At 42.8% G+C, this 111,174-nt stretch overlaps 3 protein-coding genes and 2 pseudogenes across 10 annotated transcripts; 3 read left to right on the forward strand and 2 right to left on the reverse strand.

Moving 5' to 3' along the window:
- LOC118670333 overlaps positions 1-3,956 on the reverse strand; it is a 4,744-nt pseudogene extending 788 nt beyond the window's left edge.
- A 6,359-nt stretch (positions 3,957-10,315) lies between these two features.
- On the forward strand, positions 10,316-60,037 carry STOX1 (storkhead box 1). Of its 3 annotated transcripts, none has more exons than XM_036336919.1 (4): positions 10,316-10,714; positions 52,756-52,908; positions 55,354-57,718; positions 59,589-60,037. In XM_036336919.1, exons 1-4 carry the CDS (start codon positions 10,405-10,407, stop codon positions 59,734-59,736), a joined length of 2,976 nt encoding a protein of 991 aa, XP_036192812.1. In that variant the 5' UTR covers positions 10,316-10,404; the 3' UTR covers positions 59,737-60,037. The 3 variants fall into 3 exon arrangements, with proteins under 3 accessions (XP_036192812.1, XP_036192813.1, XP_036192814.1); XM_036336920.1 differs by having other exon boundaries at positions 55,354-55,550; XM_036336921.1 differs by lacking the exon at positions 55,354-57,718.
- Positions 60,038-62,956: 2,919 nt separating this feature from the next.
- Positions 62,957-65,696, reverse strand: LOC118670080 (annotated as a pseudogene).
- LOC118670334 (ras-related protein Rab-10-like) lies at positions 63,886-66,580 on the forward strand. Its single transcript, XM_036337386.1, is given in 3 exon segments — positions 63,886-63,933; positions 65,449-66,225; positions 66,227-66,580. Coding segments are annotated over 3 exon segments (1,179 nt in total).
- Positions 66,581-68,072: 1,492 nt separating this feature from the next.
- DDX50 (DExD-box helicase 50) lies at positions 68,073-98,189 on the forward strand. 6 transcript variants are annotated; one of them, XR_004972214.1, is made up of 17 exons: positions 68,073-68,239; positions 72,130-72,183; positions 72,800-73,096; positions 75,634-75,709; positions 76,055-76,233; positions 77,832-77,949; positions 78,066-78,251; positions 78,715-78,860; positions 82,178-82,327; positions 88,660-88,821; positions 89,295-89,414; positions 90,126-90,199; positions 90,424-90,583; positions 93,319-93,453; positions 95,310-95,354; positions 96,284-96,397; positions 97,692-97,823. XR_004972214.1 is itself a non-coding variant. In XM_036336922.1 (16 exons), the coding sequence occupies exons 1-16, from the start codon at positions 68,156-68,158 to the stop codon at positions 97,968-97,970; spliced, it is 2,265 nt and encodes a 754-aa protein (XP_036192815.1). In that variant the 5' UTR covers positions 68,073-68,155; the 3' UTR covers positions 97,971-98,189. The 6 variants fall into 6 exon arrangements, 5 of the variants coding, with proteins under 5 accessions (XP_036192815.1, XP_036192817.1, XP_036192816.1 ...); XM_036336922.1 differs by lacking the exon at positions 96,284-96,397 and having other exon boundaries at positions 97,692-98,189; XM_036336925.1 differs by lacking the exon at positions 96,284-96,397 and having other exon boundaries at positions 68,101-68,239; positions 72,072-72,183; positions 97,692-98,189.
- Positions 98,190-111,174: the final 12,985 nt, after the last annotated feature.

A 111,174-nucleotide genomic window follows, 5' to 3' on the forward strand; every position in this document is an offset into this window, starting at 1 on the left:
CTTGAATACATAATGAGTTAGTACTTGGAATTATCAGTATTAGTCTATTTTAGTCTATGACATTGGATGGCTAGCTTGCAAAGTCAGACAGATAAGTTTATCTTTTTCTATTATTTGAACTAAAAACAAAGTCTTTTATAGAATAACAGACCGTCTTAAAGTGACAGAGTTTATACTGATAGAGTTTACAGGACTGGGGACTATCTAACAACAGCAGAGAGTTCCAAACAGCAGTTTTATACAAGAAGGAGGTTACTATGCTTCAAAAGCAGTACCCGAGGCCCAGTAAGTGTTTATTATTGTTGTATTATAGTTACCTCTACAAAGTCTCATATTTTATTTGGATCCTCTGTAGAAGCATAGAAAAACGGAATGAACTACGTCGGGTTAGTACTTAACCTGGGTTGTTGGTACCAACTTGAAGGTCTAGCGCTCCTCTGGGAGCCGTTCTTTTGCTTTTGAGCCGCGCTGCGGGAGGCATCCTAGAGCGCACATATGGATGACTAAGAGGTAAACCTGCATTCCTGCTGTTAAGAAGCTACAACAACTGGTTACAGGTAGATTGTGAGAAGAGGGAAGGGGACAGTTTCCTATCCATGAGAATTTCAGTGTGTGAGGGAGGTGCCTGAGAATGTCTTCCCTCTGGAGAAAGCAACGGAGAGATTGTAGCTGGAAGGCAGGGCCTTGCTGCAAACAGAGTTCCTGTGAGATCTCAGCTCCTGGAGCTGGGCCAACTCACTTTTAAAAATCGGATTTGCATGTAAATAGTGGGACAGGAGGCCCAGCGTTACACCCTTGGCTGTAATAAAACTGAAGAGCCGTGGTTTCTCCTTTAAAATCCTGACACTGGGCCTGGCATCTTGCCTCAGGCCTCCGCACTTGATTCTCTTTTGGCGGTGGGTGGGGCATCTCCTAGGGAAGAGTCAACCCGATTTTCCATGTTTCAAATAATAAGAATGTTGCTGACTTGCCTGGCTCCAGGGCACTTAGCCGCACACCTTCTTGACAGGCTGGCGCTCCCGCTTTCCTTCAGGAAGTGAATTTTTCCAGCTGTGAGAGCTGCCCTCTGGCCCCGAGCTTAATGGGGGAGTGAGTGGAGGAGTCTCTTCATTCCGGCTGGGAAGCTTCTTGGCTCTGATGGTCCCAGGGCAGGAGAGCCAGCTGCCCTAACGTCTTTTAAACCAAAAGTTATTGAGGCCTTTTTGTACTATACAATTTTGGGGAAGTATAGAAAAACTCGAAGAAATAAAAATTGCTTGTTGTTATGCCCAGATTTCAAGATCCCCAAAAAACCACGCCAGGGAGCCAGTCCGATGCAAACGCAGAGGGTCTCTTATACAAGCTCGCTTGGTCCCCCCCTTGCCTCCATTACTGGGTGCAAGAGAGAGCCCCGAATCCCAAGAGAACAAAGAATTTATAGGGCTTGGGGTCGGGGACAGGGTGCAGCTAGGGTCTGGTTACACAAAGATGGGGGGGTGGCCAGCATACTTTTGGCCTTGGGCTAGTTTCCCCGCTTCCCCATTGGCTGAGATAAGGGCAGGCTGAGTAACTGATACACCCTGCGGCTTTTTCTTGGAAGAGGGGTTAAGGACACAGCCATCAGTCCTGCTCTGTCCTTTCGCTTGTAATCCCACAATCTAGAAATAATTTGTTACTATCATTATCCCAGTTTCCTACTTCCCAAACAGAAATGGGAGTGTGGGATGTTTTAAATGTTGTTGTTTTTTTAAACATGTTTTTATTGATTTTAAAGAGAGAAGGGAGAGGAAGAGAGAGAAACACTAATCAACCACTGGCATGTGCCCAGACCAGGAATCAAACCTGCCGCCTTGCTACTTTCCCGTGTATGGAACGATGCTCCAACCAACTAAGCCACACCAGCCAGCGCTAGGCTTTGCAATAATCTTGAATAAAGTCTTCCTAGCCATTTCAACAAATGTCAGAATAATTTTTCTTTAACATTTCTCACATCAGAACCATGGGATTTCTCGTTTTCCGAGCCTTTTAGTATTCCAGGCTAAGAACCTTTTTTCTTCAACACTACTTTCTTTGCTGGCCTCTTGCCATTGGAAAGATAAAGTGAATTGTTTAAAGGCAAACCAGAATCGGCTTTGGGGTAGCTATTCTCAGGCTCTGGTTTTGCATCTCTCAGTACCTCATTGGATTCGATGACTATTTAGAATAGGTGCGGTTTCTGCTTTCTATCTTTGGGTGTGAAAGTGGAGCTGTAGAATCCTGAACCTGGAAGGGACCCTAAGACATCCTTCAGGTCAGCTGAGTATTTTTACTCTCATTTTTCCAGAGGAAGCTACTGTGGTCCAGAGTCTTAGCGAAGTTAAAGCAGCTAGAATAAAGAAAGTAATGGTGGTGTTTTTTAAAAATGGCATTAAATGCCCCCACCTCCTTTTCTCTGCCCTTTGAGTCAACACAGTTGCTTAGCAAAACTTCACATTTTCCTTTGAGAAATAGAAACAAAAGTCTCCAAGGCTCCCCCCGACCCCCACCCCTCTTTTCTCTGGTAAAGGGAAGAATGGTGCTGTAGAAGTGGAAATTATCATAATAAAGAGACTCCAAATAGGAAATGCTTTCTAAATCTGCCTGAAGTGTCAAGGCTTGATTTTTCTGAGTTAAAAGCCTAGGAACTTCAGCCCCACGAACCTGGTGTGGAGAAAACCTTGAGGTGGTTAATCCAAATGGGACCCTCAGGATAACAGGTATGTTGTAAATAGACTCCAGAGAAGTCACTGAATTCCAGACGCCCCCCCCCCCCCCGGATGTGTGAGGCCTTGAGACTTTGCCCTGGGCATTAACTGTTGGACACCCAGGTTTTCCTTGTGATTTACCCTCAAACCAGAAATGTTTTTGTGTGTAGTGAGACCAGGCTAGTGAGAAAGCAGCAAGAGCACGGTTATCCTCGATCAAGCATGAGCTGAATTAGTTTTGATTTAGGTGGAATGAATTGATGGCCCAGACACTGGGCTACGTGCAGGGTCACAGAGATGAGTCAGGCAAGGGCCTGGCCCTCCAGAAATCTCAGGTTGTCTGATGAGACCAGTAACTAAATATTATAGCCTTTAACACAGGTGTTAACCATGTGCTCTAAGAACAGATGGAATCTTGCTGGATGTGTCACAGGTGTTATGAGCAGGGCTTTGTGGGGTGGCACCTGGTAGGAGGAGGAAAAGGCCTTCCAGACAGAGGGAAGAGTGTGAGCAAAGGCATCTTCTTGGGAAGGTGTGTGATTGTGCGTTGCTGCAGCATAGACTCTTGGCTGGATTAAAGAAGGAGGGCACGGATGGAAACGGAGGTGAAGCTAGAAAGACAGGCTGGAGTCAGGGTGTGAAGAGCTTTGAATGCTCTGCTCGGGACACACATCAGGCAGATGTGAGCATCAAACGCTCTAGTTCACCTTCTATCGCAATTATAACGCAGTAGGTATGAATTTGTTCTCTGTCAGGTCCAGGTTTCTAAATAAAATAAAATCAAACTCAATCCAGCCGGTGTTGCTCAGTGGTTGAGCGCCAACCTGTGAACCGGGAGATTGCAGGTTCCATTCCCAGTCAGGGCACATGCCCTGGTTGGGGGCTCAATCCCCAGTAGGGGGCGTGCAGGAGGCAGCTGATCAATCACTCTCTCTCATCATTGATGTTTCTATTTCTCTCTCCCTCTCCCTTCCTCTCTGAAATCAATACAAATATTTTTTTGAAAAATCAAACTCCAGGTTCCAGTTGACCAAAGATTGAATCTTGACCATGTTTTGGGGAGTCCACTCCTTGGAGTTGTCAACAACAACAAGCTTGGGGTTGTGCATGTATGCAGAAGGTGCCTGGCCTTTTCCTGGGAAGCTCATTATAGCTACCTTGGCATATACTGCCACACAGGACTGATGTCGAGGGCTGCTCCTCCACCTCCACTGTCTACCAAGCTCCGAAGCGCTGTGTTGGTGTAAGGGCCATGCTGCTTCAGAGCCCCTTTCACTGTGTTCTCAAGGCTGACCCCTTGGCCTGGCCTCCACAAGCATCAGCAAGTATTCCTCCGTAAGGGCTACTCTTGGGAAAGGGGCCTCCTACTAGTGCCACTCCTCTGTTCAACGAAAGGCACTAGCTTCCCATTCCCCCCGCTTTAGGGCAAGCCATGTTCATCTTCCTCAACAGTCCCACAGCCAAAAGCTCTGTGTCCTGTCCCAGGAAAGGCCACTGTACTTTCGGAGTCAACAGCAAGTTGGATGAGCTAAATACATCTTCACAAAAATGTGATCATGGGAGAGGCATTGGATGTGCCTTAACAGTTACTGTGGAGACACGGTCTTTCCTAAAGTGGGCTTATCTGGGCAGGGATTTCAGGCTTATAAAGTGGACAAGAGAAGGATCCTCTGGAAATAGGAGAGGAGAAAAGTGAAGTAAATTGTTAGCAATTATTTACTCCTGACGGAATAAAATTAACAGTCGTTAAAATTTCCATTTGTTATCTTAACTGGTTTGGTTCAGTGGATAGAGTGTTGGCCTGCAGAGTGAAAGGTCCCAGGTTTGATTCCGGCCAAGGGCATGTACCTTGATTGTGGGCACATCCCCAGTGGGAGATGTGCAGGAGGCAGCTGATCGATGTTTCTAACTCTCTATCTCTCTCCTTTCCTCTCTGTAAAAAGTCAATAAAATATATTTTTTAGCCGAGACCGGTTTGGCTCAGTGGATAGAGCGTCGGCCTGCGGACTGAAGGGTCCTGGGTTCGGTTCCGGTCAAGGGCATGTGCCTGGGTTGCGGGCATATCCCCAGTAGGAGATGTGCAGGAGGCAGCTGATCGATGTTTCTAACTCTCTATCTCTCTCCCTTCCTCTCTGTAAAAAATCAATAAAATATTTAATATATATATATATATATTTTTTTTTAAAAAAATCCATTTGTCAAAATGACCAGAGATAATCTTTTAATGTCCTGATATAAATTTCTGGAAGTATGTTTTGAAAAAGTATTTATATATGGTAATTAATACACAGTGAAAAAAAGCTTCCCTTACCCTGTTCCCTGTTCCTCTCTCTAGAGCTAATCATTGTTATCACCAACTTAAAAAAAAAAAGTTTGATTCTAGAGAGAGAGAAGAAAGGAGAGGGAGAGAGAGAAACATCCTTGGCTGCCTCTTGCAGGACTCCCACTGGGGATTGAGTCTGGACACCCCCCCCCGCCCCCAACCAGGAATTAAACCAGGAACCTCTCCATGCCTGGGACGATGCTTAACTGAGCCATACCAGCCAGGGCATCAGCAGCTTGCAATGTATTTCCTAGAGATTTCCCAGATACACATGCATATATGTGCCCATTTTTTCTTTTTTAACAGTAGCTGGTCTAGCGTACACTAGACCTACTATTCTATTTACTTTTTACTAAAATTTATTTGGGATATTGTCTTAGATAAGCATATAAAGTTCTATCCATCTTTTTAAAAATATGTTTTTATTGATTTTAGAGAGACAGGAAGGGAGAGGGAGAGAGAGATAGAAACATTGATGAGAAAGAAACGTCATCAATCGGCTGCCTCCTGCATACCCCTAACTGGGAATCCAGCTGCAACCCAGTCATGTGCCCTGACAGGGAATCGAACCGGTGACATCCTGGGTTGATGCTCAACCACTGAACCACACTGGCCGGGCTCTATGCATCTTTTTTTTTTTTTTTTTTTTAATATATTTTTTATTGATTTTCCACAGAGAGGAAGGGAAAGAGATAGAGAGTTAGAAACATCGATGAGAGAGAAACATCGATCAGCTGCCTCCTGCACATCCCCCACTGGGGACGTGCCCGCAACCCAGGTACATGCCCTTGACCGGAATCGAACCTGGGACCTTTCAGTCCGCAGGCCGACGCTCTATCCACTGAGCCAAACCGGTTTTGGCTCTATGCATCTTTTTAATGACTGCCTAGCATGCAGCTTAGATTTGTATATAGTGTTAGAGTTATGTTGTCCTTTCTCAGGCATAGAGTCCACTGAAAATGTAAAATTTAAAAAATCCCTCTATCCTGAGAATTTTTAGTTAATTTTGACTACTCTGTGCCTTTTAAGTGGAGAATGAATGTTTGTGGTCTGGTCTGCAGGAGCCACAAGATGGAAGGCTCTTGAGAAGTTCCATTTGTCTAGTTTTGCTATATGATACAGGCAGAGTTGGAGGCTATAGTTTTCTTCCTTTCTTTCTTTCTTTCTTTCTTTCTTTCTTTCTTTCTTTCTTTCTTTCTTTCTTCCTTTCTTTCTTTCTTTCTCCCTTCCTTCCTTCCTTCCTTCCTTCCTTCCTTCCTTCCTTCCTTCCTTCCTTTCTTTCTTTCTTCCTCTCTTTCTCTCTTTCTTTTTTTCTTTTTGTTAATCCTCACTTGAGAGTATTTTTCCATTTATTTTTAGAGAGAGTGGGAGAGAGGCAGAGAGATACAGAGAGAGAAACATCCAACATTGATGTGAGAGAAACACATTGATTGGTTGCCTCCCGCACACACCCCAACTCAGGACCGGGGATAGAGTCTGCAGCGGAGGTACGTGTCCTTGACTGGAATCAAACCCGGGACCCTTCAGTCCTTTGGCCCGTGCTCTATCCACTGAGATAAACTGACTAGGGTTGCTCTTTCTTTTCGTTTTTAAGTTGTGCATTTTTAAAAATATATATATTTTATTGATTTTCTTACAGAGAGGAAGAGAGAGAGTTAGAAACATTAATGAGAGAGACACATTGATCAGCTGCTTCCTGCACACCTCCTACCCGGGATATGCCTTGATGGGAATCGAACCTGGGACCTTTCAGTTCGCAGGCTGACGCTCTATCCACTGAGCCAAACCAGTTAGGGCCAAGTTGTACATTTTTAAATTGATTTGAGAGAGAGAGAGAGAGAGAGAGGCAGCGATTTGTTGTCCTTTCACCTATTTATGCATTCATTAGCTGCTTCTTTATATGTGCCCTGACCAGAGATCAAACCCACAACCAGGGTAATGCTCTAACCAACTGAGCTACCCGGCCAGGGCCTGTAGTTTTAACATTTAAGATATGGCCCTAACCGGTTTGGCTCAGAGGATAGCGCGTCGGCCTGAGGACCAAAGGGTCCCGGGTTCGATTCCAGTCAAGGGCATGTACCTTGGGTGCAGGCACATCCCCAGTAGGGGGTGTGCAGGAGGCAGCTGATCGGTGTTTCTAACTCCCTATCCCTCTGCCTTCCTCTCTGTAAAAAATCAATAAAATATATTTTTTAAAAAAGATATGTTCCATTTTATAGGAGTTTGAGAATTGTGGGGGTTGAGTAGCTGATCCTTTGGGAAAACTAATGGCTGTCCAGTTTAAAATTTTTCTCTTTACATTCTTTCTCCCTTCTTTGTTAATTGGACTAGCGTAAATAAAATAAGGGACATTTCGTACCTCTGAAATCTCTATCTCATAATATCAGGCCATGAGATTTCACATCTGGATCTACCTTGGGGCATCCTTGCAGCCACAGGCCCTGTTAATAAGGGCCTGGTTGTGCATTTCCAGTTCAAATTCTTGGAAGAGAGAATCCAGGTCAGGACAAATTTTCACATCAGATACAGGTCCAGTGAGTCAGAATGAAGGCCGTCTGGCTTCCCCCTCTAGCCAGGCGTGTGGGCAAGGAGACGCTGGGATCTGCACTCACCATCTAAGAGCTTTGTCCTTGGATGAGCAGCCGCAACTTTCTAAACTTTTGTTTTTTTCGTGAAAGATGGGACTTGATCATATTCCTCCTTTCAGAGAGTTAATTTTGAGAATGAAATTAGATCACATGTGTAAAAAAACCCTCTGTGCAGTTCCAGGCACAGAGGGAGCTGTGAGTAAATGGGAATCATCATCGTCATGATTATGATGGAAAAGGCACAGTCCTGGATGCTAGATCCACGGAGTTCAAAGTCATAGTGCCCCATGATGACACAGAACTCGGGGAGGAACTGTGTTCTCCCTGTGGCTGCATAGGTAAAGGAGGTTACTTCATTTGGACTCTCAGCTGTCTTCATCCATCCATCCATCCATCCATCTTAGAGTCAGAATTCAGATGGGAGGGTATTGTCTCAGGCTTGTACGCTAATTAGAACTGAAAATTTAGTAGTAGGGAACCCTGACTTGGCAGTGGTCTGACTCCATTTCTTACTATATCCGTGACTGGGAAACACATCTGAATCTAACTGAGCTGTAGGTTCCTTATCTGTAACACGTGCATGCGATAGCAATTAATGCAGAGCCGTGACGTTAGTGCCCCAATACAGAGTGTCCAATAAATGCGAGTGATTGCTATGTAGTATCACCATCCATCATTTATTGTGATAGTTACTAGGGACAGTTATAGATGGTCCCAGTAGTTGTTACTGATGATGGGTGAAGTGAGGGAGTGGGGAGTCTGGAATGAGGCCCAGGTCTTGCCAAGCACTTCTGTTCCCTCTTACACTGCCCATTTCTAGTGGTAGTAATGCCCTTCCCCTCCTTTTGTTGTAATGTGCCCCCCGAATCACACAAGGATGCCTCAAGAAGTCGAATCAAGGCCCTAACCGGTTTGGCTCAGTGGATAGAGTGTCGGCCTGCGGACTGAATGGTCCCAGGTTTGATTCCGGCCAAGGGCATGTGCCTTGGTTGTGGGCACATCCCCAGTGGGGGGTGTGCAGGAGGCAGCTGATGGTTGTTTCTCTCTCATCGATGTTTCTAACTCTCTATTTCTCTCCCTTCCTCTCTGTAAAAAATCAATAAAATATATTAAAAAAAAAAAAAGAAGTCAAATTAGGAGTCACATTTATTTCGAAGCTGGGACTACGAGAGGGCAATGCTCTCCAAATCTCGTAGTGATAAGATGGCCGCAACACCAGATTTATATAGGCAAAAATCACAAAGGTATTGATGACATCTCGAGGTTTGGAATGAAGAGCCTGGTTTGCAAAAAAGCAGTTTGTTACAGAAGCTAGATTGAGCCGATTAGTTATCTACAAAGATCAGTTATAGTTTTGAGTCTTGGGACCACTGAGTTGACAGGAACGCATTATCTGGAGCCACTGAAGCAATTAGGAGTAATTGTGCAGTCCTGGTCTCCAGTACAGAGGAACGTGTTTTCTAAAACCAGTATGACCACAACCAATGGGGTATTCAATGGGATGGGATGATTTATATAGTTCAGAAAATCAAAATAACTTTTCTATTGTTTTAGCAAGCAAATAATGACAGAAGCCAAGTCAGCAGGGTTAAAATATTAAACAGCAATTCCCACCCAAGCATGGTTGCCACCGTGCTTCACTTTCCCATTCCTTCTTGGGGGAGCCCTCTCCCAGTGCCTCTGTCCTCGGCATCTGCATTGTCCCTGTTCCTGGGAGGCAGTGGCTACTGTTCTATGACAGATCACCAGTTCCTTCTCCCGTTACACTGCGGGCAAGTCGGAGTCTCAGTCCAGTCCTATCCCCCGACCCAATCCAGGGCGGAATCGCACCGACTTCATCACTGCGCAGCGCTACTGGGGCGCCACCTCTGGAACCCTTTACTTCTCTTATCACTTCAATGTCCCAGGGCGGGGCCAGATCCCAGAACCTCAGAAAGTCAAGGGTGAAAAAGTCCTGAGAGTCCCAACTCTTTTTTAAAAAAATATTTTTATTGATTTCAGAGAGGAAGGGAGAGGGAGGGAGAGAGAAACATCAACAATGAGAGAGAATCATTGATCTGCTGCCTCCTGCACGCCCACATTGGGGACGGAGCCCCAACCGGCCCACCGAACTGTGACCTTCTGGTTCATACGGCTACGCTCCACCACGGAGCCGCGCCAGCGGGGCCCAGCGCCTTATTTTATAGGACAATAAGCTGAAGCTCAGAGAGAGGGGAAGTGAACTGTCTAAACAGGTTAGGAGCCCACAGATTCAAACCTGGGTTTCCGGCCACGAGCGAGGCTCTTGACACCTCCAGGCTGCCTGTCCCTTGTGGCCCCTCTCGCTGGGGGCGACTACAAGCCAGGGCGGCCACCGGGCCCTCGCGGCTTTGGGGATCCCTGGCCGGCCGTGCAGCCAGCGCCGCGGTGGGAGGCGGCTCGGCTCTCTAGGGGCTGCAGGGCTCCCCGAGGACTTGGGGAAGCCCCGGGCAGGCCCACTGGAGCGAGGGGAGTCGCCGGGGCGGGGCGGGCAGAGCCAGGATGGCATGCGGAGAGTGAGCCGGGAACTGGGCACTTGGAAACGCTTACAGAGCGCCTCGCGGGTGAGAGCAGCGGCCGGCCCCAGGGCCGCGCGTCCCGCCCACCCCCGGCCCTCGGAGCCCGCTGACCCCGCCCCCTGGAGCCCGGTTCCCCGGACGGCCCGCGCCGCGCGCAGTCAGCCGATCGCTCCCGCCGGGCGTGCGGCGCCCGGGCCGCCAGTGCCCTGCACCCGCCGCTGCGCCAGGCGGGGGGCCACGGCCGTCCGCGCAGCATGGCCCGGCCCGTGCAGCTGGCACCGGGGTCGCTGGCACTGGTGCTCAGCCGGTTGGAGACGCCGGAGGCGGCGGGGGTCGCGGAGGACCCCGGCGGGCACGCGGTGTTCCGCGCCTTTCGCCGCGCCAACGCGCGCTGCTTCTGGAACTCGCGGCTGGCGCGCGCCGCCTCGCGGCTGGCCTTCCAGGGCTGGCTGCGCCGAGGGGTGCTGCTGGTGCACGCGCCCCCCCAAAGCCTGCAGGTGCTGCGCGACGCCTGGTGCCGCCGGGCGCTGCGCCCGCCCCGCGGCTTCCGCATCAGGGCGCTGGGTGAGTGCGGGGCTGCAGGGAGGGGCGCCCGCGCGGGCGGCGGAGACCCAGCCCCGGTTCCCCGGCTCAACTTGGAGGGGGCGGCGGCGGGGCGGGTGAGGGGGTGAGAAAACTGGCCGGTGGCTGGAGGAGGGCTCTCCTCCGAGCATTCCCTCCAGCTGGGACCCTGACGCCCCGAGCGGTCCCAGCCCCCGGGACACGCAGGGCCAACTCCAGGAGGCCTCCATTGCTCGAGTCTTCCAGCCAGTGGAGCGCGCAGGTTCCTGGCCGAAGGAACTTCCTACTTAGGAAAGTGATGCTTTGGGGGGACAGGCTTTGTGCTCGGGAGCCAGAGGCTTGGTCAGGAGACAGGGGCCTCTGTCTCTGCTCCATGGGGGCGCTTAGAAGGGGAGCCCTAGGGGTTGGCCAGAATCTACCGGTTCTGAACTGGCTGCTTTTATTTATTTTTTCAGTTGCAGACTTGGAGCAGTGTGTGGTTTTCGTATTCTGCTGTATTGGGTGGTGTGGCGGTGTTGGATCAGGGCCCGCGGAAGGTTTGGGGTCGTTAACTGCTTGGGTAAAAGAAATGACAAATGGCGTTGTGAACACATCCCATCGGCTAAATAGAATTCCTCCTTTCCAGCCTTTTCAGAGAGCCCACTTGTTTGAAGACAGGCAGCAGCCTTTGCCTGTGTGACATAGCTTCTCATTTGGGAAACTAAACCACTGCAGCGCGGAGTGAGTGTTCTCTGGCACCGGCCGCTACACTCAGGGGGCTGTCAGCTCCCGGTAACAGCCTGGTTCTGTCTGTCTGCATGTATGTGGGGTTGTGACGGCGGTTTGATGGTGTGCTGTTGACAAGTCACCAGTTGTTCCAGCCCTGGATTTTGACTCATACCAAGGAACCCCGCTCTGCCTCAGTCCATAAATCCTCCTCAGAGGAGGAGCAGCAAATAGAAAACATGTGTTTTAGTCCCCAGGGGTAAAGAGACGGGATAGCAAGAGGCACTCGATGTTGTGCATCACCTGTCAGAGATGATGTCTCTGCATCCCAGGTCAGTGAGGTTAAACCTTGGCTTGTCACCTCCATGCATTACCATTCTGTCTGGTATGCCCCCCCCCCCCACACACACCCTTTTTCTTCCCTTAAGAGCAAAAAAAGAGCTCATTTGCAAAGCCACATACACGCATTTCATCTCCTTTTACTTGCAGGAGTGAGTGAAGAAAATAGGTTTTTGGCTCGGAAAGCCGAAATTCTCACAGGGGAAGGGTGGATGAAAAACCCTTTTCAGTTCTGTGTCCTGGGTTTTTCTGGTTTGAATTAGCGGTTGCATTCTCTGGTTCCCCCACCCCCTTTTGAAGGGTGAGCATAGAGCCTATTGCAGAAAGGGGGTGGGTGGAGTCGGGGTCTAGACCTGAGGGTGAAATAGAGAGGGCTTGTGCTAAGCCAGAGGCAGCCAAGATGCTTACTACCTGGGGTCCAGCGAGCAGTGGTGAATGCTGGTTCCTGGGCCGGCCCGGGTTAGCTGCCACCTGAAAGAGGCAGTGGACAAAGTGAACACATCACCAGGTGCTCTGATTCTCCACCATGAGGCATGCTGCCTCATTGCATCACTCAGGACCCAGTGGACACTGTGTTCTATGGAGAGTGCAATGCAGTGGTCTTTACACGGGGCCATCTTCCCTGACTTGGGTCTCTTGGCAGAAGTGATGTTGAGGTTTTTAATAGAATCCTGATAAGAATGCCGAGACCGGTTTGGCTCAGTGGATAGAGCGTCGGCTTGCGGACTGAAGGGTCCCAGGTTCAATTCCGGTCAGGGGCATGTACCTGGGTTGCGGGCACATCCCCGGTGGAAGGTGTGCAGGAGGCGGCTGATCGATGTTTCTCTCTCATCGATGTTTCTAACTCTCTATCCCTCTCCCTTCCTCTCTGTAAAAAATCAATAAAATATATTTAAAAAAAAAAAAAAAGAATGGCCCTGACCGGATTGGCTCAGTGGATGGAGTGTCGGCCTGAGGACTGAAGGGTCCCAGGTTCAATTCCGGTCAAGGGCATGTACCTTGGTTGCAGTCACATCCCCAGTAGGGGGTGTGTAGGAGGCAGCTGATTGATGTTTCTCTTCCATCGATGTTTCTAGCTCTCTATCCCTCTCCCTTCCTCTCTGTAAAAATCAATAAAATATATTAAAAAAAAAAAAAGAATGAAGACATTTAGCTGGAATTTGTACAAAACCACCTTTTGGGACATTTTGAGGCGGCAAATGGGGAAAGATCTTATTTAATGCCAGTTAGTGGATTCATATGGGGGGAGGTTGTTTGAATAGAATCTAACGTGGGGTCCTTGGGTCAGGTCAGAGGAGAGGAGGCATCAAGGCAGCCTTGGAAGGTGGTGAAGGCAGGGGGAGCTGCCTTGCCCCACAGGAGCTGGGAGTTGCAGTTGGCTTGCTTTCCTGAATCCGGCAGCACTGGCTTCCAGAGGCTAAAATGGGCTTCGGGAAGGCAAGGGAAGAGCAGCGGTGCACTGCTGGGGGTTTCACATCGTACTTGTTACTTTGTGGGAACCAGCAGAACTAGAAAAAAATACAAAGGACCAATTTGGTTAGATCAGTTTGGTATCTTTGCTGTAGTTTTTTTTTTTTTTAATATATTTTTATTGATTTCAGAGAGGAAGGGAGAGGGAGAGAGAGATAGAAACATCAATGATGAGAGAGAATCATTGATCACCTTGCCTCCTGCATGCCCGCCACTGGAGATCAAGCTGGCAACCCGGGCATGTGCCCTTGACCAAAATTAAATCCAGGACCCTTCAGTCCCCAGGCCGACGCTCTATCCACTGAGCCAAACCAGCTAGGGCTGTAGGTTTTTATTGTTTGTTTGTTTCTTTTTTAAATATATTTTATTGATTTTTTACAGAGAGAAAGGGAAAGGGATAGAGAATTAGAAACATTGAGGAGAGAGAAACATCAATTCAGCTGCCTCCTGCACACTCCCTACCAAGGTATATGCCCTTGACCGAGAATTGAACCTGGGACCCTTCAGTCCATAGGCCAACACTCTATCCACTGAGCCAAACCGGTTAGGGCTGTTTGTTTGTTTTTAAGGCTCACTTCTCCTACATAAAAGTACTTGGGCCTAGGGAATACTGCCAGCCAGCTGGCAGGGAAAGAGGTAAGGCCATGAGCGTTGTAAGCTCACCGTGCTCCCCTGGGTCCTCCTGGGCTGTTGGACCTGGGACTTACGGGGCCTCAAAGGAAATGATGAGGGAGTGCCGTGGCCAAGCAGGCAGAAGCGACCTGAGCCCAGATGCAGACCCGAAGTTAAGGCCTGAAGGGGTTTGTTTTCTCCATGTTTTGTGCCCTTTCTTTCCCTCCCCCCTTCACTTTCTCTACCTCGGCTTCCCTCTGATGAGAAGGCATTTCCCAGGCCGAGGGCTTTTCCCTAGACAGAGGGATATAGGATGTATATTTTTAAAATTTTATTTTTCGATTACAGTTGACATTCAGTATTATTTTATATTAGTTTCAGGTGTACAGCATAGGATCTTTAACAAACTAATTCTCTTTTTGTGCTCTAGTCCTCACGTGTTTTCGTCTTTCATTTCTTTCTTTTAAATTAGCAAATGACATTAGCAGATGAGAGGGGTGAGCCGAGAGCTGGAGGAAGACATCTGTTTACCTAGCTGAACCGCAGGTGGTAGGGGTGGAGGACACCCGGATTTGTTTGGGTGAATCAATTGTTACTCCGGGCCCACACCTACCAGGTAGATGAAAGATTAATGACGGCTTCCTGGGGTGAGGAGGGGGAAGGCCACTTGGCCAAACAAGTTTGTTCCCTTCTCCTGACGTTTATAGCTGAGGTATCCACATTCTAATCCCATCATTGAATGAGAATGTCTGTGGTTCTTTTACAACATTTGCTTCATTCATTCACTCATGTGCCAGACACTGTTCTAGGTGTTTCGATGTATCTTTCATGGACTGTTTGTCTCCTCCATATTCAGTTGCAGAGGGATAGTTGAGTGGGAGGCTAGGTTCACAGTCTTCTCCATTCCACAGTGACCTGTGTGGGCGGGTTCTGCCTCTGATTGAGTTGGGCCAGAGTTCCCTGGTGTGTGCTTGGGGAGTGGGTAAATACAGATCTGGCAGGTCAGGCTGGTGCAGGGCAGCTAATGTGAGAATCTTCCCACCTCCCCTCATGACCCTTCTCCCTGCTTCCTGAAACATTTCTTTTCTTTTTATTTTTTTTTAAATATATTTTATTGATTTTTTACAGAGAGGAAGGGAGAGAGATAGAGAGTTAGAAACATCGACGAGAGAGAAACATCGATCAGCTGCCTCCTGCACATCTCCTACTGGGGATATGCCCGAAACCCAGGTACATGCCCTTGATCGGAATCGAACCTGGGACCTTTCAGTCCGCAGGCCGACGCTCTATCCACTGAGCCAAACCGGTTTCGGCTCTTTTCTTTTTAAATATATTTTATTGATTTTCTACAGAGAGGAAGGGAGAGGGATAGAGAGTTAGAAACATCGACGAGACGAGAGAGAAACATCGATCAGCTGCCTCCTGCACACCCCCTACTGGGGATGTGCCCACAACCAAGGTACATGCCCTTGACCCGCATCGAACCTGGGACCCTTGAGTCCGCAGGCCGACGCTCTATCCACTGAGCCAAACCGATTAGGGCCTGAAACATTTCTGAGCACACAGAGATATTAAGGTAAAATTGCAAGTGCCTTTGAAGACTAGAGGCCAGTCACTAATTTATGCTAGGTGTAAATGACTGACTGCAGAATCTAGTCTGCGATCTGGTGTGGGAGAGGAACAGCTCAGGGGTATGGGTGCCTGATTGTACAAGAGTTGGGCAAACGTCTTAAATGTTGTCTGACTTATTCTGTGACTTAGGGAATGGCTTAGGGAAGTGTGTAGAGATGGTGAGGAGAGAGAGTGGTCCAGCTCCTATTCTGTCTTGCTTCTGAGGTCCCGCCTTGAATGATAGTAGGACATCTTTGTAGGTTTTAGTGGCCAATGGAATTTTTTGTTTGTTTTGCTAATCTTCACCTGAAGATATCTTTCCATTGATTTTTAGAGAGAGTGGAAGAGAGGGGAAAGACACACAGAGAGAAACATTGATGTGAGAGAGACACACATCAATTGGTTGCCTCCTGTGTGTGCACCAACCAGGGCCAGGGATCAAGCCTGCAACTGAGGTACGTGCCTTTGACTGGAATTGAACACAGGGCCTTTCAGTCTGCAGGCTGATGCTCTATCCATTGGGCCAAACTGGTTAGGGCTAGCTAATGGAATTTTTAAGTTGAAATTTACATTTAGTGAAATGCACAAATCATTAGTTACCATTTGATTCATTCTTCAAATCTATACTAATAAAAGGGTAATATGTTCATTAGACTGGGTTGACCAGACATCTTCTGGACGTCCGACCTCCTTCTAAACAAAGCCACGGTGGCAGGGGCTGAGGCAGAGGCGGTTAGGGGCGGTCAGGCTGGCAGGGGAGCAAGCAGTTAGGGGCGGTCAGGCTGGCAGGGGAGCAAGCAGTTAGGGGCAATCAGGCCGGCAGGGGAGCAAGCAGTTAGGGGCGGTCAGGCTGGCAGGGGAGCAAGCAGTTAGGGGCGGTCAGGCCGGCAGGGGAGCAAGCAGTTAGGGGCAATCAGGCCAGCAGGGGAGCAAGCAGTAAGGGGAGAGATCAGGCTGGCACAGGGGAGCAAGCAGTTAGGGGCGAGATTAGGCTGGCGTGGGGGAGCAAGCAGTTAGGGGTGATCAGGCTGGCAGGGGAGCAACCAGTTAGGGGTGAGATCAGACCAGCGTGGGGGAGCAAGCAGTTAGGGGGTGATCAGGTCGGCAGGGGAGAGCAATTAGGGGACGATTAGGCCAGCAGGGGAGAGCAGTTAGGGGTCTATCAGGCCAGCAGGGGAGAGCAGTTAGGGGGTGATCAGGCTGTCAGGGGAGCAGTTAGGTGGCGATCAGGTTGGCAGGCAGAGGCGGTTAGGGGCGATCAGGCAGGCAGGCAGGTGGAGTGGTTAGGAGTCAGAGGTCCCGGATTGTGAGAGGGTGCAGGCCGGGCTGAGGGACCGCCCCCCACCTCATGCACCGGGCCTCTAGTACATAAATAATTAAGTGTAACCCAAACTCCTGCTGGGGTCCAACCCCAGCAGGTCCAGGGGTCCCCAAAGGTGTGGACGGAGTCGGCGAAGAAGGAATGACACGGAGACAGTGTTCAGTTGATCAGCAGCCTAGCCAGGATCTCTAGCCAAGTTCTGGTTAGGATCTCCAGCCAGGTTCTGTGGCCATGTTCCCTCGCTAGGTTCTGTCCAGGTTCTCCAGCCAGGTTCGGTCACCAGGTTCTAGTCAGGTTCTCTTGCCATGTTCTATCCAGGTTCTGTAGCCAGGTTCTGTCTCTAGGTTCTTCAGCCAGGTTCTGTCCAGGATCTTTTGCCATGTTCTCTCCAGTGAAGTTCTTCTGTCTCTAGGTTCTGTGTAGGTTCTGTGTTGTCTTGTTACATCTGTATTTATACCAGTTGATTCCAATCCTGTCAATCTCTATTCCAAAGGTTAGGGCGTTTCTTATCTCCATTCCAGGGAGTAAAGATTATGTAGCTTAAGCATGATTGTTCATAGTTAAAATGATTAATTACCCGCCTGGCACTTAGTTAAGGGGTTTTATTCCCTCCCAAACTACAGGGGAAAATCCCTACCTGGGAAAACAACCTTTCTCAGAGAGGTGACCTTGGTTAAAACACATAGTGCCAAGAAGGTGAGCAAACATATTAAGAACAGTATGCCATATATGCCAGGTCCCTTGAAACAGCAAGGATGGACCGGCTCCCGGCAAACTCCTAATAGGATTTAGAACATTATCATTGTCCCAGAAAGTCTCCTCTTGCTCCTTCCAGTCACCTCTGCTCCCACCTTCAGGAGTAAGCACTCTTCTGATTATCTTTAAGTATAAATTTTGCCTGTTCAAGAACTTCATGGAAATGGAATCATTAGTATGTACTCTTTTGTGTAAGGATTCTTCCACTCAGCTTCATGTCCCTGCGATTCATCTCTCTTGTGTTACTAGTTCCTTTTTATTGCTGAGTAGAATTTTATGAATATACCACAGTTTATCCGTTTTACCTTAGATGAACACCTGGGATATTTCCGGTTTATGGCTATTATAAATAAAGCTCCTGTGAATATTTATGTACAAGGTGTTTTTTTTTATGTTTCTATTTTTCTGAGTTCTTATCTAGGAGAGGAATTGCTAACTCACTGATTATGTTTAGTTTTATGAAAACTTTTCCCAGAGTGGTTGTACCATTTTACATTCCTACCAACAAAGTGAGACAGTTCTGGTTGCTGCACATGTTTGCCCAAATTTGACATTTTCAGTCTTTATAATTTTAGCTATTCTGGTAGTATCTTATAGTTTTATTTATTTATTCATTTATTTATTTTAAAAAATATTTTATTGATTTTTTACAGAGCGGAAGGGAGAGGGATAGAGATTAGAAACATCGATGAGAGAGAAACATCGATCAGCTGCCTCCTGCACACCCCCTACTAGGGATGTGCCCGCAACCAAGGTACAGCCCTTGACTGGAATCGAACCTGGGACCCTTCAGCCCACAGGCCGACGCTCTATCCATTGAGCCAAACAGGTCAGGACCATTTATTTATTTTAAATATGTTTTTATTGATTTTTAGAGAGAGAGAAAGAGAGAGGGAGAGAGAGATGGAAACATTGCCGAGAGAGAAACATTGATTGGCTGCCTCCCGCACACTCCCTACTGGAGATTGAGCCCACAACCCGGGCATGTGCCCCGACTGGGAAGCATACTGGTAACCTTGGTTCATGGGTCAATGCTCAACCACTGAACCACACCAGTCAGGCAGTCTTGTGTGTTTTAAAAAATATATATTTTTAGTGATTTCAGAGAGGAAGGGAGAGAGAGAGAGAGAGAGATAGAAACATCAATGATGGGAGAGATAATTGATTGGCAGCCTCCTGCATGCCCCCCACTGGGGATGGAGTGTGCAACCCAGGCATATGCCCTTGACTGTAATCGAACCTGGGACCCTTCAGGCTGATGCTCTATCCACTGAGCCAAATTGGCTAGGGCTAAAGCTCATTTTTTATATTTTTTTCATATGTGTGTCTAATTGTTCAAGGACAGTTTGTTAAAAAGACTAGCCTTTCTCACTGAATTGCCTTTGCAGCTTGGTTGACAATCAGTTGACTCTGTCAAGATCTGTTTCCATTGATATAGAGTCTATCCTTTCACCAATACTGTACTATCTGTTTTACTTTATAGTAAGACTTGAAATTAAATATTGTGAGTCTTCCAACTTTGTTCTTCCTAAAAGTTGTTTTGGTTACTCTAGGTTCTCTGTTTTTCCATATACATTTTAGAATCAGCTTATCAGTTTCTTAAAAAATAATCCAGCTGGGTCCTGACCAGTTTGGCTCAGTGGATAGAGCGTCGGCCTGCTGACTAAAAGGTCCCAGGTTCGATTCCGGTCAAGGGCATGTACCTGGGTTGTGGGCACATCCCCAGTAGGGAGTGTTCAGGAGGCAGCTGATCGATGTTTCTCTCTCATCAATGTTTCTAACTCTCTATCCCTCTCCCTTCCTCTCTGTAAAAAATCAATAAAATATATATTTTAAAAAATCCTTTAAAAAAAAATAATCCAGCTTGGATTTTGCTTGGGATTGTGTTGAAATAGTAGATCAATATGAAGTTAGATGAAAAACTCATCGTGGTTTTCCTGAACTACCCTGGTTTTAGAAATGATAATCTTGCCCTGGCTGGTATCCACAGTGGTTAGAGCATCGATCTATGCACCCCAGGGTCTCAGGTTCCATTCCTGATCCAGGGCACGTACTTGCAGGCTCAATCCCTGGCCCTGGTTGAGGCATGTGCGGGAGGCAATCAGTTGATGTCTCTCTCACAATGCTGTTTCTCTTTCTCTCCTCCTCCCTCCCTCCCTCCCTCCCTCTCACTCTCTCTAAAAAAAAAATCAATGGAAAACTATCCTTGAGTGATAATTTTAAAAAAGGAAAAAGAAATTACAGTCTTGCTCTAGCCGGGTGGATCAGTTGGTTGGAGCATTGTCCTGTACACCAAAGGTTGCAGGTTTGATTCCCAGTCAGGGCACATACCTAGGTTGTGGGTTTGATTCCTAGTGGGGGTGGGTAAGGGAAGCTACTGATGGATGTCTCTCTCACATCGATGTTTCTCTCTCTCTCTCTCTCTCTCTCTCTCTCTCTCTCTCTCTCTCTCAAAATAAGCATATCTTCAGGTGAGGATTGAAAAAAATGATAGTCTTGCCATCTTGGGAGCCCTTTAGTCCCAGGCAAACTGGGAGCATTGGTCACCCTAATTTGGGGAGAATTGACATCTTAACATTTCATGAACATGGCATATCTCTCTGTTTGAGTGTCCTTACATACTTTTTAGTGTATTGAATATCGTTTGTTAAATTTATGTTCCTAAGAACTTATGTTTTGGATGCTATTATAAATGGTATTATTTTAAAATAAACTTTGTATTTTGGAATAATTTTAGATTTATAGAAAAATTGCAAATATATTACAGAGCTCTGTATTCATCACCCAGTCTCCCATAATTTTTTTTTACCTTTTAAAAAATTGAGTAATAGCCCAGCCAGTGTGGCTCAGCGGTTGAGCATCAACCCAGGAACCAAGAGGTCATGGGTTTGATTCCTGGTCAGGGGACATGCCCTGGTTGCAGGCTCGATTCCCAGTAGGGGGCGTGCAGGAGGCAGCTGACTGATAATGTTTCTCTCTCATCAATGTTTCTATCTCTCTATCCCTCTCTTTTCCTCTCTCTCTCTCTCTCTAAAAAAAAAAAAATCAATAAAAGCATATTTTAAAAAAATTGAGATATAATTCACATAGCATAACATTAACCATTTTAAAGAGTATAATTCAGTGGGTTTTAGGATTTTCACAGTGTTGTACAGTCATTACCATTATTTAATTTTAGAAGATTTTCATCACCCAAAAAAGAAAACCCTATACAACTACCCACTAGCAGATTCTTTCTATTTACCTCCACAACCCCTGTGAACCACTAATTCATCATCTGTCTCTGAATTTACCTGTTCTAGATATTTCATTTAAATGGAATCACAATATGTGGTCTTTTGTCCTGGTATCTTTCACTTAACATAATGTTTTCAAGGTTTATCCATGTTGTATCATGTATTAGAACTTCATTTTTGTGGCCGAATAACAATCTGTTGTGTGGATATACCACATTTTGCTTATCCATTTGTCAATGAATGGCTCTTTGGGTTGTTTCTACTTTTTGGCCATGATGAATTATGCTGCTGTGAACATCTCTGTGCAAGTCTGTGTATGGACATACATTTTAATTTTGGGGTAGATTCCATTTGGCTGTTATGAAATAATTTGTTTCTCTAATGAGATTTCCAATTTGTTTGTTTCTCATCAGCATATTTGAAATTTTATCCTTCAGCTTCTTTAAAATACTTACAATTTTAACATCTCGGTCATCTCAGGGTCAGCAAGTCAGTCTCATTGGTTGCCTTGTCTTTGAATAAGTCACTTATTTTTCTATTTCTGTATTGTCTAGTGTTTCAGATTGTACCTCTGACATGAGTGATGTGTTGTAGAGACTCTGGATTGTTACGTTCCTCTGTAGAGTGTTGCTCTCCCCTCCCCCCCTCCCAGGGTATTTTTTCCATTGCTTTTCAGAAATAGTGGAAGAGAGGAGGGAGGCAGGGAGGGAGGGAGGGAGGAAGGGAAGGAGGTGGAAGAGAGAAACATCCATTTCTCTCTGGCCTGGCTCCTAATGGGGCCTGCCTTTAGGTGAAAAGCTGTAAAAAATGGGAAATTTAGCCAGTGCCATTTCCTTCCATGAGAACCTCCCTTCCAGTTTCTACCTGGTTTTGGTTGCTTTTCAGTACCTTCAGGTAAAGGTTTTTATATTTTGTCCAAAGTTATAGTTGTTATTGGCAAGAGAGTTGGCGTACTAGGATCTCGTTCACCATTATTGGAAGCAAAACCCCAGGAATAAATGTTCTCAATTCCTGTCTTTTCTCCTCTTCTAAAATGTTATTCTGTTGTTGAACAATGCCTAGGCCATAGAGACACTCAAGGTCATTTCGACAGTCACCAAAGACAAATGCCTCTGTTCCGTCTCTTCCTTCTCCCAGACAGACTCCCCGATCTTTTCTAGCTTGATTATCCCTTTTCTCAAGGTAGGTGGGAAGCTGGCGTAATTCTGCCCATTTTGCAGACAGGAAACAGAACGAAGGTTGTGATTTGGCGTGGTTTGGGTTTCTTGCCTTCTTCTCCATGTACCCCCAGGTCACTGGGGTTCCTGTACAGGGCCTGGTATTTTTCACCGTCACTCACACTTCCTCAGAGGCTATCAGATTCCCACTAGGCCGCTGGTCCATTCCAAGGCCCAGAAAATGGCAGAAACAGCTGCTCTGTCCATGCGCCCACGCTCACTTCCCTCCTTCCCACCCATGATCTTTCCAGCCCTATTCTTCTGGCTTTGTGCTGCCAGATGTTGCCTTGTACCTTCGTCTGTCCAGGGGCAGTTGAAGGGTTCAGTCTGAAAGAGCCAAAGGGCTCACAACAGGGTGTCTTGTAGGCACGTTGCTGTTATCAAGCTGGAGGACCTATATGTAGCATCTGGGTAGGTAACACGTATCTCTGGCTCCATGTTTTCATGAAGCAGCTGGCGGGTAGAAGACACCTCTAGTTGCTGTCTTGTAGTATTGAGGTCCAATGAGATGAAAAGAGCCATTAACCTGAAAATTAGCTTGGATTTCTCTACCCTCTTTCTCCAGCCCCAGGCCAGCAGGTCACCAAGCTCCTTGAGTCTCAACACCTTGGGTATCTCTCAAATCCATCCCTTTCTCTCTGTTTCCGTTGCTGGGCTTTTGTCCACCCAAGATCTCACCATTTCCCACGTGAATTAGGGCTCCAGTTTCCTCCCTTTTTTTGTGGTGCCATCTCCTGTGTGGTCCTGGACAGTCCAGTTCATTCTCCATCCTACAGCCTTATGACAATCCACAAAGGAGATCAATTCTGCTCTTTATTGCTCAGACCCCTTAGCTTTTCAGGAAAAGTCCGAGCCTTTAACATGCACTGCAAGGCTCTCTAACCAATTCCGCCGTAAGCATCCTCTTTCTCCCCATCTTCTGAGAGGAGCCTGCCTTCCTGTGCCAGTCAGGGTTCAGTCGGAGAGACAGAACCAGTGTGAGATAGATGTGTGATTGTGGGGGCTCGCAAGGCAAGTCAGAACTCTCTAGGTCTGGCCATCATGAAGGACAGGCTGGAAATCTCAGGCACAAACCAAAGCTGCTATGAACAGGTGGGATTTCTTTAGTTCTGTTCTTAAGGCCTTTCAATTGATTGAAACCCAGATTATGTAGGATAAAGTCCCTTATTAAGCACATCTGAAAAATAGCTTCCCAGCAATGCCTGGGTTTGTGTTCGAAAAACGAGGCCGAAACTTATCCAGGCTGACGTGTAAGACTGACCCTCACACTTCCCTTCAGCCCTACGTGGGTGCTGTCCGCTTACCAAGCTGAGCCTTTAGGTCCGTCGGCTCATTTCTCTGGACCTCTGGGTCTTCAGCTGTGAAGAGCTTAGTGCTCACTTTGGCTCTGTTGAGGCCCCTGGCTGAGGCTTCCCTGCTCCTGGCTTGGCAGTGGCCTGTGGCTGGATCAGCCTCCTAGTCACCTGTGTCAGGACGACCAGGGAAGGGTAGACGAAAGCTCACACTGAAGTTGCTTAAGATGTTTTCACAAGCAGGGAAGTGGTACCTTCCCCTCAGTCCTGCCCAGACCTTGATTCTCTCATACTGTTCCTCCTTCCGAAGCATCTGAAGTAGTGCAGCTGTTGGAGCAGCCACACCATCCTGGGCCTCCCTTGCTCTCACATCTGTTAGGGTGTGCATTGAGCATTTACCGTGTGCCTGGTCCTGCACTGGGCAATACGGAGAGCAAAGGGTTCATGTCCTGACCTTAAGGAGTTCATAGTCTAGAGCAGTGGTCGGCAAACTGCGGCTTGCGAGCCACATGCGGCTCTTTGGCCCCTTGAGTGTGGTTCTTTCTAAGCCTTAGGAGTACCCTAATTAAGTTAATAACAATGTACCTACCTATATAGTTTAAGTTTAAAAAATTTGGCTCTCCAAAGAAATTTCAATTGTTGTACTGTTGATATTTGGCTCTGTTGACTAATGAGTTCGCCGACCACTGGTCTAGAGGTCAGATGGATGAGTAGGTGGTAGAGTCATAGGGAGCAATAGAAGCACAGCTGACCAAGAGCTGCTTGTGTGCACATGTACACACACAGCTGTGTTTAGGAAAGACTTCCTGGAAGAAGTGATGTCTAAACTAAGAATGAGTAGATGTTAGCTTGATGAGAAGTACATTTTGTTTTATTTAAATATTTTTTTTATTGATTTCAGAGAGGAAGAGAGGGGGAGAGATAGAAACATTAATGATGAGAGAGAGTCACTGATCAGCTACCTCCTGCACACCCCTCACTGAGGATTGAGCCTGAAACCCAGGCGTGTGTCCCTGACCAGAATTGAACCTGGGACCCTTCGGTCTGCAGGCCGACGCTCTATCCCCTGAGCCAAACCAGCCAGGACGACAAGTACATTTTAAACAGAGGGGGAGGATATGTGTCCCAGGGCCTGGCCCCCATGGGGAACCATCAGCAGCTGAGCACAGCCAGTGCAGGTGCTGTGGGCAGTGGCGTGAAGGGCTGGGAGAGAGACTAGACCAGGGGTGGGCAAACTTTTTTTTTTTTTTACGTTCATCCTTCGTGTTTTTTTTTTTTTTTTTTTTATTGCTTAAAGTATTACAAAGGGTATTACATATGTGTCCATTTTATCCCCCCGCCCTAGACAGTCCCCTAGCCTCCCCTATCCCCCAATGTCTTATGTCCACTGGTTATGCTTATATGCATGCATACAAGTCCTTTAGTTGATCTCTTACCCCCCTACCTCCTGCCCCCCAACCCTCCCCGGCCTTCCTGCTGCAGTTTGACAATCTGTTTGAGGCAGTGGGCCAACTTTTTGACTCGAGGGCCACAACGGGTTCTTAAGCTGGACCGGAGGGCCGGAACAAAAGCATGGATGGAGTGTTTGTGTGAACTAATATAAATTCAAAGTAAACATCATTACATAAAAGGGTACGGTCTTTTTTTTTTTAGTTTTATTCATTTCAGACGGGCCGGATCCGCCCGCGGGCCGTCGTTTGCCACGGCTGGCCTAGCCGGTGACAGGCTTTGGCTACTGTATTGAGGGTGTGGACTTGAGCCTGAGGCCACTGAGGAGTAGTAAGCAGTAGAGTGCACACGTGTGTGTGTGATTACATTTATAACCCTGTGGAACACGATACATGGTAAATGCAGGGTGGGGCAACATAGGTTTACAGTTGTTCGTATGGAAAATAATACAGTAATAAATACAGTCCTATCTAATAAAAGACAAAAAGGGTAATGAACCGTACCTCTGCTACGCTTCCCATTGGCTAATCAGGGCGATATGCAAATTAACCACCAACAAAGATGGTGGTTAATTTGCATACGCAGGCTCCAAGCAGTGGAGCGAAGCCAAACAGCCCCGAAGCCCCGAAGCCGCCAAGCAGCGAGGTCTCACCGCCCAGGGATCAGCGGAGCCTCGAGGCCTCAGGTACCCTGGAGCAGCGTGACAGGGGGCAGCGCTGCAACCCTCAGATCAGCCCTGCTCTGTGTGTGACAGGGGGCGGCGCCCTAACCCCCTGATTGGCCGGCTCTGTGTGTGACAGGGGTGGCACCACAAACACCCCCTCCCTCCCTGTCAGCCCTGCCCTGAGCCTGACAGGGGCCGTCGCCGCAACCTCCCGATCCGCCCTGCTCTGTGTGTGACGGGGGCAGCGCCCCAACTCCCCAATCGGCCCTGCTCTGAGCCCGACCAGGGGCTGCACCTAGGGATTGGGCCTGCCCTCTGCCACCCAGAATCGGGCCTAAGCCAGCAGGTTGTTATCTCCCGAGGGGTCCCAGACTGCGAGAGGGCACAGGCCGGGCTGAAGGACCCTCCCCCCCCCCCAGTGCACAAATTTTTGTGCACCAGGCCTCTAGTTAATAAATAATAATGCAAGAATAAACTCTGTGTTTCCCATACTTACAACTGTAAACCTGCTTTTGACCCACCCTGTATATTCCCAGCCTATGGGTGTGCAGTATCTTCCATCGAGATTGTTGTCTGCGGTGGCGGTGCCTTTGAGGGGTTCTGTAACCCCTGTGGACCTCCTGCACTTTGTGCCATTGATGCTCGTTAAGTGGGGGTCTGTCATCTGAGAAAGACATAGAAAGAGCCCAGGGCTGTGTGGCTCTGATCCTCTCACGAATCAGCCGAGTGACCAGTTTCTCATCCAGACCTAGCGGGGCCTTGGTCTCCTTGTCTTTTGGCAAGCATCCTATCTGCCCTTCTACTTCACAGAGTTGGCATCGGGTTCAGGTGAGATACTATCTGTGAGAACCCTGAAAAGTACAAAGCACAAGCACCAAGATGTCTGTCTGCCCATTTATTTATGTCTTCTTTTTATAAAAGATATATTTTTATTAATTTCAGAGTGAAAGGAGAGGGAGAGAAAGAGAGATATAAACATCAACGATGAGAGAGAGAATCATTGATCGGTTGCCTTCTGCACACCCTCCCGTGCCCTTGACGGGAATTGAACCTGGGACCCTTCAGTCCACAGGCCAACACTCTATCCACTGAGCCAGGGCTATAATGTCTTCTTTATCTTTCATCAGTGTTTTATAGTTTTCAGTGTACAAGTCTTTTATTTCCTTAAATTTATTCCTAAGGATTTTTGATGGTATTGCAAATGGGACTTTCCTCTTTTTGTTTTCTTCCCTTTTTTTTAAATATTCAAAGTATGTTAGAACTTTGTTGCTTTTTTTTTTTAATCTATTTTTATTAATTTCAGTGAGGAAGGGAGAGGGAGAGGTAGAAACATCAGTGATGAGAGAGAATCATGGATTGGCTGCCTCCTGCATGCCCCCAACTGGGGATCGAGCCCGCAACCCGGGCATGTGCCCTTGACCCCCAGAACACTACAGTCCACAGACGCTCTATCCACTGGGCCACAACCAGCTAGGGTGGGATTTTTTTTCTTAATTTCTTTTTCAGAGAGTTCCTTGTTATTATATAGAAACGCAACTGATTTTTCTCTGTTGATTTTGTTGCCTGAAACTTCACTGAGTGTGTTGATTAGTTGTAAGAGTATTTTTTGTGGAGTCTTCAAAGTTTTCTACATACATGATCATGTCATCTGCAAATAGATAATTTTACATCTTCTTTAACAATTTGATGTCTTTTATTTCTTTTTCTTGCCTAGTTGCTCTGGCTAGGGCTTCCGGGACTATGTTGAATAGAAGTGGTGAGAATGTGCATCCTTGTCTTAGTCCTGATTTTAAAGGAAAAGCTTTCGTTTTTTCCCATTGGTTATTATGTTAGCTGTGGGCTTCATTATGTTAATTTAATTAAGGTTAAGTTAAGGTAATTTTATCCTGCCAGGGCTGACCAGCAGCCCCTGAGCGAGGGATGAATGGATTACCCTGACACAGTTTCACTGTGAAAGAGAGGGCTAAGGGACGGCCTGGCGGAAGGAGCCAGGCGGCCTGGATTGCCTGACTCATTAGGCTTTTATTGGAATTTTTATCTTCAGATACAATCAGCAGGGTGAGTACTCTTGGGAGGACACATGTGTTTACATTGTCCTCTAGGCAAGGGCATCCAGGGATTAAACATAAGGATTCCAGTAAACACCCAGGGGTCTGCACGTGCAGACTTATTTGGAAAGGTCAAGGAATAATTAGGGGCGCTGCCTTCGATATTTCCCTAAGTCTCCCCTAAATCGGAATTCGGTAAACAGAGCAGGCGGCCTTCCACACACTTCCCTTTTCTTAGAATGTCGTCCTTACAACTTTTCAACCAAGTCTCGTGTGCTCCCCAACATTATCCTCTGTTTATGGATTAAAAGACCTACCATAATATTAAAACGTCTTTTTATTGTTGAAAGTGTTACAGGTATCCCCTTTTTATTCCCCATTGACCTCCTTCCCCTCCCTCACTACCCCCCAGACCTTCACCACACTATTGTCTGTGTCCAAGGACTTGATGTTTTCTTAATTGTCTATGCTATCAAAAGGGATCTACAGATTCAATGCAATTCCTATCAAAATCTCAATGGCGCCCTGGCTGGTGTTGCTCGGTGGTTAGAATGTTGGCCTTCCACTGCAGGGCTGAGGATTCGCTTTCCGGCCAGGGCCAGGTGCCTCAGTTGCAGGTTACATCCCCGGCCCCTGTCGGCATGTGCGGGAGGCAACCAATTGATGTGTCTCTCTATACATCAATGTTTCTCTCTCTCTCTCTCTCTCTCTCTCTCTCTCTCTCTCTCTCTCTCCCTCTCTCCCTCCCTCCCTCCCTCCCTCCCTCCCTCCCTCCCTCCCTCCTTCCCTCCCTCCCTTTCACTCTCTCTAAAAAGCAATGGGAAAAAATATCTTCAGGTGAGGATTACAAAAAAAAATTTTTTTTTTTAAATCTTAGTGGCATTTTTTTTTATAGAAACGGGGGGGAAAATACAACAAAATTCATGTGGGGTCACAACAGAACCTGAATAGCCAAAACAATCTTGAGCAAGAAAAACAAAGCTGGAGGCATTACACTTTCTGTTTTTAATATGTTACAATTCTACAGTAATTAAAACAATATGGCACTGGCACAAAGACAGACATATACGTACACCAATGCAGCAGAATGGAAAGCCCAGAAATAAACCCACACATATTAAGTCAACTGATTTTTTTATAAGGATGTAAAGAATACACCATGGGAGCTCTAGCTGGTTTGGCTCAGTGGATAAAGTGTTGACCTGTGGACCAAAGGGTCCCAGGTTTGATTCCAGTCAAGGGCCCATGCCCAGGGTTGCCAGCTCGATCCCCAGTAGGGGACGTGCAGGAGGCAGCCAATCAATGATTCTCTCTCATCATTGATGTTTCTATCTCTCTCTCCCTCTCCTTTCTTCTCTGAAACCAATAAAAATATATTTAAAAAAATACACCAATGGGAAATGTCAACAGAAGATGCTGGGAAAACTGGATATCCATATGCAAAAGAGTGAAATTAGACCCTTGCCTTACACCATACATAGAAAGCAACTCAAAATGGATTAATGGCTTAATGTAAGACCTGAAACTGTAAAACTAAAAAAAGAGAAGAAAAATTTAATGGTATAAGTCTTAGCAATGGTTTCTTGAATATAACATCAAAAGCACAGGCAACTAGCCCTGCAGGTGTGGTTCAGTGGTTGAGCGTCGACCTATGAACCAGGAGGTCACACAGGAGGTCACGGTTCAATTCCTGGTCAGGGCACATGCCAGGTTGCAGGCTCCATCTCCAGTAAGGGGCGTACAGGAGGCAGCCGATCAATGATTCTCTCTCATCATTGCTTTCCCCCTTCCTATCTGAAATCAGTTAAAAAAAAAAAAAGTCACAGGCAACTAAAGCAAAAATAGACAACTGAGACTAAAATACGAACACCAAATATTAACAGTGGTTATATTCTCTGTGGTGTTGATTATGGCTGGAGTGCCTGCATGTGTGGGTGTATGTGCGTGCGTGCACATGCACTTGTGAATGTTTTTGTATTTTTAAGGTATCACTTTTTTTAGTACCTGTTATTATCTTTTTTAATATATTTTATTGATTTTTTACAGAGAGGAAGGGAGAGGGATAGAGAGAAACATCGATCAGCTGCCTCCTGCACACTCCCTACTGGGGATGTGCCCGCAACCCAGGTACATGCCCTTGACCAGAATCGAACCTGGGACCCTTGAGTCCGCAGGCCGACGCTCTATCCACTGAGTGAAACCAGTTAGGGCGTACCTGTTATTTTAATTTGATTTTAATTTAATGGATTGCTAGGTAACATATTCACATGGTACAAAAGGGTACACAGTAAAAAGTCTCTCTTCCCCCTACCTCCAGCCACCCTTCTCTAGAAACAGCTGCAGTGACCAGTTAGTTCCCTAAATCTTTCCAGAGAGAGTTTATACATCTACACGCCATATGTATAGAAATATCCTCCCCCATTTTTACATAAGTGCTAGCATATCGCATGAACCTTTTTTTTTTCTTGGAAACATAGGTTTTCTAAAAAGGTCATAAAAGGAACAGTATACATGCAAAGAAGTTAATAGCACTGATCGAAGTGTACAGAAACAGTAGCTCCATGGCATGTACATGAGAGTTTCCTAGCTAAGTGAGCTTGGAAACCACTTTTAAACAGATTTCATGACTGCAAAGACTTCTGGGAGCCCTGGGTGTGCTGATTGCCTACATCCAGGAGGCGGGAGAAAAATGTAGTGCCTCAGGCTTATTCTACCATGGAACCCCTGTTGCCTAACTCCTTCTGGGGCAGATGTTTGAGGCATTCTTGGGAACTCTGGGTTCCTCTGGAGCATCTTCCTGTGGAAGGAGTTGATCAGCTCACAGAGCTGACCCAGAGGCCTCCCCCAGAGAGGGCCACACTCTCAGAGCAGCTGTAATGGTGGGATGTGGAGGCCAAGTACAAACTGCCATGGTTACCCGCCCCCGGGGAGGTAAGCTTATAGGAGGACAGAGGGTGGGGCTGGGCTGTGGGGAGCAGCGGCCGGAGTCTGGGCTGCGGTAGAGTATTAATCGTGTGACCTGGGGCAGAGTTTCCCCAGCACTGACCCCGCAGTCCTCCCTTCTGACTGACATTTGGGGGGCTTGCCCTGCAGGTGCACAGTGGAGGCCTCGGGAAGGGGTAGAGTTTGCCTTCCTTTGAGCTCACAGGTTTCATAGATCAGAGGGCTTTCAAAGGCCCCCTGGAGATTCAGCGAACTTGTGCTGTAGGGAAATGAGACTTTAAGGTTTTACAATGCAGAGAACTCTTTAGGTCAGCTAACTTATTGCAGATGAGGAAACAGACTGCTTACCCAGGATCATCTATAACAGTGATAGCGAACCTATGACACACGTGTCAGAGGTGACACGCGAACTGTTTTTTGATTTTTCTTTGTTAAATGGCATTTAAATATATAAAATAAATATCAAAAATATAAGTCTTTGTTTTACTATGGTTGCAAATATCAAAAAATGTCTATATGTGACACGGCACCAGAGTTAAGTTAGGGTTTTTCAAAATGCTGACACGCCGAGCTCAAAAGGTTCACCATCACTATAATAATAAAAGCGTAATATGCTAATTAGATGGGACAGCCAAATGATCTTCTGGATGAAGCCTCAGTGGAGGCAGTTAGGGACCATCAGGCAGGCAGGCAGAGTGGTTAGGGGCAATCAGGCAGGCAGGTGAGTGGTTAGGAGCAATCAGGCAGGCAGGTGAATGGTTAGGGGCAATCAGGCAGGAAGGCAGGCGAGTGGTTAGGAGCCAACGGTCCCGGATTTCAAGAGGGTGCAGGCCGGGCTGAGGGGACCCCTTCCCCACACGAATTTCGTGCATCGGGCCTCTAGTTTATAATATTAAACTCATTACATGGTAATTGACTTAAAAAATTTATCTATTGGGGGGAAATGTGTGCAAAAGATCTTCCTCTTGTTGATGCAAAGCTCTGCACCGTTTCTAAAGCAGTTAATTAAGGATTAGGAAGTCTCTTGTAAAATTCTTTTAAAATCAAAACAGCTTTTGTTCCCCCCAATCTGAAACCGTCAGTTTTAACTGTATTCATTTGATGTGAGGGTCTCGAAACACATATTTTCCCATGACTAATTAGTCTTACATAAGTGACTATAATAAAAATATATTTAAAAATTTTTATACTTTTAGGTTTGCATTTAGATTTATGATGCATTTCATGAAAATTTTTGTATATGGTGTGTTATGGGTCGGTGTTCTTTTTTTTTGCAGAATATGTCCAATTTTTAAAATATATAGATATATATTTTTTATTGATTTCAGAGAGGAAGAGAGAAATAGAAACATCAATGATGATAGAGAATCACTGATAGGCTGCCTCCTGCACGCCCCACACAGGAGATCAAGCCCACAACCCAGGCATGTGCCCAGACCAGCAATTGAACTGACCTCCTAGTCCATAGGTTTTGACACTTAACCACTGAGCCATGCTGGGTGGCACTATACTGTTTTGATTACTGTAACTACATAGTAAATCTTGACATCAGGTATTGTAAAACCTCTAACTTTCTTTTTGTTTTGGCAACTATAGGTCCTTTGCTTTTCCTTGTAAACTTTAGAGTCAGTTCATTGATTCCCACAGGAAAATAATCCTGCTGGGATTTTTATTAGGATTGTGTGAAATCTATAGATCAATTTCAGGAGACTTCACACCTTAACAATATTGAGTCTTCTGATGTAGGTACACAATAGATCTATTAAATCTTCTTTGATTCTGACTGTGTGTTGCAAATGTAAATTTTGACCTTTGACTTCTGCAGTCTTTGAAAGCCTGTGAAACCAGATGCCTTCCAGAGACCAGGGAGTGAGCAATGCAGGTGCAGGAGGAAGCAGAGAGAAGGGAACCCTCAGAAGATTCATTTACATTCTCGAGAGGCACAGGGACACAGAGGATCAAAAAGGAACAGATCTCCTGGGAAGAATTAGAAAATCCATATCAACTGAGGGGAAAATATTCTGAAAGGCAAGAGAGGATGACCCCAGGTTTAAGTTTTAAGAGCATCATCAGATACAAGTTTATGGTGGTGGCTTGGGTTGTTGGGGAGTTTGTTTTGTCAGGTTGTGCGTGGGCTTGGATATGGGAAGTAGAAGTATTTTCAAGACTTATCTTCTCCTGCCTGTACCCTGCCTTTTTTTTTTGGTTTTGTTTTGTTTAGTTGTTGATCAAGAATCATGTTAGGCCAGCTCTGACCTGGGTGCCAGCCAGGCGGGCACAGTGGGGGATGCTGGGTCTCCTGCCCCATGGGGCATTTCTCCCACACTGCAAAGCATGTCTGTCAGGTTTCTTATCTCAGAGCAGAGGCAAGGAGCCTGCCTCTAATCCAGTGGTTCCCAACGTGGGGCACACACCCCACAGGGGGGCAGTTTGATTTTTAAGGGGGGCAATTTGAGAATGAGTTATTAACAGTGAATTTTTTGCATTTCTTATGGTTCTGGGGGCCTTATATACAGTATATAAATATATGTTGTGACATATTTATGCATTTCAGTTCTCGATATGTTTTGAAACTTTATTTGCTATTTTTTTCATATCACTTCATATTATTATTTTTTTAAACAATTTCTTAGTGATTTCTTCCTCAGTATTTTCAGCTGTTCTTTCATTCTTCTGTTTTTCTTTTTCATGGATGCCACGTTCTTTGGAAGCTTGTTTAGACCAAGTTAATGGACTTTTAGGCTTCCTCCACGTGAATAAGAGTTCACTTTTTTTTTTTTAATATATTTTATTGATTTTTTACAGAGAGGAAGGGAGAGAGATAGAGAGTTAGAAACACCGATGAGCGAGAAACATCGATCAGCTGCCTCCTGCACATCTCCCACTGGGGATGTGCCCGCAACCCAGGTACATGCCCTTGACCGGAATCGAACCTGGGGCCTTTCAGTCCGCAGGCCGACGCTCTATCCACTGAGCCAAACCGGTTTCGGCAGGAGTTCACTTTTTGAATAATAAGAATTATATGGCACAGGGGTGGGGCATCAGGATTTTAGAGATGCTTAGGTGGGGCATGGCCAAAAAAAAAAAAAGGCTGAGAACCACTGCTCTAATCTCTGCTAAACGGCCATTACTGAAAAGGGATCATTCTGGCCAGACCTCAGCCAGGTCAGGCTCAGCGCAGCATCATTGGCTGTCTTCCATCTCAGCCCAAGTGGTCCTCAGGGCCCTTCACCCAGCCTTTGTCTGGGCCGTTCAGGGGACTGCGGTGCCACAGTTTAGGGCTGATACTTAAGAAGGGGGAGGAGGGATTTCAGAGCATGATGCTCAGTACGTATCAGTGGTCAAGAGCATCAGCTCTGAGGCTAGACGGCCTGACTTTAGATCCTTTTCAGGCACCTAACTGAGATGGTGGGCAATTGATTTAACTCTGTATGCGACTGCTTCCCCTCGGCAAAACTTAGATAATGAAGCTACAGTGGGCTGTTGTAAGGTAACATGACATATGCTGATAAAGCACTTAAGAGATATACGTGGCTTTGCTTTTTCCTAGTCAACCATTATCGGCCATGAGTCTGTGAGACCCAGTCTTAACTCCTCCCTGAATAGCCAGCCCCTTGACCACCTCTGAACCTCACCTTCAGTCTGTGGGTGCCTTCCATTCAGACATGTACTATTCTCATTCCCTTGAGTCATGGGATGGATCTCATGGGCCAGTAATTCCTGCCCCTTCCCAGTGTTTAATTTATAAATGACTGTTTTCTAAAATTAAGGAATGATCCATCTTATTTGTAATTTAGAGTGAATAAAAATTATATTTTGAAAAATTTAAAAAATCACCTTCAAGAAGCAGTTTTTTTTTTTTTATAATATATATTTTATTGATTTTTTACAGAGAGGAAGGGAGAGAGATAGAGAGTCAGAAACATCGATGAGAGAGAAACATCGATCAGCTGCCTCCTGCACATCTCCTACTGGGGATGTGCCCGCAACCCAGGCACATGCCCTTGACCGGAATCGAACCTGGGACCTTTCAGTCCGCAGGCCGACGCTCCATCCACTGAGCCAAACCGGTCTCGGCAAGAAGCAGTTTTGATGTTTATTTTTTTCCCCTCCTAATCGTAGCCTTTGCCAGAATCTGTTTTTCTTAAGCTTTCCATCAGCCGATTCTTTGCCACCCTAAGAAAGGGAATAAAGGAATGGAGTGCCCTTTAAATGGTAATTGTGGGTCACATCACATGGGCCCTCGCTGGACAGCAAGAGCATTCGGTGGCGGCACTTTTCAGGAAGCCCAGGGCTCTGTGTATTTTTAACCGAGCTTCACTGTCTAGCCCTGCAGTTGCCCTCAGTTAGATTTGCTGGCTGGAAGCCCCGATAATAAAAATAACTCTTCTTTTTAGTGTCCTAACGGAATCAAGGCCGTGTAGATGTGAGTGGCTCCTTGATGTGCCTTTAGAAAGGAAGTTGAAGACAGTCTTCCCAGAAGGAAGCCTGGTTCTGAGCCCCGGGGCACTTCACAGGGCCAGGGCCTTCCATTTCTGTTCTTCGCCTCTCATCCCACAGTGAAGTAGGGCATCATTTCCCACAGTGTTCTGTGTGTAACATTGGTGGTGGTGCACAAGCTGATTTAGGTATACTGTACATTGAAACATTCGTTTTTTAAAAACGAACTACAGTATACCTTCTATTATAGCAAATGGTACTGATTTCCCACTTAAAGTAGGGACATAAAGTTTCCTCAGTAATGATTTTAATCGAGTTGATTAAAAAATAAAGGTCTATGTGGATAGGTCCCAAAGGTGACCCAAATGATTGATGTTTAGCAAACAATGGACTAGGACACTAACTTTTCAACTTCTCTCAACTATAAGGAAACCCTTGGGGTAGGGGGAGGAGGGGAGCGCTGTGTTGCAAAAGTTCCCTTTGTGTTGAATAAGGTGCTTGCTACACACTCATTTTGAAGTTGACATTTTATTGGTAGCTGAGATTCCATGACATCTTGTTTATTTATACTTAGACTTCTGTGTGTATGGGCGCCTCTTGGAGGATGGGAGTTGTGGCTACAGGGACACTATTACCTGGACCACCAGCTTTAAATACACAGGGTGGAGGCCTAGAGAATGAGGGGAAACAAGAAGGGTAAATTCTCTAATTTACCTACTAATTCTCCAATTCTCTGCAGATGCCAACTAGGTATCCTCCAATTCAACTCTAACACGAACTACCTGGAGTTAGCATCAAACTCGCAGGTTTAAGGTTCAGTCCCACAAGACTGTCTCTTCAGATGCCAATTTGAAGTATCGGGTCCTCAGGTACTGACACTCCTGTGCAGCTTGGCTGCAAAGTCAGGAGTTCCCACAACCACCCTCCTCAGGTTCAATAATTTCTTAGAAGGACTCACAGAACTCAGGAAAGCGCTTTACTTATGTTACCGGTTTATTATAAAGGATACAACTCAGGAGTAGACAAATGGAAGAGATGCATAAGGCAAGGGAAAGGGGAGGAGGCTTTCAGAGCTTCTCTCCAGCACCTGGATGTATTCACCAATCCGGATGCTCTCCCAACTTCATTATGGAGGTTCCACTACAAATACATGATTTATTAAAATATTGGCCATTGGGGCCCAGCCGTTGCGGCTCAGTGGTTGAGCATTGTCCTATGAACCAGGAGGTCACAGTTCAATTCCCGGTCAGGGCACATGCCTGGATTGCAGGCTCGATCTCCCGATCTCCCGTAGGGGGAGTGCAGGAGGCAGCCAATTGATTCTCATTGATGTTTCTATCTCTCCCTCCCTCTCTCTTCCTCTCTGAAATCAATAAAAATATTTTTTAAATTATTGGTCATTGGTGATCAATGTAATCTCCAGCCCCTCACCCATCCCCAGAAAGGAAGTGGGGCTGAAAGTTCCAAGCTTCTAATCCAGGCTTGGTCCTTCTGGCAGCCAGCATCCACACTGAGACTATCTAGGGGCCCACCAATCACACTTATCACTCAGGAAATTCCAAGGGTTTTAGGAACTCTGTGCCAGGAACTGGGGACAAAGAGCAAATATCTTTCTATGATTTCACTAGAGGCCCGATGCACAAAATTCGTGCCAGGGGCTCGGCCCTTGAAGCCCGGCTTCGTCCATAAGGTCTAAATAGCATATTAGGCTTTTATTATTATAGATGAGGGAAAGCAGGTCTCTACATAAAGTCAAATACAACTCCATCTTGGAAAAAGAATGAAAGGGGGAGCCTCAATGTTGTAGGAAGTTTGAAATCTCCACGATTAAAGAGTCATGTGAGTCTTAACACAGTTTTTAATATCATTGTCCTCCAATTGTGTCAGTGAAAAGTCATTAAATTAAAAAACTTTTCATTAGAGCATTGTTGGCTTTTAATTTTCATCTTTATTAATTTTATCTGGAATGCACACATGAGGTGTTTTTGATAGAGACAGGTTTTTCTTTCATCACTTTAAATGTTACCACCCTGTTTTCTGGCCTCTATTGTTTCTGGTGAGAAGTTAGCTGTTAATCTATTTGGAGCTTCTTTGTATGTGTTGAGTTGTTTTTCCCTTGCTACTTTTAAGATTGTGTGTGTGTGTGTGTGTGTGTGTGTGTGTGTGCGTCTTTGGCTTTCAGTCTTTTCATTCTCTGGTGTGTCTGTGTGTAGCATTCTCATACTTGGGAGTTCTTTGAGCTTTTCAGATGTATAGTTTTTCAGCAACTTTGGGAATATTTTACTGTAATTTATTAAAATATTTTTTCCTGCTCCTTTCTCTCTCTCCTGTACTTCTGGTATTCCTCCTTACACATAGAAAGGAGTCTTGCATTGCTCTGAGGTTCTGTTTATTTTCTTCATTCTGTTTTTTTTTAATTTTTTTATTGTTTATGTAATCGCTGTTGCTCCATCTTCAGGTTCACTGATTCTTCTGACAGTTCAAATCTACTGTTGAACCCCTGTAATGAATTTCTAAATTTGGTCATTGTACTTTTCAACTCCCTAATTTTCAGTTCCTTTTTATTGATATCTTCTATGTCTTTGTACTTTCAAAAAATAAGTTTTTATTAATTTTTTAGAGAGAGAGGGAGGAGAGAGAGAGAGAGAGAGAGAGAGAGAGAGAGAGAGAGAGAGAGATTGATTGGCTGCCTCCCCTCCTGCAAGGACCTTGACCCTGATTGAGCCCTCAACTTGGGCCTGTGCCCTGACCAGGAATCAAACTGGTGACCTTATGGTGCATGGACAGATGCCCAACAAACTAAGGCACAGTGGCTAGGGCTCCTGTACTTTTAAAGTGGGGTTTTCTTTAGTTCTTAGAACATGTACTAGCTACCTTGAGGTCTTTAAATATGATATCTGGCCCCTCTCACAGGCATTTTCTGTTGCCTACATTCCTCCCTGCATATGTGTCACATGTTCCTGGTTCTTTGCATGTCTTGTGATGTTGAAAACTGGACCTTTTAGGTAATGTATATATTATAGCAACTCTGGATCCAGATTCCTCTTCCCTTCTCTGGGACTTCTATTTGTTTGCTTTTGTAACTTGACGAGGCTACTTTAGTGAAGTCTATCTCCCCAGCAGCAAGAAGCCTTTGGTGTTTTTCCTCGAAGAGTGCAGCCTTGGTCTCGCACAGTCACTCTGGGATGACAGTGGCTTTTATCAGGGCTCTCTTTGACTCTGTTAAGAGGTCAGCTTCATTTGGTATTATACCACTCCTAGGAGGGACTAATAATTACTGGTGATTGCTCTATTGTTTTCAGTAGTGCTCTGGGGCAACCTTGCTCAGCAGTCTGGTTTAATGACGTTCTGTCGGGGTCACTTCTTTTTTTTTTTTTTTAATTAATTAATTAATTTATTTATTTATTTTTAATTTATTGCTTAAAGTATTACAAAGGGTATTACATATGTGTCCATTTTATCCCCCCGCCCTAGACAGTCCCCTAGCCTCCCCTATCCCCCAATGTCTTATGTCCACTGGTTATGCTTATATGCATGCATACAAGTCCTTTAGTTGATCTCTTACCCCTCTACCTCCTGCCCCCCAACCCTCCCCGGCCTTCCTGCTGCAGTTTGACAATCTGTTTGAGGCAGCTCTGCCCCTGTATCTATTATTGTTCAAAAGTTTATAATGGTCTCTATTATCCATGAATGAGTGAGATCATGTGGTATTTTTCCTTCATTGACTGGCTTATTTCACTTAGCATAATGCTCTCCAGTTCCATCCATGACGTTGCAAATGGTAAGAGTTCCTTCCTTTTTAGAGCAGCATAGTATTCCATCGTGTAGATGTACCACAGTTTTCTAATCCATTCATCTACAGATGGGCACTTAGGCTGTTTCCAGATCTTAGCTATGGTGAATTGTGCTGCTATGAACATAGGGGTGCATATATCCTTTCTGATTGGTGTTTCTGGTTTCCTGGGATATATTCCTAGAAGTGGGATCACAGGGTCAAATGGGAGTTCCATTTTCAGTTTTTTTAAGGAAACTCCATACTGTCTTCCATAGTGGCTGCACCAGTCTGCATTCCCACCAGCAGTGCACAAGTGTTCCTTTTTCTCCACATCCTCTCCAGCACTTGTCGTTTGTTGATTTGTTGATGATAGCCAGTCTGACAGGTGTGAGATGGTACCTCATTGTTGTTTTGATTTGCATCTCTCGGATGATTAGTGACTTTGAGCATGTTTTCATATGTCTCTTGGCTTTCTGAATGTCCTCTTTTGAAAGGTGTCTATTTAGGTCCTTTGCCCATTTTTTGATTGGATTGTTTATCTTCCTTTTGTTAAGTCTTTGAGGTTTATCTGACTCTAGGAGTGCTGTTAGCCCTCTCTTCTGGTTCTGCCTGGTGCAGGAGCTGGCCTATAGTTTAGTACAGTGGTTCCCAACCTTCCTAATGCCAAGACCCTTTAATACAGTTCCTCATGTTGTGGTGACCCCCAACTATAAAATTATTTTCGTTGCTACTTCATAACTGTAATTTTGCTACTGTTATGAATCGTAATGTAAATATCTGATATGCAGGATATATTTTCATTGTTACAAATTGAACATAATTAAAGCATAGTGATTAATCACAAAAACAATATGTAATTATATCTGTGTTTTCCGATGGTCTTAGGCGCCCTTGTGAAAGGGTCGTTCGACCCCCAAAGGGATTGTGACCCACAGGTTGAGAACTGCTGGTTTAGCACATTGTTCTTAAGAGGAGTTATTTTTTCAGTAGTGCTCTTAGGCTTGAACTTTCCGGGACACTTTTTCAAATAAAGCCAGTTCCTTTGGAGAGTGCCTCTGCCCCTGGGCACACTGAGCCACATCCTGTGCTGGGCACAATGGTAGCTTGTTATCTTTTCAGCGTGCTCTACCAGGCTGGAGTCTATGCCTGATAAGTGAGCTGGGGTGAAGGTGGTTGAGATCCAGTGTTCCTGGGGAGAGCCAGGACTAGGTGTAGGGACTGGGTAGAGGAAATAGGAGCTCCACGCCAGGGACACAGGGTTGAGGCCTCCCTTGGCCTCCCCATGAGCCCCCGACATCACCTTGAAATATAAACACTTCAATTAGGGAATTCTAGAGTTTTCTCACCGTTGTTAACCTAAAAATAAAAGGTCAATATGAGAGGCAACAGCATTTGTTTGAGATAGAAAAGAGAAGAGTAATTCAAGAAGCACTGATTCAGGCAGAAGCCCAAATAGCATTCCAATTAGAAGGTGAAGAAAATTAATGTAGTAACGCTTGTTTATAATTTTTGGTTTGTAGTCATCAATTCAATAGTCATAATATTTGCTTTCCTATTGTTTTTGCATACAGTTCTTTGGAACACAATGTTGCTTTAGGACTAGTTCAAAGATTATTTTGCCTTGTTTTAGCATTCCAAGGTTTGAGGTATAAAATGAGCAAGGCAGTTCCTCTGGGATAGCAGCTCAGCATTATCTATCTATCTATCTATCTATCTATCTATCTATCTATCTATCTATCATCTATTTTATGTGGTATAGTTGTAAGTTGACTTAGCTCAGGATCCCGAGATTTCAGCAACATTTATCAGAAAGCCCCAAGTCTTCAGTCAAACATTCTGCTTCTCTTGCTAACAGTTTGCTCCATTGGGCCGCGTTGGAAGCAGAATGAGATGCATGACTTCCATGACCCAGCAGGCTGTGTTGCTCCAGGCAGTTCCGTAAGAATTGGCCTTGCTCTCCTACACCTGAGTTGCGGCGCCATGCGAGGGGCTGCCAGGCTTACAGCCTGAGGTGGCAGTGGGAAAAGGCGGGATTCACTTGGGCAAGGGGGTTGGTGAAGTGAGCAGGAGTCGAGAAAATCTTCAGCAGGTTGTAGCGGGAGTACTGCTGTGCAGCCTTTGGGAGAGGGGGTGTCTCAGGAGGACACGGAGAATGTCCGTCTTAGGCTGGACAGAAACAGAGGGTGTTAGAGAAGCAGTAAGCCAGGAAGCATGCATATTTGAAAGATATGTTGGAGCCTCCTCTCTGAGTTGACACCATGTTTGTTTTGAGTGGCTTGGGAACCATGTCTGTGTGGAAGGCAAAGGGAGGGGCCAGAAGACCTCTACAGATGGACTCTAGTGGTTTCTGTCTGGACACACATGATGTGCACAGACCCACAGCCTCTCTATCAGAATGTAATCTGAGAACACGTCTGGCTTAGCGTGAAGTTAGTAGGCGGTGGGCTCCTCGGAGCAGTGATCCCGCCCAGGCAGAGATGAGAGCCACTGATACTGAGCAGGAGCTACAGCCTCTTTTTGTTGTTGTTAATCCTCACCCGAGGACATTTTTCCATTAATTTTTAGAGAGTGTGGAAGGGAGGGGAAGACAGTGAGAGAGACACATTGATTGGTTGTGGGCCTGGGATCGAGCCTGAACCCACCTATGTGCGTGCCCTTGACCGGAATCAAGCGTGAGACTCCTCAGTCCGAGGGCCGACGCTCTGGAGATTCACTGAGCCAAGCCAGCGAGGATCCTACAGCCCCTTTAACGACTTTTCAGGGTGAAGACTTTCCCTTTCATTTCTAAGGCGATGGCCTTGTGAAAAGATGCCAGCGTCCTGCTGAGGCACAGTCACACCTGCCCAGATTTAACATGAAGCCTTCTGGGTTGGAGAAAAGGGAATTCACAATCTTAAAATGGAAAAGTTTATGTTTTTAAAGTTTCTAACAGCCTAGAAGTACTTCTCAGGGAAACTACATTTATGTGAATTGTATCCCCACCATGGCTTTTATCTTTTAAAAGTTAATATTTCAGGAGGCCAAGAGAGTCTGTAATCTACTTGAAAGCAGCTGGAGCGTAGCAGACAGTCTGGGAGAAGTGAAAGGGACCATTGATGCAGAAACTCAGTCATGCTTTCCAGACTGGGGCAAGAGCGGTTCCGGGTGGGAGAGAGGATGGCCCACTGGGCGCAGCAGCCTTGCCGAGGGGGCGCCTCTGGGCATGGATTCTGGAGAAGGTGCTCATCATTATTCTGGTCACCAACCCCCACCTTCATCAGGAGGAGAGGAAGAGGCAGGGCTGCAGTTTTTGTGATGCTTTTGGTAAAGTACATAGGTATGTGTGTGTATAGTCTGGGGTAAAGGCAGCATTAAGTACACTGGTCTCGTGATGTAATACAGTAGAGCTTTCTCCAGCTCCCGTCACCCAGAACCCTCCCATCATTGGTGCAGGAGGCCTGTGCGGGGCTCAGTCCACCATCACACCACCTGGCCACGGAGACCTGGGGCGTGGATGGACCCAGGCTCTCTCAGGACCAAATGCCCCTTTCTTCACAAATGGCAGGGATTCCCTGCCCCTGAAATAGGAGTGGGGTTATTCATTATTTGTCTCTTTAAACCCTGAGTTAATCTTACATTGATGTTGATGATGATACTGACTTTTGGCTCCATTTCACAAGCCTTTCTTTCGGGAGAGATGGAGAGGCAGCCCGTTCTCAGGGCTGTAACTGTAGATACCCGTGTGAGAGCAGGCCGTACGGCCGTGACAGGTGTTATCTTCCCCTCCGTGATTTTCTACCTGCAGGAAGGAAACCCTCATCAAGAGAAGAGCAATTCCTATAACTTTTTATTTATTTATTTTAAAATATATTTTATTGATTTTTTACAGAGAGGAAGGGAGAATAGAGAGTTAGAAACATCGATGAGAGAGAACCATTGATTAGCTGCCTCCTGCACACCCCCTACTGGGGATGTGCCCGCAACCAAGGTACATGCCCTCGACCGGAATCGAACCTGGGACCTTTCAGTCCGCAGGCCAATGCTCTATCCACTGAGCCAAACCGGTTAGGGCTCCTATAACCTTTTTAGGACAAATATCTCCAAGCAGTTAAAAATGAGCAATACTGCCCTAACCGGTTTGGCTCAGTGGATAGAGCATTGGCCTGCGGACTGAAGGGTCCCAGGTTTGATTCTGGTCAAGGGCATGTACCTTGGTTGCAGGCACATCCCCAGTAGGGAGTGTGCAGGAGGCAGCTGATCGATGTTTCTCTCTCATTGATGTTCCTAACTCTCTATACCTCTCCCTTCCTCCCTGTAAAAAAAAAAAAAAGCGCAATACTAGCTTGGCCAGTGTGCCTCAGTGGTTGAGCGTTGACCTATGAACCAGGAGGTCACGGTTTGATTCACGGTCAGGGCACATGCCCAGGTTGTGGTCTCCATCCCTGGTAGGGGTGTGCAGGAAGCTGCCGATCAGTGATTCTCTCTCATCATTCATGTTTCTATCGCTCTCTCTCCCTCTCTGAAATCAATAAAAAATACACTTTTTAAAAATGAGCAGATTTAAAAGTGAGTATGTTTGTCTCATAACAAGAAGTTCGGAGGTGTCAGCCCGGGGCCAGCACAGTGGCTCCGCGAGGCTTTCGGACACCTGGGCTCGCTCTTTCTGCTTTGCCTTCCTTAGTGGGTGGTATTTTGACATCATACTTGTCACCTCAAGGTCACAAGATGGCTGCTTCCCTAATATCCAGGCTGGAAGGAAGAATCAAGAAAGAAAGGGTAAAAGACAAAGGAAGGGGTTTTCCTGGAGAGGCCTCCTCTGGCATTGCCAGCCAGCGAGCTGCCTTTATCCCATTGGCCACCGTGATGGCCACGAGTTGAAAGTGAGGCTGGGAAGGCAGGTAACACGCTCTCCTCCTCCACACTAGGGGAAGACAAGGAGAAAGGTGGTGTTGAATGTGCCAGTCCTACCTTATCTGCCATGAGGGTGGCAATAACGTATTACCCAGTAGAACAAAGCAGGGCTAGCAGTGGCTTTGCCAGCATCATTTTGTCTTTTCCCAGGTTTTCTCCAGATCATGGTCAGGACTGGTGTCTGGTCCATTAGGCTCTGGGAGTTGGGAAAAGGAAAGTCAGGATTGGCTGAGAAATCCACCATGGGCAGAACCATTGCCTTACCAAAAAAAAAAAACTTGAAGTACTAATAATGACGTGGAACGAGGGATGATCAAGTTTGATATCCCTGTTTTGGGAAGAAAAGTTAGAGAGTGCTGCTATTGATAAAAGAACCGATGTGTGTCAGATCTTATTCCAGGCACTTCTGGATGTTTTCCCACAATCACTTTTGAGCCAGATATTGTTCCTCATATTGCACAGTCATGGTCGTTGATGACTACTTGAGGAGGGCTCACAGTCTGTAAGTGGACGTGGAAGATTTGAGTCTTAATCTGCCTGACCAATTCCATGGCTCCTTGATTATCCTACTAGAGGCCCAGTGCACAAAATTCCTGGGGGGGGGTCCCCCTCAGCCCAGCCTGTACCCTCTCCAATCCGGGACATCCCTCTCACAATCTGGGACCACTGGCTCCTAATTGCTCACCTGCCTGCCTGCCAGCTTGATCACCCCTAACCGCCTCTGCCTGCCGGCCTGATTGTCCTTAATTGCCCCCCCCTGCCAGCCTGGTCACCCCCAACTGCGCCCCCCCCTCCCCCACCGGCCTGGTTGCCCCACACAGCCTGCTGTTGAGTTGTTTGGTTGTCCCTCACTACCCCCCCTGCCGGCCTTGTCGCCCCAGGCAGCCTGCTGGTTGTTACTGTTACTGTGATGGTGTCCCAGACAATTTGCATATTCCTCTATTATTAGATAGATGCTGCCTTAGGTATCCCAAGGCCCCACAGGGACAAGTCTGGCTCTCTTCCTTATGATAGTTATGCCCAAGCATCCACACTCTTCTGAGAATGGCATTCAGGAGGGGGACCCAGGAACACCGAGTCCTAGTCTTACCAATTATAGCCCTCATGTTGGGTTATCATCGCCTCCAACCGCTGCTCTTCCAGTAGATCCAGAGCCCCTTTGAGGGCAAGGACTGTATCCTGTTCACTGTTGTGCCCCCAGTAACTGGCATATAATAGGTACTCAATAAATATTTGCTGGGTAAGGAATGAAGGACTGCCACTACTATCAGTGTTTTTGTGTACCTAGTGCTACACTATGGTAGCCACTCATTACATTTTTCTTAATTGATCCATGTATATCTCCATCTGATGAGACCAGAGAGCAGCAATTCATGGGAGAGCCAGTCTGCATTTGAGCCAGTCTTCATGACAGGACTTTTTAAACACTTAGGTGTGGGGAAGAGTGCTTTAGGTGGAAGAAGTAAGGACAAGGAAGCTGAGATGAGAAAGTACAGACTATTTAGGGAGAGGCTAGTTTGAATGGAGAGAAGTCACAGCTGAAGGGTAATAATAGGTATTGCAGAAAAGGGATTGTTGCCAAACATGATTGGGAAACATTGGGTTAATCTAGGTTGTCCATTACAGTTCTTAGAACCTTTAACAAGCCACTGTGACTCCAGGCAGCATTTCTCAAACATTTGACCTTGGCACCATTTTTAAAAAATTATTTTTATTGATTTCAGAGAGGAAGGGAGAGAGATAGAAACATCAATGATGAGAGAGAATCATTGATTGGCTGCCTCCTGCAAGCCCCCTACTGAGGTGATTGAGCCCGAAACCCAGGCATGTGCCCTTGGCTGGAATGGAACCTGGGACCCTTTAGTCTGCAGGCCGATGCTCTATCCACTGAGCCAAACTGGTTAGGGCTCAGCACTCTTTTTAGGCCACCCACCCTGTGTCCAGCCCCACTGTTTAGCCTGGGCACACCGTTGTACTGATAGAATGGGACACATTGAAAATGACATCCTTCATCCGGCCACCGAGACTCAGTGGTTGAGCATCGACCCAGGAACCAAGAGGTCACCGGTTTGGTTCCCTTTCAGGATATATGACCTGGTTACAGGTACATGCCCTTGAATTGAACCCAGGGCCCTTCAGTCCGCAGGCCTGCCCTCTTTCCACTGAGCCAAACCAGCTAGGGCAATGTGTGCTGTTTTAAGCCACTGAGTTTATGATGATTTATTTTGACAGCCTTATAAAACGAACACACTTGGGTGAAGTCATTAACGTATCCATAGTGGAAGCCTTGAAGGAAGAGAGGTTAGGACAGGGCACCACAGGGCTGGAAGAGCTTTGGGGCTGAATGTGAATGAGTTTTAGTGTTTTTAAAAACGGGGGTGGGGGTGGGGGGTCAGGTAGGCGGGTTAAGTCATTCACACCCTTCCCTCCCAGCCTGGAGTCCCTGTATCTCTACCCAACGTGAGGGGTAGTGGTCATGGGGAAAGGCTGCTGGAGGCTCAAGGGGCTCCCTGTGTCTATCCTGACAACCAAATCGCGTAGAGTCTCCGTCATAAGTGGCCCAAGTCCTCTGCAACTCAGTTGAAGGTGGATATTAGTGGATGTATCACTTGAAAGGAACGCTAATGTACGGCTCCTGAGAGGCTGAAGTGCGGTTATTAAAGGAGGTGCCATTCTGAACTCCTGGCTGTGGAGCAGCCCAGCCTCCTGAGCGAAGCCTTGAGCTTTTCACGAGGGGGCATTTCCTAGAAGGGAAGCCGTTTGTCTAGGAGTCCAAAATAAACATCTCCGCGCTCGAGAAAGACTCTCAGCCGCCGTGAAAGACAAACCGACTACCCTTAGACTGCAGCCAGTTTCTGAGTCTTGGTGCTCCTTTGTTTCCAAATGCGGAGTAACGTGTGTGCATGCTTTTACTTCACGAGAAGAAAAGGGCGCCCTGGAGGGGGCTTGCTTTTGCTGACCTGAGCCTTTCTTCTTTCTGTGTTCCCATTTTGTTTGATTTTCCGAAGCTATTCAAAGCCATAGACGTTTTTTGCACAGCATCTTATCTCTGATGAGATGCACGTTGTTACAAAATACTTTCCTTTTTAAAAGGTCAGGATTAATGTTAATGTTAAAGAAATTTGGAAATTCTGTACTGGATAAAAGTACAGTTTAAAATCAGGGAAGCTTCTTGGATTACTTAGAACAATACCTCCTTTTTTTATATTAAACTTGGGGGTATTGCAGGCTGCTTTATTCTTGCTCTATTGTCATCTCTAATGCACGTAGAAGATCCCTTTCCCACAGTGTGATTCAATACAGGCGCCCCGAAAAGATGGTCTCAGATTTCACGTGCCGGGTAATTAGCAGAGTTTGAATGGCTCAGTTTAACTGTTTGAAGGTCAATAATGCATGAATTTCTGGCAGACTGCCTAGCAAAGAGTTCACACACACATTTGTATGGGACTAAACTTTTTTATACTAGAGAAAATTTGTGTTTTGAATATGAAACAAGCAATGTTAGGATTAGTTTTGCCTAGAATTTAGTTTGATGACAAATTCTTCTTGTAGTATGACTCAAAAAAGTTCTGATGGGAACACTTTCCAAATTTCCAAAGACTTTGTTTTGCATGTTTGGTAGCACAGCCTCTTATGCACCTTAAAATCAAATGCAGGAACCCCAAGTTAAAAATGTCAGAATTTGCCCTAACCGGTTTGGCTCAGTGGATAGAGCGTCAGCCTGCGGACTCAAGGGTCCCGGGTTCCATTCCAGTCAAGGGCATGTACCTTGGTTGCAGGCACATCCCCAGTAAGGGGTGTATAGAAGGCAGCTGATCACAGTGAATGAATAAAAAATTCTCCATAAGAGAACTACTGATTTATTATGATGCATATATGGAAATGGTTTTCACATTATCTTGAAAAAACTGACATGTATTTGCTTAAATAGTTTATTATAAAAGTGAGAAAACAAAACCCTCCTATATATACAGAAATTATGTGAAAGTTAGAAATAAAATGCACTGGTGTCACCAGCTACCAAAATGAAGTCACATGACTAGTAAAAAAAAAAAAGCTTGATGCATACATATAGTGGCTCATTCAAAAGCATTTATAAATCCTAGTGATTTTTTAAAAAGAACAAACCATTTGGCCATGGCTGGTGTTACTCACTGGTTAGAACAGTCGTGGGCAAACTATGGCCCTCGGGCCGGATCTGGCCCATTTGAAATGAATAAAACTATTGAAAAAAAAGACCGTACCCTTTTATGTAATGACTAGAGGCCCGGTGCACAAAAATTTGTGCACTCGGGGGCGGGGTTTCCCTCAGCCCAGCCTGTGCCCTCTCGCAGTCTGGGACCCCTTAAGCCTGCTCCCGGGTGGCAGAGGGCAGGCCCAATCCCTAGGTGCAGCCCCTGGTTGGGCTCAGAGCAGGGCCAATTGGGGAGTTGGGGTGCCGCCCCCTGTCATGCACAGAGCAGGGCGGATTGGGAGGTTGCAAAAAAAAAAAAAAAAAAAAAAAAGAAGGCAGCTGATCGATGTTTCTCTCTCATTGATGTTTCTAACTCTCTATCCCTCTCCCTTCCTCTCTGTAAAAAATCAATAAAATACATTTTTTTAAAAAGTCAGAATTTAGTTTCCATGAGGAGGCCCTTTTAGAATTTGTTTAGGTGCTTTAATATGTAAGATAAACTTATATTTATGGCTCAGTTGGTTGGAATGTTGTCCCATACACTGAAAGGTGGCGGGTTCGATTCCAGGCCAGGCACATACTGGATGTCATCAGTTTGGATAGTTGAATTCTGTATTTGCTGATTGGGCACCTATGTGCTGCATACATTTAATTTGCCTTCCACTATTTTTCCCCCAAAAGTAGACATAAAAAGTAATTGTTTTAAAACTCATAACTTGCTTTATCACAAATGTAAAATAATTTATATTCTATTTGGTTAACTTCGGTTAATTCTCCCTGGGAAGAGCAGCAAGATATCAATAGGTTAAAAATGTTCTTTGCACAAAAAGTGGCATTAAATGTAGCAGGCACAAATCTGTGTGGTTCTGCTTTGTTGATAGTTTTTGTGAAACCAGTCTCTCAGCCTAAACACTTTCCCATTCTCCTGGCACCAAGAGTACAAGGCTGTGTAAACATAGAGCATTGTTGTGAACTGTTTACTCTGCCCCACACCCTCTCCTAGCCTTCTGATCCCTGCTCCTTCTCAAGGGTCAGAGGTCAGCAGCAGGCTGGACTGAAGGATGCTCTTCAATAGTAGCTGAGGATAAAGGGCTGGCCTTCTCTCATTGTGAAATCTGTAAGTGGAATCTTCTACACAGGAAGCTATTTTTGCGTTTTGGTTATTGTATTCCCAAAACTCAAGAAATGCAAAGGTAACCAGAGCAAACCGTGGCTGTAGCTTGAAAACGATTCCTGCATCCGTCACAGATGTTCCCACGTCACTCTGCTTTCCTGCATAAGAAACTCTTGATGATTTATGCACCTGCGGACGTATCTTAGCAACGACGGTGAAGGACGTGTACTGAGGAACTGCTAAGCTTTGTCTGGAAAGGAGCTCCAAAGCAGAGGTTAAATGTGATTTAGCATGTTCTCTACAATGCCGCTGATCTATGGTTGTATTAATTTTAAGGAAAAAAAGATAAGTTGTCTTTCTAGTTGGTAGTGGCTTTGTTTACTCTTGCGGTGATCACTTCCTAAGGTATATAAATGTTGAATCCCTATGTTGTACACCTGAAACTAATAGTGAATGTCAACTATAATTAAAAATAAATTAAAATAAAAAATACATAAAATTTTAAAAATAAAACACGCCTTCCCCAAACTGGTAGGAACTATGAATACGTCACGGTTCGCTTCCCGGTCAGGGCACTGACCGTAGCTCAGCAGCTGGTTCCCAGCCCGGGCAGGGACAAATGTGGGAGGTAACCAATCAATGTGTCTCTCTCCCCCTCACCCCCTCCCTCCCATCTCTCTTTCCCCTCCCCTTTACTCTCTCTAGAAATCAGTGGAAAAAAATATTTTCAGGTGAGGATTAACAACAACAAAAAGAAACATCAATGATGAGAATCGTTGGTGGGCTGCCTCCTGCACGCCCCCCTATGGAGGAATCGAGCCCACAACCCACAACTGGGGCCTGTGCCCTCACTGGGATGGAAGCAGGAATCGAACCATGATCTTATAGTTGATAGGTTGATGCTCAACCACTGAGTCACCCAGCTGGGCTGAAATTAATACTTTTTAACTAAAAGCAGTCAGGGCAACTCCCCTTTTTCCAGACCCCTCAGGGCACAACCAGTGCAAAACATACTCTCATTGTTTTATCATGTTAATTTTGACTGTTTTTTATTTTTATTTATTTATTTATTTATTTTAATATATTTTATTGATTTTTTACAGAGAGGAAGGGTGAGAGATAGAGAGTTAGAAACATCGATGAGAGAGAAACATCGATCAGCTGCCTCCTGCACATCCCCCACTGGGGAAGTGCCCACAACCCAGGTACATGCCCTTGACCGGAACCGAACCCGGGACCCTTCAGTCCGCAGGCCGACGCTCTATCCACTGAGCCAAACCGGTTTCGGCAATTTTGACTGTTAACGATACTGAACCCACCTATTAAAAGATACATGTGTCTATCAATTTACTTTTCACTCAAGCCTTGAGGTTACCCTCTCCCCGCTGCTTTCTCCCACCTCCCTAATCTATCACCGGTGGATTTCATGTAACCTCTTGTGTCATCTCTTTTTAATGTATAAAATAAGCCACAAAGCTGCCATTTTCTGGAGCACTGTCTCAATTCGTTGAGATTTTGCTTCCCTACAATGGTTGACAGTTTGGCTCAAACTCTCAAAAATTCTTAAAAAAAAGAAAGTTCTTCACAGGTTTGCATGTTTCTTACGTTGACACCCGCTCCTCTTTGAATTAAGGACTTCTGGGCCACATGGAGTGGAGGCAGGAGGTCACATACAAGGAAAAAGTCACAGCATTTTGGAGATGAGGGAGAGAGAGATATAAACGTTTAAAGTCGCTTATTTAAAATAGCACCTAGTTATGTGAAAGAAGTATACAAATATTTGAAATGATACTTTAATGTTGTGTTTTGCCTGGTTGAGGAGGGATGTGAAAGAGAAGAGAGTAAATAAATCTCTGACCTGGAGGGAGAAAAGAAAGGCAAAAAGGAAATGAAGTTAAGGAGAGAGGTTTATTGCCCTTGGCTCAGAGAGCACCATCTCTCATCACTGCCCTTTGAAATGCTAATTGATTGATTAGCCACTCATTCTAGCTCCTCAGAATCCTGTGGGATAGCCACAAGCTCACCAAGAGGGGAGCCCCTCCCTGGGCTGCCCAAACTGCAGTTCTGTCCTGGGTTGTGACCTGAGGCCCAGTCTGCCAGATAGAGAAGCTTAAGTAAAGAAGAAAACAGACCAATGTGAGGTATAACTGCACACAGCTTACCCGTTTCCCTAAGGAAGTCCTTTATCTTAATACTAGAGGCCCGATGCACTATCGAGGAGGCCTTCCTTCCCTCTCGCACCCGGGACCGGGCTTCCCAGGGAAGCCCTGACTGCGTCCGGAAGATCATCCGGAGGGACGTCTGGTCTTTTTAGCATATTACGCTTTTATTATTATAGATGGGCCTCTCACCAGCTTTGGCTGCAACCCTTCCCACCACGCCAGTCCTCACCACCTTCCCCTCAACAGCCCCTGCAGTGAACCAGCCTCTAAACTGTCACTGCAGGAATTGCCTGGCTAAGTTTCTCAGTTCTCAGGCGTTCTTCTGGCTACACTTGGCTCCCATGAGGGCCATGCTGATTGTTGAATGGTTAGCTACTTTAACATTGCCGTCATTAGCACCCCAACCCCTGCCGCTCCAAAGAGTGGACATCACCCGGGAGGTTGTTAGAAATGCAGAATCACAGGTTCCTCTCAGACCTTCCGAATCAGAATCCGCACATTAGCACAGTCCCCTGATGATTGCCATTGGCACAGTCCAGTTTTAGAAGCTCTGCTGGCCTCTCTGCCTCTCTTCCTTTCTTGCCGCTTCATCTGCCAGAAACCACACTAAAATCACCTGGAGACGCGGGGCTCCGTCATAATCTTCATACTGGTTTTTAAATTTCCTAATTTACTCCAAAAATAGCTCCTCAAACCCCCCTTCCTACCTTTCATCTCGTCATTCCCATTTCTCCCCTCCCATTTTAACCCATTCTCTCCTCTGACTTTGCAGAGATCAGATAACTTGCCATGCTAATATTTTTCTTTCTCTGCCTCAGTATATTTCTGGGCTTCTGCCACCCTCCGTTGGTTCCTCAAGTCTCAGATGAAGTAAAATCTTCATAATTTCTAAGCTAGTTTTTCTACCTGTACCTTTTATTCCCCAGACATTTGGCAATGGAGACATTTTTGGTTGCTGCAGATGCGAGAGATACAGTAGGTGGAGGCCAAGGACACTACTAAACATCCTACAATGCACAAGACAGCCCCGTACAGCAAAAGTGAGCGTACATAGACCTCATCTTATAATGGAAACCCCGTATCACACCCTTGATCATGACTGCAGATTGTGCAAATGATGGCCAGTTCGCCATTTGTCAACCTGGAGCCTCGTTTTTCTTTCCAAGGAGACTGAGGTCTACACTGCTGTGACTGAAGTCCCTCTGCAGGGTGCCTCTGGGGCCCCTCATAGTAATTGTGTGTCCCTTCAGAGTGATGTCAACATTTTCTGGAATGTCAACAGTCTGATTGCTGAAAATGGTCTTCATCCTCACAGTAGATGCGGCAAAGAGTTCAAATCTTCTTAATCATTCCAATCAGGAAAGCGTGGAATGGTGAAAATACTGAATTAGGTGTCAGAAGACCTATTTCTGTTACTGTACTTGCTTTTAGATCTTGGGACAATTACTTGAGCTTCCTATGGCTTTGTATATTTTAAAATATGAAGAATGCTTTGAAATACAATTGTCATATTAGCCTTGTCTGACCTAAACTATGACATCACTTTGTGACTTTCATACTCTTACTCTTTTCTCGTACTGAAAAATACTACAAACTTCTTAAAAGTAGGGACTATAATGTTAACTCTTTTCTTCTACAGTTTCTATTCTTGTACATGTCATGTTAACAGATTCTGAGTGAGGACTGATGAAAGAATAGCAATACCACCTGCTATTCATATTCAGTCTTTATAAATGTGCTTGCTTGATTCACTCATTTCAAATAGTTTACACTCTATCAAATTTATCACCTTTCCTTTTTTGTTTTGTTTTTAATCTCCAACTTAGGTGATGTCTTTCCAGTGCAAATGAATCCAATAGCCCAATCACAGTTTATACCTTTGGCTGAAGTTCTTTGCTGTGCTATATCTGACATGAATGCTGCTGAGATTGTAGTAACACAGGAATCACTGTTGGAGCATTTGATGAAACATTACCCAGGTAGAGTAACACGTTTTCCTCTATTAGTTCTTTACATGTGTTTGATGGTTTTATTTACAAATAATCTTAAACACAAATGATATCCAAAGTTTTTTCTATTATAGAACCTTATATTAGAGCCTTCCAGGAAAAGGCCTGCATCAGCAAATTTGATAAGGGTATTTTTTTTACATTCCAATGAACTTTTTTAAAAAAAAATACTTATGCCCTAACCGGTTTGGCTCAGTGGATAGAGCCTCAGCCTGCAGACTGAAAGGTCCCAGGTTCGATTCCGGTCGAGGGCATGTATCTTGGTTGCGGGCACATCCCCAGTAGGGGGTGTGCAGGGGGCAGCTAATCGATGTTTCTAACTCTATTCCTCTCCCTTCCTCTCTGTAAAAAAATCAATAAAATATGTTTAAAAACAAAACAAAACAAAAAAATAATACTTATGGCAATAAATAAACCAGACTCTGTAGAAAGGAGTGCAAAGTAAGAGTTCATCTTCTCCCCCCCACACCTCCTATTCTTCCATTGCCACGCCCTAGAGGTGATCATTTCTGTTGTCTATAGTTTCTTATGTATACTTTCATAAGTTATATTTGAGTATATGTATCATTTTTTAATAACATTTATCTGCACTTTTTAAAAAACTTACATATTTTGGAGGTCTTTCTGTATCAGCATATATTGGACTCATTCCTTTCATATCCCAGTGTGTGAATGTACAAGAGTACTTTTTATTTTTCTTATTCTAAAATGAACGTGCATATTGTAGAAAAATGTGGTTAATATAGAAAAGTAGCCACTTAATAGTATGGCCACCCAAAAGAAACCAAGGTTAACATTGATGTATTTTCTTCCAGTGTTACACTTCTTTAAGTGTTAGTATTTATTTTATGCTGAATTTACTCCCAGGTCATATGTTTCTGTTTCTCCAATTTCTTCTGGGAAATCTTTTTCTTCTGTGCACCCTCCTCCTCTGGTTTAGGGACAATCTGCTCCTTTTCAGTAGGATCATCTCCAGGTGGCAGGGAGCGCTCATGAAGGGGTTAATCCGCCCGTGAGCTCTGTTACGTTCTACTCTGCATCTTGGGAGCTTTATTCACCTGGATGTGCTCAGTGACCAGAGAGGCTGCGTCTACATCCTTTAGTCCAGCATCGCGCTCTGCATTTTTTTAAAAAAATATATTTTATTAATTTTTTTTACAGAGAGGAAGGGAGAGAGATAGAGAGCTAGAAACATCGATGAGAGAGAAACATCGATCAGCTGCCTCCTGCACACTCCCGCTGGGGATGTGCCCGAAACCAACGTACATGCCCTTGACCGGAATCGAACCTGGGACCCTTCAGTCCGCAGGCCGACGCTCTATCCACTGAGCCAAACCGGTTTTGGCCGCGCTCTGCATTTTTAAGCATGTGCAGCAAAAATTCACCGCTGTTTTTAGGCCATTGACCATGTGTCCAGCCCCACTGTTTGGCTTGGGCACTCCGCCAGTGTAATGATCAGATGGCACATATTGAAAGTGCCACTCTGCCCAGCTGGTGTGGCTCAGTGGTTGAGCGTCAGCCATGAACCTGGAGGCCACGGGTTCGATTCCTAATCAGGGCACATGACCAGGTTGCAGGCTTGATCCCCAGTGGGGGTGTGCAGGGGTGGCTGATCGATGATTCTTTCTCATCCTAGATGTTTCTATCTCTTCCTCTCCCTTCCTCTCTCTGAAATCAATAAAATCATTTTTTTTTAAATGACATCCTTCAGATACTTAGTGGATTTTTGGATAGGCATTCCCTTGATGACCTGGGCAGTTTCACAAGTGTTCTTAAAGTGAACACGAAGATTGGAACATCTTGGTTTGCATGACTTCGTGGGGTTTTCTAAGTGACTACCAATCACCTCTGACCGCCTTTCAGTGTTAACACTTACACATACATGTTGAACATTGTTTTCACAATATAATTTTAAACCCTGCTACTTTGAAAAGGAAATTTCTTTTAAAAGTATCACCTTCCCAGTTTGAAAAACCACCATAATCCAGATTTTAAGTGGTTTGCCCTCACCCAAGCACAAACTGGTTTTCATTTTCTCTTTAGCTTCTTAAGATTTAAGCAATGAGACTGGTTTTCAAAAACTCCTATGTTTGTTCTGAAGAATACTTTCCTTAGGCAAAATTTAAATTTGTAATGGGATTGTATAACTCAGTGTTTATAGTGAACTCAGATGATTTTCCTCTACTTAACTATTAGCCTAGCCATATGTCTTTGTGTGGACCAAATTATATTCCTGTTGTTCAATTAAATTATGATGACTGTTAACGTTTCTTTGGTATTTTAATGACCTATCAATTGTGTTATAATTAGCTCTAGGTTCATCAAGCAAATGTGTGGTCATTTCTGTGTGACTGATTTCACTCATTAAAATGTTTCTTATTCAGAATTTACCAGTGTAAAATGCTTTTGTTTTAGGCATTGCAATTCCATCTCGAGATATTCTCTATACCACTCTGGGAACTCTGATTAAGGAGAGGAAGATTTATCACACTGGAGAAGGATACTTCATAGTTACTCCTCAGACTTACTTCATCACAAATACAAACCCCCAAGAAAATAAGAGAGTCCGATCAGACGAGAGTCACGAGATACCTGCTTGCGTCACGTACCTGGTGAGCGTGGAGAGCTGTGCAGAGCTTGCAGAGTTAGCCAAAGAAAACGCTGCCCCCGCTTCCCATTGTCCGTCTTGCCAGTGTTTCCCTGATGTGTGCTCTCAGGATCCACAGGAACCGCCTGCTGCCGCAGAAGTGACAAGAAAAGGCCAGAAAGGTCTTGGGGAATCCAAGTCTTTGGCACAGAATCGAGCAGTTTCGGTGTCTGAGGAGAACCATGTCTCTGAGAGCACCAGACCTTTACCGTACACAAAAGACAGAGACAAAGGCAAGAAGTTTGGCTTTAGCCTCTTCTGGCGCAGTATGTCCAGAAAGGAGAAGTCCAGAACAGAGCACAGCAGCTTCTCTGCCCAGTTCCCACCGGAAGAGTGGCCTGTCCGAGACGAAGATAACTTGGACAATATCCCTCGAGACATTGAACATGAGATAATCAAACGCATCAATCCCGTTCTGACTGTGGACAACTTAATCAAACATACCACCCTAATGCAAAAATACGAAGAACAGAAAAAATACAACAGCCAGGGCACTTCCACTGATATGCTGACAGTCGGGCATAAATATCCTTCAAGAGAGGGAGTTAAGAAAAGACAGGGCCGGTCTGCAAAGCCTCAGAGGCGGGGCCGTTCTCACAGGGATAGACACAAAGCCAGGAGTCAGGGAAGCGAGCCTCGGCCAGGAAGCATTCGACTGGAGAAACGCCCCAAGCTCCCTGCTACACAGCCGACCCCCAGAATTAAAAGCCCAAATGAAGCAGGAGTTCAGAAACCACTTGGTGAGAACCCATCAGAGCTGGGTTCCCATCTGATTTACAAAAAGCGAATCAGTAACCCTTTCCAGGGTTTGTCTCACCGAAGGAGCCCAATAACCAAAGGGCACAACAGCCAGAAGACCAATGATTTGAAACCCAGCCAGATTAGACCAAAGGGCAAGCCTTTCCAAAGGTCAAGGTCTTTAGATTCCTCACGGGTCCTTGAGAGGGAGGCCAAACAGGCATGGGCTGAACAATGTAATGATAAACCGAGGGCAGAATCCATTCCTATGAGTCACTCTACTGTCAAGCCTGTCAGGGATGATTTTAGAGACCACCTCTTAAATTACTCCCAATGTAGTGTTTTGCAACATGATAGTCAACGCTGTTCCTTTAGGGAAAGCATGTTGACATATGATGTGTATGGTAGAGAAAACAAAGTAATCCCTGAAGACTTGAGGGAAAGTTATTCTCACTCCGACATGTTAGGGGAGACAAAAGAAACACAGAGTGTCCTTCCATCACCGGGTTCCTCCTCTTTAGACCAGGCATCTTCTGCTTGTAGGTTAGTTGACAAAACAACACACCAATTCCAAAATCTTGGTCTTTTGGATTATCCACGTGGCGTGGACCATTTGAGTCAACCTGAGCGACAAGACAGAGACTCAGAGGAAACACTAATGAGAAAGGCATTTGTGCAGGAAGCAGAGACGGTGAGCCTAGAAAATGAGGTGCTTTCTGACGATGACCAAGCCTTGTATCAAAACAAAGTGGAAGACGATGACGGTGCCTGCAGTTCATTATATTTAGATGAGGATGACTTTTCTGAGGATGATTATTTGTGTCAAATGCTGCCTGGCCACATTCAGTATTCCTTTTCTGGGGGAAGCAAATGGAATCATTTCGGAAAACAAAAGATAGCTGAAAGATCTCTGGCTGAGTACAACAGCAAAATACAGAGGCTTGAGCCTCCGATGCTTAAAGGAAATGAATGCTACACACCTGCGTTGCTCTCTAACCCGGGTGAAAGCCAGAAACCTAATCTCTCTGCTGAAAGCTGTGGCCTCAATTCAGGGACCCAATCCAGATTTAACTATGAAGAGGATCCCAGTGTTGCTGAATGTGTACAGGCCTCAGCATCTGCTGAGGGAAGTATATTTGATTATTACAGCTCAAGGAAAGCCAGCTCTGAGGCTGAAACCCCACAAGACTTCCTGGCTGACACAGGAAAGAAAGCAGCTTGCTGGTCTCAGAGTGCTCAGAATCAGGAAATGAGAAAACGGTTCACACAAAAGTTAGAACTTTTCAATACTACACATATGCCAGTGATGGCTCAGGATATCCATCACGAACACAGTCACTTGGAAGGAACGGAAAATCATAGCATGGCAGGAGATAGTGGAATAGATTCTCCACGGTAAGTGCACATAAAAGTGATTAGCAACTATCTCACAGGGCTTATTAAAATTAAGAATATATTGAGTTACCTAGTGGGCAACCCCTGAGTTATCTTTTTATAATGATACTCTTCTGCCAGCCTTTATTTTACTGAAAAAAAATTATATATAGTTACAATGCAATCTCTTATATAATAGAGTATTTTGTTCATTTTTTTGAAGCCATTAAAAAGAGTAATAACCACTAGGAGAAAATTAAATCTGAGTGTTGATGGAATCTATGAAAGACTTAGAAACAACACACAGACTCAACATTACAGTAAACATTTTACTTGGAAGGGGTGAAAGAGGAACTTTTTATTTTTATTGATTTCAGAGAGGAAGGGGGAGGGAGAGAGAGACAGAAACATCAATGATGAGAGAAAATCATCCACTGGCCGCCTCCTGCATGCCTCACACCAGGATCAAGCCTGCAACCCAGGCATGTGCCCTGAATGGGAATTGAACCGTGACCTCCTGGTTCATGGGTCAGTGCTCAACCACTGAGCCACATAGGCTGGGCAGAAATTTAATTTCATAAAAAATGGTTATGATTAAAAAAAAACACACTTATTTTTTTTTAATATATTTTATTGATATTTTACAGAGAGGAAGGGAGAGAGAGAGAGAGAGTTAGAAACATCGATGAGCGAGAAACATCGATCAGCTGCCTCCTGCACATCTACTGGGGATATGCCCGCAACCCAGGTACATGCCCTTGACCGGAATCGAACCTGGGACCTTTCAGTCCGCAGGCCGACGCTCTATCCACTGAGCCAAACCGGTTTCGGCAAAAACACACTTATAATTCTTAAAGACATGAAGAGAGAAAGGGAGGGAAGATAGCATTTGAGCATCAACTATGTGCCATATTGTTATAAGGACTGGGGGGACAGAGATCAACAAGATATTGTTGTACCTGTAGGAAGCTTACACTTTAATTTAGTTGAGACCAACAAACAATAAACAGACAGATTGAACTCAAGAACAAAGCATAAACTCTTCCTAACTGCCAAAGAGGTATGGAGTTAAGAGAGATGCGCTGGCCTGGCAGGTATGGCTCAGTGATTGAGCATCAACCTATGAACCAGGAGGTCACGGGTTGATTCCCAGTCAGGGCACATGCCTGGGTTACAGGCTCCATCCCTGGTGTGGGCCATGCAGGAGGCAGATGATCGATGATTCTCATTATTGATGTTTCTACCTCTCTCTCCCTCTCCCTTCCTCTCTGAAAGAAATAAAAATACATTTTTTAAAAAGTGATGTGCTATACCGGAGGCTTATTGGAGGACACATTTTTGAGACATATCTTCATATAACAGGCATGTGATGAAGAGGAGGGAAGGTGGGAAAAGGGGACTGTCGGAAGCCAGATGCCTAAACAGTAATGTGGCTGAAGCAAGGCAGATGTGTTAGATAAGAAACTAACATAGCTTACAGCCCCAAGGAAGGGAACGTTGTCAGTATGAAAACTGTGGTAACTAGCTCTTCCCTTCCCTATGCCTTCTCAAAAAATAAATTACACAAGAGGCTATTGGTTACTTCAGTTGTATAGAATAGTTTTTCAGAAACTTATTTCTGACCAGAATATACTTGATACTGGATTTGAGAACGGATGATGATCAGAAAATATGAACTTCTCGGAAAGCAGCTGTCAAGTAATCAAGGTGCGTTTGTGAAGCCTTTAAAATGTAAAGAGTACTTTAGATTTTTAAAGGTTAACGTATTTGATAAATGTACCTTAGTGTTGGTAAGTGTTACACTGCTACAGAGAAACAAATGACAGTATCTTGCTTTGATTCGAAATTCAACCCATTTTGAAGGTAATAATTCTATTTTTAATATTTTTAGGACACAGAGCCTGGCATCTAATAATTCAATCATTCTGGATGGTCTAAAAAGAAGACAGAATTTTCTGCAGAACTTTGAAGGCACAAAAAGCAGTCAAACACTCACATCCAATCCCTTGCTACAACTAACTCCAGTCATCAATGTTTAATTCTTATTTTTCTTTTGAAAACTTTTGTAAAAATGTACAGCATCATATAGGATGTTTTAATCGCTGAGTATATAAGAATTCTCTAAAATTGAGCATAAATGTTACTAATCTCATTACATATTTTGTTCTAGTTGCTGGCTTTTTTCCTTTTTTGACATTTTAAAGCTTTTTTAAAGCTTATTTTACTATGAATTTATTGGACATACATAGTTTGTAATAAAAAATGGACTCCTTTGTCTTCTTCCAAATGTAATTACTTTGAATTTTCACTAGTTTCTCAAATACAGAGGGTGCTAACTTACTACCTAGTGTGCATTTCTCTACCCACACCTAATATTGAGTTCTTTTTTAAAAAAAATATATTTTATTGATTTTTTACAGAGAGGAAGGGAGAGGGATAGAGAGTTAGAGACATCGATGAGAGAGAAACATCGATCAGCTGCCTCCTGCACACCCCCCACTGGGGATGTGCCCGCAACCAAGGTACATGCCCTTGACCGGAATCGAACCTGGGACCCTTCAGTCCGCAGGTCGATGCTCTATCCACTGAGCCAAACCGGTTAGGGCTAATATTGAGTTCTTTAAGTTAAGTGGATCTCACCTGATTTCATCACAAAAATCCAGTGATGGATATAGTGTTTCAGGGTTGCAAAAATATTTTGTTTACCACTAAAGTCTTATTATTATGTTATCTGAAAGAATTTACCCGAAGAGTTGGGTACTTTGCAACAAGAATTCCTATGGCCCAGGATCTTCTCTGTGACTAGCTTGAATATGAACAGATAGCTTCACATTGTGACTGACTGGCAATGTCCAAAATACCTGTGGCAATAAGCACCTGGCTCTACTCTTTCTCTGTTTCCTCCCACATTTGAGACTCTCTCTATAGCATGGCAGTGAGAAGTCAGGATGTTCTCAGATGGCGTGGAGATAGAAGGGAGGCAGAATGGTTGCAAATGGCTTGTGAGTAAAGGGGAGGTTCTGAATTAGAGATTTGGAGAAGAGAAACCATTTGATTCATTTCCACTCATAGTAAGACCTACGTAACTTTGCTAGATTTTTTTTCTGGAAGGCCTTTTCAGACCAAGCAGTGGAATGGTCAGTTCTCTTGAGTTTGGGGAACGTGGAGCAGTCAAGACAGGTTTTATGTAGATGCTAATGCTGACTTATGGTTGAGGATGCTTCTTTTAAGAGGTTTCTACAGGTTGCCAAGGCCTTAGATCGCAAGGATAACGGAATAATTGGAAAGTGCCTCTTTCCAACTCTCACTGGCCTGGGAGCAGTGAAGGCCAGATGAAGCTCAGCACTGTGGAGAGCTGCCTCCAGGCCTGGTGGAGAGGAGGGGAAATCAGATATGCTGCTTTGTTGTGCAGTGGGTGGACCACTCAGTCCTGACTACTGATTTTCAATAGGCCCTAACCAATCTATCCAAGATTAGCTGTGGTCACAATGACATTTGAAACCCTGGGCAAAGTACCAAGAAGGGTAATCTGGGTAGAAAAACCTTGTGAGGAGGCATTGTTTTAGGGATTCTTATAAAGAGCTTGGAATTAGCAACAGTGAATGGAAGTTGGGAGATTTAGCTCAATATGAAGAATGTCTATTAGTCAGAACTATCTATAGATGAAATAAGCAGCTTTGTAAATGAATGAATTTAGGGCATTATTTAGGGCATTCTTGTAGAGGCTTGGTGATCCCTTCACTGACAACATTGCGTAGGTATTTCCAGTACTGTTTAACAGGATGGTTGAACTAGACGATTTTGATGATTCCTTTCAACAATAAGATTTTTGCTTCAGTGAGGGTTATATGTCAAATATATCTCAATTTTAAAAAAAGATTCAGTGTGGATCCTGCATAATACTGAACTCATGTAAAATTTCTTTTTTAAAAAAAAATATTCTTATTGATTTCAGAGAGGAAGGGAGAGAGAGAGAGACATCAATGATGAGAGAGAATCATTGATTGGCTGCCTCCTGCACGTCTCCTACTAGGGATCAAGCCCACGACCCAGCATGTGCCCTTGACTAGAATCAAACCTGGGACCCTTCAGTCCACAGGCCGACACTCTATCCCCTGAGCCAAACCAGCTAGGGCTCATGTAAGATTCATGAGTATTGCTTTCAGTTCTCCATTTCTGCATCTATCCCTGCCAATCCTTGGAAAAAGGAGCACCAACAACTCTATTCTTTGATTTTGGACCTGGACAAGTTTCTTAGAGTGATGAATCCAAAGTCTTTTGTGATCTAATCACAACTAGGAATCACCGAAAGCCATCTAAATTTGCCACTAGTGGTAGATGCATTATAACATTTGAAATGTATTAAATGGAGCCTATTATGAAACCAATAAACTTCCCTTCTATTAAACACAACATATGAGTACAAATATTAAAGATGGGTATATGTGTTATTAAATAGTTCTTTGGGAGATTATTTTCTAGTGACTTGCATTTTCCTCAATATTAATTTTTGTATGTGGGGATTTTATTTCTTGATTTGCCTTGCCCATTGCAGTCTATTCTTTAATGAGAAAACTGGTCTCTTGAGGCAGCATGATGACATGAGCTTAGGAGAAAGACAAGTTTGAATCTCAGTTGGAATTCTTGGTAGCCATGTGATGAAGAAAGTTACCAAACTTCTCTGATTTAGTTTTCTCATCTGTAAAAGGAAGATAGTAATGATACCTATGCTACAGATTGTTGTCAGATTGGAAGATAATCTATGGAAAGTGCCCAATACAGCAGGCACCTCATGTTGTTAAATATGTGTGTGTATAATTCTATATACTCACCAAACTTGTCTGATAGGTAAATACATGGCCTACTGTACAGGTCCCCTGTTTCTGCCAGGTTGTCTGGAGTTCCTCCAATTAGAGATTCAATTTAGGTAAAGATTATAGAAAGTATCATCAATCAAAATCTAGATATGCCTGGGGAAGGTATTATGCTTTTGGCTAAGAAGGTTTTTGTTTTTATTGATTTTAGGAGAGAGAGAGAGGAGTGAAACATTGGTTGCCTTCTCTACACACCCTGACTGGGGACCCAACCTGCAACCTGGGCGTATGCCCTGACCAGGAATCAAACTGGTGACCTTTCAGTGCACAGGACAACATTCCAACCGAGCCACCCAGCCAGGGCGCTATTTTCTTTTTTAATTTTATTTTTCAATTACAGTTTAAATTCAATGTTATTTTGTATTCATTTAAGGTTTACAGCATAGTGGTTAATCATATACTTTACAAAGTGTTCCCCCTGATATTTCCAGTAGCCACCTGGTACCATACCTAGTTATTTCAATATTGTTGACTATGTTCCCTATGAGGTGCTTTACATCCCCATGACTACGAGTCCTCCCATTTGAAACCTTAGATTTCTTAGAAGGTTCCTTCTTTATCAGAAGGAGCTTCCATTTCTTGGGAATGGTGCCCTCTTCTGGGATGTGATGTGACTACTCCCACCACTTGATTCAAAATGTGTATATAGTAATTGACTAAAGAAACAGTGAAATCTCTATCCAAAGAAATGTAAAAATATTTTCAATGAGTTAGAATTAGGAGTTAGATACATAAGTATACCTGTGATAAGTATGTTCAAAGCTGTCTCCAATGTTGTTTGTTTGTTTGACTCAGTACAGAGGTTTTCTGATTGTTGTTTTTTTACACTTATCATGCCATGAATACATAGGGAATGGATTCCAGCAGCTCAGGTTTCTTTCCATTGAGTCTCACAAAGTGTGCTTCTCTGGGTGGAGCGGGCTGAAGCTTCAGTTGAACCCAGGCACCTTTCTCTCTGGCTCCCTTCTTTTTCTGATCGTTTTCCTTCACACGTTTCAGGGAGCTGTCTCGGCTTCATATGCTCAATACATACATTAATTCTCCTGGCAAGGATCTTGCCCTTGTTTATTCACAACAATGCCCACTGCATACTGGGTGACATTGTAGACTGCTCCAGTGTTGCCATGGCAACATTTATGGGGCATTCCTTTATGAACAGTGCCCATTCCCTTGATGACTACATCATTTTCCTTGTAGATTCGCATGCAAGTGGCCAAAGGAACAACTCCATGTTTTCTAAAAGGCCTGGAGAACATATAGCGGGTGCCTCTCCTCTTTCTCTTTGTGTTGGTCATTTTGGCAAATTACTGGAAGATGATTACAGCCAATGCTTTCAAAACCTGTCAAAACCTGAAGCTAGAGGTATAAATGTAAGCATCATCTGTGTAGTACTGCTATGTCATCTTATCCTTCTAAATTCCCTGTGCTATCAGTAGGGAAGGCATTTTTGTCTGCACATTACTAACCAAGAACAGGTTTTAGAGTGGAGTTGGCCAGGGTCATGTGGCTAGCAGTGGCAGAAACATCCCTCCTGTTCCCTCTTTCCTTTTCTCCTTACTTCTTAGTACTCTCAACACTCTGACTCCAGTGTCTCTTGATCAATTTATAACTGCCCCTTAAACTATTTTCAGTGTCACAATATTTAAAAATGATAGCTCAATTTTTCTTGTTACATAAAATGACATGCAGATGCAAAATGATGGCTCTTTTTACCTCCTGTTTTCTAAATATGGAGTAAAAATCTAGCCCTGTAAGTTTGAGAATGACCAGAGGGAGGCAAATTTATAGTCATCTTGTTTATATCTTAAGGTCATAAGCCAAAGGCAAGGGAAATCTTTATAGCCTTGGAGCACAGCAATAGATGAGGCTCCCCAATTCTTAAATTTTAAGAAAGAAAGATCAATGACTGGTAAGATATTTGGGAAATAAAGATGTCCTAATAAGATTATATTTTTAATTGTGAATTTTAATTATGCTACTCCTTCATACTCCTGCCCCCCAAATTTCATCTCTTGAAATTTATATAAATCTCTTGAAATTTATAGAGGGACCAAACAAAAATTCTCCATGCCTTCATTCTCAAGTTTCCTAGTTGATACGCATTGAGAGCACATATGTAGTAGTATCTCCATCCTCGCCCCCGCTTTTATTTTCCAGCTAAGCCACAGCTTGGTCAAGTTATTTATGACTTGGTTTAATTTGCACACATTTGTACACTCCACCTGACATAAACAGCAGTCAGATATTTGATTCAATGAATTTGGGGCTTGGAAAGGCAAGGTTTGCAGAGAATGCTAATCTAAGTCACAGAAGGTCATTCTGAAAAACACCTCTTTTGCATAGGGAGAAGTGCAGTCCTTTCCTTTTATAGATCTGCTGTATGACCTTTGGCATAAAAATGAAAGCCAAAAATCGTCATAAGGAGGTTTTAAAAACTTCACCTGTGTTTGCTCTTCAACCAGAACATAGTAACATTGGTTCCTTTTACCCCAATTTTATATGTGTGACATTCTTAACCACATCCACTCCATGTTGTAGGGCCATGAACTTTACCATGGCAGAATTGGGGGTGGGGGAGAGGGAGTGGGACAAAAGGATTCAGAAAAACACACACACACACACACAGATTTAGAGATGCACAGCCATTCCCACAGTTTAGGGGGAGGTGCATTTCCCCACAGATTTAACATCTGTGGTTCCAGCTACTCGGGACCAATCCCCGCACTCCATGCCGTAGGTAGTAATGTGTCGTTTTGCTGAAACAGAAGTCTGATGCTCAGGTTACCAGGCTGGTGGGGCTGGACACGGCCAGGTGGTCTGGGAAGTGCTCCTGCACCTGCATCCCAATTCGGGTTCTTGTTCTCCATTCAAGAGTAGCTCTATGCGAGGCAGCGCGCATGGCTCTATGCGAGGCAGCCTGAGAGGGCTCGGGGAACAGGTGGCTCCGGCGGGGCGGCTCGGCTTCCGGTGGCTTATGTAGCTGAGCTCTCGGCTCGGGTCCTCCTTGGCTGCCATCGCCGTGCCTGGGCGCGGAGTGTCGGCTCGGGGGAGAGCCTGTCTTCACGCCCTCGGCGCTACCTCCACGGCCGAGCTCGCTGGCTTGACCGTGAGAGCGTCCCGGCCGAGCAGCCCCGAGGGGGGAGGGGAGGCCATGTTGACCCGACCGACTCCCCGGAACCCCGCAGAGCGGCTGGGAGAGGCTGCGGAGCCGCGGTCTCTGCCGCTGTCGGTGCTTCCTCGACGAGGCCGTCCGGAGGTCGCCCGCGCCCTCTCGAGCCTCCTTTTCCCCACGCTTCCCCGGTGCTCCGGCCTGAGGACACCGAGCGAGGAGTTGGCCCCAGTGAGAGGGACGATCCCGTGGGGCCGCCAGCGGCGGGAGCTGGGGGGCCGCTCCTCCCAGTGGCGAAGACGACGGACGACCTGCTTTGCAAGTTGCTCCCGATCGGGGACTCGCGAGCGGGGAAGACCTGCGTCCTTTTCCGCTTTTCGGACGATGCCTTCAATACCACCTTCATTTCCACCATAGGACTCGACTTTAAGATCAAAACTGTTGAATTACAAGGAAAGAAGATCAAGCCACAGACATGGGAGACAGCAGGCCAGGAGCGGTTTCACACCATCACAACCTCCCACTGCAGAGAAGCAATGGGCATTAGGCTAGCTGCAGCTAGCATGTGACATCGCCAATGGTCAGAGTTTTGAAAACATCGGCAGATGGCTTAGAAACATAGATGAGCATGCCGATGAAGATGGGGAAAGCATGTCACTAGGAAACAAGTGTGATATGGACGATAAAAGAGTTGTACCTAAGGGACAAGGAGAACCGATGGCAAGGGAGCACGGTATTAGGGTTTTTGAGACGAGTGCAAAAGCAAACATTGAAAAGGCCTTTCTCACATTAGCTGAAGATACCCTTCGTCGAAAGACCGCGGCAGAAGAGCCCCGCAGTGAAAATGTAGGTACCGGCAGCGGAGGAGGCGCGACAGGCTGGAGGAGCACATGCTGCTGAGCCTTCTCCGGTTCCGGCAGTGGCCATCCACCGCCCTGTGTTCTCTTCTTGCAGCAAAATAAACCACTCTGTCCATTTTTAACTCTGAACAGATATTTTTGTTCCTCATCTTAACGATCCAATCCACCTGTTTTATTTGTTCTTTCATCTGTAACTGCTTGCTGACTTTATAATTTTCTTCAAACAAAAAAAAAAAGTATAGAAAAAAAAAAGAGTAGCTATATGCTAAGGAATTAACCCTTCGCAATATCAAAAGGTTTCCAGTTTCTGCCGGAACCGGTTTGGCTCAGTGGATGGAGCGTCGGCCTGCGGACTGGGGGATCCCGGGTTGGGTTCCAGTCGGGGGCATGTGCCTGGGTTGCGGGCATATCCCCAGTGGGAGATGTGCAGGAGGCGGCTGATCGATGTTTCTCTCTCATCGATGTTTCTGGCTCTCTATCTCTCTCCCTTCCTCTCTGCAAAAAATATTATATATATATATATATATATATATATATATATATATATATAAGGTTTCCAGTTTCGCATTAGGTTGTATATAATTCAGGGGCAGTTAATCCCCATCAGTAATATAAAGTCCTTTTATTCGCTGCAAATACACGATGTGCCAGACATTTAATGGCTTGTTTTCTCTCCAAGTTTCTCCTCCTTATTACATATTCCGTTTCATGAGAGCAGCCCTCCCCGAAACGCTGTGCGAAGAAACTCGAAGCTTTCAGGTCGCTGTGGCCGAAGGCACCCTCTCGGTCGCATTCAGATGAGTTCTCTAGTCGTGACCGCCACCAACCGATTGTGTGACCGGACGGTACATCCCTTCCCCGTGTCCTCTGTTTCAAATACGGACTATGAGCCAAGGACCAACTTGCTGACAAAAGCTTAAGACTTGCGGGACCATTGTCCTGGCCAGGTCTTCACTTCAAGCCCACCGGGCCCCTTCCCACCAACGCCGGGCCGCAGGCCTCGCGCGAAGCCTTCGGACCTTAACGCTTCACCCCGCAATAGGCGGAGCCGAGACCTGCAGCTTCCGGCGGCGAGTGGCGGGGCGGCACGTGGCGCGCCGTCTAGCCCGGCACGGGGCCGTCCACGCGCCAGCCCGCCGCGCGCGGGGAGCTCTCGGCCGGGGCAGCGGCGCTTCCTAGTCCCTAGTCCCCGCACTGTATGCTGGGAAGTCCTGAAGCGTCTCCTGGGTGCCGAGCGTTTTCCGAGGAGGAAAGTTCGGGGTGGGGGAGGGGGAGGGAGAGGAAATCCCCCCACCATTTTTATGTTAATAAGCTCGCGCGTCCTTTATGCAGATTGGCCAGGTTGTGACCCTCAGAAGCCAATCATTTCAGAACGAGGGTGGGCCAATCGAGATTGCTCACAGTCATTGGTCGGAGGTTGAGACGCATGGGAAGAGTTTAAACCAAGAGTATCCGGGATTACTTCCCCCCTCTCCCCACCCGCGCTGTGCGGTGCGTGTCCCGGAAGTGACGCACAGCTTTGGTCCGGCGACCGCCCTGCCCCCGCTTCCTTTCACTCTGTCGCTAGCGGTAGGTGGTTGTGGCCACCGTGCCCAGAGGGAGGCGGCGGCGACCAATGATGCCTGGGAAACTACTCTGGGGAGACATCATGGAGCTGGAGGCACCCTTGGAGGACACCGAGAGCCAGGAGAGGCAAAAGGTGCGCTGAAGATGGGCCGCGCCTCCTTTGGGGCTGCGCCGGCTTGGGCGGGGAGGGGAGCTGTCCCTGATAGCCTGTCACGACCGGGCCACAGCATCCGAGGGCCGCCCCTCGCGCAGCCCTGGTTCCCCGGAGGTCGCTCCAGGACCATTCCTACCTCCACGCCCCCGACCGGGAGAAGGGCGGCACTGGGCTTTGGCCGGGCACTCGGCTTTGGTTCTTTAGCCCTTCCCGTCGGCGCCTCCGAGATGGGCAAATTTAGCAGAGTTAAGCTCCCATCGACGCGGAATCTGCCCTTTCCTCCTCCTCCTTAAGCAGCCAGGCCTGTCATTTGGTTCTTGTTGGCCGTCTTAGAAAATGATTAAGAAAGCCGATTGCCTTGAATGCGTGTTGCTTCTCCGTCACCCCGATCTGTGTACGGGAGTGTTGGGGGGAGCGGCCTGAGGTTTACAGACCTCCATAGCTAATCTTGAGAGGCTTAGGGAAGAGTCTCACCGCCAGCGTCGCCAGGATTTGGCTGTGATGGAGCGCCTGTGGGTTCTGTTATGAGTAGCCTTTACTGTTAGTATTTTCATTCATGTCACAAGTACTTATTGAGCCTGATTTGTGCCAGACTCTCTGCTGGGTGGGCATCAAGGAGTTTCCATCAGCCCCTCCTCTCAAGGAACCTGTAGAATCGTAGAGACCACCGACCCCTCCGCCCAGCTCCTCCGAAGAATGAGAGTTGGAGAACACAGCTGAGAAAAAGGCTGACATTTGACAAAAGAATGACTGTGTTCTGTGTAGCCCCAGAGAGCAGAACTGTATCACCTTCCGACCTTATCACCAGGGTAAGCTTGCCATTCTAGCCAAGCAGTCTTTTTTTTTTCATTGTACTAAAATATACACACAAAATTCACCATTTTAGCTATTTTCAGCCACAGCGTTGCAGTATTAAGCACATTCACATTGTTCTGCGGCCATCACCACCCTTCATCTCCAGGACTTTTTCATCCTTGTAAACCGAAACTCTGTGCCCATTAGACACCAGTTCCCCCTTGCCTCCTCTCTCCAGCCCCTCATACCTCATGCAAGTGGAATCATCTAGCAGTGATTTTAATTTTGGCTCCTCCTGAAATACGTGCTTCTCTTTTTACCATCAAATCCTACCCATCTGTTGAGGTTTAGTTATGTTCTAACCACTCTGGTGTGTGCGGATAATGTTATCCTGCTTTTAGGTCTTGTTCCAGGGCTATCTTTGTCATTCGATTGCCTTTTATTCTTGCACTTCCTTGTACAGTTAGCTCATTTTTCCTGTGTATATCTTCCCCAAATGCTTCCCAAAGATTCTGGAGGGAAATGACTATGTATTTGTCCATTACATTTCACTATATTCTTGTAAATTGATGGCTTTCACATTGTAGATTCTCCAGAAGTACTTGCTGCCACACTGTAGGTTAAAATGGTAAATTTTATGTTATGCATATTTTAGTACAATTTTTTTAAAATGCTTAGCTGCAATGGCAAGTTTACCTTGGTGTTAAGGTCGGAAGGTGATAAGGTTTTGCTGTCTGGGGCTGTATGATTTGGAAACAGATTGGAGTACCAACTAATAGAAATAGTCCAAGATAACTTTGGTTTGGGGTTTGTTGAGCTATGGGGCTGGGCCTTAGGGCCTCAGAATTGTAGTGCAGGTGAGGAAGGAAGCCTGGCAGTGTATGCTGAAGCCATGACAATGGTATGAAAGTGTACATAGAGAACAGACTTAAGGAGCAGCCACAGAGGAGGAGGAAGAGGAACGACTGAAGGTGGAGGTAAGAGAATAAGGAGGGAATATACAGTGTCTGGGAGCCAAGGAAGCGGAGAGTGTCAGGCACTGTGGATCAGAAGTGGAACAATATATTGCATCGCCTTGTGATGCTGCTGGGCTTGGACCTAGAGGCCTCACTTTACCTTGCTTCAGTTCCCCGAAGTGCAGGGCTGAGGAACAGTGCACACTCCAAGGCTGACTCTATAAATAACCTTGTATTTCTATAGAACCTATTGATTTGGGGAGATGTGGGCTAGTTCAGTTAACTGAAGACCGAATGATGTAGCATTTAACTGTATATAATTTACGTTAATTTAAAGGTCTATTATTTACAAAGCATTTTCACATATATTACTCAAATTTTCAAATAATTGCTTACTGGTTGCAGATATTAAAACACTGGCCACTAGCCTGGTGTTTTAAAACTAAAGTTGCAGCCCTGGCTGGTTTGGCTCAGTGGATAGTGCATTAGCCTGTGGACTGAAGGGTCCCAGGTTTGATTCTGGTCAAGGGCACATGTCCTTGGTGGCGAGCTTGATGCCTAGTAGGGGGCTTGCAGGAGGCAGTTGATCAGTGATTCGCTCTCATCATTGATGTTTCTGTCTCTCTCTTCCTCTTAGAAATCAATAAAAATATATTTTAAAAAAACAACAAACTAAAATTGCAGCATAGACCTTTATAAATGGTTCTAGTAACTAAATTTTTAAAACTTTTTACTTTCTAGGATTACTAATACATTGTTTTTCCACGGGAGTATAACAGTTGGAGTTTTACATGAATTATATAGTTTTGTTTTATTTGTTTTTTTTTAATTTTTATTTATTTATTTTTAAAAAATATATCTTTATTGATTTCAGGAGAGAGGGAGAGATAGAAACATCAGTGATGAGACTCACTGCACGCCCCCTCCAGTGGGGATCGAGCCCACAACCTGGGCATGTGCCTTGACCCGAATTGAACATGGGACCCCTCAGTCCTCAGGCCAATGCTCTATCCACTGAGCCAAACCGGCCAGGGCTATTTTTTTCTTTTTCTTTTTTCTTTTTTTGTTAATCCTCACCCGAGGATATTTTTCCATTGATTTTTAAGGGTGAGTGGAAGAGAGAGGGAAAGACAGAGAGAAACACATAGATTGGTTGCCTCTTGCAGGAGCCCTGACCAGGGCTGGGGGGCCAGGGGAGGAGCCTGCAACTAAGGTACATGCCCTTGACTGGAATCGAACCTGGGGCCGACGCTCTAGCCCAGTGATGGTGAACCTATGACACGTGTGTCAGAGGTGACACGCGAACTCATTTTTTTGGTTGATTTTTCTTTGTTAAATGGCATTTAAATATATAACATAAATATCAAAAATATAAATCTTTGTTTTACTGTGGTTGCAAATATCAAAAAATTTCCGAGATCAGACGAGATCGGGCGCGTTCAGGGTGGTATGGCCGTAGACTCAAAAAATTTCTATATGTGACACGGCACCAGAGTTAAGTTAGGGTTTTTCAAAATGCTGACACGCCGAGCTCAAAAGGTTCGCCATCACTGCTCTAGCCACTGAACCAGACGGGCAAGGGCTGATTTGTTTTTTTCTTTAACCTGTTATTTATCAAAGTTCAGAGAGGAAGCATGACGTAAAAAAATATCATGGGTTTTCAAGTCAGATGGGTCTTGATTTCTAGCACTTCCACTTGCAGGAAATTCCACATGTGTGTCTTTAGCAAGGTACTGACCTCTAAGAACTTCTGTTTCCTCATCTGTAAAATGGTAAAAATAATACAGGTTCGTTATCCCTTATCCAAAATCCCTGGGCTAGATGTGTTTTGGAATTCAGAATTCTGGGGATTTTTAGAAGGGCAACACCCCAGAAGGGTTTTTGGGCCCCCAATCTATAATCAAACACCTTAATATTAAATATGAATATTCATTCTAATATAATAAATAAGAATTATAAATAGCCTCACATTAGTTCAAGTCCAATTTTGCCACCAAATGAGTTCAGGTCAGGTAAGGTTTTGTCTCCAAATAAGTTACAAAAAAACTTTCGGTTTTCAGAGCTTTATGGATATCGGAATTTCGGATAAGGGATTATGGACCTGTACTTCCCTTATAGGGTTGTTATGAAGATTTAAACAAGATAAGCCGAAAACACATTACACAATGCTGGGTAGGTACTCAATAAGTATTAATGTTTTTTTCTCTTGGAGATATTAGAAGTTTTTGTGTTTTAATTTATAAATCTTGGGTTTTCATTCTTTTTTCTGCAAAAGAGTTATTTTAATTTCCTTTAAATCTAATGATGGGATTAGAGCCCTGGCCGGTTTGGCTCAGTGGATAGAGCGTTGGCCTGTGGACTGAAGGGTCCTGGGTTCCATTCAGGTCAAGGGCACATGCCTGGGTTGGGGGCTCGATCCCCAGTGGGGGGCATGCAGGAGACAGCTGATCGATGATTCTCTCTCATCATTGAAGTTTCTCTCTCTGCCTCTCCCTTCCTCTCTGAAATCAATAAAAACATTTTTTTAAAAGCATTGATAGAACACATTGATCTTTAAAAAAATAGTGATGAGATTAGAGAGGGGCTAGAGGCCAAGTCTTGAAACTGTAAAAGAAGAGAAAAAGCAATAGATGAGGCTAAGGCCTGGCATAAGAAACCAGCCTGGATGTCTGCCAGGTTACTTTTCAAGATAAAGGTATGTTGAGCTTTGCTGGTTGAGGAGTCATGCTCCAACTTCTTAGAGAAGAGCTTTTGACTCTCTGTCACTGCTGCTTTGTTTTTTTCACAGAGTGATCGAAGGAAGTCAAGGCACCATTATGACTCAGATGAGAAATCAGAAACAAGAGAAAATGGTGTTGCAGATGACCTGGATGCTCCCAAGTCCAAAAAAGCTAAAATGAAAGAGAAGTTAAATGGAGACACTGAAGAAGGATATAATACACTTTCAAATGAATTTTCTAAGTCTCATAAGTCAAGAAGAAAAGATCTGTCAAATGGAGATATTGATGAATGTGAAAAAAAATCAAAGCGAGTATCATCCTTAGATAGTTCTACTCATAAGTCAAGTGATAATAAGCTAGAGGAGGTATGGATGCTTTTTGTCTTGCATTTGACATTATCCTTGAAGTACAGGCTTGTTGGATTGATTAGATGAATTAGAATTGATTTTATAATATTTTCTGCTTAGTATTCAGTACTCTGTTGGACCTGGGAATCTCTGCAGCCGAAACCTGAGCCTTTTTTCCTTTGTCCCCTGTTTCTTTTAAGGTATTGCCTCTTTGGGGCGGAGGTGGGGATGGTCAGATTTAAACCTTCCCTGTACATTTGGGTTCATAAACAGTTTTTCCAAATTGCTTATTGATGGTCACATACTTGCATTCCTTATGGTTATTTTGGACCCTACTAGTACTCATGAATTGACTTCTGACTTCCTGAAATAAGGTACATAAGCCCTCTTGACTTTGTGTGTTTTGCCTTCTGCTTTTTCTGCTTCTATAACAATAGCAACTTTAAATGATCTTTAAGTCTTTGAAATTCAATCTTAAAGCTGCATTTTTAAAAAGGAATGAAACATATAAAAATGATCTGAAAAAAATCTGTTCTCTTGAATATTTTGGGGGAAGTGTAGTTTAGTATAGAATCTTCTATACTATGCTTTTGCCCAGTATTTGTTACAATAGATATTTTCTTGCATAGAATTTGTTCAGTTTGTTTTTGCAGTTTTTCTCTACCAGAGTTCATAGATTTTTCTAGGTATCATAAATTGTCAGTGATGCTTAGAAAGATGTTTAGAAAGAAACAGCTTTGATATTCTTAATAATTCTTGGTAATTAATAATTCCTTAAAATTTTTTAATCTGATAGTTGCTAATATAAATACATTTGAGCTTAATTTAATATGTAATCTTGGGGAGCTTTGGGAATAGATGTTGAGTCTTTGTCTTACAATATGGTGGTTTTTTTATTTGTGAATTTGCTATTGGTCAGGAAGCACATATATTATAGATTGATCTAAATAAGGCCCTACAAATCTGTATTGCTAGCAATGGACTGTACAAGTTGCTCACTCTATTGGGATTTTGCCTGGTACAATGATGCTCTGTATTATAATAGACTTAACTGTTTATAATTTTATTTAGATCATGTTATAGTTCAATAATTCTATTTCTAGGAATTTATCTTTCTAAGGAGATAATTATGAGGTGTGCAGAAATGTATGAATAAGTACTCTTAATACAGGGACATTGTTGATAATAGCCAAAATTTAAACATCCTAAGTGTCTGATAGTGGGCAATTGGCTTAAAAAAATATGCTATATCCATGCAATAGCATACGTCTATCCTAAAGGTCAGAGAAGAATGTTAAAAAGGCATTTAGTGTATCATAGTAAATGGGGAAAAAAAGCAGATAACATAACAGTGTATACAGTATTGCTTTGTTTTTACTTTAAAAATTTGTATGTGTATAGAGTGAGGATTGGGAGAATGTCTGTTTCAAATGTGGCTTTAGCTGACCGGATTATAGGTAATTTTTAAATTTCTATTTATGTATGGTTTCTAATATTTCTACAATGAAAATGTGTTACTTTTGTAATATGTTTTTTCTTTTAATCTTAAAAAAATGACAGCGTTGAGGTTTGCTTAATGACTTACAATTTGAATTTGATATGTCTTTTATCTGATTCCCTATTTGAAAATTGCTATTGTGTGTGGTTCTGGAACTACTTTCTTTAAACACACCAATAATAAAGTTTATGGGTAGATATATTGTCTTTGTTTTATATACACACTGACTAGTACACAGAGTTTCTAATCTTAAATGATAATGTTATGCTAACCTGTATATATGTTAAAGAAATTTTCAAGCTTACAGGAACTTTTATTTGTATCAGTGACCTAAAAAAATGCTGTTTAGAGCTATAGAACAACTTTTTTTTTTTTTAAATATATTTTATTGATTTTTTACAGAGAGGAAGGAAGAGAGAGATAGTTAGAAACATCGATGGGAGAGAAACATCGATCAGCCGCCTCCTGCACATCTCCTAACTGGGGATGTGCCCGCAACCGAGGTACATGCCCTTGACCGGAATCGAACCTGGGACCTTTCAGTCCGCAGGCCCACGCTCTATCCACTGAGCCAAACCGGTTTCGGCTATAGAACAACTTTTTAACTTTTATTTTTGGAAGCAATTTACTTTCCTCATGTGTAATTTCTTTTAGGGCTGTTTTATTGGCTGGTATTCTCATAATAATTAATATTGTTTATATCTGTGAATATGATTTAGACTTAGCTTTTTTTGTAATATCTTAGTTAAATGGAAATATAATTTTGATTTATGTAGTAGATATATTACTAAAGGGAGTCTTATGTGTGAATTAATTATTTTTAAGTGTACTATGGAAGATGTATTGAGTAAGCTTGTTATTTAAAGGGATTCTTTTGAAATTAAAAGTATTTCCCACTAATTTATCTTGTAAGTTAATCTATACAGTTTTTGCAAGTACAAACTAAAGTTGTTTTGTTAACTTATTTAGTAAATAAAAACAGTAAATGAGTAAAAGATTCTAAATGCCTAGTCAAATATGAACTATATTAGTTAGAACTTTGATTTCATTTTGACAGACCCTAACACGTGAACAGAAAGAAGGAGCCTTCTCCAATTTCCCTATTTCTGAAGAGACTATAAAGCTTCTCAAAGGTACTATAAATTTAATGGATATGGAATTGAAAGTCTAAATCTAAAAACCAAATTTTCTGTCCAAAAGGAGACTATAGAAAGCATAAATAGTTCTTTAATTGCAGTCATTTCTGCATCATCCTTTTGGTATTCTGATCTGTTTTTGACTCTAAAGAATTATATGTAATTGTCAAAAGTTAGACCATTAAAAAAAAGAATTCCTCTTTGGGGCAGAGATAACTGTAAATGTCACTAGGTGGTATCTTTAGGCAGATGTTGAGGAATTAGGATTGTCATTTTCAAAGAAATGTATTTTTTCCTAATGCTAGTCTTATATAAATATTTCAACGAAATCTCATTTTTCAGGTCGAGGGGTAACGTATCTGTTTCCTATTCAAGTTAAGACCTTTGGTCCTGTATATGAAGGAAAAGATTTAATTGCTCAAGCACGAACAGGAACAGGGAAGACATTTTCTTTTGCCATTCCCTTGATTGAAAGACTCCAAAGATATCAAGAGACAATTAAAAAAAGCCGCTCACCAAAGGTAACCATTATAGGAGTAAACGGTTTAAACATTAGTCTAATGAAATGGGAAAGAAAGAGTGTACTTGTTTTAAGTTTAAGTACCTCCCATGATAGAAAAATTAGCTCTGTGGCATAAAGTAAAAATTTGGGTCCTAAATCATAAATTTGTTGATTTTTTTTTTTAACATAAAAAAAAATCTCAAGGCTAAAGCGAAGTAGTTATTGCTTATGAATGTAATGTGTATGGATTCATAGACATCTTTGATAACTGTATAATTATTTTGAAGCCAGCATATCTAATGTTAGAAGTATTTACAGTTAGTATTTTTTAGTGAACTTCTTTTAGTCATGACCTTTGCTTTTAAAGAATGAATTTGCTAAAGAGGTATTCATTTATTTGGTCATTCAGCAAATTATCAATTTTTATTTCATTGGTTAACTTTAAGAAGAGACTATAGAAATGATATTGCTGATCCCTATGTTATTGGGGTACTGAAGATCTGTTTTTTTAAAATATATTGATTTCAGAGAGGAAGGGGGAGGGAGAGAAAGATAGAAACATCAATGATGACAGAGAATCATCGATTGGCTGCCTCCTGCACGCCCCCCCACTGGGGATTGAACCCACAACCCAGGCGTGAGCCCGTGACCGGAATCGAACCCAGGTCCCTTCAGTCTGCAGCTCAGTGCTCTAACAGGCTAGGTCTGGAGATCTGTTTTTATAAATAGTAAAGAACAAAGAGGACCTAGTTTAAGGTTCATAAAAGTGAAGAAGAAAAAAATCAACATAATTTGAAAAGATACGTGACTAAAACTAATTAGTTTTTTTGAGACTATTAAATGATATTGCAGTAGGAAAGTATCACATATATGAATATAATTAAGTCATAATGGTCTTGGATCAGGTTGGCCAACAGGCCAAATCTTTTTCAGAGTGTTCTGCTCCTTAGGTGAAATTAGGAAAGATTGCAAGTAATAGAAATAGGACACAATCCCAGCACTGCCTTAAGAAGCTTTTATGCTAGAAGCACACTACTGGAAATTCCAGGTCTGCCACTTCTAGCTATTTGATCTTGGGCAAGAGTCTTAACTTCTCTAAGCCTCAGATTCCTCATTTGTAAAATTGGGATAATCCACCTCACAGAGATTTTGTGAGGATTAAATTAGATAATTTACAAAAATCACTACTGAGCATTTATTCCACAAACGTTTTTTTGAGTATCTGTTCTGTGCCAGGTACTGTTTGAAGTACAAGGAATACAGTAATTCAAACGCACATAAATCCTTGCCTTCTTGGAGTTTATATTTTAGTGGGTGGGACAGACAATAAATAAATAAGTAAAATATGGATATCTTATATGGTATAAATGCTAGGAGAAACGAGTGAAAGGATATGAAAAAAGGGTTAGTAAGCTCATTGAGAAAGTGAGATTTGAAAAGAAGCCTGAAGGAAGTAAGGGAAGATATAAATATAAGCTATTGTTCTTGTTATTTGTGCTGTCTTTAAGTACCATGTTGAGATTCCTAGTTTTAAATACACCTTTAAAAAGTCTTCTCAGTTTGAATGTAGACATCTTTAGAAAAGTATTTTTTTGTTTTTTTAAACCTCTTGCTCAGGTACTTGTTTTGGCTCCTACAAGGGAACTGGCAAATCAAGTAGCCAAAGACTTCAAAGATATAACTAGGAAACTCAGTGTAGCGTGTTTTTATGGTGGAACATCATATCAAAGCCAAAGTGAGTAAATATGTATGATAATAGCGCAAGTATCTATTTGCTACTTTAAAAATCTAAAGAAATAGCAGGAAAATATATTTAAGTTACATATTGCTGATATTTCTCTCCTCTCACAGTTAATCATATTCGAAATGGGATTGACATCTTGGTTGGGACCCCTGGTCGTATCAAAGACCATCTGCAGAGCGGCCGATTAGATCTTTCTAAACTGCGCCACGTTGTGCTTGATGAAGTGGATCAAATGTTAGATTTAGGTTTTGCTGACCAAGTTGAAGATATCATCCATGAGTCCTACAAAACTGGTACATCTTAATTCAAAATAAGCACATTAGCAGTTCTCTTATCTAAAAACTTACGAATTTTTTATTTTGTAATTTTTACGACATTGTCCCCAATGTTTTTCTAACACAACTCAGGTTATTTGGTATCTGTTCTCTTCCCGAACAAGAAAATACAGTAGCTTACTTTAACTATTTTCTTAGCTTTCTATGCTTTCTTCCATGTATTATTTTTTATAAATAGTAGTTAGATTTCCTAAATCAATTTATTGACTTCTTTGCGCATTCTTCCTTTTTAAATTCTCACCTTCGTTCTGGTTTTCTTCATATTTCCCCCCAGTTTTGAAAGTTTTAATGATTGCAATGAAGTTTGTATGTTCAAAATTCATCCCTTTTTCAGTTTTTCACTATTTCTTTGAGGTTTGGGGGGATTTTTAAGAGTTTACTGCATCATATTAAGAAAGCATTTGAATTCTTTTTGTTTAAGATGCTGAAGACAATCCTCAAACTTTACTTTTTTCTGCAACTTGCCCACAGTGGGTATACAAAGTTGCAAAAAAATACATGAAATCCAGATATGAACAGGTTGACCTTGTTGGAAAAATGACTCAAAAGGCTGCAACTACTGTGGAAGTAAGTAGCTTTCCAGCGTGATAGATTTTAACTTTTAGTTGGTATTTTGAAATTTGTTGAAGCTAAACTTAAGTTTTGGGTACCACTTCAAGCCAAATCTCTTTTTTGCCCTTAGTCAATAAGATACTTATATAATTCTATGTCTGTGACTGAGGAACAGAATAGAATAAATAGGGAAGAAATATGAACAGGCAAATTCCAGGAGATTTAAACAAGCAGCCATTGAGACAATAAGTATGTAGAATATGACAGAGGAGTCGATTCATATCAATTTAAAAAGAATAGTGCTGGGATAATTTATTTATTTATTTATTTATTATTATTTTTTTTTATATTTTTATTGATTTTTTACAGAGAGGAAGGGAGAGAGACAGAGAGTCAGAAACATCGATGAGAGAGAAACATCGATCAGCTGCCCCCTGCACACCCCCCACTGGGGATATGCCCGCAACACAGGTACGTGCCCTTGACCGGAATCGAACCCGGGACCCTTCAGTCCGCAGGCCGACGCTCTATCCACTGAGCCAAACCGGTTTCGGCGCTGGGATAATTTATTAAAGTTTAGGTGAAAAAAAGTTAGATCCTCATCTAATATTATATACCAAAAAATTTTCCAAAAGATTTTTTAGAAATTAAGGCATAAAATTATTTAAAGCACATGTAGATGAACAATTATTTGATATTAGGAAAAGGAAGGGTTTTCTAAACAAAGTCAGAAGACTATATCATAAAGAAAAAGGTTGATAATTTTGGCTTCATGAAAATTTAAACCAATAGTATGTTTTTTTGAAAAGAAATTAAAGGTAACATTTGTATAGTTTATTATAGTCAGGTATGTACCATATATGTGACTTCCTCATTTAATGTATATATATATGTGGAAGTAGATGAAAATAGGCTAAATGAACAATAGCAAAATCTGTAAATACAATGTAATGGTTAAAAAGAATGAATTTGAGTGATACGAACCAAATTACAAAGTGATATGTACAGATTCATAATATTAAAAAACAAAACACAAAAAATGCTACATTCTTTAGGTATTTATGTAAATGTACAAAGATAAGTCGGAAGGACAAACATCAAGTTCATAATGACTACTTCTAAGAAAGAGGACTTTTATAATATGGGATGGTCAGAGGAAGCTTTGTATATTTTGTAATGGCTGAAAGTTTTATAATAAGAATGTAAAATGTATCAGTAAAAATTTATTAAGGATGTTTTCAAATACACACAAAAATTGGATAATATAAGGGATTTGATATACTTATCACCAGGTTTTAAGAAATGATTTTTTCTACATCCGATAGTCTTTCTTCATCCGTACATTTGAAGCAATCTAGTTATCTCATCTTCATATAATTTAATATTTTTTTTAAAAGATAAGGGCTCTTTAAAAGACAACCACCTAGAAAACTACAAAGTTTTTATCACAGTAGAAGAAAACAATACTTCTTTAATACCATTAAATATCTAAGGTCCACATTACCCTACTTGTCTTTTTTTTTAATAGTTTGAGTCTGGATCTAAATAAGATCTTTACATTGCACTGGTTTGTGTGTCTTAAATCTTTTGTAATCTGTAGATTTCCTCTGTCCCTTTTATTCCTTGCAATATTTTTTTGAAAAGAACTGAACAGTTAGTTGTCTTACAGGTTTTCCACAGTCTCAATTTTGCTGATTTGCAACCCTGTAGTGTTATTTAACATGCTCCTCTGCCTTCATTTTCCCTGTGAATTAATGGTTAGGTTGTGAGACTTGTTCAGATTCAGGTTGTTTTCTTTTTTTTTGAGAGTGAGGGAAGCAACACTTTGTTGTAGGTCAGTGATGGCGAGCCTTTTGAGCTCGGCGTGTCAGCATTTTGAAAAACCCTAACTTAACTCTGGTGCCATGTCACATATAGAAATTTTTTGATATTTGCAACCATAGTAAAACAAAGACTTATATTTTTGATATTTTATATATTTAAATGCCATTTAACAAAGAAAAATCAACCAAAAAAATGAGTTCACGTGTCACCTCTGACACGCGTGTCATAGGTTCGCCATCACTGTTGTAGGTAGTACAAATGATTCTTAGCTTTCTTCTGTGTGCTCTGTATTTTCCAGGTGTTCTATAATTTATATGTTACATTTAAAAACAGTTTTATTGAGGTATATGTTAAAATGCACAGATTTAAAATGTACAAATAGTATAAGTTTTTTAACATGAAATTTTATAAACACAACAAAAAGTTGAATTTCACAGTGGACACCATATATTCACCAACTGCTGGAGTCTGTCATTAACATTTTACTATATTTGCTTTGTCACTTATCTACCCATCCCTATATCCATTTTTTTTTTGATGCATTTCAAATTGCAGAAATCAGTATATTTCCCCTTAAATATTTTAGCATGCATGTCTTTTAGAGCTCAATATTTACAAAGTTTTTATTGAGACAAAATTCTAATAACTAAATTTAATCTTGTAAAGTGTGCAATTCAGTATCATTTAGTACATTAACAGTGTTGTACAACCATCTCTTCTATCTATTCCCCAGATACTTCATCACCCCAAAAGGAAACCTGTAACCATTTAGTAATTAATTTCTCTTTCCTCTAGCAGCTGCTAATCTGCTTTTTGTCTCTGGAGTTACTTATTCTGGATATTTCGTATAAATGTAATCATATAATATGTGACTTTTGTGTGTTTAGCTTCTGTCACAGCATGTTTCTGAAGTTCACCCATATAATATTTACAGTTTTTAAAAATATGATTTACATGCAAAAAATTGCAAACATTTAAACCTACATTTGTTTGTTTTGCCCAGTTTATATAGGTGCATAAATCCCTATCAAAATATAGAATATTACCATCATCCCAGGAAGTTCCCTCATGCTTCTTCCCAGTCTCCTATACTTAGGCAACCACTGTTGTGATTTTTTTCTACCATAGACTAGTTTTGTTTGTTTTAGAACAGCATGTAAATGGAATTATAATATGTGTACTCTTTTTTTCTAAAAGTCTTCATTCATTCTCCCAGCATGTTTTGAGATTCATCTATAATGTTGGATGTGTCAGTAGTTGGTTTCTCTCTCTGTTTCTCTCTAAGTTGGTTTCTTTTAATTACTGAATAGTACTCCATTGTATAAAATATACTACAGTTTGTTTATCCTTTTGCCTATTGATGGCCATTTGTATACTGTTTTTAAATGAGATTGAGGAGAATCATTGTCTTATTGTCTCCCAGGAAAGCCAATTGAACAGATAGGAAGAAAAATGTACAAGAGAAATTTTTTTTAATGAAACATATTTGGCATTTTCTTTCCTCAAAGCATTTGGCCATCCAATGCCATTGGTCTCAGAGGCCAGCAGTTATTGGAGATGTCCTTCAAGTCTACAGTGGGTCTGAAGGGAGGGCTATTATTTTCTGTGAGACCAAAAAGAATGTAACTGAAATGGCCATGAATCCACACATAAAGCAGGTAAGTCTTTTTTTCATGGTTCCTCTAATTGAGATTACATGGGTGAATCACTAAACAAAAAATCATTGTCATTTGTGGTCCAAGTTTGATAGTCATTTTAAAATATATATATGTTTTTTTTTTAGAGAGGGAGGGTGGGAGAAAGAAAGCTAGAAACATCAAAGATAAGAGAGTCTTATTGAACGGCTGCCTCCTGCACACCCCCTTCTAGGGATCCAATCCTCAACCAAGGCATGTGCCACGACTGGGAATCGAACCCTGACCTCCTGGTTCATAGGTCAGCGCTTAACCACTGACTCACACCAGCCAGACTTAATAGTCATTTTTAGAATTGGGTCTAGTTCAGAAAGAAGTTGTAGTCAGCCTCAAATGATCTGGTAAGTTAGGATAGAATTCTACCCATTTTCATCAGGTTTTCTAAAGATTTTGCAGATGTGAGCTTCAAAACATAGAGGTAGATGCCTAGCCAGCATTGCTCAGTGGTAGAGCGTGGACCTATAAACCAGGAGGTCACAGTTCGATTGCCAGTCAGGGCACATGCCTGGGTTGCAGGCTTGATCCCCAATGTGGGGTGTGCAGGAGGCAGCTAATCAAGGATTCTCTCTAATCATTGATGTTTCTCTCTCTCTCCCTCTCCCTTCCTCTGAAATCAATAAAAATATATGTAAAAAAGAAAATACAGAGGTAGAAATATAGTGAGTTTCTATGGGTAAGAGTGGGTAATATTTTAGAGTTGTATTGTAAAGTGAATCACAAATACTTAATGAATCAGAATACTAAGTCCATGTCTTTTTTCTTTTAACTTTTTTTTCTTTAAGCCTTATTCCAGGATATTTTTCCATTGATTTTTAGAGAGAGTAGAAGAGAGAGGGAAAGACATAGAAATATTGATATGAGAGAAACACATCGGTTGCCTCCTGCACATGCTCTGTCCGAAGGCCAATACTCTATCCACTGAGCCAAACCGACTAGGGCAGTGGTTCTCAACCTGTGGGTCGTGACCCCTTTGGGGGTCGAACGACCGTTTCACAGGGGTCGCCTAAGACCTTCGGAAAACACATATATAATTACATACTGTTTTTGTGATTAATCACTATGCTTTAATTATTTTTAATTTGTAACAATGAAAATACATCCTGCATATCAGATATTTACATTACGATTCATAACAGTAGCAAAATTACAGTTATGAAGTAGCAACAAAAATAATTTTATGGTTGGGGGTCACCACAACATGAGGAACTGTATTAAAGGGTCTCGGCATTAGGAAGGTTGAGAACCACTGGACTAGGGCTTTCTTTAACTTTAAAAAATATATGTTTTTTTATTGATTTCAGAGAGGAAGGGAGAGGGAAAGAGAAAGAAACATCAATGAAGAGAGAAAATCATTGATCAGCTGCCTCCTGCATGTCCCCTGGGCATGTGCCCTGACCTAGAATCAAACCATGACTATCTGGTTCATAGGTTGATGCTCAACCACTGAGCCACACCGGCTGGGCTTAACTTTTTATTATAGAAAATTTCAGACATGTACAAAAGTCAACAGTCTAATGAATTCCTATGTACTCATCCTCCAGTTGTAACAATTATCTTATTTCATCCAAATTCTACTCATTTCTTGCTCCTAAATTATTTTCATGCAAACCCTAGAAAACATATGCCTATGTATATTTGGGAATATGTCTCTAAAAGAAGAGGATTATTTTTTTTAAAAAACCACAATGCTATTATTATTTTTGTTGTTGTTATTAATCCTCACCCAAGGATATTTTTTTATCAATTTTTAGAGAGAATGGGAGGGAAGGAGGAAAGGGAAAGGAAAGGAAGGAAGAAGGTGGGTAGAGAGAGAGAGAGAGAAAGAAAGATCTATGTGAAAGAGACATCGATTGGTTGCCTCCTACACACGGATTGAACCTGCAACCCAGGTATGTGCCCTTGACTGGAAATCGAACCCTGGACCCTTCAGTGCAGGGGCCAACGCTCTTAACCATTTAGCAACACCAGCCAATGGCACAATGCTGTCATTTTTTTTTTTAATATTTTATTGGCTTTTTACAGAGAAGAAGGGAGAGGACAGAGAGCCAGAAACATGGATGAGAGAGATCGATCAGCTGCCTCCCGCACGCCCCCCACCTGGGTCGCGCCCTCAACCCAGGTACATGCCCTTGACCGGAATCAAACCTGGGACCCCTCAGTCCGCAGGCCGACGCTCTATACACTGAGCCAAACCGGTTCGGCAATGCTGTCATTTTTTAATTAACAGTAATTAATATCTTGAACTATTAATTAGCATTCAGGTTCCCAATTGCCTCATAAGTGCTTTGCTTTTCCTTAAATAGTTTTTTCTTGAATCTGGATCCAGATAAGATTCTTACATTGTGTGTTTTCATTAAGTCTCTTTAATATATAAGTCAAAGTTCTATTCTGGTGAGGGCACATGCCCTGGGGTTGCTGCCTCGATATCAGTAGGGGGCATGGAGGAGATTCTCTGATTATCTGATCACTGATTCTCTCTCATCATTGCTGTTTCTCTCTCTCTCTCCCTTCCTCTGAAATCAATAACAAAAAAAGAGAAAGAAACCAGGTTTCCATAAATAATCTAGTGTATTGCTTCTATGCAGTATCATTTAACATGTTTCTCTGTCTTCTGTATTTCCTGAAAATTCAGGTTTGTTTATTAAGAGAAAATTATTTCATTTGTGTATATTTTCATCAGGAGGTGTGTAAAATGTCTTGTGCTTTCTCTTTTTGTGACAACATCCTTTGATAATAATGCCGTCAGTCCTTATATCATAATCTCTTTAGTCATGTTTCTGTCTGTAACTAGTTATAGATCCTGAAGAAAGACTCATGGAGACAATATTGCCTATTGATAGCTTGTTTATAACTGTATACCTGGAAATAATTTTGGCTGAATATATAATTATTGGTTTGCATTTTCTTTGGTATCTTAAATATTTTTTATTTTTTGAATAAAGCATACTAAAAAAGTCTGATGCCAGTCAGACTTTTTTCCCTTATAAGTGATTTTGGTCTTTTGCCTAAACACAGAAGACTTTTTTCTTTAAAAATCAGTAGTTATACTAGAATATATTTTGGTGTTGCTCTTGGTCACTTTTTCTGGGTACACAATCTATGTACATGTGCAATTTGGAGTTCCAAATATACATGTTTTTAATTTCAGCAACATTTTTTTGAATTATAATTTTTTGGTATTTGGTTTGATTGCTTTGGAGTTTTTCTTTAGGAACTCTTGTTGGCATTGGCTCTTCTTTTCTCTCTCCTTTGTCACTTAATCTCAAATTCTTTTCATCTTCAATTTTCAAAACTTCGCATTTTTAAGGCATCATCTATCCTGTTTAGTTAGTCTTATATTCTAATACAGTCTTCATTTGTGAAAAGTTTTCCTCTCTTTTTTTTAAAAAAAAAATTTATTGATTTCAGAGGGGAAGGGAGAGGGAGAGAGAGATAGAAACATCAGTGATGAGAGAGAGTCATTGATCAGTTGTGTCCTGCACACCCCACACTGGGGATCGAGCCCGCAACCTGGAGCCTTCAACCTGGAGCCCACAATCTGGGCATGTGCCCTGACTGGAAATCAAACCATGACCTTCTGGTTCATAGGTCAACGCTCAACCACTGAGTCACGCCAGCCGGGCTCGCTCGCGCTCGCTCTCTCTCTCTCTCTCTCTCTCTCTCTTTTATCCTCACCCAAGGATATGCTGAGAGAGGGGTGAAGGAGAGAGAGAGAGAAATAACATCAGTATGAAAGAGAAACATTGACCTGACCAGGAATCGAACCCACAACCTGGGCATTTGTCCTGACTGGGAATTGAACCCGCCACCTTTTGGTGTATGGGATGATGCACCAACCAACTGAGCCACACCAGCCAGGGCATTCTTATAAACTTTTAAATTTTAGTAGTGGCTAAGAGTACTAGGAAATTTATACCAGTAATACTAGGAAAATTATTTGTAGCAAAGTGGTAGGTAAATATATAAATAGGTTCAACTTCAGTAAAAATTACCTAAATGTAAATTGAAATTACATTGTGAAGTCATTTTTGCCTATTACATTCACAAGGATTATAATGATTCATAGTAAATGGGTAGGTAGGGTATGAGGAAATAAATACTCAGAATGTTGAAGAGTAAATGGGTACAACCTCTCTTGTTAAATGTTCATAATTTTTGACCCAGAAATTCAGTTTCTAGATATGTATCCTTCTGAAATATACATATAATGAGGTATCTGGAGATATAAGTACAATGTTGTGCACTCTGGCATTGTTTCTGAAGGTGAAGATTTGGATACGAAACAAATGTTCATCAGTAGATTGCTAAAATAAATGATACTGCATACATATGAAGAAATCATATATATAGTTTTTAAAAATTAAGTAAGGCCCTGGCCAGTGTGGTTCAGTTGGTTAGGTGTTGTCCTATCCACTAGGACAGTGGTTCTCAACCTTCCTAATGCCAAGACCCTTTAATACAGTTCCTCATGTTGTGGTGACCCTCAACCATAAAATTATTTGCGTTGCTACTTCATAACTGTAATTTTGCTACTGTTATGAATCTTAATGTAAATATCTGATATGCAGGATGTATTTTCATTGTTACAAATTGAACATAATTAAAGCATAGTGATTAATCACAAAAACAATATGTAATTATATATGTGTTTTCCGAAGGTCTTAGGCGACCCCAGTGAAAGGGTCGTTCGACCCCCAAAGGGGTCGTGACCCACAGGTTGAGAACCACTGCACTAGAAGCTCCCTGGTGAAGGGTACAGGCCTGGTTTGGGGGCTTATTCCCAGGTGGGAGGCATGCAAGAGGCAGCTGATGAGTGTTGCACTCTCACATCAGTGTTTCTCTGTCTCTCTAAAAAATCACTGCCCTAGATGGTTTAGATCAGGGGTGGGCAAACTTTTTGACTCGAGGGCCACAATGGGTTCTTAAACTGGACCGGAGGGCCGGAACAAAAGCATGGATGGAGTGTTTGTATGAACTAATATAAATTCAAAGTAAACATCATTACATAAAAGGGTACGGTCTTTTTTTTCAATAGTTTTATTCATTTCAAACGGGCCAGATCCAGCCCGCGGGCCATAGTTTGCCCATGGCTGGTTTAGATCAACGGTCGCCAACTGGTGGTCCACCAGGTCCAAAAGGTTGGCGACCACTGGTCTAGATAGAGCGTTGGCCTGCAGACTGAAGTCCTGGGTTTGATTCCAGTCAAGGGCACATTTCTGGGCTGCTGGCTTCATCCCCAGTAGGGGGGCATGATGTTTCTAGCTCTCTTTCCCTCTCCCTTCTTCTCTGAAATCAATAAATATATATATGTAGCCCCAACCGGTTTGGCTCAGTGAATAGAGCGTCAGCCTGTGGACTGAAAGGTTCCAGGTTCGATTCCAGTCAAGGGCATGTACCTTGGTTGCAGGCACATCCCCAGTGGGGAGTGTGCAGGAGGTCGCTGATCGATGTTTGTCTCCCATCAATGTTTCTAACTTTCTATCCCTCTCCCTTCCTCTCTGTAAAAAATCAATAAAATATATTTAAGAATAAATAAATAAATATATAGGTATCTACATATATATATTTAAAAAGTCATTAAATTCTTCTGAAAAATAAAATTTAAAAATAAAAAATTGAGTTATATTATAGATGTGGAAAAATGGCTAAGATAATTTATAAAGCAGGTTACAAAGCAGTATATAAATGCAATTATAGTATGGTCCCCTATTTTTAAGTAAGTACATAAAATTATAGTACATGCTAATATATGTGAGAAGTGTGTGTGTGTGTGTGTGTATGTGTGTGTTTTTGTGTTTGTTTTTTGTTAATCCTCACCGAGGATATTTTTCCATGGATTTTTAGAGAGTGGAAGGGAGAGGGAGAGAAAGAGAGAGAGAAACATCGGTGTGAGACAGACACATCATTTGGTTGCCTCCTGCACGTGCCTGAACTAGGGCCAGGGATCAAGCCTGCAACCAAAGTACGTGCCCTTGACTGGAATTGAACACAGAACTCTTCAGTCCACGGTCCAATGCCCTATCTATCGACTGTGCCAAATCTGCTAGGGCAGTGTGTGTATTTAAAAAAAAATTTCCGGAGGAATATTTACCAAACTACTAGCAGTGATTTACTAGGAGGATGAATTTAAGGAAAGCTTTTCAGTAATGGTTTTTTGAACAATAAACACGCATCACAATGATCAGAAAACAAGATAAAGAAACAACAAAAAGAGCCCAGAATGTATGGTGTTAAGGTAGGCTGCTATCAGTTATAAGTATGAATTGTACACTTACTTTTCCCCTTTTTTCTAATAGAATGCCCAGTGTTTACATGGGGACATTGCACAGTCACAAAGAGAAATTACACTGAAAGGCTTCAGAGAAGGTAGTTTTAAAGTTTTGGTGGCAACCAATGTGGCTGCCCGTGGTTTGGACATTCCTGAGGTTGACTTGGTGATTCAGAGTTCTCCTCCTCAGGTAGGAAATGAGATTGGATTTGGGGAAAAGAACAGTTGTATAAATAGACATTTTGGGGGGAAAATTTTGCTTTTGGATATGAAAAATGTTATCAGTTCTTGTCTTAGCCATTTTTATCACTGTGGTGTTAAATGGACCAGAATCTGATGTCTTTGCAGATTGCTAACTTCATTATTTGGATGTGAGCATGGATTTATAAAGGGAATTATAAAAAAGTTGCCATATAAAGAGTCCTGGGATGGGGGAGATAAGATTTTATTTTATTTATTTTATTTTATTTTTAGATAAGGTTTTAAATCTTATCCCCCTTGTCCCGAAATTCTGCATAAAATTTTTTTGGGATGTTGGAAAAAGTGACAGTATTAAAGTATTATTATTGGTAGTAGTAGTTTTGTTATTAGCATTATTATTTGGATGTTGGAATGACTATGTAACTTGCTAGATTTTTTAAAAGTATTACCTCTTATTTTTAGGATGTGGAGTCGTATATTCATCGCTCCGGACGCACAGGTAGAGCTGGCCGGACAGGGATTTGCATATGTTTTTATCAACCAAGAGAAAGAGGTCAACTAAGATATGTGGAACAAAAAGCAGTAAGTAGAGTTAATTTATTTCAGGCTTATTATCTGAGTGGTACCTTAGAAAAGAGTTTTTTTTACATTTGTTCTCACAAATAGATCTTTATAACTTTTCTCAGTTTAAGCTGCATTTGGATGTGAAGCATGTGGAGAGCTAAATATATATTAGCTGCAAGTCTTTGTTTTAATATACCTTTCATTGTGAAGACAAAAAATCTGACTTTCTCATTTTTCCCTTGAATTTCTCCCTTGATACTAAAATCAAAAGTGCATTATGATTTCAGTACCTCTTAGTGTCAGCATTGTAATGGTGACTGTGACATTGTCTTGGTGTAATTGTTAAGATTATATTGAGTAATTATGGATTTTTTGTGGTATTTCACAATTTTTATTTTTATGATGTGTTTTTATACACTAATATACTTTGTAAAATTAGATAGGGTAATAAGAAAAAGATTCATAGTTGTAAACAGCATCATTTTCCTTTTTTTTGAGTCAGCTTAAGTTTGCAAGTGAAATTCCATGTTTGAAACTAAGGGGCAATTCAGAAAATCTCTTTTCTTTTTCTAGATTTTGTAATTGGCGACTTATTTGAAAAAGCAGATCTTTTGATCTGCTAGGGCTTGGAAATCTCGTCCAAGAAATGGAAATTCAAAAAGCTATATTAATTTAGAAATTAATTGTAAAGACTTCCATTTTTCTTTAATGTAATTCTTTCATTTTCAGGGAATTACTTTTAAACGTGTAGGTGTTCCTTCTACAATGGATTTAGTTAAATCTAAAAGCATGGATGCCATCAGGTATGCTTTCTGACCTTGCTGAATAATTTTTCCTTTTGTGTTAGGCTGTTCATCTTTAAGCTCTCCTAGTTCAAAAATCAGAAAATTTAATCACCAGTTTTACCAGCAGATACTTAGTTATATTAAAATACAAAAACGTTGCTCTTTCTTTTCCCATTCATTCTCTTATCTTTAATTTTTTCCCTTTGCCTTGACCAAGAAAATTTGCTATTTTTAAACTATAGGTCCCTGGCTTCCGTTTCTTATGCTGCTGTTGACTTTTTCCGACCGTCAGCTCAGAGACTGATAGAAGAGAAAGGGGCAGTGGATGCATTGGCTGCAGCATTAGCCCATATCTCCGGTGCATCGAGTTTTGAACCACGATCTTTGATTACCTCTGATAAGGTAGAAGTCTGTAAGGAAATGTATGTGCTTGAGAAAAGGTTAAAATTGAACCATAGCTATCTATCTATCTGGAAAGAAATACAGGAAATCTTCACTTTGCACAACACTTTGGTTTTTTTTGTTTTTTAAATATATTTTATTGATTTTTTACAGAGAAGAAGGGAGAGGGATAGAGAGTTAGAAACATCGATGAGAGAGATCGATCAGCTGCCTACTGCACGCCCCCCACTAGGGATGTGCCCGCATCCAAGGTACATGCCCTTGACCGGAATCGAACCTGGGACCCTTGAGTCCGCAGACCGACACTCTATCCGCTGAGCCAAACCGGTTTGGCAACACTTTGTTAACTGAAACTTGCAAACCAAAACCTGTTCATTTTTTAAATTGCCATGGAATTATGCAAATCGAGAAATAGCCTGTGAAGTTAACATAGTACCATGCAAATTAAGGATTGCCTGTATATGTGGATGGTGTGTGTGTGTGAGACATTATCTGATCTGGCCCCCTGCCATGTCCGTATCAGATATCAAAACAAACCACACCAGAATCATTAGTTGCAAGTAATTCACTTACATTATAATGTAAGTGAGGGGAGTCCCTGGGTGAGGGGACCCATCAAAAAAGAGCTTTCTGATGTCTGGGTGGAGAGAGAGACAGAGAGAGTTGGTGGGGGAGGGAAACAAGGCCCAGGGGAGGTAACCTGCGTGTGACTTACTTGGTGTAGCCTAAGTGGGTACAGCTGGGCCATCTGATGTTTTCCACTTGGCAGGTGTTAATGGTTTAGCCAAATGTCATTTTGCTGAGAGTGACTTAATTGTCCAACTCTATACCTCCCTTCCCCTCTCTCTTCCTCTCCCTCCCCTATATACATCTTTTTTATAAAAATTAGGTTCTGATTAGAGTTTATATGTTGTATTTGGTTATTATGTCTCTCTTTTAATTTGGGACTGTTTGCCCATTATTGATCTTTTAAAAGAGTAGGTCAGTTATCTAGATAAGAGTCTGGAATATCTTAGAAACAGGATGTTAGTAGTTTAAAATGTCTTTATAGGTTAACCAAATCCAAAGCCTTTACCACAGATGTCTTACAGGGTGTCTTCCCCTTGCTACCTCTTTGGTCTCATCTCTTATCTCTCTCCCCTTGCTTGTTTCAGTTACCCTGACCTACTTGCTGTTACTTTAACTTAAACCTACTCCTACACAAGGCCATGGTGCTTACTTGCATTGTTTCAAATGTTCTTTCCTTTTAATAACCTCATGGCTTCCTCCTTCACTTTATTCTGGTCTCTCCTCAGATATCACCATAGTAGAGAGGTCTTTCTTTTTTTTTTTTAATATATTTTATTGATTTTTTACAGAGAAGAAGGGAGAGAGATAGAGAGCTAGAAACATCGATGAGAGAGAAACATCGATCAGCTGCCTCCAGCACATCTCCTACCGGGGATGTGTCCGCAACCCAGGTACATACCCTTGACTGGAATCGAACCTGGGACCTTTCAGTCCGCAGGCCGATGCTCTATCCACTGAGCCAAACCGGTTTTGGCGAGAGGTCTTTCTTGATCAACCTAAAATAGCTTGGTTTGCCCTCTATTCCCTTGCTCTGCTTTACTTTTCTTTATGGTGCTTATTACTATCTGACATACTGTATATTTTCTTATTTGTTTACTGTCTATCCCATTCCATCAGCCCCCATCCCCCTCCCCATACACCACAATGTAACCTCCATGAGAGGAAGGGCTATTTATAGCTGAATCTCTAGCACCTAGTAGAGTCTCTGGAACACACACAGAAGGCACTGAAATATTTGTTAAATGAATGCCTCCATATATATCAGTGATGGCGAACCTATGACACACGTATCAGAGGTGACACACGAACTCATTTTTTGGGGTTGATTTTTCTTTGTTAAATGGCATTTAAATATATAAAATAAATATCAAAAATATAAATCTTTGTTTTACTATGGTTGCAAATATAAAAAAATTTCTATATGTGACACGGCACTAGAGTTAAGTTAGGGTTTTTCAAAATGCTGACACACCGGGCTCAAAAGGTTCGCCATCACTGATATATATTCTTCATGTTGATCCTTTTCCTGTACAATGAAATTTTACAGAACAAGTAAGTTTTGCTTATGTACTCCAGCCGTGGGCAAACTACAGCCCGCGGGCCCGTTTGAAATGAATAAAACTAAAAAAAAAAAAAAAAGACCGTACCCTTTTATGTAATGATGTTTACTTTGAATTTATATTAGTTCACACAAACACTGCATCCTTGCTTTTGTTCCGGCCCTCCGGTCCAGTTTAAGAACCCATTGGGGCCCTCGAGTCAAAAAGTTTGCCCACCCCTGAACTAGTCCCTACAGAGTTTAAAGAGTTTATAGCCTCTTCTTTTTCCACTCCAAGCTTGGAGTCTTTCAGAATTGACTTCCTTAATTCTTTACTACCTATCTTTTCTCTGATGCTCTAGTTTAATTATCTCTTAAAGCATGATGGTTAGAATTAAATTTGGTCTTTACAGCAATGCATAAGAGAATGGTACTTTCAGTGACCTGTAAACACTCATTTTCTATTAATACAGCCTCAAAGAAGTTATTTTTTTAGCAGTCATGTTATATTGTTGGCTCATAAGTTGGCATGTTTAAGTCATGAACTTCATTGAATTAAGACGTCATTGCTGCTGCTGCTGCTGCTGTTGCTTTTTCCATAAACATAATGTAACTTTTATTCCTTAAGGGGTTTGTGACCATGACTCTGGAAAGCCCAGAAGAAATACAGGATGTCAGCTGTGCTTGGAAAGAACTTAACAGAAAACTGAGTAGTAATGCTGTGTCCCAAATTACCAGAATGTGCCTCCTAAAAGGAAATATGGTAGGCTTTTCTAGACAACTAAAAAGTTTATTCAACCACTGTAAATGTTTATAAAGACCAGCAGGTTTTGTTCCTTCTTTCTTATATTGAGGCCTAATAGGATGAATAATATTGTTTTCTCTGTGTATTTGTTTTGTTGTAAATTTTTAGGCAGTTATTTAAATAACCCATTACTCTAGAAAACTCTGAGTTATTCTTATTTTGCCTATTTACTATCCAAGTTATTTAAGTTTCTGCCCATATATACTTATTGTGTGGTGTGTGTTTATTTTCTAAGACTAAGTAACTTATGATTGCAACAGCTACAGCTGTTATTTAGGAAATAGACAATATTAATTTTTGAGTGGCCTGCTATTGGTGGTGGTTGTTGTTTTTTTAAAATATATTTTATTGATTTTTTTTACAGAGAGGAAGGGAGAGGGATAGAGAGTTAGAAACATCGATCAGCTGCCTCCTGCACACTCCCTACTGGGGATGTGCCCACAACCAAGGTACATGCCCTTGACCGGAATCGAACCTGGGACCCTTCAGTCCGCAGGCCAATGCTCTGTCCACTGAGCCTGACCAGTTTTATTGGTTGTTGTGGATAATGAAGTGCATTAAATATTTTAATACATTTATGAAATAGCAAAGTTAAAACCATCTATAATCTTAGTGACTGATTTCTCCTAATGGTTTTGAGAAAATATATTTATTCATCTAATTTTACTACAGAGCTTCATTTTAGTCTAGAATTTATTAACTTGATTGTTTACTAGAAGTAATTATCAGAGTTTAATATTACTTAGATTCAAAAAAGATTTGTGGCAAGTATGAGACAAATACACATTCAGAAAAAAATGTGGAGGGGAGGGAAAATATAACAAGATCCTTAGGCTAAACTAGTTGTTATACTTGAGTATTAAGTTACCTTTCAACTTAACTGGCAATCAAGACCAAGGAGGAAACATCTTGGGTTATGTCATTCTCATTATCTGATAAACACTGCGGCTCTTTAGGAGAGAAACTTTCTGGCACTAAATTAATTAATTTTTGTTAATCCTTACCTGAGGATATTTTCTTCCATTGATTTTCAGAGAGGGTGGAACGAAAGGAGGGAGGGAAAGGGGGGAGAGAGAGAGAACAAGCATCAATGCAAGAGACACACATTGATTATCTGCCTCCTACATGTGCCCTCACCAGGGCCGGGGATCGAACTTCAACCCAGGTAGGTGCCCTTGACGAGGAGTTGAACCCAAGACCCTTTGGTGCTAGGGCCAATGCTCTAACCATTGAGCACACTAACCAGGGCTGATACTAAATTTTGAAATGACTTTATTAGGTCATTTTATAAAGGACATGGAATAGCATTATGGTGTCTACAAAAGCTTTTCTAGAGAATGCTCTAGACCAGCCGTGGGCAAACTACGGCCCGCGGGCCGGATCTGGCTCGTTTGAAATGAATAAAACTAAAAAAAAAAAAAGACAGTACCCTTTTATGTAATGATGTTTACTTTGAATTTATATTAGTTCACACAAACACTGCATCCATGCTTTTGTTCCGGCCCTCCGGTCCAGTTTAAGAACCCATTGTGGCCCTTGAGTCAAAAAGTTTGCCCACCCCTGGTCTAGACTCTTAGTAGTAGTAGATTCTTATTAGATATTGTGTTTAGTTATTTTTCAGATTTAGAAAATACAATAAGCAGGCACTCTGTGTCATGCATTATTATGTATTAGCTGTTTTAATCCTATAAGCAATCATGGGACACACCTAATCTTTTTGTTTTATCGAATATAGAGATTGCCAGCAAGTATTAGCATATTAGGAAAAAAATCAACTCATGCATCTAAATAAAATTTTTTTATTTTGTCTTTAGGGTGTTTGCTTTGATGTTCCCACAACTGAGTCAGAAAGGTTACAGGTATTTAAAAATTTTTATCTGTTCAATAGTTGAGTATGTTTCTCTATAAGATAGGGATTGGGGACATAGTAACTATATTTATCATGCCTTAAGTCAATTAACAATTCCTTGCTATAAAATACCCACTCTGTATCGATGGGCTGCCTGGGTTGTCGCTGTATCATAATTTAAAACATTTCTTACAACTAATTTCAAACATATAAAAAATTAGAATTACATAAAAATCCTCATGTACCCATCACGCAGCTTCAGCAATTATCAACTCCTGGCCAATTTTGTCTCATGCCTACTTCCATCCACTTCCCCACTCCTAGAATTTTGAAACAAATTTTATGTATTCTGTCATCTCAACCGCAAATATTTCCATGTACTTAAATGTTAAGGATACTTTTAAAAAACATAATCATAATATCTAATTAAATCCCCAAAATAATAATTCCATGAACCGTCCAATTTGTGTTTAAATTTCCCCTATTGTCTCCTAAATATTTTTTAATATAAGGTCCATAAGGTTCATACATTGTAATTTGATGTTTCTTAAGTCTCTCTTAATCTATAGGTTTCCCTCTTTTCTTTTATCTTTTAAAAAAATTTCCTTGTATTCTATCTGTTGAAGAAAGATTGTCCACTAGATTCTTATAGTGTAGAATTTGTCTATTGCATCGCTGTGCATATTTATATACGTACATTGAAACGAGGGGATTGTTCTGTTTTTTAAGTCTTTAAAAATTCCGAGGGTACTGTGAATACATTTCTGTGTCAGCTATACAGTTACTTATTTTAATGGCTCCCTGGCTTTTGGCCATATGGGTGTCCAACTTTTCTAAGTGTCCTATTTTCTGACATTTCAATGATTTCCCATAGTATACTGTTATAAACAATGTTGTTGTAGCTAACTCTTTATACATTGCTATGTTTATCTCTTTAAGATGAATTTTTAAAGATGACTGCTTGGCCAAATGGTTTGCACATTTTTAAGGCTTTGGTTATATATTGCCACCAATGGTGTTTGTGGGTGTTTGTCTACTCACTCTTACCAACAGGTATTTTAATACTACCTTTCCTTGGCAATTTATGATCACAATGAAGAACAGTTAATGTTGCAGGATATGACATTGATGTTCTTATGAGCTGCTGATTTGTGTATGTTGAGTTGTTTATTCTAATACCAAATTGTTTCCACTGGCCACATTTTTCTAGTCCCTAAATGGTGTTTACAAGTTTTTAATCTCCATCATCAGCTTCTTACTCCTTGCTTCTATCAATATACTTGCTGAAAACCATGCACTACTTATTAATGGCCTGTGTGTTTTATGCAGAGAAGCCTGTGTGCTCTTTTAGAATGTATAAATTGAGAGTCTCAAAATGGGCCTGAGGGTTTCTCCTGAGAGTAAAAGTTGGGAACTTTAGTGAATGTGCTTTATAAATGAATAAATAAATAAATGAATAAATAAATAAATAAATAAATGTGTATGTATATGTATGTATGTGTATATATATGTATGTGTGTATGCATTTATTTATAGATTTCAGAAAGGAAGGGAGAGAGAGAGATAGAAACATCAATGATGAGAGAGAATCATTGGTCAAGTGCCTCCTGCATGCCCCCTTCTGGGGATTGAACCACAAATGGGCATGTGTCCTGACCAGGAATCTACACTCAACCACTGAGCCACACCAACTACACGTAAATGTACTTCTTTTTTTTTAATACATTTTATTGATTTTTTACAGAGAGGAAGGGAGAGGAAGGGATAGAGAGTTAGAAACATCGATGAGAGAGAAATATCGATCAGCTGCCTCCTGCACACCCCCCACAGGGTATGTGCCCACAACCAAGGTACATGCCCTTGACCGGAATCGAACCTGGGTCCTTTCAGTCCACAGGCCAACGCTCTATCCACTGAGCCAAACCGGTGAGGGCATGAATGTACTTTTATTTTTTTTCAAATGTTTTTATTGATTTTTAGACTGAGAGGAAGGAAGAGGGATAGAGAGAAAGAAACATCGATGAGAGATAAATATCACCGATGGGCTGCCTCCTGCACGCCTCCTATTGGGGATCGACCTTGCAACCCAGGCATGTGCCCTGACTGGGAATCGAACTGGTGACCTCTTGGTTCCTGGGCTGTCGCTCAACCACTGAGCCACACCAGCCTGGCAAGTGCTTTTAATATGGTTTTCCCCCCTCTGGTTTTTAAGTTTGTACCATTCACTTTGACTTTAAAGACCTTTAGCTAATAGATCATTGGCATGAAAAAACGGTGTTCTCTACTCATGTGCTTGCTTATGGTTTCTAGTTTGCCTTTATATTAATCCTATAAATTGCCCCAACAGGCAGAGTGGCATGATTCAGACTGGATAATCTCAGTGCCAGCCAAGTTACCGGAAATTGAAGAATATTATGATGGAAACACATCTTCTAATTCCAGACAGAGGGGTGGCTGGTCAAGTGGCCGGTCAGGCCGGTCAGGTCGGTCAGGGGGTCGATCTGGTGGCCGGTCAGGTAGACAGAGTCAACAGGGGAGTCGGTCAGGAAGTCGACAAGATGGTCGAAGACGAAGTGGAAATAGAAATCGATCAAGAAGCGGGGGCCACAAACGGAGTTTTGACTGAGAATTTGATAGTTAATCTACCAGTGTGAGCTTACCTATTTCTGCCTAATCATGTACATTATCCACCAAAAATTAGGTCATCATAGTTGAGGTATGTGTCTGCTATTTGCAAAGAAGTTGGTCGTATTTTTTTAAGAAATATTTCACAAGAGTGGATGTAAACAAATCAACTTACCCAGTTACACCTTTGAATAATAAAACCTTTTATTGTCTCTTTTCATTATGCGTTAAGAATTTAAATTTTTTTTTTTTTCTAAAACATGGCAGTCAAGTTAATCTTACTTAAGGTTACTTGCATTTTACAAAATGTGGTGTCTGTATTCAAATTATTCCTTCTATAGAACATGTAGTAGAAAATGAGAAATCCCCTTTACATTACAGGGCTGTATAAACTGGTGGCATGATTAGTTAAGGTGTTGTATTTTAAATTAGGTGTAGTTAATTAAAAGAGTGTACAGAGAGTACACATTCAGTAATGTATACAACACATATTGGTTGGCGTTTCTACCATGTGCCCATCATAATACTAATCACTAGGGATATAGTATTACACAAGGCATGGTCACTGTCCTCAAGGAACTTACAGTCTAAGAATGAGATTAGCACCTAAGGCCTAAGATGAAGGTAGGTATGAAGGCTGAGGACCTAGTTGGGGTGTGCCTCCCCAGTCTTGTAATTAGGAAGGCTTTTAGAAGAAATGATGCTCAACAGGAAAAGTAAAGCAAAGTATCAGTTGAGGTAGCCAGATAAATGTGTATGGTGGGAAGAGGAGTTTAGAAGGGAGAGGCTGTGCAGGAAGAATAGCATGCAGAAACCCAGAGGCTAAGAACAGCATGGTAAATCTGAGGACCTACATTAGTTCAGGTTTGTATGTGATGAGCAGAAGACAGGAATGGGAGAGAGAAGGAGTTAATACTTAACAGGGACCAGATTTTAAAAGACTGTGTGCGCCCTAGCTGGTTTGGCTCAGTAGATAGAGCGTTGGCCTGCAGTCTGAAGGGTCCCTGGTTTGATTCTGGTCAAGGGCACATGCCCAGGTTGCGGGCTCAACCCCCAATGGGGGACGTGCAGGAGGCAGCTGATCAATGATTCTATCTCATCATTGATGTTTCTATCTTACTATCTGAAATCAATAAAAATATTTTAAAAAACACCAGAGCTCATATTTTAAAAAAATGAATAAAAGACTGTGCATTGATAAGGAGTTCAGACATACCCTTGAAGATGGTGGGAACCATTAAAAGATTTTAAGGAAGTTAGCATGATGAGATTTGTGTTTTATTTTAATATATTTTATTGGTTATTTTTTCAGAGAGGAAGGGAAAAGGATAGAGAGTTAGAAACATTGATGAGAGAGAAACATCGATCAGCCGCCTCCTGCACACCTCCTACTGGGGATGTGCCCGCAACCAAGGTACATGCCTTTGACCGGAATCGAACCTGGGATCTTTTAGTCCGCAGGCCGACGCTCTATCCACTGAGCCAAACTAGTTAGGGCGAGATTTGTGTTTTAGAAAATTTATTGGCTATGCTGAGGAGATTGGATTGCAGAAGGTCCAGACAGGAGGCCTCTAAAGATACTGTTAGAGCAGTGATTTTTAACCGGTGAGCTGCAGCACACTGGTGTGCTGCAAGAAATTTTTAAACACACAATACCTGACCAGTCAGGGGCACTGACCTCTTTTCCCTTAATTGTCAAATTAAAAAATGACAACAGGCCCTGGCCAGGTAGCTCAGTTGATTAGAGCATTGTCCTGATATGCCAAGGTTGTAGGTGTGATCCCCAAGTCAGGAAGCAACCATTGAAGGCATAAATGAGTGGAACAACAAATTGGTTTCTCTCTCTCTCATCAATAAATTTTTTTTTTATATATATATTTTATTGATGTTTTACAGAGAGGAAGGGAGATAGAGAGTTAGAAACATCGATGAGAGAGAAACATCGATCAGCTGCCTCCTGCACATCTCCCACTGGGGATGTGCCCACAACCAAGGTACATGCCCCCGACCGGAATCGAACCCGGGACCTTTCAGTCCGCAGGCCGACGCTCTATCCACTGAGCCAAACCGGTTTCGGCTCAATAAATTTTTTTAAATGTGAAAAAAGAAACACCAGCCAATACAACAGTAGCCCTCAGGTGTGAATGACCTGTCTTGAACCAAAAATACATAGGTCATATACAGTAATAGAGTTGCATCTTATTGGTCATGTCACATGATAAGGTTGCGTCTGATTGGTTAATTTTTTTTTAAAAATATATTTTATTGATTTTTTACAGAGAGGAAGGGAGAGGCATAGAGAGCCAGAAACATCGACGAGAGAAACATCGATGAGCTGCCTCCTGCACACCCCCTACTGGGGATGTGCCCGCAACCAAGGTACATGCCCTTGACTGGAATCGAACCCAGGACCCTTCAGTCCGCAGGCCGATGCTCTCCACTAAGCCAAACCTGCCAGGGCTGATTGGTTAATTTTTTTTTTTAAGAGAGAGGAAGGGAGAAAGAAATATCAATGTAAGAAGCATGGAGTGGTTGCCTTGTGCCCTGACCAGGGATCAAACATGCAACCTGGATATATACCCTGACCGGGAATCAAACCCACCACCTTTCAGTGTACAGGAAAATGCTCTATCCAACTGAGCCACGTCAGTCAGGGCCAAAGATTGGTTTTTGTTGTTCCACTTATTTATGCATTCATTGTTTGCTTCTTGTATGTTCCCTAATCACGGATTGAACCCTCAACCTTGGCATATCTGGATGATGCTCTAACCGACTGAACTATCCATCCAGGGCTGGTTAATTCTTGGTACAAGAAATCCTTATATAAATGTATAGGCACCTGATTTTTTACAAAGTCACTTTGGAGCAAAAAGGATAGTAATTATTATTATTGTAAATCAAGATTATGGCTTTTGTCAGATTGGCAAAAACATTTTTTACTGTACTGCAGAATTTTAGTAATTAGTTTACTAGTATTTGTGCCATGAAATTAAAAAGGTTGAAAATCACTGTGTTAGAGTAATACAAGATAGAGGTGACAGTGGTCTACACTAATGATAAATTTTTTAAGTTTATTTTATTGTTGACAGTATTACAGATGTTTCCCATTTTCTCCCATTTTGCCCCCTCCATGCAACCCCTGCCTCACCCCAGGACTTCCCTATGCTACTGTCTGTGTTCATGGGTTATGCATATATGCATAAATGTTCTTTGATTAATCACTTCCTGAACTGTCCCCCCGATTGCCCCTCCCCTTCCGCCAAGATCTGTTACCCGGTCTCATGCATCCATACCTCTGGACCTATTAAGTGATATCATGTGATACATGTCTTTCTCTAACTGGCTTATTTGGCTTAGCATAATAGTTTCCAGGTCTATCCATGCTGTCTCAAAGATCCTTTTTTATAGCTGCATAGTATTCCATTATGTAAATGTACCACAGCTTTTTTTTTTTTTAATTGATTTCAGAGAAAGGAAGGGAGAGGGAGAAAGATAGAAACATAAATGATGAGAGAGAATCGTTGGTCACCTGCCTCCTGCACAATCCCTACTGTGGATTGAGTCCACAACCCCAGCATGTGCCCTGACCGGAATCGAACTTTGATCACTTGTGTACCACAGCTTTTTTTATCCATTGATCTGATGGGCACTTGGGCTGTTTCCAAATCTTGGCTATTGTAAATAATGCTGCTGTGAACATAGGGGTGCCATATAGTCTTTCTGATTGGTGTTTCAGGATTCTTAGGATATATTCTCAGAAGTGGGATCACTGAGGCAAAAGGTAGTTCCACTTTTAATTTTTTGAGGAACCTTTATATTGTTTTCCACAGTGGCTGTACCAGTCTACATTTCCACCAGCAGTGTATTAGGATTCCCTTTTCTCCACATCCTCGCCAACATTTACTTTTTGTTGATTTATTGATGGTAGCCATTCTGGTGGGTGTGAGGTGATAACCATTGTAGTTTTAATTTGCATCTCTCTGCTGATTGGTGACCTTGAGCATTTTTTTGTAGGTCTATTGGCCATCTGTATGTCCTCTTTGGAGAAGTAGACACTTCTCAGGTCCTTTGCCCATTTTTAAATTGGATTGTTTGTCTTCCTGGTGTTGAAGTGTATAAGTTCCTTGTATATTTTGGAAATTAAACCTTTGATAGGTAACATTTTAAAAAATATATATTTTTATTGATTTCAGAGAGGAAGGGGGAGAGAGCACAAACATCAATGATGAGAGAATCATTGTTTGGCTGCCTCCTGCACACCCTTCCACTGGGGATCGATCATACAACCTGGGCATGTGCCCTGACTGGGAATGGAACTGTGACCTCCTAGTTCACAGGTTGACACTCAACCTCTGAGCCACGCCAACCAGACTAACCTATTTTGAGTGATGAAAACTGAGGCACTTGAGAGGCTGTTGATTGTCCAGAACCACATAGCTAGAAGAGAGGACTGAGAGGGAATTCACAGGCACACCGATATATGAACTGAATGGCAGAGGAAAGGGGGTCCCGTTAAGAAGGGATAAGGCCGAAACCGGTTTGGCTCAGTGGATAGAGTGTCGGCCTGCGGACTGAAAGGTCCCAGGTTCGATTCCGGTCAAGGGCATGTACCTGGGTTGCGGGCACATCCCCAGTAGGAGATGTGCAGGAGGCAGCTGATCGATGTTTCTAACTCTCTATCTCTCTCCCTTCCTCTCTGTAAAAAATCAATAAAATATATTAAAAAAAAAAAAAAGGGATAAGCAGAACAGGGTACAGAGAAAGCCCAAGGAGTGTGAGGTTTTCAAAGGAAACAGTAGATGAGCCTGAAATGGCCATTGGACTTGAAGAGAGACATTTGACATAAAGAACAACCATATAAATATACTGTTGAGAGTAGAAGCCATTTAACAGTGGGTTCAACAGGAAATGGGAAATAAAGTAGGGACAACAAAGGAACAAGTCTTCCAGAAATTTGGCTGTGAATAGGAGAGAATAATCTAAAGTTGGATGCATAAGAAAAGACATGAGATACAGTGAGCATTGTGTGTCTTGGTGAGGGGCTGGAGGTTAGGGAGGATGAGAACGTTTGAGTATATTGAAATATTAATATGGGAAGGAGCCAAAAAGGAGGGGGGAAAAGAAATAATATATGATGGAGCAAAATCTCTATGAAGACCCAGAGGGATGAGATCAAGCACATATAAGATTTTAGTCTTAGATGTTAGAAGCACAGCTGCAACATTTTGTCAGGAAGAAAATGATTATCATGTAGGTAAGTTTTTAAGGTGTTAGGGTAAAATTGATGAAGTACCTGCCTCATGTCTTCTATTTTTTTCTTGCATCATCATCTACTGAAGTTGAAGAGGGAAGTACTAGACTGGAAGGTTTGAGGAAAGTGGAGAAATGCTGGAGTATTAACTCTAGAACAAGATGGAGAACTCACCAGGCAAACTGAGGGTCACAGGTAGCTTTGAGGGTCTAGTTGAGATTAGAGACTGAATTTGTAATGGCAGAAGTTAGAATGATCAAATGATTTTCTGTAACAATGCTCAGCATTCTGTTGTAGGAGTGGAGATGGGAGACAGTTGACTGATCCAGGATTAGTTTTGCTCTGTGAGATGAAAGGATGAACAGGTGAAAATGTTTAGGACTCAGCAAAAGTGATTGGAGTAATGCCCATAGAGCAGCGGTTCTCAACCTGTGGGTTCCCAACCTGTGGGTCGCTAGCCCTTTGGGGTCGAACGACCCTTTCACAGGGGTCACCTAAGACCATCGGAAAACACATATATAATTACATATTGTTTTTGTGATTAATCACTATGCTTTAATTATATTCAATTTGTAACAATGAAAACATATAGCATATCAGATATTTACATTACGATTCATAATAGTAGCAAAATTACAGTTATGAAGTAGCAATGAAAATAATTTTATGGTTGGGGGTCACCACAACATGAGGAACTGTATTAAAGGGTCATGGCATTAGGAAGGTTGAGAACCACTGCCATAGAGTCTAGACTGCTTAGTTAGGGATTGAAATGAAGATGGGTTGACAATGGGAAGTGTAAAAGGACCAAGGGGCTGAAGATCAATGAGGGATGTTTGAATTCGAGGGTTTGGGAAGACTGGTGCAGGTTGTGCTAGCAGGCCTGTGGTGGTAGGGGGACGGGGGAGGTTATTTCAGTTGGGGTAGTCAAAGAACTGAGAATTCATGTTATGTGGGTAGTTTTCATGTGCAACGAAGTTTCCTAGAATGAAGACAAACCAGGAGTGAGGAAGAGAGAAGACTAAGCCAGGTGCCCAAATATAATGAATAGTGGAAATTGTTATAGGAGGAATATACTGTGATAGAATGCTACATATCTTCAAAGAGATAAGTGTATTTACATGAAAGTGAAGGAATAATAGTTTGCAGATGGCTCTGAGGAAAGGGGAAAGGCACTGATGCCAGGCAGGGTACATGGAATGTGAGGGAATGTGCAACACACGTGAGAATGCTGTAGGGGGTATTATTTTTCAGGAAGTCAGATTACAGTTAAGCCCAGGAGCAGGGAAAGACTCTCAGTGCTGGACTGAGAAAGGACAAAGTTTTGATTATGGGGAACAGGGTCCAGATAACTATGACTGGGGGCAAAAATCTCAGTTGGCTCTGATTCAGGTAATTGTGAGATCCGGATTTGTACCCAAGAGGATATAGGATCTCTATTTCTAAGTGCAAGAGTACTAACTAGTACTTCAGTCAGAATGTGTTGTACATGTATAATGTCCTAGGCACTATTTTGGGGGTACAAAGGTGAATAAGGAGTGCTGAGTGTCTGCTCTCAGGAGCTCAAAATCTAGTGACATAGTTGGACACATAAACTTAGATCCAGTCTGGCCAGTGTGGCTCAGTGATTGAGCATTGACTTAGGAACTAGGAGGTCACGTTTTGATTCCCAGTCAGGGCACATGCCCAGGTTGCGAGCTCCATCCCCAGTAGGGAGTGTGTAGGAGGCAGCCAATCAATGATTCTCTCATCATTGATGTATCTAGCTCTCTCCCTCTCCCTTCCTCTCTGAAATCAATAAAAATATATTTAAAAAAACACCCAAAAAACAAAAAACTTAGTCCATGGCATTGAATAAATGGAATGATTTGAAAGCTCAGCACAAGGGAACCTAGCCCCACAGGAAGATTTTGGACATGTTTATTGCACATGAATTAAGTCAGGTAAACGGAACAAGGAAATGGGGATGAGCATCCAGGCAAAGACACAGAATCTTCTATCTATATAATAAAAGCCTAAGCAACCATTACAAGGGAATGACTTGAACAACCAGTTGCTATGATACGCACTGACCACCAGGGGGCAGATGCTCAATGCAGGAGCTGCCCACAGCCCACAGGCCCTGATTGCTGATGGGGCCTGCGGGCCAATCTCCTGGTCCCTCCCCCCCAGCTGGCAGGCCTCGATCACCCGATTGTGCTGGGCCCCCAGGCAGGGACCAGGAACCATGGGTGGGTGGCAGCGGACTCTCCCTTTCCCAGCGGGGCTGAGGGCCGGCTCTCTCCTTAGCACCGGCAGCCAACCTCCCTGGTCCTTCTCCCCATCACTCCCCCTAGCCGGCAGGCCCTGATTGCCCGATCAGGGCTGGGCCCTGGGCTGGGACTGGGAACCAAGGGTGGGTGGCGGATGCAGGCGAGAGAAGGAGGAGGGGGAAGGTGGGGAACAGGCATTGAGGGAAGGAGGCAGGGAGATGGGGAAACCGAGTGGTGGTGGCGGCAGGGAAGGAGGAGGCAGGGATGCGGGGAATCTGATTGGCCCTGATTGCCGGCCAGGCCTACGGACCCCACCCAGGCATGAATATCAAGCACCAGGCCTCTAGTAGCTAATCAAACAACAAGGTCTAAATACGGTGAACTAATGAATCTCAGAGGGAAGGGGGTGGGAAGAGATTAACCAAAGAACGTATATGTATATATGCATAACCCATGGACACAGACAATAGTGAGGTGAAGGCCTGCAGGGGCGCAGGCGGGGGACAGGAATGGGGTGGAGAAAGTCATGGGGGGGAGGGAACATCTGTAATACTTTCAACAATTTTAAAAAGAATGAGAGCTAGAATAATATTTAATATGAAAGAATAGGTGACCTTTGCCCACCTGGGCAAATAATGGCAAACTCAGAGAAGCCAATAATTGTATTCTGGACATAAGACATTTCAGCAGATCATGGTGGCCGATGATGATGATCCACAAGTTGGTCAGAACAGTTCTATTACAATTCCGAATATTGTTTTTGAGATGGCTCTTCTCTTTTAATAAAAATTTGAAGATTTGAAATAAATAAATATGGTGATGGCTCTTCTTGTTGGGATCTTCACTATAAGGAGAGCAGTGGTGGAGACACAACAAGAGGCATATCTTGGGATGCTGCATAGGACTTGTTTTGGCCACTGAAGTGTTTCAGGAAAGAGAGTGAAAAAGGTAAATATAACCCGGCCAGTGTTGCTCAGTATTTAGTGTCGACCTATGAACCAGGGGTAGCCGATCAATGATTCTCTCTCATCATTGGTGTTTCTATCTCCTTCTCTGAAGTCAATAAAAATATATTAAAAAAAGAAAGGTAAGTATATAGATGAATGCCAGCAGGGTGGAGATGTATTTAAGGCAACCACTTGTTAAAGGCTGGCTTCCCTAGTAACAGGGAAAGTGAGGCAGGTCCTCTAAAAAGATTCAATCATAGCTTTCCATATCTTCTGGAAGAAGGAGCAGGCAGGGCAAATTCTTCACCAAATTCTCGGCCTTGGGCTTCATTCAGCCACTTACCTTTACTCTGCCCCTTCCTCATGGAGTCCAGAACGTCATGGTGCCACTCTTTGGCCATTCAGAGCCTCCCATTTTGTACTCTGTACACAGCTATTTGAACTTGAATCAGTTGCCCTGATCTTCAGTTTTTGAATTAGTAAAAAATGTTTTATTCCCTTGGCATTAGACATTTGAATAACAAATTTACATTTGTTTATTTTAATTTTTATTGACTTTACTGGGGTGACATTGGTTAATAAAATTAATATGGGGTTTTAGGTGTACATTTCTATTACATCATCTTTTATGGTATGGTGTGTTCACCACCCAAAGTCTCCTTTCGGCACCATTTATCCCCCCGTAACAAATTCACATTTAGATATGAATGTCTGAGAGCCTCCTCCTCTCACATTTTGTTTTGTATATTTTGGGGTAGTGCTTAATAAGTTTTAAAAACCACATTCTTTTTTTATATCAGTGATATATATCCATTGTTGAAAATTTGAAAAAATAGAGAAAATAAAAACCACTTAAAATCACATCACTCAGAGATAATTATTGCACACATTTTTGTTGTGTAGAGTTGAATTCACTGTGTGTGCATGTATGTATGTATACATACTTTAAAAAACAAATTCTCCCATAATTTCATGAAAATGTATCATCTACATCAGAGGACACTAGTCTGCTGCAGTCAGTATTCAAGCAGAACTCCGCATTTTCTATGTATATTAAACTCATATCTTCTACTTATTAAGTTTTATGCTGATGAGTAGATTATAGTAATTTGGCCACCTTTGAGCCAAAAAGAGCCTTTTGCATGTTTCCTCTTATAATTTTGGCCTTGTGCAGGTACGTTGCAAAGGATTTTACCTACTTTATAAGCCTTGACAACAATTCATTTAGCAGTGTTTGGGCTCTCTCTTGTTGAACATCTGTTGGTAATAAAAATGTCTTATACTATCTATAGTGGTATCAGACATAGCAGTATCCCATAGTTTTGTGGTTTATCAAGCAGACTGTGGTTTATCAGCTGGAGGCAGGGAATGGCCCTTCACATATGTACTCTAACGTTTGCGTACAATGCTGACATCCTAGATGTTAAGCATTTTGTTATTCAGTTGGTTGCCTGCATTCATGCTTGCTCCCCTTTTCTCACACCTAATGCCAGGATGATTGATTGAATTGCTTTTCTGCCTGGGCATATAGCTAAAATTTACTTCAGGGGGTTCTTTCCCCTCCCCCGACAATGCCATTTTAATGGTCAACATTTGGTGATCGGCTACTACGTGTCAGGCACTGTCTGAAGGTTCCTGGCTCAAGGATATCACAGAATATAAATTACATAAAGTTACTTGTTAAAAAATCGAGACTCTGAAACATGAAATAATAGTATATGTGAAACATGAAATTTTTCCTTTAAGCTGTCATTTAAAAAGTACAGTTAAAATAGCCTCATGACATGCAGAAATAAAACTTCCAGCATTTTTCTGTCACAAAATGATTACATCTTGATTTTTCTAGCCACCTTCACACATCTATGAGTTTTAACAGCTTTCATTTATTGTGCTGTATGTGCCAAACACTTTTCATTCATTATCTTACTTAATTTTCTCAACCTATGAGGTAGGTTTTGTTTTTTCGTGCATGAGAAAATCAGGTAGTGTCCAAAATCATTGAGAAAATATAGTGCAGGTTTTCAAAGCCATGCATGATTTCAATCCATTTTTTAAAAATACGTTTTTATTGATTCCAGAGAGGAAGGGAGAGGGAAAGAGAGAAACATCAATGATGAGAACCATTGATCAGCTGATTCTGGTACCTCCCCTACTGGGGATTGAGCCCGCAACCCGGGCATGTGCCCTGACCAGGAATTGAACCTGGGACCCTTCAGTCCGCAGGCAGACACTCTATCCACTGAGTCAAACCAGCCAGGATTTCAATCCATTTTAAAAAATGATTTTATGATGACTTAGCTCCCAGTTCCTTGGATGACTAGTTCTTCAGCGGAAGTTTATGAAGCTTGTTGACCAGACCCTATTGAATTCTAGTTCTAACCCAGGCTTGTGAGTCTGGGCGTTTACTTTCAGAGTTAACAAAATGATCAAGAATACACGTTTTGACACAGCTGATTCTCACAGCCAATTGGCCTGGAGGTCAATTCCTCCCAGTGATCCTACAACAACCAAGGCACCAAGAGTGCACCAAGAGTGTCCACCCCAGGTAACTGGGGAGGCTCAGCCACGGGGCCCTACAGGACACCTGGCGCGCAGAGCCACTCTATCAACACAGGGAAGCAGCCAAAATGCGGAGACAAAGAAACAGGTCACAAATGGCAGAAATGGAGGAAAGGAAACGACTGGATATAGAGTTCAAGGCCACGTTTATAAGGTTTTTCAAGAATTTTATGGAAACCGCCGATAAATTTAATGAATCCCTCAATAAGTATAGTGAGACCATGGAGGACATGAAAAAGGACCAACTAGAAATTAAGCATACACTGACTGAAATAAAGAATAATTTACAGAGATCCAACAGCAGACAAGAGGATCCCAAGAATCAAGTCAAAGATTTGAAATACAAAGAAACAAAAAATACCCAACCGAAAAAGAAAAAAGAAAAGAGATTCCAAAAATATGAAGATAGTGTAAGGAACCTCTGGGACAACTTCAAGTGTACCAACATCAGAATTATAGGGGTACCAGAAGGAGAGAGAGGGCAAGATATTGAAAACCTTTTTGAAGAAATAATGACAGAAAACTTCCCCTACCTGGTGAAAGAAATGGACTTACAAGTCCAGGAAGTGCAGAGAACCCCAAACAAAAGGAATCCAAAGAGGACCACACCAAGACACATCATAATTAAAATGCCAAGAGCAAAAGATAAAGAGAGAATCTTAAAAGCAGCAAGAGAAAGACAGTCAGTTACCTACAAGGGAGTACCCATACGACTGTCAGCTGATTTCTCAACAGAAACCATGCAGGCCAGAAGAGACTGGCAAGAAATATTCAAAGTGATGAATAGCAAGAACCTGCAACCAAGATTACTTTATCCAGCAAAGCTATCATTCAGAATAGAAGGTCAGATAAAGAGCTTCACGGATAAGAAAAAGCTAAAGGAGTTCATCACCACCAAACCAGCATTATATGAAATGCTGAAAGGTATTCTTTAAGAAGAGGAAGAAGAAAAAGGAACTCTTACCATTTGCCACAGCATGGATGGAACTGGAGAGCGGATAAATACCACAGGATCTCACTCATTTGTGGAATATAATGAACAACATAAACTGATGAACAAGGACTGATCCAGAGATGGAGAGGCATTGATTGGACTGTCGGGCCTTGGAGGGAAGGTAGGGGAGGGTAGGGGTAAGGGGGAAAGATCAACCAAAGGACTTATATGCAAGCATATAGGCCTAACCAATGGACACGGACAACAGGGGGGTGAGGGCATGAGCGGGGGGGGGGGGGGGGAGAGGGTAACGTGGGGACAAGGACACATATGTAATATCTTAATAAAAAATATATTATAAAAAAAAAAATGCTAGTTCAAAAAAGGGCAAAAAAAAAATAAAGAATACACGTTTTGCCCTTGCCAGTGTGGCTCAGTTGGTTGGAGCATCATCAGGTACACCAAAAGGTGGCAGGTTCCAGTCCTGGTCAGGGCACATACCCAGGTTGTGGCTATCCTGGTTGGGCTGTGTGGGAGGCAAATGATTAATATTTCTATCAAAATCAATTAAACAATAAAAAGAATAGACGTCTTGCTAAGCTGGTCATGAAAGGATTTTGCAAGCTCAAGCAATCTAAAGCTGTGAAGAGCCCTGGCCGGTTGGCTCAGGGGGTAGTGGGTCAGCCTGTGGACTGAAAGGTCCTGGGTTAGATTCTGGTCTGGGGCACATGCCCAGGTTGCAGGCTCGATTCCCAGTAGGGGGCGTGCAGGAGGCAGCCGATCAATGATGCTATCTCATCATTGATGTTTCTCTCTTTCCCTCTCCCTCTCTGAAATCAATAAAAATACTTTAAAAGCCCTAGCTGGTTTAGCTCAGTGGATAGAGCGTGGGCCTGCAGACTGAAGGGTTCCCAGATTCAATTCCGATCAAGGGCACATGCCTGGGTTGTGGGCTCAATCCCCACTGTGGAGCGTGCAGGAGGCAGCTAATCAATGGTTTTCATCATTGATGTTTCTCTCCCTCTCTCTCTGAAATCAATAAAAATATATTTAAAAAAATATATTAAGGCTGGTTTGGCTCAGTGGATAGAGCATCGGCCTGCGGACTTAAGGGTCCTGGGTTGATTCTAGTCAAGGGCACATGCCTGGGTTGTGGGCTTGACCGCCCCCCCTCCCCCCCAGTAGGGGTTGTGCTGGAGGCAGCTGATCAATGATTCTCTCTCATCATTGATGTTTCTATCTCTCTTTTCCCTCTCCCTTCA

This window comes from Myotis myotis, unplaced genomic scaffold (genome assembly GCF_014108235.1).
Source record: "Myotis myotis isolate mMyoMyo1 unplaced genomic scaffold, mMyoMyo1.p scaffold_m19_p_15, whole genome shotgun sequence".
NCBI classification, from domain to species: Eukaryota; Metazoa; Chordata; class Mammalia; order Chiroptera; family Vespertilionidae; genus Myotis; species Myotis myotis.

What these genes read in the sequence shown, in the direction of transcription:
- STOX1 (XM_036336919.1), top strand. Translation starts at nt 10,405, where the DNA reads ATGGCCCGGCCCGTGCAGCTGGCACCGGGGTCGCTGGCACTGGTGCTC. An exon ending in TTTGATGAAACATTACCCAG is followed by an intron (nt 52,909 to 55,353) that starts GTAGAGTAACAC and finishes CTTTTGTTTTAG; the next exon opens with GCATTGCAATTCCATCTCGA. An exon ending in AGTGGAATAGATTCTCCACG is followed by an intron (nt 57,719 to 59,588) that starts GTAAGTGCACAT and finishes TAATATTTTTAG; the next exon opens with GACACAGAGCCTGGCATCTA.
- DDX50 (XM_036336922.1), top strand. Translation starts at nt 68,156, where the DNA reads ATGATGCCTGGGAAACTACTCTGGGGAGACATCATGGAGCTGGAGGCA. An exon ending in AGAGCCAGGAGAGGCAAAAG is followed by an intron (nt 68,240 to 72,129) that starts GTGCGCTGAAGA and finishes CTTCCCTTATAG; the next exon opens with GGTTGTTATGAAGATTTAAA. An exon ending in GTGATAATAAGCTAGAGGAG is followed by an intron (nt 73,097 to 75,633) that starts GTATGGATGCTT and finishes TCATTTTGACAG; the next exon opens with ACCCTAACACGTGAACAGAA.